A 118,442-nucleotide genomic window follows, 5' to 3' on the forward strand; every position below is an offset into this window, starting at 1 on the left:
AAAGTTTTTGTTACCCTCAAATCTTTGTGTTAGGGGTGTTACTTCTTATTGTATCAGCCATAAAAAAACTCCCATGAACCTCCATCTGCACCTGCACAGTGAGGAAGGGGTTCTTGCTTCTGGGTTGAATGCCAGAGTTTAGCAGATGATAATATTAATAAGACTGATCTGTACAGCCCCTGCCAGTGAATCATTACAATCCTGGGGGTGGCTCCTCCCGGCAGAACCAGTTTTGCCTCTCTCAATATCTTCTGCAGTACTTTGTCCTGTGAGTAGTCTCCGTCTGGGTAACACATAGAGCGGACAGAGGTAAGTGTAAACCTGGGGTGGACGTGTCCCCATAATCTCTACATTCAGGGGGAGAAGCTTGAGCGTCACACTGCTCCGTTTTCCTGTTGGTGGAGAAGAGGGGGTGTGTTAGTTAAAGGGGAAGTTAGCAGTGTTGGTTAACATCCATGTGTTGGGGGGGTTCACATACTGTGTTGGGGGGTGTACATACAGTGGGGACTGGAGATAGGTGGGTTATTCAGTGCCAATGGCTGAAAAGTGATATTACACAAAATATCAGGCTAATTCAGGAAGCTTTGGTTGTCCTGAAACAAAAATGATGTATTGAACATATATCTAGATATTCCACATTTGTTTTATAGAAACTATCTGCGGAAATGCCCCTAAAGTGAAAAAGCACAAAATGTTGGCTGACAAACAAAGCTGTAAAGCTGGCAGGGAAAGTGTTAAAATAAACCTCCCTCTCCTCAGGCAAGGTTTTTTTTTTTATGCAGCCAATCAGTGTGTGCTTGGGAGGAGGGGCCCTGGGTGCATAAGGGTGAGGTCACTGCATTGCTTTACTGTTTACATTGCACGTCCAGGTCAGTTCCTTGTAAATCAACATTAGGGAGGTACAGTAGAGTGCAGCTGTGTGCAGTTACTGCGTATCATAGAAAAGCAGTGTGTATAGGTTCACCCCCTCTGACTGTCACACTGCAACTCTCCGGTGGCTTTTGGAAAGCAAAAATGATGTGTATATACATAACCCCCAAGCAATTTTACAATGATTTTGAAGTTATTTGTAAAAGTAACTACTATGGAAAGCATTAATGATATTGCCCGCACTGCTGGTTCTAACTACTGAATACAGAATCATCTGTAAAGAGCTGCATAAAGGTGTTATATAAATGAAGGTAGTATATGTTCTTCTCTAGGAAGAGATATAAGGGCAATAAAAAGCCATATCTCTTTATACATTGTATTATCTGTGCAGTGTGAGGATTATTCTGGGACAATACACTCCCCTGCACCTGGGGGTTGTTGACCCCAGGTATTTCAGTCTATTTCAGGATCTGTGTGGTGCCGTTCAGCTTCTCCAGAAATGATCGGGCTTGCTGCCACCCCTGAGGTTTCTCTGGCAGATGAGCCGGTGAGGATTCGAGCTTGGGGGCTTCCCCCGCAGACGTTGATCACCCTGAGAGCTTGGGTACAGGATGAGAAAAAGGAAATATTCCACTCCAGGGCCTTTTACAAGACTGATACTGAGGGCAAAGTGGATCTGGATCAGTCGGAAGCCACAGGAGGAGATTACCAAGGTGTTCACCCTATGGGACTGTTCTGGTCTCTAAAACCAATTACCCCGTACCGGAGGCTGATAAAACGGGATGTTATGGGGAGCCCTTTCCGTGTGCACCTGGAGCTGTATCCTACTGTGCTGCTTGTCCCCTTTGAGGATCAAATTCCTGCCGTCACTACAGTGGTGGAGAGGTGGTATGTAGCTCCTGGGGTGCGACGGCTGGAGGTCAGAGATGGACGGGTCCGAGGAACACTTTTCCTCCCACCAGGTGAGATGCAGAAATACATGAGATGTCCACTGCCCAGCCCTGTACATTATAAACATGAATATTTTTTATTATCTGTATATCACTTTATTGATTGGCTGCAGTGACATGTATACCAGCTAAACAGATCTTTTATATAGGATTGGACAGGGCAATGGGCAGAGTTTCCTGCATTTTCTTGTTCTACTCATCATCCCTCAGTATCATCATAGGGTGATAACGTGGCACAAGAAATCAGTGACACTGGAGGGCAACCATGTTTCTTCATACTTCCAGCACAGGCACAAGCTATATGTAGTAGGATCTTCCAACTAGTGCACTGTTTTAGGATCCTTCTCAAGGGCAGCCATCAGCAATCATGGGACCCCATACTACTAAGTTAGCAGGGATCTCCCCTACTGATGCCTACAGATCTCCTGGCAGTATTGGGTGGAGGCCAAGTACAAAGGGGCTGTAACATAAAAAAATGCCTAACACATGCATGTTTCATTCCTAATGAAACCAGTTAATACACCATCATACTACTAAGTTAGCAGGGATCTACCCTACTGATGCCTACATCATAATGGGTGGGCCATAATGGAAAAAAATGAATTTTTCCTAATAAACCCAGTTGATGCCCCATTATTAAACACCAACCCGTTTGTGACCTTCCCGTTTCACACCACCCCCACCCCATAATATCAAGCTAAGCAATGCCGTCTGTTTAATAGGCCCAGACTGGAAGATCCATCCTAAAAGTTGAAGTCGCAGCCATCCCAGCTAGTTGTACCTTGAGAGTTCCCAGCAGATTAAATACCACAAAGTTGTTCCTTTGGAATGGAAAGTGTCAATCATGACAATTTGTCTAGTCACCTCCCAATAACATGATGTCCCTGAACTGCTTGTCTGTGCCCTATTCTGGTCTCCTTTAATAACATTATGAATCATATAGCAGAGCTGTGGAGGTGCCAGAATCCTGCTACCAGAAAAGCTTTTCTTGTCCATCACTGCTCACTCTTTACGAAAGCAGCACCTTTGGTGGTTCTCTATCCACAAAATCTGACATTCCCCAACCTTATGGAGTTTCATATGCTCACTCAAATCCAACACTCTAGACAAGTCACTTAATTATCTTCACCCCTGTCAAGGTGCTGAACTCTATCTGAGATCGTACTCCTACAGTATAGAAGTGTCTCATAATAGCTACAATAGTACTTAGTGAGTGATCCTTGTGGGCTACTGACTTTGGCATCCTATTTGAAGAAGAACTCTGAAGGACAGCCCTTTTTCTTCTTTATTTTGACCTCACAAGGCTTGTTAAAAAGCCAGTTCCTCCTGTTCTCATTTGGAAATATAATTCTAATTTATTTTACATGTTGTACAAAAGGCACCCTTTGGCACAATAGGATGTAATTTCTTGGTGGAAAATACTAGGAAAATGTGTCCACGTTTTGTGGGGGAAGAGTTTTTTTGTGATAATGTTCAGAAGAAGAAGTGATCAAGTTGGAGGCTCATGATTGATCTATATTTTAGGTGAAGGTCCCTTCCCAGGAGTCATTGACATGTTTGGTGGGATTGGAGGCCTCCTGGAGTTCCGAAGCAGCCTATTGGCCAGTAGAGGGTTCGCCTCTCTAGCCCTCGCTTACTTTGCTTATGAAGATCTTCCAAGCTTTTTGGGGGTAGTGGACCTCACATACTTTGAAGAGGCTGCTCAATTTCTTCTAAGGCACCCTAAAGTATGTATAGAAATGTATTCTTTAGATGATTATCTGTACATTCTTTTGGTTCCAGAAAGGTGTTGAACTATGTGGGTCTGGTGACTTTGCCCAAGGAAAGAATACTGTTATTATTAATCTACATTTCTTTCTTGCAGGTGTCGGGGGATGGAGTTGGAGTGGTCGCTGTGTGCAAAGGGGCAGAGATTGCACTATGTATGGCCTCTTATCTGCCGCAGGTTCAAGCTACTGTTTGTATCAATTCGACCAATGCAGTAAATGGCAACCATCTTACTTATGGGGATATATCTGTGGAGGGAATCCCCTTCCAGATAGAAAGAGTTCAAACACACTCAGAAGCCATGCAGCTCAGCTCCACTTTAGAGGACCCAAGGAAGCCGGAATATCAGGACTGTATACTTCCCATAGAGAGAGCCCGGGGCCCCGTCCTTTTCTGCGTTGGGGAGAAAGACCAGAATTATGACAGTTTGTTCTTTGCAAATGAAGCTTTAGCACGGGCAAGGAAAAATGGCAAGCAGAATGTGTATGTGCGGTGTTACCCAGGGGCAGGGCATCTCCTGGAGCCACCCGGCTCTCCTTTCTGCCCCGTTTCACAATCCCCTTTCTTTCCTCTTCCCTTAATGTGGGGTGGGGAGCTTGTACCCCACTGTATAGCCCAGGAAACATGCTGGAGAGAGATGCAGGATTTTCTCCATAGCAATCTTAACCCCTGTACTAAGAGTAAGTTATAATGAACAGGATCCATATTGCTTCCTTGGGATTATATTGGTTGACACCAGACTATATCCTCAACCAGGCCCTGAATGGCAATCTGGCAAACGGCAAATTCAATAGTGAGATAAGTTGTGTAAGTGAGTATGGTGCCATAAACATTCTAAAAGCTACAGTACTCTTGTGCGAATGGGATTGGCAGCAATGCTTGGCAATGTTAATGCTCCCCTGGGATGTGATTCCTCAGTTGTGAAATAAAGAAAATTCCCTGTATATCCAGGAAAATTATGTATTACTCATATATGGGTTCCATCCATTTTTAACACAGTCAAATTGCTGCAACCGAATGGTGTTTATTTGTCTGCCGCAAATAATGGTGGTTTATATAAGTATAATGGCTGTGTGATACACCTGCCTAACATCACAATGTAGAAGAATATCCAACCTTCATGAGAGGTACCTAGGCCAATCTCACAGTGAGAGAAAGATAGAGAGGCAGAGTTTGAAATACCAAAAAAGTCATAACCCTAGGGCACAGACATATGTCTTGATTAGACTGTGCAACACAGTGTACAATTCTAACATTTCCAATGGATAAACCATTCAAACAAAGGCAGGACAGGCCTGTAAGAGTTATGGAGTTGTCATCTCAAGCTCCAGTCTCTCAGGGCAGGAGGGCATACCTAGGGGTCTGTTATCTTCAAGGTTCTACACAAAGCAGCTCCCTCAAGCATGAGAACCCCCCCCCCCCAGAACAGGTGTTTCAGAGTGAGAGAGCACATACAGATGGTATCTATCCAAGGGAAGGCTACATGGACATGGGCTACATAATATGGTAGCCTTTGACAAAGTTCACATTTGGTGGACGAAACGTGCACCAGGCGCAACAAACACAATTTTTTTTAAACTGGTTAGGCAGGGCGTCGGAATAGACCTGCTAATAGGAGGTGCTCTCCACCACTGGGAGGGTGATACGTTGAGAGTGAAGGGGTTGGAACGGCAGTGGTGCTTAGGACTAGCGGGTCTTGTACCTTACGGCATTGTTAATTACTCTCTGCCTATCTGGATCTTGCCTGAAGCAGGTGTTGATTTCTGCGAACTGGGAGGAATATACGTTGCGGGTGAAGGGGTTGGTTTTAAATGGGTTTACCGGCTAACTACATTAACATTACTCAAGGGATGAAAACATAATTATGCCTCTTAGGCACTGGTGAGGCCTCATCTGGAGTATGAGGGCAGTTTTGGACTCCAGTCCTTAAGAGGGATATAAATGAGCTGGAGAGAGTGCAGAGACTAAGTGCAACTAAACTGGTTAGAGAGACGGAAGACTTAAATTATGAGGGGAGACTGTCAAGGTTGGGGTCGTTTTCTCTGGGAAAAAAGGTGCTTGCGAGGGGACATGATTACACTTTACAAGTACATTAGAGGACATTATAGACAAATGGCAGGGGACCTTTTTACCCATAAAGTGGATCACCGTACCAGAGGCCACCTCTTTAGACTAGAAGAAAAGAACTTTCATTTGAAGCAACGTAGGGGGTTCTTCACAGTCAGGACAGTGAGGTTGTGGAATGCACTGCCGGGTGATGTTGTGATGCTGATTCAGTTAATGCCTTTAAGAATGGCTTGGATGATTTTTTTGGACAGACATAATATCAAAGGCTATTATGATACTAAACTCTATAGTTAGTATAGATATGGGTATATAGAATTTAATTAAAAGTAGGGAGGGGTGTGTGTATGGATGCTGGGTTTTCATTTGGAGGGGTTGAACTTGATGGACTTTTTCTTTTTTCAACGCAATTTAATATGTAACTACATGTCCAGTATCGGCACCTTATCGCATTCCTAACAGCCTTCCGTATACCTGAATTTGGCGCACAGTAGTAGCTGATCTCTACGAACTGGGAGGGTGATATATTGCGGGTGAAGGGGTTGGCTTGGAATGTGTTTGGGAAATGGATCCTGTTACTCACATCCTCAGTACTCTAAGGAGCCTGTAAATTGTGCTCTTTGAGCTCTTCTTTTGGGTCAGATGCATAGCAGTTTAGCTATAGCTCATATACAGTACACAGGACGCTGTGTTGAAAAGCAGTTGCTCCCCATTTTGACCTGAGCATTAACATTTTCCCAGGAACCCTCTTTCTCTCCCCTCTTTTGTGTGGGGTATTTGTGTGGGTGATTGCATGATCAATGCTCTGAACCCTGAGGTCATATTTATTGATTCTGTTCCTAACCACCTCCACATAGGACATATTGGTAGCTATATCGTAGCACATAGATCTACAAACCAATTGCCTCTTATATGTACTGTTATGTGCACAGACCATTAAACCCTCTACCTTACGGTAATCCGCCTCCCTGCCTTTAACCTAATTTTAATGGTGTTACACTGGACTTTCATTTTAACATTTGACTGAATCCATTTGATCATCTTGTTTAGTGCAAAAAAAACCCCACTTATTCCTTAATTAAAACAAAAGGCAAAATGTATGCATACTATTTACTTAGCTCATTAACTTTACTTAACTCATGTTGATGTGTATCCTGCTCCATAAAAACAGCAATAGCCACCTTGATTTGGCAAATTTTTCAGTTCAAATTAGTCAGTTTATTCAGGGACTTCCACAATATCCATGTTTTAACACATTTGCGTATACAATTGAGGTTCTGGACTTATGTGGATGGGAAGGTGCAAATTTAGGGGTCAGTTCTTTTCCTTTTCTCTCTAATATTGATTTAAATAATTGACCCTGCACACAGTCCTCTGTTTTTCACTTGATGGGAGGTGCTCCACCAAACACCTTTTGTATATAATATGGTAGTACTCTCAGAGACAGATCTCCAAAGAGCAAGAGATTGCACTGTAGGGGTCCGTCTTGTGAAAGAATCAGCTCAATCTCATATTAACATAGTAAGTAAGGTTGAAAAAAGACACACGTCCATCAAGTTCAACGTTTTTTTTTTTTTAAATCTGCCTAACTGCTAGTTGATCCAGAGGAAGGTTAAAAACCCATCTGAAGTCTCTCCAATTTGCCTCAGAGGGGTAAGAAATTCCTTCCTGACTCCAAAATGGCAATGGGACCAGTCCCTGGATCAACTTCTACTATGAGCTATCTCCTATATCCCTGTATTCCCTCACTTGCTAAACACCATCCAACCCCTTCTTATACCTATCTAATGTATCAGCCTGTACCACTGATTCAGGGAGACAATTCACATCTTCACAGCTCTCACTGTAAAAAAAAACCCCTTCTGAATATTTAGGCGGAACCTCTTTTCTTCGTCAGCTGGAAAGACCTACTGGTAAATAAAGCATTAGAGAGATTATTATATGATCCCCTTATATATTTATACATAGTTATCATATCACCCCTTAAGCGCCTCTTCTCCAGCGTGAACATCCCCAATTTGGCCAGTCTTTCCTCATAGCTAAGATTTTCCCTTTACCAGCTTAGTTGCCCTTCTCTGTACCCTCTCTAATACAATAATGTCCTGTTTGAGTGATGGAGACCAAAACTGTACGGCATATTCTAGATGGGGCCTTACCAGAGCTCTATACAGTGGAAGAATGACCCCCTCCCGTGACTCTATGCCCCTTTTAATAAAGCTCAAGACCTTATTTGCCCTTGATGCTGCTGACTGCCATTGCTGCTACAGACAAGTTTATCATCTACAAGGACTCCAAAGTTCTTTTCCATAATGGATTTGTGTAGTGCAGTCCCATTAAGGGTATAAGTGGATATTGTTACATCCCAGGTGCATGACATTTATCAACATTATAGTTACATAGTTACATAGTTACATAGTTACATAGTTAAATTGGGTTGAAAAAAGACAAAGTCCATCAAGTTCAACCCCTCCAAATGAAAACCCAGCATCCATACACACACCCCTCCCTACTTTTAATTAAAATTCTATATACCCATACCTATATTAACTATAGAGTTTAGTATCACAATAGCCTTTAATATTATGTCTGTCCAAAAAATCATCCAAGCCATTCTTAAAGGCATTAACTGAATCAGCCATCACAACATCACCCGGCAGTGCATTCCACAACCTCACTGTCCTGACTGTGAAGAACCCTCTACGTTGCTTCAAATGAAAGTTCTTTTCTTCTAGTCTAAAGGGGTGGCCTCTGGTACGGTGATCCACTTTATGGGTAAAAAGGTCCCCTGCCATTTGTCTATAATGTCCTCTAATGTACTTGTAAAGTGTAATCATGTCCCCTCGCAAGCGCCTTTTTTCCAGAGAAAACAACCCCAACCTTGACAGTCTCCCCTCATAATTTAAGTCTTCCGTCCCTCTAACCAATTTAGTTGCACGTCTCTGCACTCTCTCCAGCTCATTTATATCCCTCTTAAGGACTGGAGTCCAAAACTGAACTGCATACTCCAGATGAGGCCTTACCAGGGACCTATAAAGAGGCATAATTATGTTTTCATCCCTTGAGTTAATGCCCTTTTTTATGCAAGACAGAACTTTATTTGCTTTAGTAGCCACAGAATGACACTGCCCAGAATTAGACAACGTGTTATCTACAAAGACCCCTAGATCCTTTTCATTTAAGGAAACTCCCAACACATTGCCATTTAGTGTATAACTTGCATTTATATTATTTTTGCCAAAGTGCATAACCTTGCATTTATCAACATTGAACCTCATTTTCCAGTTTGCTGCCCAGTTTTCCAGTTTAGACAGATCACTTTGCAAAGTGGCAGCATCCTGCATGGAACCTATAGTTCTGCACAATTTAGTATCATCTGCAAAAATAGAAACAGTACTTTCAATGCCCACCTCCAGGTCATTAATAAACAAGTTGAAAAGCAAGGGACCTAGTACAGAGCCCTGCGGTACTCCACTAACAACACTGGTCCAATTAGAAAATTGAATCTCATTTGCCACTTAGCTGCCCAGATTGCCAGTTTGTCAAGATCCTGTTGCAAGTGTCAAATCCTGGATGGAATTAATTGGGCTGATAGTTTTGTGTCATCTGCAAACACTGATACATTACTTATAATACCCTCCCCTAAGTCATTAATAGGGATGCACCGAATCCACTATTTTGGATTCGGGGGTTCGACCGAATCCAAAATAGTGGATTCGGTGCATCCCTATTAATACATGTAATTTTTGGTTGATGACCTTCAGAGGGCAATGGAACAGTTGGGTATAAAAGGAAGTTGTAGTTTTAATGATATTTTGCTTGAAAAGGGATCACCTGGGTCTGAAACGTGTGAAATGTGAAATAAAGGCGGTTTCACCACAAAATGCGAGTGCTGCATTTCTTGTGCATTTGAAGTGGAGGTATGACTATTCTGCATGTACCCCCTAAAGAAAAGCTTTAAATGTAAAAGTGTGCTGGAAAATTGCTCTGATTGTAGAAATATTTTCTTCTGACACAATTTTTTGTGCTTTTCCAGTAACTTCCCACATTAGTTCTAAAGCTTAGACCTAGGGAAACTACATGATTTTGATTATAATGTACAGAATACATTTTGGGTAAGGAGAGGGAAAAGTCCAAGAGATGGCTGACAGAGAAGTAGTAATATAAACACATACAAACTCATGAATTAATTTGCAACGTAAACATGTATTTGTACGATGTGGAGGCGACAAATGAGGTTGCTTGGCAATTTGAAGAAAAACATCTTTGTTGATCAAAGATCTTCAAAGCACCTTCCAGCAAGGAGAAGAATAAGGCAGTTATAGGAATGAGAACTACATGGGGTTGTAAAGGCAATCAATGGTTTGATGTGGGGTCGTTGACAGAAACGTAACTAGAGGGGGGCGGGCCCTGGGGCAGGACGCGCAGCCGGGCCCCCCGCCCCCCTCCGTACACCCGGAACTGGCCGGGAATATGCGCCGCAAAGCGACGCGCGGACTGCCTGGGGGCCCTGAAGGGGTGCGGGCCCTGGCACGCTCGCACCCCCATTAGTTCCGCCACTGGTCGTTGAAGATCTTGGTGCATTTGAGATTTTTATTGCACCTAGATATGTCCACAATGAGGAGAACAAGCAGGCAGACTAGGACCATGTTCTTGCCTGGGTGCTGGGATCTGAGGACCCACAGTTGCTCCCTTCTCTGAAGAGCACCCTTCTGTATAGATTTTTCTATAAAAATATAGGAAGCCATGATGAAATAACCAATAATCCCTTACAATATCACGATATAAACAAATCCAGGATATTAACCCCAACTATTCCAGCTTCTCACCTTTCAATGGAATACAATAAAGTGAAACCACTCACCTGTCTTGACAGGCTTGTACTTCAGAGCCCGCAGGTGCTCTCTAATTTCAGTCCTGGCTTTGTTAGCTGCCGTGTAATAAATGGGTGCTCCACTAGTTTGGCAACACTCCATCTGGCTAGGGGGTCCTTTTACTGGAAAGATGTTATAAAGGGCAGGTTCAGACCTGAAAAAAGCAGAAAGGTAACTCTTAGCTTTAATGATCCAATTAAAATATGGTTTAACCACTGGGATCTAGTACTGATCATTTACAACGCAAACCATACTTACTGTTATAGTTTCCTGCATCAAATTTAGCTTCTAATGTGCCAGGTTGGTTCCATGTGCCCGTTCTTACACTCAACCAGCAAAATACTCAAAGTTCTGGAGAACTTCATTGACATTCCCTGGTTTAAAACCAGTTTAATCGAATTCAATTTAAGCGGCAGACACTGAAAAAAAGCCTAGGTGCTTTAGGTTATCGGTACGAAGCTGAGTTCCAGTTCAGCGCACAGAGGAGTTCAAGCTGCCATCGCCTTCTTGAATTTCTCCTATGGGGCACTTTGCATATCAAATTCAATCTGAAGATTTGAAAAAAAGCCAAGGGAAAGTAAGGCTTACCTATTTTTATAGCTGTTTTGGGGAAAATAATTATTACAAAAATTTGGTATTACTGGTGCTTTAAACCCGCTTCCCAGACTCACCAATGTTGGATCATTAGACTTCCCATTTTTCGCGGGACAGTCCCGATTTTGACAGCTCAACCTCCGGTCCCAAATTGTTAATGAAATGTCCCGAATTTCTCTTTGATCCCCTGCACTGAACAGCCCAGAAACATTTCTAAAACTTCATTAAACAGGCTTTTTGGCAGAGAATCCAGAATACGAGGCAGCTGCACGTAGATATATTTGTAACAATTTAAGATAAGCAAAGCTACAATTGCAACTACTTAAGATAAGCAAAGAAACAAGTGTAACTATTTCAGATAAACAGATCTCTTGGGAGAAGTGAGACTTACAGCTTAAAGGGCAATTCACCTTCATTAGCAAAACTGTTAAAACACACAAAATCTGACCCTGAAACCCCAGAAATGTGTTCAAACTTTCCATATCCTGCTAAATTTTGTAAGGCTAGTGACACATGCCCAGCAACAAATCGCCTTTTCTTTGGGTGACTAATCTCCCTAAAAAGCTTTCCCACTGGCTAGAATCTATATGGCCAGCGGGATAGCACTCCGAGAGACTTCGGAAAATAAAGCGCTCCGAGTGCCATCCCGCATCCCGATTTACATTCTAGCCGGCGGGAAGGCTTTTTGGGGAGATTAGTCACCAGAAGAAGAGGCGATTTGTTGCTGGGCGTAGGGTTGCCAACTTTTCCCCCAGTGGAGACCGGGCAGTGGGTGGGGACGTGATACAGTTGGGTTGGCCGTGACATATAGGGGTGGGACCATGACGTTGAGGGGCAGGGCTAATGCGCGGCCGATTGCGGTGTCAATCATGGGGAATCCTTTTTTTTGACCCGGGCAGCCTTTCAAAATACTGGCCTGTCTGGGTCAAAACAGGACAGATGGCAACCCTAGCCAGGCGACTAAATCTCCCTGAATCTTAGCATGTATCACCACCCTTAGGGGCAGATTTACTAAAGGGCGAAGTGTCTAACGCTGGCGACAATTCGCCAGCGTTACTGTTTTTAGTCATTTCACTGATTTACTAAAAGGCACAGGTGTAACTTCGCTAGCGAAAGAGACAGACACTAGCGCTCATTCACACTCTATCGGCAGGCGGATTTTCACTCTGGCGAATGGACGATACTCCGCAAATTCACTAAGATGCGGATTTTACTGAACGTTACATCTTTCGCCAGAGCTGCCTCACCAGCTCAGACCAGGTGAAGTGCAATGGAGTGTATAGATCTTCCTCAATCTTCTGTTACTTACATCATATTTTTAGTGGAAAAAGTTTCTAAGTCCCAAAAAACGCTGGTGCCTTCCTTTTTCAGAGTGATAGGCTGCAAAAGTCCTTAAAAATTATTTTGGGTAACCGGGTTCCTTGATAAAGAGTGGAGTGCCACTCGAAACGTTGCATGTTGCTGTCCTAAGAAAAATAAAGACGGTTTTATGGAAAAAGGAGTGCTGTCCATTGGATGGAATCTGGGTAACCGGGTTCCCCCCTACATTTTCTAACATATGGAACATAAACTATACAGTGGGCTCATGTGTAGGGAATTATAACAACTATATTGTCTTTATTAAGGTTCCCTGGACTTGTGTAATGTAATGTATTTGCTGCAACATATACGTCTATTCAACTTTAAATTTACCGCCGTATGCAAATTAGCCTGAGCGAAGGCCTCTAACGAAGTCGCGCTAGGCAGAATTGAACGTCTTCGCTTTGATTGCTGAAGTAAAGTTAGCGAAAATTCACCAACGTTTGGCAACTTGGACGCAACTTCACATTTTAGTAAATTAGCGTTGTATGAGTGATTTTTCCCCTGGTGAAGTGCAGTGATGGGTGCGAAGCCGTTGATGGCGAATTTTCACCGGTTAGTAAATCTGCCCCTGAAATGGATGTTACTTTGGAGTATGGACACAAAGTAGGCATGGTCACCCCAAATCTTTTTTTGTCCCTCTTTCTATTTTCCAAATGTTGGGAGGCATGTCCCCCAGCCCCAGTGGCACACTGTATCCCTCACAGAAACAAGGATCAGGGTGTATTAAAGTCCCATCACCAAGTAACAAACTGCAGGAGTCAGGAAGTGTTTTCCCTTTCCTCATCTCCTCAGACAAGTCAACTTTGCCTTTGCCCTGCTTCTGACTCTCCCGCTCAGACATCCTCGCTCCCCTATAGGACGATCACACGGCCGTGATGTCATTAATAGGAAGTAGCTGCTCCCAACATGTTACGCGCACTGTCACATGAGGCGGAATCCATAAGAGAGGGCTGAGCGGCTATTGAGGGTTGCTAGGCAACAGACCGAGCACGTAAGCGAACCATAAAATTGCCAGTCACTAACATGGCCGCCCGCCCGCCTGGAGAATGATCATACTGCCAAACACAAACATGGAAGGCGCGATCTCGCTCTTGGAACGTCACTTTCCTTGACGTATGCGCTATGTTTGGCGGCTGTATTTGAATTGGAGAAGTGAGTCGTAGTAGCCGCCAAGTGCCGGGCTGTTTGGGCTATTCCCGGGAGCTAAGGAAACATGCCGGGGTAAGTGAGTAGTGCGCATGCGCTGTTAGTCTTGCTGGGCCCAGTCTGGTGATTCCCTGCAATAAGAGTTAACTAGCAGACCGTGTGTGGGCGGGGTTTATTTCATTTCCCAAAAGCCAACTATTCAGTATAGCTGTGCTCCCGGAACTTGTCTCTTTTGCCTTTAAATATATAATTGAAATAAGCGGGTGCTGCCATGTTGCTCCATTCTGCAGACCTCCCAACATTTTAGAAATTAAAAGAGGGCCATTTATGTGGCCACACCCCCCTTATAGGCGTGCTCATTTTACAAAATTTGTCAGGTTATTAAAGTTTGAACATATTTCTGGTTTTTTTCAGTTATTACAGTTTTGCTAATGAAGGTGAATTGCCCTTTAATCTGCGAGTCTAACATTTCCAAAGGGACCTGTTATCTTATATTGTTACAATTACTTAGTTGCTTATCTCAAAATTGTTACAAAGTTATCTTATCTGCTGCTGTGGCTGTTCTGGGCTCTCTGCCAAAAGCCAATTAAATTAGAAACTTTGTTTCTTTTTCTGGCTGTTCAGTGCAGAGAAAAACAGGACTTTCCAGTACAAATGAGGGACTGCGGGTTGAGCTGTCAAAAAAGGGACTGTCCCTCTAAAAACCGGACAGTTGGGAGGTATGCGAATGCCCTGTCTCCATGGCCCTCCCCGGTGCTGCCATCAGAAATCACTGGCTGTACAACCACATTTTCTGGGCTCATGGTGCAAAATGGACAGATTTGCCTGTCACTAGGGGAGTAACTACAGAGGTGGGCACCAGGAGTTAAAGGGGTCCCATGAGGCCCTAATTCAGTGGTCCCCAACCAGTAGCTCATGAGTAACATGTTGCTCTCCAACCCCTTGGATGTTGCTCCCAGTGGCCTCAAAGCAGGTGCTTATTTTTGAATTCCAGGCTTGGAGGAAAGTTTTGGTTGTATAAAAACAAGTGTACTGCCAAACAGAGCCTCAATGTACATTGACAATCTACATAGGGGCTGCCAAATGGCCAATCACAGCCCTCATTTGGCAACCCAAGAATATTTTTCATGCTAGTGTTGCTCCCCAACTCCTTTTGCTTATGAATGTTGCTCACGGGTTCAAAAGGTTGGGGATCCCTGCCCTAATTCATATGCAATTTCAATAAATATTGGTAAAACAGGTCAACCTCTAGACTTTTTGGTGGCCAGCATTAACCAACATGCATTGGGAGACGCAGGCTTGGCACATTACTGCAAGAAAAACGTTAGCTGGTTTCCAAAGTACAAAGGCCAAAAAAGTAGCTCAAATCCGTACCTTGGCTAGTTGGTACTTTCAAAACCTGCCTGGGCTTTAAATAAGTGGCCTAATTTGAGTGGAAAATCCTGCACTTAGGGTTGCCACCTTTTCTCAAAGTTTTTACCAGCCGGTGGGGGGGGGGGGCAGGAACAAAAGGGGCATTCTGTGCCGCAAAAGGGGGCGGCATCACATACTGTAAAAGGGGGCAGAGCCGCGTCGCTCAGAAGGCCGAAAAAAGGTAAGTTCTAAGCGAATTTGGGGCGGGCCAAGGGCTTTTTTTAAGGGTATTACAAATTTACCGGCAACTACATAAAATACCGGCTGGATGGCGACACTAGGGTTGCCACCTCGCCTTTATAGAGTTACAGCATGCAGTGAATTCAAGGATACATATAACTATGCATGTTGTACCTGTATAACTATTCATGTGACCAATAAAGAATCTTATCATCACCCCTTTAAAACCGAACGCATATGGAATCCACAGCCTGCATGGCTAATTAGAAATTCATTGAGATGCAGGCTGAACTTCTAAATGAAGGGACCCCCTACAAGGTAATAAAAGTCAGTGGTCGCAGGGCCCACCCTATTAATTAAAAAAAAAACATCAGTGCTAAGGCCCCCTATAATAGTTTTTTTAAAAAAATTGGTGTTTTTTTCATGGCTTCAGGACTTCATCTTTGGGTCTTTTCATGGCTTCGGCTCTGTTTGCGTCTTCGGTGCTTCGGGTATTTTAGCGGCTTTTGCTCCATTCGCAGCTTCAGGTCTTCCTGCTTCAGAGCTTCAGCTCTGTTCGCGGCTTCGGATCTACAGGACTTCGGATTATCAGAACTTCAGCTGTTTGGGACTTCCGCAGTTCGTAAAGGGGGGCCCTGCTAATTCGAAAAGTGCAGCACAGCCAGGCACCCTTTAGGCTCGGGCCCAGTACAAATGTACCCCCTGTGCCCCCCTGATTGCGGCTCTGCTTGTAATAATCCAGATATCAGTGTATAGCAGCAGAACTTAACAAACACCAACCATGGAAGATTATTCAAACCTGCCTTGTACTCTCTCTCTCTCTGCAGCATTCTCTCTCTGCAATATGGCAACGCCCAGCGATGTATAAATACACTGATATCCTACTCTTTTTAAGGGCATCTTGTTGGGCGACACAATGACATTATTTATTAAGATATATATGTTTCTTCCCTGTATTCAGAGACATGGACCCCGGGGACCTGGATGAGTTGTGTTCACACGTCAATTCCAAGATTTCCCTAATTAAAAAGACGCTGCAGTTAAGAAATATTGGTAAGTCAGCGACACGTTATTGTGGAATGTAAAAGGCACCATATTATATGAAATTGTTGAGGAATGATGAGGTGGTTATGGAAAGTGATATCACAATGGGTAAGTGGAGACGTGATACAAGATCACATCACACTGGTTCTGCAGTCTTACTGTTCCTCTCTCTGCTTCTGTTTAGGGCAGGACCCGTCTCTGACCAATGTGCTCAGTAAGATCTCGTATGAACTGCACTCCCTGTACGACCTCCTCAATAAACTGGAAACTGAGGTTCAGCGGCAAGAGACCATCGCCAACTCCCTCAGGGTAAAGGGCAATTCACATTGTCATTAAGTGTTTTACAGTAAAAGATTGAACAGCACAACCAACTCTTCAAGTAATTAAAAAGCCTTTATTTGTGCTTTTGTGGGCATCACCGCAACGTTTCAGGCCATGCGGCCTTTTATCAAGCGGTTGCTGAGGTGTATGAGCCTTGCAGCAGTGTTCATTATGGACTGGAGAGGTGACAGTCTCTGGAGGGGAAGGCCAGTTACAGTAGTCTAGACGTGATATAACAAGAGAGTGAGTAAGAATTTTGGCAGCATCTTGGGTGATAAATGATCATATTTTGGATATGTTCCTTAGGTGGAAGTGACTGGATATGAGGAGTGAATGACAGAGCAGAATCTAGGATAACCCCAAGGCACTGGGCCTGGGGCGAGGGGGTGATAGTGGAATTAACTATGATGGATACTTCCGGAATGTTAATGGTTTTAGTTGGAGGAAAGAAAACCATTTCCGTTTTAGAGAGGTTTAATTTAAGGTAGCGTTACGACATCCAGGTAGAGATAGCGGACATGCAGGAGGAGACACAGGTTAGGAGTTCTGAGTTGAGATCAGGAGAGGAGAGATAGATCTGTGTATCGTCAGCATAGAGGTGGTAGTGGAAACCATACAAGTTGATTAATTTGCAGAGGGAGGAAGTATAGAGGGAGAATAGTAATGGTCCGAGGACAGAGCCTTGAGGAACCCCAACAGAAAGAGGTAGGGGAGAAGATGCTACTCCATTGTAGGATACACTGAAGGAACGATTGCTGATGTAAAAGAGAACCAGGACAGGGCTGTGTCACGAAGTCCAAGTGAATGGAGGGACTTGTGGAGGAGAGGGTGATCTACAGTGTCAAATGCGGCTGAGAGATCAAGCAGTATTAGTAGTGAGAAATGATTGTTGGCTTTAGTGGTTAAAAGGTCATCAAGAGAGGGTTTTTTCAGAATGGGAGTGACAAGAGCATGATTTAGTTGAGAAGGAAACAGTCCAGTTGAGAGCGAAAGATTAAATAGGTGAGTTAAGGCTTTGATTAGACAAGGATTGGTATTGCGGAGAAGTTTTAAGGGAATTGGATCAATCGGGCAGGTGGTAAGGTGAGAAGAGGCCAAAAGCTTTGAGACTTCCTCGTCAGTGACAGGGGTGAAGGAGCACAGGAGAGACTGGGGAGTGTGGAGGGAGGGTGGTGGCAGTCTAGGGGGGTTGAGTAGTGTAATGTCCCTTCTGATAGTGTCAATTTTGTTTTTGAAGTGCTCAGCAATATCTTGAGCAGAGACAGATGTGCATGGGGTGGAGAAGGGGAAAGGAGAGTGTTAAAGGTGGAGAAAAGCTGTGCTAGTTTTTTAGAAAGGGAGTTAATGAGTGAAGTAAAGTATGTTTGTTTGGCTTGGAAGAGGCTGGTGTTAAAGGAGCGCAGGGCAGATTTGTAGCTCCAAAAGTCTGATTCTGAGCGGGATTTGCGCCAGCGACGCTCAAGTGCACGTGAGTGTCTTTGGAGCGCTTTTGTATGAGCAGTATGCCAAGGTTGAAGTGGTTTGGGTCTAGAACGTTTAGTTTTTATAGGAGCAAGCTCATTTAGGGCAGTGGTGAGACTACTATAGTAGACAGAGGTAGCCACATTAGGACATGAGATGGCTGAGATATTAGAGTGAAGAGAGTCAAAGGAAGAAGAGAGATGTGACACGTCTACAGTTTGCAAGTCACGGTAAGTACGTGTTTGGGGAATAGCAGGGGGTAAGGAGGGAGTTAGTGAGAGTTGAAATGTGAGCATATTGTGATCAGAGAGGGGAAATGGGGAGTTAGTAAAATTGGTGGTTGACCAGAGTCTGGTAAATATGAGATCCAGAGCATTACCATTGGAGTGAGAGGGGGAGTCTGAGCACAAAGATAAGCCTAGGGAGGAGGTTAGTGAAAGAAGTTTAGAGACAGAAGGGTTGTTAACAGGTATATTAAAGTCACCTAATATGATGGATGGGATCTTAGATGAAAGAAAGAAAGGAAGCCAGGCAGCAAAGTTGTCCAGAAATTGTGCAGTTGGTCCTGGTGGTCGATATATAAGAGCAATGCAGAGTGAAACAGGAGAAAAGAGCCTAATGCAGTGAGACTCAAATGAGGAGAATAATAGAGAGGGAACAGGTGGAAGAACTTTAAAAGTACAGCTGGAGAGAGAAGCAAACCCACCCCACCTCCAGGTCTGTTACCAGGTCTGGGAGTATGAGTAAGGTGTAGCCCCCATAGGACAGGGCAGCAGGTGAGGCAGTGTCAGAAGGAGAGAGCCAGGTTTCATTAAGTGCGAGTAGGTTAAAGGAATTGGCAATGAAATGGTCGTGTATAGCGGTGAGCTTGTTGCAGACAGATCTGACATTCCAGAGAGCACAGGAAAGATTAACTGGGTATTTGGGTATAGGAGTAAGTGTTCTGTACTGTTTGAATTTGCTCCGGAGAGAAGGAGCTCGTGGCCGTGATATAACTGGGATGGGGTAAGGGCCAGGGTTTGGGGAAATGTCCCCAGCTGCCAGTAATAGAAAGGAAAGAAAGACTAAGTGAAAGCGGGATTTGTAAGTTCATAGTTAGTATGAAAAAGAGGAGTTTTGTGGAATAGCAGAGTACTTTATAAACTTCATGTGTGGAGAGGGAAGGAGAGAAGAGAGGCTGAGATTTGTATAGAACTGGGACTTGATGGGGGAGGTAGTGAAACATTTTTTATGAAGCAAGAGAGTGAAAGGAGGAGAAATACAGGATAAAGCATGTTTGGAGTAAGAAGTAACAAACTGGCAGGTACAAACAAATCTGTGTTCTTCTTATCCCAGCTGGTTAAAAGTTGATAGAAGATAATCCGGTTCCTTTTGCCTTGTCAATGCCTTGTGTAACTGCCATTTCTAAGCACTTGTGAAATAATAGCACTTAGGAAATGTTAGTACTCTTGCCATGCCCCAGACACGAGTGCCAACCCCAATACTGGGCCTGAATTTTTATGTAGCTGATTGGAAAAAAACAGAACCTAATTGATTAATTAATCAATTAACCAGCTAGCAAAGGGCAGAGTTTTACAGACACCAGAACCAAGTTTGGGGCTATTAAAATATCTCTAGTTCACTGAGGAGTGGACACAGATGTTTGTTTGTTTGATATATTTATCAGAGACACTAAAGCAGAGTAGGCCTAACAGACAAAAGTTATTGGGGTTAACCAATACAAGTATTGATATAAGCTGTGTTACCAGAATAAGCAGTATATAGCAGTTGTAAGTATATGGATAAGATGAAGTTTAAATTGTCTTCGATTAAAGCTGTCTGCACCATAATATGTTAATTTTATGGTAAACTGTCCCTTTAGATCTCAGCCGGCAGTTAATATACATTCTGTATTATATACTCGGCTCACTGTACCAGCCCTGAGGTTCAGCACATATGATCCAGGCCTTGTTACAGCGCTACGAAATATGTTGGTGCTATATAAATACACGTTAATAATAGACTTTATCTACAGCAGCTCCATATCTCACATCTTGTTAGGTTGTCTTTTGAGAGTCAGTGGCTCTGCACATGCTCGGTGTGCTCTGGGCTGCTATTGATGAGCTAAGCTTAGGGGCCAATGAAAATCAGCAGAACTTTAGCAGAAAGTGAGGTTCTGACACATAAGCTGATGCAACAAGGCTGATTATTATTCATTTCTATGCTACCGGGTAATGAATTAATTACTAATCATACTTATATTGTGACATTCTCTACTGGGGCATCTTTGGAGACATAGATCTTTACTGCTAAAGGGCTGCGGTTGCCTTGGGCTGGTACACAAACCTGGAGCGCAAAGTAAAGCATTTCTAGCTTAATTGTTAGTTGACCTTTTGTTCGTCATTAAAATCTCTATATAAATTAACTGTGCGGTGTGTTTCAGGAGCTGCAGGCCACCGTCCTGAGAGATTTCACAGAGGCAAGTCACCTGAAGGAAAATATCCCTCTGCATCTTCCCAAGAGGACACAAAGCAGGTACTAAAGAAACTATTCCCCTGTAGATAAATGACAATTAGAGCGTGTCTCCTGGCTGAGATACTCAGATAGGAACTGGCCTCCCATAAACTAGGTGTCTATTATTGCTTGGGGCTAAGGCACACAAGTCGAATTTTGGGCATTCTCTCCCCTGTTAAAGTTGCAATGTCAAATTGCCAGAAACTGCTACTCTCTCCTCCCATAGGTGCCAATAGGAAATGTGGCAAAGCTCTGGCAGAGACCATTTCAATGCTGTTCTTGCCTAAAAACATGCATAAAAAGGGGATAAGAGATTTACCCTCACACGTTACCTATGCTCTGCAACAATAAAACAGGAGATTACTGTGTGCGTTACCCGCAGTAGCCAACCATTTGGCCCAAACAGGCCTATACCATTTGAGTGGAAGTAAACATGCATGATCTCCTTCCATTATTTTGCAGTAGTTGGCTGTAGCGAGCTAATGAACAAAGCATGGCCTGTCCACCTTTATACAGTATATGTGCCTATTTCTACTACTTCTAATAGAAGAGACCTGTTATCCAGAATGCTTGTAACCTGATGTTTTAACGGGTCTTTCTGTAATTTGCATCACCATACTTTAAATCTACTTAAAATCATTTCAACATAAATGGTTCTTTTTCGCCCATAGGGATCAATTATATCTTCGTTGGGATCAAATATAAATACACTGACTTTTTTAGTTGGGATCAAATACAAGGCACTGATTTTTTATTATAGTGAAAAAGACAATCTATTTGAAGAATACGATTTATTTTATTAAGATGTTCTACATGGAAGAAGGTCTTGCCATAATTTGCAGTTTACAGGTTTCAGGATAACAGGTGCTGTATAAAATATCACGTAGCTATATACACTTGTCTTCCACATTAAATAGGATGTATGCTGAGAATCAACTGTAAAGGAGTTTTGTTTTTTAAATGTGGAACTCTGTGTATATTGCTGCAATATTAAAATATCTATCACTCTTTTGTCACTAGATGGCACCCTTCCCTTCCCAGTACTAAAGGCTGTGTATTCTACCTGTGGGTTTTAGGGAAATTAAAGGGGTGAAATTGAAATGTCAAGTAATCATTTTATTGTGCACACACTTAAATATTTTTAGGCTTGGCTTATCTACAGTCCTGTCTTAATTGGTTTGAAATTTGTCTTTATATAGTAGCTCTGCTCCGGAGGAAGAGCCAGAGGTGGTGGTGAAGGTTGCAGTCCCTGAACCAACCAAGAAATCCAGCAAGGAAAAGCCAATTAAAGAAATGGATCTGATTACAGTGCATGAGTTTGGGACAGTGCCAGCGTGAGTATTTACAGCACATGCCGTAAAGCAATGGGCGTTCATCCAGCACCCTGGGCTGTTAATAAAGCTAAAATATATCCAACCCTCCTTTCTTGGTATCATAACTGTTTCTGTCCATCTTAAAGGAGAAGGAAACCCCATGGGTGCAAAAACCCTCCCCCCCCTTCCTCTGTGTTGCTTCCCCTCCCTCCTCCCCCCTGGCCTACCCGTCCCGCTGGGCAAATGCCCCTAACTTGTTACTTTCCCTTCTGCGCAGGTCCAGTCTATGGAGTTCACAGACGCCATCTTCTTCCAAGCGATCTTCTTCCTGCTTTGACTGGCGCATGCGCAGTAGGAGCATTTCGCCGGTACGATCTACATGTGCAGTAGATCCGTACCGGCGAAGTGCTCCTACTGCGCATGCGCCAAAATGCCGGTCAAAGCAGGAAGAAGATCGCGTGGAAGAAGATTGCGTCTGTGAACTCCGTGGACTGGACCTGCGCAGAAGGGTAAGTAACAAGTTAGGGGCATTTGCCCAGCGGGACAGGTAGGCCAGGGGGGAGGAGGGAGGGGAAGCAACACAGGGAAGGGGGGGTTTGCGCCCAGGGGGTTTCCTCCTCCTTTAAAACCTTGTAATTGCCAAACATTACTTTTATCCTAAAGGATTTACAGGTGATTAGAAGAAAGGAGGTTCCGTCTAAATATTGGGAAGGGGTTTGTTACAGTGAGAGCTGTGAAGATGTGGAATTGTCTCCCTGAATCAGTGGTACAGGCTGATACATTAGATAGGTATAAGAAGGGGTTGGATGGTGTTTAGCAAGTGAGGGAATACAGGGATATGGGAGATAGCTCATAGTACAAGTTGATACAGGGACTGGTCCCATTGCCATTTTGGCGTCAGGAAGGAATTTTTCCCCTCTGAGGCAAATTGGAGAGTCTTCAGATGTGTTTTTTTTTGCCTTCCTCTGGATCAACTGGCAGTTAGGCAGGTTATATATAGACTTAGAAGGTTGAACTTGATGGACGAGTGTCTTTTTTTCAACCTAACTTACTATAGGTTACTATACTGTAAACTTCTCAATTTTGGCACTGCCCCAACTTTGCTTTTCTCTATCTCCGTCTGCTTAGTAGACAGTCCCGAAAAAAAATTCAAACATGGAATGCTGATCAGGATGGGGAAAGTTGGTGGCAGTTGGTAGAACTGGGGTCCACCGGGATTATTTCCCAGTGGGCCAGTCCAAGCATGTCTGCAGAAAGGAAGGCTGACCCTCCATGTGGTTGTAACCACATGATGCCTTTAAAAATCTGTGCTGTTCTTGGAAACCTCTCCCTTTTAAAAGCTACAGTGGAGGGGGATCAGCTTTTTAGACCAATTATTTGATCAGGTGATGAGGCACAGGCTACTCAGCCACAACGTTAAAACTGTTCATGTGTCTGACCTGGGATTATATTGTGAATAAATTACCCCCTCTTGTTAAATATAAGGATATTATAAGTTACAGAGGAGTTTGATGACCATATAAAAGCATGAGGCCAAAAGTCATGGGGCTCCGAGGTGACTTCTAATACGGTATCCTGATATTTTGCAACAGGGGGTACTTTATTGATTATAATACACAAGTTTCAGTGAGTCATGTGACAGAAATGACATCACTAAACTCCAATTCTAACCAATGACATCACTAAGCACCGTTTATAAGGATATAATTTACAGGATATTCATAGCTCTTGTGTTTTATATGACTATTAAGATGCTGACAGAAGTCCTAAAACAAGCAGTGGTACATGTAGTCTTCAGGTGTAAGTAGATACTAGCAGTGCACACTGTTTGGTTTATTCTTCCATGGAGATTTGTTGCAGTTCACTTTGGTTGGGTGCCGGTTATGCATCTTCATTTTTAAATAGTGCTACAGACTTTTAGTTGTACTAAGCATCTGCTTATTATCTGTATAATAATGAATTTTCCCTTATTGGTGTCACTGAATCGAACAAAGTAAGAACCAGAGGGCAAAGGCCATAAACTAACGTAGAATGCTCTTGCCTTTGTTCTAGGTACATGAAAAACCGCCTTACATACGATCAAATAAACAATGTCATAGAAGAACTGAATAAGGCTGTAGTAGGCAAGTATAAAATCCTGCACCAGCCACTAAAATCCTTGAGCAATCAGGCCAGAAAGCAGTTCACCAGATATAAAGAGGAGGAGACCAAGGACACAAAAGGTAATTTATGAATTCAGACATTTTGTATTTATCATGGGCATGTTGTAAGATTCTGTCAGGGGCACAAATGAAGCTCAACAAAGGGAATTAAACGTTTCCCAAAGCTCTTAAGGTGGTCAGACTCCGGTGTTGCCAAGTGAGCGGATCTCTCCCCGATGTTCCCATCGAGGTGGGCGATATCGGACTAATCAGTTTGTGGGCCCTAGGGCCCAACGATCGGATCATAATGCAGCAGGGTGGGCGGATCACTGGACCGAATCAACGAATAGATGCGATCTGACTGGATTTTTAGCCCTGCACGATCGACATCTGGCTGATTTTCAGACAGATATTGATCGTGGAAGCCCGTCCGAGGGCCCCACACGCAGGCCAATAAGCTGCAGACTCAGTCTGTCTGCAGCTTTTATCGGCCTGCGTATGGCCACCTTTACAGTGCAATAATGAATTGCAGCACTAAATCCTATTGACCAAGAATGCCTGTTTGAGTTGTATAGGGAATTGGAGAGGCACCACCTCATCCCCAGTGGTTCCATCAATAAGTAGCGTACAAGGAAGTGGTATCAGTCACTCAGAAAAATTCCACAAGGGCCACAAAATCAGACTTAAAAATATAATATTTATTGTAGATTCATTAAAAAAGGAACCATATCTCCATTGGCCCATACGCGTTTTGTGCGCTACAAGGAACTTTATCTTTTTTTGGTGGTTTAATGTTCCATCTATATGTGCCATGTACACAGACACTGGCACAGGGAGAAGCAGTGATTATTGCCGTCTGACTTGCACCTGGCGCTTTCATACCAGTTTGGGTGCCAGAAAGAGTAAGAAGACTGACTTTTGTTTGTAATTGGTTTATCTCACGAAACACTGGCTAAGCTGCTCAGGCAGTTCCCCATATCGGTTCACTAACTGGAGACTAGGAGAGTGCATGATTAATGGGCCCCTTCCCTTATAAATATTCATGTTACTATTCAATTTAATGGACAAGGAATCCTCTAAAATCCTTTAACAACTTCATTTTGGTTTTAAAGGTCAAATCCAAAGACAAATTTGTGGAAGTTAACTAGGAATTGAAGCCTGTTTTAATGTTCTTGCAGAGAAACCCATAAAGGACCACTTGGGCCACCCAGCCTGCCAATTTTATTACCCACTGGGCTCATGAAATGTTCGAGTACGCTGTACAGTCTAACCAGACTGAGTCCCTTGATGACTCTAACACAGAGCAAAAGGCTTAGTTGTACATTGTGGGTTTCTATAATACTTCTTACTCGTTCCATAAAATGTAAAAGCACCGTATTATGAAAGTGTGCTGTATTCATTCATATCTTGATCAGCAGTAAACACTGTAGACGAGTAGTTCTCAAACTGTGGGGCTGCTCATCCTGGGAACAGGGGTCATCGACCCTGGAAGCCAGTTAGCACGAGATTTTGTGAGAAGCTTATTTGCTCTCCTATATACCCTTGAATGTCCAGGTCTTAGCACTTATTTATCATTGGAACTATGGTAGGAACAGCAATGTTTTCCTGTTTTAAAGTCTTATGGGGCCCTAACCAAAAGCTTTGGCATCTTATTGTTTGAGAAGTTGTTTGTCACTTTCTCTGATACATTATTCTTTTATTGCCCATTTTTATCCCATTGTATAAATTCATGTGGTCATAACTGACCTCAATGGTGCAATGATGGGTAGTTTGGACAGACTGTGCTGTGGCATCAGATTACAGTCCGTCAGTCTGGTAAAATAATCTGATGTTTCTCCCAAAAATTATGGCACACCAGGTATCTCTTCTTCCAGAGTAGTTCTACCAGCAGAGAAACACCTTCCACTGATATTAATCTCAATGGAAACTGCTTTCCCAAAAACATACATTTGAGCAAATGGAGTGAACTGCAGAGCACAGTGTTTTCCTATTTTTCCCATTAGCCTTAGCTTGATGGTGAGGTATCTGCATTGCTGCAACCAGGGCCATCACCAGGGAAGTATGGGGGGGACTTATGTGAGTGGCCCATTGGCCAAGAGAGCAAAGACATGATTCACGGCTTGCAGGCGAGTGCAAAGTGGTATTTATTTCATGGCTGTGGAGTCGGTACATAAATCCTTCAACTTCTCAGTTTATGGGTTAGGAATGGGATATGTTATGCGGAAACCCATTATCCAGAAAGCTCGGAATTAATGAAAGGCCGACTCCCATAGACCCCATTTTATTCAAATAATCTCGATTTTTAAAAATGATTTCCTTTTTCTGTGTAATAATAAAACAGTAGCTTGTACTTGATCTCAACCAGTGCCGGGCCACGCTGGGCAGGCCCGGCAGTCGCGGCTGCTGTTTAGTGTGCGCGAATTTGCGCACAAAGCACAAAAAGTCGGCAAGAGCACGGAACCGGACTTGGGGTAGGCGACAGAGGAGGTACGTGCCTGGCGCCCTCCCAGCTTTGCGCCCTAGGCACGTGCCTACTCTGCCTACCCCTAGTTCCAGCCCTGATCCCAACTAAGATATAATTCATTCTTATTCGAAGCAAAACCAGCCTATTGGGTTTATTTAATGTTTACATGATTATCTAGTAGACTTAAGGTATGAAGATCCAAATTAAGTAAAGATCCGTTATCTGGAACCCTCCAGGTCTCGAGCATTCTGGATACCTCCGACTCCTCTGTTTTTAATGGAACAGTAACACCAAAAACTGAAAATTTATCTAAGTAATTAAAATATAATATACTGTTGCTCTGCACTGGTAAAACTGGCATGTTTGCTTGCGAAAGATTATTATAATTTATATAAACAAGCTTCTGTTTAGCCATGGGGGCAGCCGTTCAAACTAGAAAAGACACAGCAGCTTGTTTATATAAACTATAGTAGTACTTATCTGTTATCTACTGTGTATCATGTGCTTGAATGGCTGCCCCCCATGGCTACACAGCAGCTTGTTTATATAAACTATAGTAGTACTTATCTGTTATCTACTGTGTATCCTGTGCTTGAATGGCTGCCCCGACAGCAGCTTGTTTATATAAACTATAGTAGTCTTTCTGAAGCAAACACACGCTTTTAGCAGTGCATGCTAACAGTATTTGTCAATTACTTTCGAACGCTTTAATTTTATTAGTTTTTCTGATCCTTTTATATACTAATGTATTTTCCATGTTGATTAAAAGAAGTTAAGTACACAACATACAAGGCATTTTATCAAAGTTTTGTTCGTAGAAACCGAATTGCTTCTGCCATATCCTCCTTCATAGAAGTTCTTACATCTGATTTGATTATTTTCAGTGCTTGTATATAAAGTTATTAGGAGTCGGAGTCTGAACATTTTGGGCAACTCCGACTCCAGATACCCAAAATTGCTTCCGACTTCACTACTCAACAGCTCTGATTTATTTTCTGGTATTTATATAGTGCCGACACATTTTTGCTAAGCGGTGCAAAGATTATACATCATTCACATGAGTCCCTGCCCAGTGCATCTTACAGGTCCCTGTCACATTCACCCACATCTGTTTCCTTCTTCTCCCCACAGGGCAGTTTTTTATTGTGGATCAAGATATGAAGGATTTTACTCAAGTAAAGGTGGACAAACGGTTTCACGGGATACTGAGCATTCTACGGCACTGCCATCGTCTCCGAGAGATCCGTGGGAAAGGACTAGTGCGTTATATCATTTGCTAAACTGCTGTGTATGAGAAAGGCCTATGTACCTCTCTCTCTCTCTCTCTCAGTGTAAAAATAAAAACTGGTAAATAGATAGGCTGTGCAAAATAAAATGTGTTTCTAATATAGTTAATTAGCCAAAAATGTAATGTATAAAGACTGGAGTGACTGGATGTGTAACATAATAGCCAGAACACTACTTCCTGCTTTTCAGCTCCGTTGGTTTCCACTGATTGGTTACCAGACAGTAACCAATCGGTGACTTGAGGGGGGGGGGAACCTGGGTCACAACTGTTGCTTTTGAATCTGAGCTGAATGCTGAGGATCAATTGCAAACTCACTGAACAGTTATGTCCCATGTGGCCCCCCTTATAGTCACTGACTAACTCAGAGTTAGAGAGCTGAAAAGCAGGAAGTAGTGTTCTGGCTATTATGTTACACATCCAGTCACTCCAGCCTTTATACATTACATTTTTGCATAACTAACTATATTAGAAACATTTTTTATTTTGCACAGCCTATTTATTTACCCAGTTTTTATTTTTTATACTGAACTGTTCCTTTAAGTAGGACTTAACTGTACTGGGCTCAGCAGCATTTTAGTGACACAAATCAACTCTCCCAGGCCCCGAGGTGTCGGTGTTTCTGTACAGGGGTGCATTCTTATCTGTCCACACCTTGATTCCCTGATCCCAGCCCTCATATAGTATATAATATTTTTCTCCACAACTCAAAGACTCTTTATCTAAAGATTAAATAAGTAGCAAAGTTGTATTTCATATAAAAGTTGGATATTAATACAATTTCTTCATTTTCCAGTTGTGACATTAAATAGCTCTCTGGTTATTTAGTTCCTACTTAGTTCAAGTTTTAATCCTCTGAAACATTATTCTTTCATCATCTGTTGTAAATGATTTCTATCTGTGTTTTTGTAAAGTGAGACACTCCCCACAATGCATTTGTTTTTATAAGGGGAAAGAACAGCTCTCCTGCAAGCCAGCTACATTAGAAAACTCTAGTGCATAGATTTACTATCTTTTGGGATTCTAGTACAACTGCTCCCGCTCATCTCATGACAGGTTTTGCACACAATTCCAGGGTAACCCACTGGCACAAATAAACACTCACCCCAAATCTCCCCCTAACTGACCTTCAGACTGGGCCCCCTTTAGCTCATAACAAGGTTACAGATATATAGAAACATTGGGGTAACAGTCACCCTGCTATAGTTCCAGGGGTACCCAGGGTACAAATTAGCACTCACCCCAAATCTCCCCCTAACTGGTCTTCAGACTGGGCCCCCTTAGCTCATAACAAGGTTACAGGTATATAGAAACATTGGGGTAACACTCATCCTGCTATAGTTCCAGAGGTATCCATGCCACAAATAAGCATCACCCCAAATATCCCCCTAACTGGCCTTCAGACTGGGCCCCCTTAGCTCATAACAAGGTTACAGATATATAGAAACATTGGGGTAACAGTCATCCTGCTATAGTTCCAGGGGTACCCAGGGTACAAATAAACACTCACCCCAAATCTCCCCCTAACTGACCTTCAGACTGGGCCCCCTTAGCTCATAACAAGGTTACAGCTATATAGAAACATTGGGGTAATAGTCACCCTGCTATAGTTCCAGGGATAGTAAATGCGGTGACAAGATCAGCCCTTTAAAGTGGATTCGTCACCCAGACACACTGTATAATAAAAGTCCTTTTCAAATTAAACATGAAATCCAATTTCTATTTTTTATTAAGCATTCATAGCTGTTGTAAGCTTATTTAAACATCTCAGCTGTCAATCAAATATTGTCTGCCCCTCCTCTATGCCTTAGACAATTACTTTCACTTTCCATTCAGCACTTCCTACATGTCACTGCTCTCCCCACATTCCCCAGTTCTCTTCACCATTTAATTGTGTAGCCAGGACATGGGGATGGACATCGGGTCCCCCATTCTGGTGCACAAACAAGATTCTGAGATGATACAAGTCTTGTCTTAATAACAGTGTCCACAATATGGCTCCTGCCTGCTTCTTATAATTACGAATTCCCAGACTGAAGGAAACAAGATTCAAATAATTTATATGGAGTAATTAAAGTTCATTTTGCTTGACTAATGTGATAAAATAGAATTTTGAATATTTTTTTCGGTGAAGGGTCCCCTTTAATTGAGGGATACTTTATACAAGATTTGTTTTTTTTAACCTTTCTGTGGAAGATTTGGGCAGTTGTTATCCTTCCCTTTTGTCTGACATATAAATCAAAGGGTGAAAATAGAGTTCTCCAGAGGGAACTGTCACAGCTCTCGGTAAACTCTATTTTCACCCTTTGATTAATACCCCCCCCCCTTAGAGTCTACCCCACCCCCAAACGATATACTATTTGTAGCTAACATTAGACCTCCATCTGTGCATGTATAAGGGGAGGCAGTTGCTGGGGGGGGGCAGCACATTAGAGGTCGATGAAAGAGGAAAAAGATTCATTTCACACATTTTAATTAATGAGAAACTGAATTTTACAAGCCGACATCTCCGTGGGGAGAAATGTTCATGGACGGTGCCCAGTCCTGAGACTCGAGTGGCATGTTAATGGCGTCCAATCAATACAAGAGCCTGAATGTTTGGATTATTGCCCCAATTCTTATTCTCGTGCAGTAGTTTTGTGTCACGTCGGAGCTGAGCTGTGAATCCTGATCTCAGTGGAATCATTGCGCTTTGGGCACATGGAGCTGATATCTTATTAGGATATTTCCATGTTAGGGGCACAGTGGGCAGTGGAAATTCTCGTCCCATTTCTGAAAAGTGACCCACGGAAAATCAAGGGCATGATAAAGATGATCTTCCCCTTGAACACCAGCAAGGCATTTCCTAGAACACGAACACTTACCAGGTTTAAAGGGGAAGTTCATCTTTTTATTATCTTTAGTATTTCTTAGGCAGACATATTCCAAACAGCTACTCGTTTTTTTTTATTTTGTACCATTTTTAAATGATTCTGATAATTATGTCTAGGGTAACTGACCCTATTTCTTATATTTCTATTCAGGTTCTCTACTGTTCATCTTCAATTGTGATTTCAGAATTACTTCTTAGGATGGATAGATGGATGGAGCAGCCGCAGCCCATGGTGCTACCCCCATCATTAATCATGGAGCGGAATGCATGGCTGCACATTTCATTTGAGTCAGGTCAGGGAAAGGACCCTTGAGCATTTCCATGTCATTCATCTTGTAATTAGGGACGGTGGAGTTTTCTGATGAGATGAACTGAGGAGTCGATAGGCCAGGCAGGGTAAAACACAGCAATCTGCCGTTTGTTAGAGATTTACGGATCTGTTGCTGCTTTTTATGCTCCGCCGGGCAAATAAGACTGACAGGGACGTTGTTCTGGGCATTCAAGCTGATCCTCTATTCTAAGGGGGTTATGTAATAAAATATACGGTTTACCCACGAGCAGTAACCCATAGCTACCAATCAGCAGGTCGCATTTACTGGCCACCTGTTTAAAAGCAAACATCCTATTGGTTGCTATGGGTCACTGCTCCTGAGCAAACTAGGGGGGTTATTTACTAAACTCCGAAATGCAAAAATCATGAAAAATTTGGAATTTGTTAAACCCCGAAGAATGGAAAAGTCTGAATCAGAAAATCTGGCAGCTCAGACCTGTCGAGGTTTCATATAAGTCAATGGGAGAAGTCCCAATGATTTTTTGATGTGCGCTGGGTTTTGTGCAATACCCCTGAAGTTTTCGGGCAAAAATCTGAGTTTTCTGGTGAAAAAGCGGAAGAAAATCATGAAAATCTGATTTTTTTGTACGGCAAATTTTCGGGAAAATGTAATAATAAATAATATTAATAATAATAATAAACTCTTTGATCGGAGTTCGTAGCAGAAAATATTGAGATAAATTCGGACTTTTGATAAATAACCCCCTTAGTGCCTTTTATTACAGAAAGGGGGTAAGAGAATTAGTATGGCAGCTCTCTCGCATATGTTTGAGTGCTATAGAGAAAGCAGAAATTCTAAGAAACTTTCCAATATGCATTCATTAGAAATGCTCAGTGGCTTTATAGTTACTGTATATGTAACGGTTATTGCTAGTGATAGCCGTTTTTGTCTCTTTCTGCACTGCTGGTTCCCCCTTCCACCTGTTCAATTTGCATCAGGGTGTTACAATTGGAATAGGGGTGGTCCATCTTCAAGTTAACTTTTAGTATGTTATAGAATGGTCAATACTAAGCAACTTTTCAGTTGGTCTTCGTTATTTATTTTTGAGTTTCAGATATACGAGTGCCTGTGTTATTCTCAGTAAGGGCTTAAAGGGGTGGTTCACCTTTATGTTAACTTTTAGTATGTTATAGAATGGCTACTTCTAAGCAATTGGTCTTCATTGTTTATTTTTTACAGTATTTGAATTAATTGCCTTCTTCTTCTGACTATTTCCAGCTTTCAAATAGGGGTCACTGACCCCATCTAAAAACAAATGCTACAAATGTATTGTTATTGCTACTTTTTATTTCTCATCTTTCTATTCAGGCCTCTCCTATTCATATTCCAGTCTCTTATTCAAATCAGCGAGTGGTTGCTAGGGTAATTTGGACCCTAGCAACTGGATGCTAAAACTGCAAACTGGAGAGCTGCTGAATAAAAAGCTAAATAATTTAAAAACCACAAATAATAAAAAATGAAAACCAATTGCAAATTGTCTCGGAATATCATGTTCTACATCATACTCAAAGTTTATTTAAAGGTGAACCACTCCTGGGAAATGCAAGATTCTCCTGTGAAGCACCTGGACAAGAAGTCAACGGAGGGGAATTTTGACCTGGGTCGATGGCGGGTAAAGTGATTAAATCGCCCGTCTGTTCAATGACAAAGCTGCTGAGTTTGTTAGGAGTAATCTTTCCATCATCAACATTTTCTGATCTCATTTCCCTTTTCGTCTGCCCTTCTCTCCCATCATAATGATTCCATGTGCAGTCGGCCTGAAGAAGGTTAAACCAATAATACGGCAAAGCTGTCGGCTCAGCAGTCCTGCTGTCAGGCTAAAATAACCATAAATCAATAAGGAGAGGGGGAAATTGCATTAGCCTGGGGGTTTGCTGTAGAGGCAGCAGCTATTCTTAGTTCCCCACTGCGTCATGGCCCTAAATGTAAATAAAATAAGTCATTAAAAGGAGGCATATGTATCCTCCGCCTGCTCAAGGGCAAAACGAAAGGAAAATGTGCCCCCTAAGTGTCTCTCTATATTGACTTCGCTCTGAACTGTGTTTAGGAAGAGCTCTGGGGCCCCACAGAAGTTGTTAGTCGAAAAAGTAGGGCCCCTGTAGGGAAAAATGGAATCATTAATATCTGCCCAACCTGCAGCCCAGTGGTTATAGGTGTTGGAAAGTGGGAAATCTGGTTCCGTAATGGGCCGAATCCTATGTAGTTATGGGATTGTTCACCTTTGAGTTAACTTTTAGTATGATGTAGAGAGTGATATTCTGAGACCATTTGTTTTTATTTTTTTTTTCATTTGTGTTTTTTGAGTTATTAAGCTTTTTACTCGGCTGCTCTCCAACTTGTAATTTCTGCAATCTGGTTGCTAGGGTCCAAATTACCCTGAATTGATATGAATATGAATAGGAGAGGCCTGAATAGAAAGATGAGTAATAAAAAGTAGCAATAACAATAAATGTGTAGCCTTACAGAATATTTGTACAGAATATTAAATGGGATCAGCGACCCCCATTTGAAAGCTGGAAAGAGTCAGAAAAAGAAGGAAAATAATTCAAAAACCGTAAAAAGAAAGAAAAGACCAATTGAAATGTTGTTTAGAATTGGTCATTCTATGGCAGTGATCCCCAAACAGTAGCTCATGAGTAACATGTTGCTCTCCAACCCCTTGGATGTTGCTCTCAGTGGCCTCAAAGCAGGTGATTATTTTTGAATTCCAGGCTTGGAGGCAAGTTTTGGTTGTATAAAAACCAGGTGTACTGCCAAACAGAACCTCAATGTAGGTTGACAATCCACATAGGGACTACTAAATGGCCAATCACAGCACTTATTTGGCACCCCAAGAACATCTTTCATGCTTGTGTTGCTCCCCAACTCCTTTTACGTCTGAATGTTACTCATGGGTTCTAAAGGTTGGGGATCCCTATTCTATTGTATACTAAGTTAACGTTAAAGGAGAACTAAACCCATTCAGCGCTAAAATCCCTCCCCCCCCGGCAAATGCCCCTAAGTTGCTACTTACCCATCGGCGCAGGTCCTGTCCATCGAGTTCACAAGCACCATCTTCTCCTGTGCAGTCTTCTTCCTGGATTGCCCGGCGTTTGGCGGTGCATGTGCAGTAGGAGTATTTGCCGGTTCAGCTCTACTGAGCATGCGACGAAAGTCATGAAGTTTCCGAAAAAAGAAATCAGAAAACTATGTGACTTTCGTTGCATGCGCAGTAGCAACTTAGGGGCATTTGCCCGGGGGGGGGAAGTAGGCCAGGGGGGAGGAGGGGCAACACAAGGGAGGGGGAGGGATTTTAGAGCCAAATGGGTTTAGTTCTCCTTTAAGATAAACCACCCCTTTAATGGAGAATCGGGACTATATTGATCAGTCCGTAGATTGAGTCATCCCCAAGGAATGACAATAGTGTGACACTGTTGGGGTATGAGCTGGCTTAATGTAGGTATTGTACTTTATATAGTGAAAAGTATCAGGACACGGATTCAAAATATTATGTCCTTCGCTCGAGCAGGACACATTTACCATGGACAATGCCAAGCATTGGGTGCGGAGATGCCACCACAATCAAACCCTGAGAATGTAGAAACCTACACACAGGAGTCATCAATCATGTTTCTCCTTATGGCAGGCTGATGGTGTGGGTTTGATATACACCAGGAGAACATTACCTGCAGGAACACACGCTTCTCTTCAGTTGGGTTCCAGTGCAAATAAACTGTGTGCCATTACAATTCTAGGTTCCTACTTTGGTGAAGGTGTAAGTGCCTAGAGGCAAATGGACAACTGGATCCCAGTGAGGCTGTATGTATTAATCTGCACTTCCAACTCATTGTAGTTTCCAACTCATTGCAGTTCCGACTCATGGCCCCTAAAGTGGTGGTTTACCGTTAAATTAACTTTTAGTATTTAAAAGAATGGCCAGTTCTAAGCAACTTTTCAATTGGTCTTCATTATTTATTTTTTATCGTCTTTGAATAACATGTATGGGATCTGTTATCCGGAGACCCATTAAACAGAAAGCCCTGAATTACGGAAAGGACGTCTCCCATAGACTCCATTTTATCCAAATAATCTAAATTTGTATAAATGATTTCCATTTGCTCTGTAATAATAAAACAGTAGCTTGTACTTGATCCCAACTAAGATATAATTAATCCTTATTGGAGGCAAAACCAGCGTATTGGGTTTATTTAATGTTTACATGATTTTCTAGTAGACTTAAGGTACGAAGATCCAAATTACAGAAAGATCTGTTATTCAGAAAACCCCAGGTCCCGAGCATTCTGGATAACAGGTCCCATACCTGTACTTGATCCCAACTAAGATATAATTGGTGGCAAAACCAGCCTATTGGGTTTTATTAACATTAAAATGATTCTATATTAGAGTAAAGGTGGAAGGTAAGGAGACCCGTATTACGGAAAGACCATACCTGTATTTGCCTTCTTCTTATAACTCTTTCCAGCTTTCAAATGGGGGTCACTGACCCCATTTTAAAAACAAATACTCTGTAAGGCTACACATTTATTGGTATTGCTGCTTTTTTTATACTCGTCTTTCTATTCAGGCCTCTCCTATTCATATTCCAGTCTCTTATTCAAATCAATGCATGGTTGCTAGGGGAATTTGGATCCTAGCAACCATGTGGCTGAAATTGCAAACTGGAGAGCTGCTGAGTAAAAAGCTAAATAACTCAAAAACCACAAATAATAAAAAATGAAAACCAATTGCAAATTGTCTCAGAATATCACTCTCTACATCATACTGACAGTTAATTATTGTTATTGCTACTTTTTATTACTCCTCCCTCTATTCCTTTCTCTTACTCAAATCAGTGTCTCTTGGACAGTCTTGAGGCACTACAAGGTATAAAAAGCATCTAAAGGAATTGTTCGCCTTTAAATTAACTTTTAATATGATTTAGAGAGTGATATTCTGAGACAATGTGCAGTTGCTCTTTATTTTTTACTGTTTGTATTCTTTGAGTTATTTAACTGTTTCATCAGCAGCTCTCCAGTTTGCAATTTCAGAAATCTGGTTGCTAGGGTCCAAATTACCCTAGCAACCATGCACTGATTTGCATAAGAGACTGTAATATAAATAAATAGGAGAGGCCCGAATAAAAAAAATGCCTACTTAAAAGTAGCAATAACAATACATTTGTAGCCTTACAGAGCATTTGTTTCTTAGATGGGGTCAGTGACCCCCCCCATATGAAACCTGGAAAGAGTCAGAAGAAGAAGGCATATGAACTATATAAAAAAAGGAAGACCAGATCCAGCGCCCACAGTGGTATCTCCTCTTCCATAGAGTTCCTTACCCAAACTTGTGTGTTGACCTGGGCTCTCACTTGAAATTAAATGGGGTTGTACATTTTTCAATTAACCTTTAGTATAGTGTAGACATATAGGGGCAGATTTATCAAGGGTCGAATTTTAAATTAAAAAAAAAAAAAACGTTGAAATTCTAATAAAAAAAGAAATTTATTAAAAAAATTGAAAGTTTTTTTTCCGGGTGAATGGGCCATTTTTGTTCGAATATGAAATCAAAGTAACATCGTATTCGATCAAATTCGATTCAAAGTTTTTTCTAAAAGTTCAAAGTCCACCAATTGACTCCAAATAGGTTCTAGGAGGTCCCCTATAGGCTAAAACAGCAATTCAGCAGGTTTTAGATGGCAAATGGTCGAAGTCAAATTTTTAAAGAGACAGTACATGATAAATTTCGAAATTCAAATTTTTTTTAAATTCAAATCTAATTTGGACTATTCCCTAGTCAAAGTACATCAAAAATAGCTTGAAATTCGAATTTTTTTATTAGAATTTTCGCTTCGACCTTTGATAAATCTGCCCCTTAGATACGACGACAGCTTGCAGTTGTTTTTTATTTTTAATGTTTATTATTTACCATTTTGTTCAGTGGCTCTCCAGTTTGGTATTTCAGCAGCTATCTGGTTGCTAGGGTCTTATTTATCCTGGCAACCAGGCAGTGGTTTGACGAGATACTGGGATATGGATAGAGGAGGGCCCAAATAGGAAGATAAGTAATACAAAGTGTAACAATAGCAATCTAGTATTAGCAATTGTTTTTGGCTGCCAGGGTCAGTGACCCCTATTTGAAAGCTGGAAAGAGTCAGAAGTGGCAAATAATTAAAAAAAAAAATCAACAAAAACAATAAATAATGAAAACCAATTGTAAAGTTTCTAGGAATAGGCCATTCTATAACATACACCATTTTCTCCTATATCTGTTACCTTGTTATGAACTAAGGGGGCCCTGAGCAAAGGCTAAACCTCTTATGGGGCTTGAAGCAAAAAGAAGGGTGCCCATAGGGTTCATTTGCTCCCTACGACTGTACGGTGAATGGAACACAGGCTTGTGGCTCAAGTGACATCGTATCAAGAGCAAATCTCATAGAAATGAAACCATTTTGCAATTTTCAGCCTCCTCTGAAACTAATTTCTCACAATGACATCGATATTTTCCTTTTCAATATACGAATGGCAATTAGAGTGGGCTGTTAATTCACCTGAGTCATTAACATGTTGTGATGAGAGAGGAACTCAGGATGGTAAATGGTTCAGTTATACAGAATTAACAACTGGGACTTGCCGGCATTGTACAACAAGCACACGACAAACAACTTTGTTACTGAACCAACAATATTTAGTGTGTCTGTACTATGTGTCTCTCCTTGTACTGTTTTAAAAAAATAGTTTTTTAAAAAATAGTGGTGAGCACAACTTTCCCTTGTTTCTCCTTGTACTGTCCCCTACTACACTTACTCTCCCCATCTTGTACTACTGTCCCTTCTTCACTTACTCTCCCCATCTTGTACTACTGTCCCTTCTTCACTTACTCTCCCCATCTCATACTACTGTCCCTTCTTCACTTACTTTCCCCATTTTGTACTACTCTCCTTTCTTCACTTACTCTCCCCATCTTGTACTACTGTCCCTTCTTCACTTACTATCCCCATCTTGTACTACTCTCCTTTCTTCACTTACTCTCCCCATCTTGTACTACTGTCCCTTCTTCACTTACTCTCCCCATCTTGTACTACTCTCCTTTCTTCACTTACTCTCCCCATCTTGTACTACTGTCCCTTCTTCACTTACTCTCCCCATCTTGTACTACTGTCCCTTCTTCACTTACTATCCCCATCTTGTACTACTGTCCCTTCTTCACTTACTATCCCCATCTTGTACTACTGTCCCTTCACTTACTGTCCCCATCTTGTACTACTGTCCCTTCTTCACTTACTCTCCCCATCTTGTACTACTGTCCCTTCTTCACTTACTCTCCCCATCTTGTACTACTGTCCCTTCTTCACTTACTATCCCCATCTTGTACTACTGTCCCTTCTTCACTTACTCTCCCCATCTTGTACTACTGTCCCTTCTTCACTTACTCTCCCCATCTTGTACTACGGTCTCTTCTTCACTTACTCTCCCCATCTTGTACTACTTCCCTTCTTCACTTACTATCCCCATCTTGTACTACTGTCCCTTCTTCACTTACTCTCCCCATCTTGTACTACTGTCCCTTCTTCACTTACTCTCCCCATCTTGTACTACTGTCCCTTCTTCACTTACTCTCCCCATCTTGTACTACGGTCTCTTCTTCACTTACTCTCCCCATCTTGTACTACTTCCCTTCTTCACTTACTATCCCCATCTTGTACTACTGTCCCTTCTTCACTTACTCTCCCCATCTTGTACTACGGTCTCTTCTTCACTTACTCTCCCCATCTTGTACTACTTCCCTTCTTCACTTACTCTCCCCATCTTGTACTACTGTCCCTTCTTCACTTACTCTCCCCATCTTGTACTACTGTCCCTTCTTCACTTACTCTCCCCATCTTGTACTACGGTCTCTTCTTCACTTACTCTCCCCATCTTGTACTACGGTCTCTTCTTCACTTACTCTCCCCATCTTGTACTACTGTCCCTTCTTTACTTACTCTCCCTGTTTTGCTTCACTGTTTCTTGACTCTCTGTCTGGCGTATTTAGTTAAAACTGCCTGGTGGGGTTGTGGGCCGAGGAGCTTCACCACCAGCTGGAAAGTAGCAGCTAATAATACGCCATTTGTGCCTGAGGGGCAAGTTTAATCACCTCCATATTCTACTGACAATAACAGAGCGACTGATCAGATCTCATTGGTTTAATATAATGGGTGGCACACAAGGTGAATGGCAGCTTTGTATAGCAGAAGTCTGGTAAATTAATATTTATGCTATAATTCTATGTGTGTCGCATTGAGAAACATCCGGTGCAAGGAGCCTTCCCTTTCAGCCCTGAGTCACATACATTATTGAGGCAGCAATGGATCCCCAGCTGTTTATCTCCCATTGTTCATATTTCACACAATTCATTGGGACCGGCACTTTCAAGGGCAACTTAATCAAAGCAAAAGCACGTCACAAAGTCATGTATAAATCACTGAAATAGGACATTAATGAGGAGGGGTGCAACTACAGGGGGTGCAGGGGATGAGACAGTCCAGGTAATTTAGGAGGGACAAATTCATTATTTCTTTCCCATAAGATGTTTAAAGGGGTTGTTCATTTTTGAGATAACTTTTAATATGATGAAGCAAGTGATATTCTGAGACAATTTGCAATTGGTTTTCATTTTTTATTGGTTAAGGTTTCGGAGTTATTTAGCTTTTTATTGAGCAGCTCTTCAATTTGTATTGTAAGCATTCTGGTAGCTAGGGTCCAAATGACCCTAGCAACCATGCACTGATTTGAATAATAAGAAACTGGAATATGAATAGGAGAGACCTGAATAGAAAGATGAGTAATAAAAATGAACAATAACAATACATTTGTAGCATTTGTTTTTTTTAGCAGGGGTCAAGCCCCGGATTTGTAGTGAGGCCACAAAGGCCCAGGCCTGGGGCGGAAAATTTCAGGGGCTGCACGATGCCCAGCCGCATTCCTAAGGAGCACTGGGGACACAAAGCTCCCCAGTGCTCCGCTGCTCGTGATTGCTCTCCCGCACGCACAGCTTGAAAGTTTTGCACCCAACAGGCCGGTGCTAGGACCATACGGGGGCAGGGTTGCGTACGCTCGCTTGTGAAGCGTCAGGCACGGGACATGCAGGCTTGGGGTGCCGTAACTTCAAATCCAGCCCTGGCAGGGGTCAGCGACACCCATTTGAAAGCTGCAAAGAGTCAGAAGAAAAAGGCAAATAATGATAAAACTATAAAAAATAATGAAGACCAATTGAAAAGTTGCTTAGAATTGGCCATACATACTAAAAGTTACCTTAAAGGTGAACCACCCCTTTAACGAAACTGCACTTTGAAGTGACCAATCAAAAATTATACTCGGGGGGGTTAAGGGATATATGAGCAGCATTACATTCCCATGACTTGCACCCTAAATTGCTTCCCAGCGCTCTTACTGCCTCAACACACACACTCGTCCAGTACTGGGAAGATGAGCAGAAAAGGGGAGGATGGAACTGTACAGCATTCCGTGCAACTGGTTTGGGCCCTCCTCTTCCCCGGGCCTCCTGAGTGTTCCACCAATAGAATCCTGGGAGCCAAAGAGGTGCGGGTGGTATAACTGTAGGGGCCCCATAGGTCAGCCCATTACCTGTGGGACTCCTGCCCCGCCCCCTTTCATGACATCAGAGACGGGTGTGTTGGACACGGGTCTATAAATGGAAGTGCCGACCAGGTTCAGGTTGGATGTGGGACTGGAGTGAGCAGGTTAGGGTCGACTTGCACATGATTACTACAGAGTGGCTTGGACGAATTTGACCCGTTTCGCCGCTGGCGAAATGTCGCTGACGCCCATTAAAGTCTATGGGCGTCAAAAAAATGTTGCCGCGCAGCAAAATTTTTTGGACGTGCGTTATTTTTTTTTTGATGCGCACCGCCATACAAATCTATGGGCATCATTTCCACGGCAAGACAAGGCAGAAAAATTCGCCCATCCCTAGGACACAATAAAGGAATGGAGCTCAGAGGTGGATAAAAACCAAATGCGACCCTAAGCAGTGTAACGATTCGGAGAATAATTCTTCCACTCCTGATTCTCTTAGACAAGCAGCAGGGACGCCAGTAACGTAACTAGAGGGGGGCGGGCCCTGGCGCGGGACATGCAGCCGCCCCCCCTCCGTACGCCCGGAATCAGCCCGAATCTCGCCGGAGTCGTGGTGGGCGAGCTGCCGGGGGGCCCTGAGGGGGTGCAGGCCCTGGCCCAATCGCACCCTCTGCTCCCCCGGTGGTTACGCCACTGAGGGACGCTCCACCAATGAGGCAAGTTGAGACAAAAATGCCGGTCCTGCTAACTTTAAGAGACAAATTTCCGGTTTTCACCCGGAAATTTGGCTCATCTAGTGCAGAGAGCGCAATTGTGGTCTCTGCACTAGCGACGTGGACGGGGTAAGTGCCATGGGGAAGGGGGCAAAGCGAAGTCCGCCTCAGGCGGCAAATGGGCAGGACTGCCCATGACAAGTAGCCATTATTGCCCTCTTGCCTCATTGGGCCAATGCCTCATATGGTGATTGGCAGCTTTTTTCCAACCTTGTGTCCTCCACCCCCCCTCGGGACAATTGTCAGCTTAACGCTTCTCGCTGTGCCCTCGCAGTTCGGCAATTATTGCTGAGAAACGCGGCAGCTCCTACTGATCTCCAGTGAAAAATATCTCCATCCCAAACTTTGTGGATTTAATTAGACAGTAATAATCATATCCATTTTATAGAAATATATTATATTATTATTATACACAAGACACCCCATGCATTCTCCATATATTCCTTCTTAGTCGTATAATGCTTTTTAATGTGGCGATGTCATTAAGTAAAGGGGTGGTTCATCTTTAAGTTAACCTTTACTAGAGAATGGCTAATTCTGAGCAGCTTTTCAACTGGTCTTCATTATATTTTTTTATAGTTTTTTAATAATTTGTCTTCTTCTTCTGACTCTTTCCAGTTTTCAAATTTGTGGGTCACTGACCCCATCTAAAAACAAATGCAACAAATATATGGTTATTGCTACTTTTTAGTAACTCATCTTTCTATTCAGACCTCTCCTATTCATATTCCAGTCTCTTATTCATATCAATGCATGGTTGCTAGGGTCATTTGGACCCTAGCAACCAGATAGCTGAATCTGCAAACTGGAGAGCTGCTGAATAAAAAGCTAAATAATTCACAAACCTTAAATAATAAAAAATGAAAACGTTTTTCATTTTTTATTATTTAAGGCTTTTGAGTTATTTAGCTTTTTATTCAGCAGCTCTTCAATTTGCATTTTAGACAATCTGGTTGCTAGGGTCCAAATTCCCCTAGCAACCATGCACTGATTTGAATAAGAGACTGGAATATAAATAGGAGAAAACGTCCATGTAGTCCTACCCTAAGAAGAGTCAGATGCCCATTTGAAAGCTGCAAAGAGTCATAATAAAAAGGCAAATAACTATAAAACTATATAAAAAATATAATGAAGACCAATTTAAAAATTGCTTAGAATTGGCCATTCCATAACATTCACAAAGTTACCTGAAAGGCGAACCACCCCTTTAATTAGAGCATCCTGCGCAGAGACCCCCCTCTCCTGGGGAAAAGCAGCAGTGCAGCAAAGTAACCCCGATTTCATAGCGATTGGCAGAAGGCAGCGCTTTCCCAGTCATAGGAGGCAGTTGTGTGAGGCAGAACCGGCAGTTGCACGTCCGTGCCCGCAGCCAGCTGATTGCCTGTGATGTCAGGAGTGGGCGTGGCTGGAGGGGAGTTCCCTGGGAGGCAGCGAGAGATCAGTCAGATGGGGATAAGCCGGTGTATGGAGCCGGAGGCAGTAGGAGACATTTGCCTGCACCTCAATGGGACACTGCGGGGACTGAACGGAGCCGGTAAGTCGCTTTTAGGAATGTCCCGTGATGCCCTGCGCTGCTCCATTGCCTCAATACCAGCAGCTTCTCACACAAAGGGATCAGGTGTCTCTGCCATTGAGTCTCACTGAGTCTGAGCCATTGAGTCTTATTGAGTGTCACTGAGTGTAAGCCATTGAGTGTCACTGAGTGTAAGCCATTGAGTGTCACTGAGTGTGAGCCATTGAGACTCATTGAGTGTCACTGAGTCTGAGCCATTGAGTGTGAGCCATTGAGTGTCACTGAGTGTGAGCCATTGAGTGTGAGCCATTGAGTGTCACTGAGTCTGAGCCATTGAGTGTGAGCCATTGAGTGTCACTGAGTGTGAGCCATTGAGTGTGAGCCATTGAGTCTCACTGAGTCTGAGCCATTGAGTCTGAGCCATTGAGTCTCATTGAGTGTCACTGAGTGTGAGCCATTGAGGGTCACTGAGTGTGAGCCATTGAGTCTCATTGAGTGTCACTGAGTGTGAGCCATTGAGTGTCACTGAGTGTGAGCCATTGAGTCTAAACCATTGAGTGCCATTGAGTGTGAGTCCAGCAGCACCAGCTACAGCTCAAGGGGATCAGCCTCCCCCAAATAGGACTGCTGCTGATTACTGTGAATTAAACCCTTATTTGCACCCAGAAAGCAATCAAGCACCTTATTATTTCATTAGAGACTCAGGGAAGTGCTCTCTGCAGTTCTGTTTCTCTCATTGGCTCTGTGTGGATGCAGAGACTTGTAGTTCATTACAAAGTAGAATCCAGACAGCACTTGGATTTACCGTCTAAGGGGGAACAATTAACCTTCAGCACCCTAATGAACTGCACTAATGAGATAGAGCAGCGCTGGGTGATTTCTTTCTAAATGGTCCCACTTTCCATCCAGATGCAGAACGGGGGGGGGGGCTACCTGCTGTACATAGCGTGGGTTTGTTTATACAGAGGGTATCAACCCAAGCTCCGGCATTAGAACCTCCACTGGATGGGCCGTTGAATGAATTGGGGTTAACCGTGATGTGTGGACATATTTGTCCCATTTTGATGCGCCGAAAAACTTGCAAATTGAAACCGGAAAAAAAATCCTGGAAACGCATTGAAGTCAGTGGGCGTCAAAATTATTTTGACACACAACAATGTTTATGCAGGTGACTATTCAGATGGGCGCCCAAATTTTTTCCCCGCTGCATCACTAATGGGGAGAATATTAATAGGCAACCGTGTGGCAGCTACACACAATTGATTTACATATATCAGCCATGAGTGCAGCCTTTCCACTTGTTGTTGAACTACAGCACTCAACACCTCCTGACACCCAGCATGGCTTGGCTGAAGGTTGTCAGGAGTTGCTGGGGGTTGTAGTTCTATAACAAGTGGCACCCCTGCTTGTTGTCGACTGCAAATGACAGTTGTAAAAGTTCCAAGGAATGACAGTTAGAAACTATGCTAAAGGCAGTTTCCGTTTTCGGCTCCATGGTGATAATCCCACACCGTTTTGTTTGCTGCTCTTCAGCATTTCTCCTGTTTTGTGCCTCGGGACCTGTAGCAGCGCCCGTGACTGTGAGTATTGCTAGTGAGAGGCAAGAAGGAACTACATGATAAGTCCTGTATCATCAGAACTCCCATCATTCTCAGACCAGGATTGGCCAATGGGCTGCAAAATGCTGGATGTGCTTTAGCCCTTTAGTTGTGCTTGCCAGGCGTACTTTCCCTTTAAAATGGTGGATTATCAGCAGACGAGAGTCTGTATAAAACACAAATGGCATCCGATGTCACTGAACCTCAATGACAATAACATGTTTAAAGGGATGGTTCGCCTTTTAGTTAACTTAGAATGTTATAAAATGGCCAATTCTAAGCAACTTTTCAATTAGTCTTCATCATTTATTTGTTATAGTTCTATAATTATTTGCCTTCTTCTTCTTCTGACTCTTTCCGGCTTTCAAATGGGGGTCACTGACCTCATCTAGAAAATAAATGCTTTGTAAGGGCAGTGGCACATGTTGCTACTGGGGGAGATTAGTCAGCCAGCCGCCTCTTCTTCGGGCGACTTATTTCCCCTAAATGCCTTCACGTCGGCTAGAATGAAAATAACCAGCGGGATGTCACTCGGAACGCCTCATTTTCCGAAGTTGCCTCACGAGGAAACTTCAAGCAACTTCGGAAAGCCAAAGCGATCCGAGTGCCACCCTGCTGGTGATTTACATTCTAGCCGGCGCATAGGCATTTAGGGGGAAATTAGTCGCCCGAAGAAGAGGAGATTTGCTGCTGGGCGACTAATCTCCCAAAGTAGCAGCATGTGCCACTGCCCTAAGGCTACAATTTTATTGTTATTGCTACTTTATTTATACTATTATTGACACTATTAGAATTTTGGTGCATGTCAGGGTTATATCAGCATTGCAGTCTGCTGGGATTTGGGGTGAGTGCTTATTTGTGCCCTAGGTACCCCTGGAAATATAGCAGGGTGACTGTTACCCCAATGTTTCTATATATCTGTAACCTTGTTATGAGCTAAGGGGGCCCAGTCTGAAGGCCAGTTAGGGGGAGATTTGGGGTGAGTGCTTATTTGTGCCCTGGGTACCCCTGGAACTATAGCAGGGTGACTGTTACCCCAATGTTTCTATATATCTGTAACCTTGTTATGAGCTAAGGGGGCCCAGTCTGAAGGCCAGTTAGGGGGAGATTTGGGGTGAGTGCTTATTTGTGCCCTGGGTACCCCTGGAACTATAGCAGGGTGACTGTTACCCCAATGTTTCTATATATCTGTAACCTTGTTATGAGCTAAGGGGGCCCAGCCTGAAGGCCAGTTAGGGGGAGATTTGGGGTGAGTGCTTATTTGTACCCTGGGTACCCCTGGAACTATAGCAGGGTGACTGTTACCCCAATGTTTCTATATATCTGTAACCTTGTTATGAGCTAAGGGGACCCAGTCTGAAGGTCAGTTAGGGGGAGATTTGGGGTGAGTGCTTATTTGTACCCTGGGTACCCCTGGAACTATAGCAGGGTGACTGTTACCCCAATGTTTCTATATATCTGTAACCTTGTTATGAGCTAAGGGGGCCCAGTCTGAAGGCCAGTTAGGGCGAGATTTGGGGTGAGCGTTTATTAAGGGGGTGGTTATCGGCAGTGGCATAACTAGATATTACTGGACCCCCCAGCAAATAATTTTTCAGGCCCCCAAAGTGTCTAGATGTTGACCAGTTTTAACAATATTTATTGAAATTGTATATTTATTCCTTCCTCCGAGGCTTCCTAAGTAGTTACGCCCCTGGTTATCGGGTTGTTCTGGTCATGGATATCGGCAACTAGGGATATGAATGACTGACTGAAAGATACTGTTCACCCATATCCATATAACATTTACCTGCAAAGATATTTAACATTGATTAGCAATCACTCCCCGTGCTTATGCTTAGTTGATTAGAAAGAGGGTGAAGCCTTTGAAATTAATCATAAGAAAAGCCTGATGTGATTATTGGCTAACAAAGCTGACAATTATATCTGGTTTTCAGAGCATTTCAGTTGCTGATTTGTAATTGGCTCCTGCAGTAAAACACCTTTACTAGGAGTAGCAGCGGGACAGGAGTTATTGCACAGGAAACATTGAGTGATTAGATACACAAGCGAGTGACCATTCTGCTATAAATAACTCCAGCAGCACCAACTGGGGGTGACCCTGTCATTACCATAGGGCATTGACTGATTGGCTCACCCATACCAACAAATAGTCCAGTTAGGATAGGCAGTTGACAAGTACTGTAAACATTTAGGGCAGATCAGGGCATTTCTATTTTATATGCCATATTTGCAGCCACTGGGACAGAATGTTCTGTTATACAGATAGCTAGAATCTCAGCTGCCATAAAGCAAGACAGGACTGCTGCTTACAATGGGGATCAGATAGGATCTGTGCAGCCACTGGGACAGAATGTTCTGTTATACAGATAGCTAGAATCTCAGCTGCCATAAAGCAGGACAGGACTGCTGCTTACAATGGGGATCAGATAGGATCTGCTGCTAACTATGTTAAAATAGGGTCCCTGCTTCAGTAATGTGCCAGCACAATATAAATCACAGGGATTACATCTTTAGCAGGAAAGGGTTAATGTCGATCACCTGGTTCCCTGGCAGCCCCTCCCGGTAAAAACAAACAGGATCTGTGCAGCCACTGGGACAGAATGTTCTGTTATACAGATAGCTAGAATCTCAGCTGCCATAAAGCAGGACAGGACTGCTGCTTACAATGGGGATCAGATAGGATCTGTGCAGCCACTGGGACAGAATGTTCTGTTATATAGATAGCTAGAATCTCAGCTGCCATAAAGCAGGACAGGATTGGGGATCAGATAGGATCTGTGCTAGCAGGGATGGAACTAGTGGTAGAAAGTAGAGGCAAATGCCTTGTGTGCAAAGACAAAGGGGTATAATCTGAGGGGAGGGAATGGTGGGGAAGGAAGAGAACCATGTTGCTGGACCAATTAGCAATAGAAATATAAATGACTTGTTGCTATGGGTTACTAGATCCGGAGGCTACCTGCACTTACTTCTTGTTTTGCTAGTCATGTAAGCCTTTTAGATTAATGGCTCAGAAGAGGCTATGAATGCCCCCACTGCCTCACCCCCTTTTCAGTTGTAGAACCTCTCATTATGCAGAAGTCCTTGATCCTTTCAAACAGAAACCAATATCCTCCTAAAAGTCTAAACAAGAAATTCCCTACTGTAGAGGCCTAATGATGGCTCGTTATACTGCCCTCTAGTGTATGGCCTACAGCACTGATCTTTAGCCTGGATGCAGGGAGTTCAAGGTACAAGCTGAGATCTCTGCATAGAAAAGTACAGCTTGGTCAGTGATCACGACTAATTAGCCCACTCCAATCCCTTTATACATTTAGTTGCCCTTCGCTGTACTTTCCCTACTTTCCCTTTATACATTTTGTTGCCCTTTGCTGTACTTTCAAGTCTCTATGATGTGCTTTTACATCATTACCTACTTCTGATAATGGTAAACCATATACAGGACGGACTATCACCACTCATTTCCAAAGAGGCAACATTAAGATTTATGTAAGCGTATGTTAATTACAATTGTAACCGCAGCTAATGTGCTTTTTACTGCATGGCTGAAAATCAGGCTAATGTGAATGTGACGGATTACAAAAAAATGGAACTTGTATAAGGCCATTAGTATTCCCTGAGAGATTAAGAGCTTGGTGCTAAAGCCATTCATTAGTATTTGCTTGATATTCCTGGTGTATAAAACACCCAGTGTCTCTGTGAGTGGGGCTGGAAGGATCAGAACACAAAGGTTAATCTGTATTCTGCTGCTGCTCCTGCTGCTTAAAGGACAACTAAAGCTTAATTAAAGAAGTAGCTAGAAATGTTGTACATGATGTTTTGTGCTTCTGTACCAGCCCAAGGCAACCACAGCCCTTTAGCAGTAAAGATCTGTGTCTCCAAAGATGCCCCAGTAGCTCCCCATCTTCTTTTCTGCTGATTCACTGCACATGCTCTGTGCTGCTGTCACTTACTGAGCTTAGGAACCCACTCACAATATACAGTACACATAGAATAGAAATGTAACAATATAAGGCTGATTAGTAATTAATACACATAATTACTACATGGCAGCACAGAAGCCAGTGCAATTAGCATCAGAATTTAATAATCAGCAAACCTGTAGCATCAGCTTATATTACAGCCAGGGAAGCTCATTTTCTGCTGGATAATTAGTGACGAGCCCTAAGCTTAGCTTCTCAACAGCCAATCAGAGCCCACTGAGCATGTGAGTGTCACAGACACTTTCCAAGATGGTGACCCCCTGTGACAAGTTTGAAGTCCTGGATCATTGCTGCTATTGACAAGCTCAAACTTTAGCCTCGTGCAATAAGTTCACTTTATAAAATATGCCATTTTTAGCCACATTCATTTTTAGGGTTTAGTTCTCCTTTAAATCATATTTTGTGTCTTTAAGTCAGTTTGGTGCACTGTGTTATGACGCATATATTTTTATTTTGAGCAGTGCAATCACTTGACCTTAGGGCCCAATGTACCCTGTGGGGCACGGAAATCATCTTCTTATTGGTTCCATTAACGCTCATTGGCTTTTGCAAACAACAATGAACTAAAATAGTAAATCACTTCCTTGCGGTATCATTAGGGCAGGTCGGTAGCACCAAGAATCTGACCTTTTATTGTGCTCAGAATCAAAGGCACCCAGTGTCCCTGGGGTGATTATCAAAGGGCTTTCTGTTTGTTGCCTAGCCTGGGCCAACCTTAGCTTTTAATGAACGGCCGAGAAAATAAAAGAGATTTGTTGCTAAGATATATAATTATTGGCTCTGTGGATGGTGGTTTTTCTATAGAACGTTTAAAGTTAAAGGGGTTGTTCACCTTTAAATTAACTGTTAGTATGATGTAGAGAGTGATATTCTGAGACAATTTGCAATTGGTTTTCATTTTTTATTATTTGTGGTTTTTGAGTTATTTAGCTTTTTATTCAGAAGCTCTGCAGTTTGCAATTTCAGCCGCCTGGTTGCGAGGGTCCACATTCCCCTAGCAACCATTCATCGATTTGAATAAGAGACTGGAATATGAATAGGAGAGGCCTGAATAGAAAGATGAGTAATAAAAAGTAGCATTAACAATACATTTTGTAGCCTTCGAGAGTATTTTTTTTAGATGGGGTCAGTGACCCCCCCTAAGGGGAGGTTGTCCTGTTTTACAAATAAATATTGAAATCGCACATTAATCATGGGGCCTCCAGTACCTCTTGGGCCGCCTGCAGCCACAGGGTCTGCTTCCTTTGTAGTTATGCCCCTGCTTGCACCACACTACACCTTTTAGAAGGACACAATGCAAGAACTCAATGTATGGCACTGTAAATGGTGCAGAAGTGTGCCTCATAGAGTCACATACATTAAAGGAGAACTATGTGTTCTGTATATTGTGAGTGGGTCCCTAAGCTCAGTAAGTGACAGCAGCACAGAGCATGTGCAGTGAATCAGCAGAAAAGAAGATGTGGAGCTACTGGGGCATCTTTGGAGACACAGATCTTTACTGCTAAAGGGCTGTGGTTGCCTTGGGCTGGTACAGAAGCACAAAAACATAATGTACAACATTTCTAGCTACTTCTTTAGTTAAGCTTTAGTTCTCCTTTAATGAACATGTAAACCCTCCCCACAATAAGATTGTTAAAAGGCTAATAGTAAGGCTTCTTAATCACTTAGAATTCCTTCTCCTCCTCTAACCCACTCTGCCCCCTCCCTCAGGAATTTACTTTGGCTGTTGGCTAATGAGCATGCTCAGTTCTTCTCAGCTCAGATTATTAAACACCCTTCCGTCTAACAGCCAATGAAGAGATAGCATTGCTGGTTCCTATAGAAACTCTGTTCTAGCTGCCTGGTCCTATTGTTTTTTTCTCCTAAACACCTCTACTGAGCTCAGCTTAACCATTACAGTGCTCAACCTCAGCAGAACTTTTTATCAAAGTACGTTGAGCCTGTTAAAGCTGCATTGCATGAACTTTACAGCATACATGTCCTGTTTGCAGATTACTGATGATGTCAGAGGGAAAATGGCCGCCGGGTGAACACTGCTATTTATTTTCGGAAAATGTGATGTTGCTGGCTAATAGAGGGGTATATGTAGTGCAAATGATGTGGCTTGGGTGGGGAAGATACGCCCAACTTATATACATGGTAGGAAAATGTAGGCTTTATATGTCCTTTAAACTCTTGCAAGGGACCCATCAACATAATATAGAGCTTGAAAGAAGAGGAGCTTAAATTTATGGCACTCTTGTACCTTTTTAGCATTCAGGTGGCTACAATGCAAGAGCCTAAGGCATTCTAGCACTGTTGCCATACAAATTGTAAACAAGCCCTTAAAGGGGCCGTTTACCTTTAAGGTAACTTTCATTATGTTATAGAATGGCCTATTCTAGGCAACTTTTCAATTGGTTTTCATTATTTATTTTTTATAGTTTTATAGTTATGTGCCTTTTTCTTCTGACTCTTTGCAGCTTTCACTAATTACAGGCAAGGAATCCTTTTTTCCCTTTAGCCGAGTGTTATAATTGACTTAAAGGGCATGTAAAGGCAAAAAATAATATCCCATTTTTACTTTCTTTAATCAAAAAAGAAACCTATCTCCAATATACTTTAATTAAAAAATTAGTACCATTTTTATAATAAACCTGACTGTAGGCAGTGAAATTGCTCTGACAGCTGCAGTTCGGGAACTTCAGACGGTCCCTAACTGCTGTGCAGGGAAATGATCATACAATCAAATGACAGGGGGAGCCCTCCCACCTTACGTCCCAGAACTCGAGCAGCTTTGTTTGTTTCCCTGTAACAACTGTGTAGATTTGTATCCACAGACCCAGTGCAGTCTGTATATTCTGATTATTAATCCGTCTTGCTGTATCGGCTTCTGGCAGATATTGTTTGACTTGTGCTCTTTTGATCATTTATGACGATCCCTAAGCTTAAACTCCCAACTGAAGCCCAGACCACACTGAGCATGTGCATAGTCTTGGTCTTGCAAAGATCTTTAATAAAGTTACAAAATGACAGCTCCCTGCGCCAACTTTGAAAGCATAAATCATTTGTTTCATTGGGCTTTAACATGTTTAATCATGTCTATATTTAGTATACAAAATACAGCATTTCTAACATTATTCTTTTTTAGACTTTAGTTGCCCTTTAATAACATTGATTTCGTGCCTCTGGCTGGCTGAGCTGTCTCAGCAACCGGTTTCTTCCTCCGCTTCAATATTTATTGCCGCTTTATCCAATTGCCGCCCACTCATTGTCCATGTCCCACTCGCTTTCTCTTATTCTCCCCGTGTTGTTTCTAGTGTCCCGATTCTCTGGTGCGGTCATTTCCATTGCTGGGGTTGGTTTGGCTTCTACGGTGATGAAGTGTCGCTCTCACAATACTCTTGACTCTTTCAGAGTGCCACAAACTACGTCCCATTGTGTAGAGCTAAATGACTAGATGATCACAATCTCCCCGGCTTCATTCATTATTGGGAAGATTGTCATCTCCACTCGCTCGCTCTCACCTGCTCTGACTACTAATGTAAAATTCATGTCTTGTAAATCAAGTTGCCTTATTCTCTCCCAGGATCCGCTCATCTCCTCCCTGAGTCACATTACGGCCCCCAAGGGACCATCTTTATAAGATTCATTGGAAGATTCTTATTCTGCAGCTGAAGAACCAGCCAGGGAAACAGACAAACGCTGCATTTACATTACTAGAAATGTTGGGTTGTTGTGTCCTGAAAATTAACACATTATTTTTGTAGACAGCCGTGTTTAATGCACAAAGCAGTACTGCAACATTGCTTTCATTTATTTTGGGTATACAGGTATGGGACATGTTATCCAGAATGCTCGAGATCTGGGGGTTTCCGGAAAACGGATCTTTCAGTAATTTGTGTCCAAAGTCTACTAGAAAATCATGTAAACACTAAAGGAGTTGTTCACCTTTAAATTAACTTTTAATATGATGTAGAGAGGGATATTCTGAGACAATTTGCAATTGGTTTTCTTTTTTTATTATTTGTGATTTTTTTGTTATTTAGCTTTTTATTCAGCAGCTCTGCAGTTTGTAATTTTAGCCATCTGGTTGCTAGGGTCCAAATGACCCTAGCAACCATGCACTGATTTGAATAAGAGACTGGAATATGAATAGGAGAGGCCTGAATAGAAAGATGAGTAATAAAAAGTAGCAATAACAATAAGGGGGTTATTTATCAAAGTCCGAATTTATCTCAATATTTTCTGAAAAAAACTCCGGCCAGATCCGCACAGATTTTTTGGGCTTATTTATTAATTCACCTTCCCGAAAATTCGGTTTGTGGGAAAAAAATCAGGAAGAATCGCGAAAAAACGATTTTGCGATTTTTTTCAGATTTTTCACATGAAAACTCTGAATTTTGCCCCGAAAACTTTGGGGTATTGCCAAAAACCCAGTGCACATCAAAAGAATCATTGGGACTTCTCCCATTGGCTTACAGTATATGCAACCTCGACAGGTTTGAGATACCGGATTTTCAGATTATGACTTTTCCATCCTCAGGGTTTAATAAACTGATTTTTTTAAAAGTCCGATTTTATTAAAAAAAATCACATTTTTTTGTGATCTTTGCATTCTGAGTTTAGTAAATAACCCCCTTGATGTGTAGTCTTACAGAGCATTTGTTTTTTTAGATGGGGTCGGTGACCCCCCATTTGAAAGCTGGAAAGGATCAGAAGAAAAAGTCAAATAACTCAAAAAGTATAACATATAAATAATGAAGACCAATTGGAAAGTAGCTAGGAATTGGATATTCTATAAGATATATGTATATATATATATACCTCAAAGGGGAATCACTACTTTAAATAAACCCAATAGGCTGGTTTTGCTTCCAATAAGGATTAATTATATCTTAGTTGGGATCAAGTACAAGCTACTGTTTTATTAGTATAGAGAAAAAGGAAATATTTTTAAAAAATTGGATTATTGGGATTAAATGGAGTCTATTGGAGTTGGCCTAAATGTAAGATGCAGCTTTCTGGCTAATGGGTTTCTGGATAACAGATTCCAAACCTATAAATAATAATAGTAAATGAAGACAGTATTGGGTTACATAAACCCATAGGCTGGTTTTGCTTCCAATAAGGATTAATTATATCTTATTTGGGATCAAGTACAAGCTACTGTTTTATTATTACACAGAGAAAGGAAATCATTTAAAAAAAATGTTGATTATTGGGATAAAATGGAGTCTATAGCAGGAGGCACAGACATTGAGAGGTTGCTGCAAAAATTTGGACCAATGCTCTGTTTCAATTTATGTAACTTCCCCTGGATATAGTTACATTTGACTCTGGTACTTCTAACTGGCCTTCAAGCTGAGCATTGATTGCTCCAGGCCACCATAGGAAGCCAACCCTACAATATGGGCCCCACTGTGCTATAATAACAAGCTTTTTACCACTTGGGCATTTTGTCATTGTCAGGATCGGTTTTAGGGTGGGGCAGAAACAGCATTTGCCCTGACAACAGTGATTAGATAATTATAGTACAGGTATGGGATCGCTTATTCAGAAACCCATTACCCAGAAAGCTCTGAATTACAGGAAAGCCATCTACCTGAGACTCCATTTTAATCAAATAATTACATTTTTTTTAAAAGATATCCTTTATCCCTGTAATGAGAACACAGTACAGGTATGGGATCCTTTATCTGGAAACCCATTAATCAAACCATTTACATTTTAAAAAATGATTTCCTTTATCCTGCAATGAAAAAACAGTACACGTATGGGATCCGTTATCCCAAAACCCAAATAATTTACATTTTTAAAAACTGCTCCTGGGCAAACTTAGTGCATTTTATTGCATATGGGGGTTATGGTATGGAGATGCCGATTAAGGAAAGACCCCTTATCCGGAAAACCCCGGTTCCGGAGCATTTTGGATAACAGGTCTCATACTTGTACTTTGTAACTGATCCCAGCTTTGATATAATGAATCCTTATTGGAGGCAAAGCAATTCAATTGGGTTAAATTAATATTTAGATTACTTCTTAGTTGACATAAGGTATGAAGATCCTGAAGACCCCAGGTCCCAAGCATTCTGAATAACAGGTCCCATACCTGTATTTTCATTGTAGTTGAATAGAAGCAGGAGAGATGGACATTATCAGCTGTTACAATGGGTGAACAGGTTATAAGTGCAGTCAGCCTGCAAATAACAGAAGAACCATATTGGCTCCGGATAATGTTCCTGGCTGGAATCTTTATATGCCCGGCTGATCTTTCCTATGATTAGTTCTATCACCAAACTAGTAAGTCTTCATGATTGCCACGTTCCTTGGTTATACCAGAAGTGTATCTACAGAGGAAGCAGAGCATGAAGTTGCAGGGGGCCCCAGGAGTGTAGGGGACCCAGTTACGCCCTAATTAATGAGCAATTTCAATATATTTTGGTAGAATAGGTCATCTTATTAATGTTTTGGGCACTAGATTAAATCTGCAGGAGGCCTAGTAACACCTAGTTACATCACTGAGTTATACAATAATATATGTGCATGTATGGCATCCTTTACCATAGGCTGTTCATGTTTTTGGGACAAGACCTTATCAGACTTCATTGTAGTCCAGTGGCATAACTAGGTGTTACTGGGGCCCACAGCAAATTCAATTTGGGGCCTCAAAACATTGGTAAGTTGACCTATAAGATATATGAAAGTTGCTCATTAATTTTGGTCTTTCTGGGCCCCTTATACCCTTACAGCCGCAGGGTCTGCTTCCTCTGTAGTTACGCCCCTGTTGTAGTCGTATTCCTACTCATTGCTTTCATGTGTCAGTGTTATTTCTGCCCAGAGACGGATATGTTTGTAGGAACATATGGAACAGGGGGAAAGCTGTCCTGCTGGTTGGTTTTTCTGAATTGAAGCAGATTTGTAAGCCAACGAGTATGTTTGATAGTAACGACTGACTGCTAGAGCACGGCAGATGGCTCAGATACACTGCTACTGTTATTCACAATGTGGTGACTCATTGTATATTTACATACATAATAGTAGGGTAACAACTCGCTAACAGAGGATTCCTAAAAACCAATTGTATGGGCAGAGCAGGGGATACATTCAGACCCCTGATATACCCCACTTACCCCAATATCTGCTTATCTAACAGAGCAGTGATCCCCAACCTCTTTTACCCATGAGCCGCATGTAAATATGATCACAAGCATTAAAAGAGTTCCTGGGGGTGCCAAATAAGGACTGTAATTGGCTATTTGGTAGCCCCTATGTGGACTGGCAGCCTACAGATGGGTCTTTATGCCTCAAACACTTGCCTCCAAGCTGGAAATCTAAAAATGAGCACCTGCCTTTGAGCCCGCTAAGAGCAACATCCAAGGGGATGCTCAGGAGGCATTGGTTGGTGATCACTGTAATAGAGGATGGTGGATGTAATGGTGCTGTGTTTATCTCCCAGAATAAATTGGGCACTTGTGGATCTCAAACAAACAGAATTAGAGTGGTTATTGAATGGGCAGCTGGTAGCCATGCAATATCAATAACATAACAGTCAGTGTAAGTACTCACAGCTGAGGCAATGACTTTGTCTGTAGCAGAGATGGAAGCTTCAGAGGTAAGTACCCCTAATTGTGTGTCCCTTGTACTGATGTCATAGGGTTCTTTCTTTTAAACTAACATTCCCCATCATGTGGGAAAAGGCAGGACCCTTAGTATCTTAATCATGTAAACCAGTACCTGGCCCTCTAATGAACTTGATAGTGAAAGGGGGAACAAGGCCTCTTAGTCTAGTCACCCATTAGATAATTCAACTGATAATGCCAGTAACTAGGCTAACCATACTTACTTGAGAGATATCTGTGTAGCATTTTGTTCTGCCAACAGGGTTCCTTTGTTTGAGCTGCATTCTCTTAAGCTGGAGGTCCCCAATTTATTTTATCCGTAAGTCTCAACCAAATGTAAAAAGAGTTGGGGAGCAACACAAGCATAAAAAAGTCCCTGTGGGTGCCAAGTAAAGGTGGCCATAGACACACAGATCCTACCGTACGAATCAAGGATTCGTACGATTTTTGGATTGTGTGTGGCGTGTGCCGACATCTTTCATCCGGCGGAGATCGGTCGTTTGGTCGTTCGGTCAGGTTTGATTTTGACCTGACCAATCCCGCCGGAGCCCATGGCACATCGTAATCGGATCGTTCGGCCATACGGCCGAACAATCACATTATCCCCAATATAGCCATGTTTGTTAATGGCATATCGGGGAAAGATCCGCTCGTTTGGCGATGTTGTCAAACGAGCGGATCTTTGCGTCTATGGGCACCGTAAGGGCTGTGATTGGCTATTTGGTAGCCCCTATGTGGACTGACAGCCTACAGGAGACTCTGTTTGGCAGAACACCTGGTTTTTATACAACCAAAACTTGCCTCCAAGCCTGGAATTCAAAAATAAGCTCCTGCTTTGAGGCCATTGGAAGCAACATCCAAGGGGTTGGTGAGTAACATGTTGCTCATGAGTCACTGGTTGTGAATCACTACATTAAGTAATCCCATTCTTCAGTGTGTTCCATGCTGCTCAATATGTCTGTCAAAGAAAGCTTTATTCCATTTATTAAAAGTCACACGTCCTAACGCGTTTTGTATCAAAGGATGCGTAATCATAGGCACGGCTCAATATGTCTACCCATGTCCAACATTTAGGTGTGCATTCAGCCACCTCCTTTTGAGGACCCCTGGTAGATTATTCTAACGGTTTGCTTGCTATGCTCGTTCTTTTGGCCTAGATATTATACACTACTTTGTACCTTATATCACTTACATAGTGTCATAATCCTGTGCAAAAACTATATATATATATACTGTATATATAATTATAGTTATATAATACTGTATGTAAGAGGAATCTGCTTAAAGTTAGAAAGAAAATGATTTCACATATATTCCGCAGTGCCCTCTCCGTGGCTTGTTATACATTTCCCAGTTTGGGTAACCAAAAGGACAGACATTAATAGATCCAGTAATGCCTTCTGGGGATGAATGACTGTATATGAGATTTCCCTTAATTGACCAGATATATATGGCTATTGATTGTACAGTAACATCTTTGTGATGTTTTATTATATGAGGGACATCAAGAAACACTGTACAACGTATAATGAGGGTCTGTCTGAAACATTTTTGCAGGTACCTGGGAAGGGGTGTTGGGAGAGGAGCACTTGTGACATTGCTGTTGAGGTTATTAGAGGACAAGAGGATAGAATTGGTCACAGGCAGTGTAGCCCTGGAGGTGTAAATAAGTGTGAGATGAGGACATTAGGTGCACCCATTGTGATGGGGGAGGTAGTGGGAAGCGCTGCTTGTGGAGGGAGAGGTGTGAGGAATGAGAACAATATGTTGGATGCAGCAGGAGAGAAAACCTGGAGGCAGATAACATTCTGAGAAATGAGGACGGCAGGGTGCAGGCAGTGAAATATGGCAATGCAGTAATTCCCATAGGGGTGTTGCAACAATAAAGAAGACCTGGAGGCAGAAATGAGACAAGGACAGAAGGATGAAAACAGTCTGATGGAGTGAGACCCAGAGGGGCAATGCACAGGGATGTATTTATCACATACACAGCCAGATGGGTTGCCTAGGACGGAGGCACACTAAATTAGCCATAGCAGTGCAGCAACAGGAGAGAAGTACAAGTCTGGAGGTACAGCAGCTGCTGATAATAAAGAACTTTGCTAACCAAGTAACAGACAATAACCTCCTTTGCTTGTACAGACTCTGTGGGGGGCCTATGTCCTTACTCAAGCTCCGGCTGCTTCTGGCCACTCTACAGGGTATCACATGCATGATCAGTCTGTGCCGGACATGTTGTCAGCTTGACCTGGAAGCTTGCGTTTAATGGTTGAGCACTGACTAGTGAACATCTCTGAAGAACTGCTCTCATTTGGACACAGACTGGGTGGTTATATGGAGGTGTCTATGTCCTGCACTGTACAGTTGTGTGGTGATTGTGGAGGATGATGCCCCTGCAGTATTGTCTCTCTCCCAATAAACGGTGTCAGTGCCGTATCTCTGCTTTTTGTGCCGCAGCCTGAAGCTGGGAGTTAATGAGAAACCAGTTGGGAACTCAGAGGCAGGCAGAGATCTAATGCTGTTACTCACACTGTGCTCACTCTATACTGATAGTACTGCTGCCTGACAATATGCTCACTTTGGCTCACTATAGTCTCATTTTCTTTGAGACCTGCTGCATAGGATATGGTGTTTGTGCTAAATGATATCCCAGAAGCTGCAGCTGTCTAGAGATTGAGAGGCAAATTCTGCTTGCATTGTAGGGTTAAAAAAAGCGCTATACACTGCATCCAATTCAAGCTGCATCTTCATCTTATATTGCACAAAGGCACAAGTAGATGCTTTTGAGCCCTGACAGGACACCGCTAGTCTGCGTTGATTTCATGGGGGCTCAGCTGGCTTTACAGCTTATATATGTAGTCATTGTTTTCTTTATTAGATTTGCTCTGCCGGGACCCTGCATCCTAAGTAAAACCACTAATCATCTTTATTCAGAGCCAACGTGCTGATGTCTCCAAACACTGCTAATGTCGCTGGCTTACTATTGATCATCCTTTGTACCATTCATCAAAGGACAGTTATTTGTTAAATGGAAAAATTAATTGTGACTTAATAGTTATACCAGTTATAGTACCCACCTGCATATCTATTGATGAACAGAGCTATCCCTACTATACCTATCATCCCACACTCCCTACTCAGAGACTATTATCCACTGTTACTATAGACACCATCTCTCCCTACTATACCTGCTATCCCACAGTCACACTCCCTTCCCAGAGACTATTATCCACTGTTACTATAGGCACCATCTCTCCCTACTATACCTGCTATCCCACAGTCATACTCCCTTCCCAGAGACTATTATCCCACTGTTACTATAGGCACCATCTCTCCCTACTATACCTGCTATCCCACAGTCACACTCCCTTCCCAGAGACTATTATCCACTGTTACTATAGGCACCATCTCTCCCTACTATACCTGCTACACTCCCTTCCCAGAGACTATTATCCACTGTTACTATAGGCACCATCTCTCCCTACTATACCTGCTATCCCACAGTCACACTCCCTTCCCAGAGACTATTATCCCACTATAACTATAGGCACCATCTCTCCCTACTATACCTGCTATCCCACAGTCACACTCCCTTCCCAGAGACTATTATCCACTGTTACTATAGGCACCATCTCTCCCTACTCTACCTGCTATCCCACAGTCACATTCCCTTCCCAGAGACTATTATCCACTGTTACTATAGGCACCATCTCTCCCTACTATACCTACTATCCCACAGTCACACTCCCTTCCCAGAGACTATTATCCACTGTTACTATAGGCACCATCTCTCCCTACTATACCTGCTATCCCACAGTCACACTCCCTTCCCAGAGACTATTATCCACTGTTACTATAGGCACCATCTCTCCCTACTATACCTGCTATCCCACATTCACACTCCCTTCCCAGAGACTATTATCCACTGTTACTATAGGCACCATCTCTCCCTACTATATTTGCTTATCCAATTTCTTTGAGTAACCACCTACTTCTCTTTTTCACAGAGTTCTCAATACACAAAGAGTTTAGAGGTATGTATATGGGTACACTTAGCATAAAATAAACTAGTTTTGGAAAGTTCCAGTCCTTAGATGAGAAAGTCATTCTGGGCAAATAATACACTATGCTTCCAGCATCGCACATGAAGCCCCAGTCACCTTCCCGTTGCTATAGAGAAGTGAGGGAATATAATTGTCACTGGGCTGTTGACAAGCAAAGGAACTAAATGTGCCGGAGGTAGAGAAAAAGACCTGTCAACTATTCAGGGTTTCATTGTTGATGTCTTTGTGTTTGGAAAGAAAAACATCTTGGCTGCTAGAGACTTTGGCCATGTTTAAAACTTAATTAGACTGAGGAGGAGAAGAAGATTAGAAAATAAAGTGCATGTATAATGTGTATCCTAGAGACAATGGTGCAGTTGCATTACTGTACAGAAAAATGCATTTTATGTGCACTAGAAAGCTTTGATCCACTGAGATAGTAGTAGTTACATTGAAAAGAAACCCAACTCAAGTGCTAGCGTTTTTACAAAATACCAAGAACTATTGTGAATCTTTAGGAGACTGGAATGGAATATGGATAAATGGTGGAAGTGACATAAGTACATATCAGTGTTGCTGGGTAATATTTACTTAAGGGAAAGTGCTACTGGGCAGCTGTTTAGCCATTGAGCTGATACAGAGCCCAAAACCAGTTGGGTAACGTTTGTAGATGTATTATTTGTCCCAACTACTGGAAACTCACTGGCCGCTCTCCGTGGTGCTGAAAGGAGGCTGAGCATTAACAAAAAGCTGAATCCGCCTCTGATGGGCAACAGCTTTATACGATTGGGCAATGGGACTTCTGTACATGCAGTGCATACATTTACTTATTTTCTTTCAATAAGCAACATTTTATTTTTGGGTTTACATCTGCTTTAAGTTGCTTAAAAGTAAGAATTCTTGTAACTCGAGAAATATCTTATAAAGTGTTATCTAGATGGTATATTACTCCACACCGTAAAAGCTTGATGCACACTAATATATCTCCACTATGTTTTAGAGGTTGTGGTATAATTAGCGATTATAAACATGCCTGGTGGACCTGTCCGATAGTAACGAGCTTCTGGCAAACAATAGTGAACATGGCTTCCTTAATACTAAAGGTCTCCTTGAAATGCTGCCCACAATACACTTTGTTAAACTACCCTTACCCTGGATCGTCCAAAGAAGCAAATTATCTATTATTACAATTATGGGCCGCTGCTAGATGGGTAACAGCATTAAATTGGATCTCTCCAACGCTTTCTATACCACAATATCTTTCTCGACTGAATTACATGGAGGAAATGTTATATTTGACCTCACTTATTGAAGATAAGAGAGAGATTCATATAGAACGTTGGCAACCATGGTCTGAATTTAAACCTCCTTCGTTCCCTTTATTACTCACCTCATTTGAAATTATCCAGGAATATCCCGTGTGGAATAACTCGTCTTTCACCTTTATTGATACTTGAATAATGAGGACGCACTTATATATATATATATATTTTTTTTTTTGTTAATGTTTATTGATTTCTTTACCTTGGTACAGTTTATCTCTCTTTCTCTCTTTTACTATATTAATCCCCAGATGACTTTCTGTAAACAATACCATGCAAATAGTACCTTATGTGTCACTGTACTCTGTAAAAGAACAATATGATGTATTTACCGTACATTTGTATCTGATATCTTGCTATGTATCTATTTTTGGAAAATTAAAAAAAGAGAGAAGTTAAAAAGTAAGAATTCTTTTACATTTTAAGACACTTGCATATCCCAATTTTTGCCAGAAAAGTCAACAGAAATGATGCCGCTGCTGCAATTAGATTAAAATTGGTTGATTTGCACAATCTGGTCCAATTTCCCCAATGTCGCACTATCCCTGCCTCTCCTTCTTATCCAGTCATTTTATTAAAAATAAGAGCACAGAGGCTTTGTTCAGACATTACTGCTAGGTAAAACTAAGCAACCATTGTACCCTGTTTTTATAACTCATTTGGATGGCTCCATTCATTATGGCAGCTCCCTTCCCTTTAAATCTTAGGGATGCACCAAATCCACAATTTTTAGGGTTCATTCGAATCCTGAATCCTTTGTGAAAGATTCAGTCAAATCCTGAACCGAATCCGAACCCTAATTTACATATGTAAATTAGGGGGAAAGAGAACCACAACAAATTTATCAATTCCATGTTTGTGTGACGAAAAGTCACGTGATTTTTTGGATGCGGATTCGGTTCAGACAGGCACTTGGATACCGGCAAATCCTAATCCTTCTGAAAAGGCCGTATCCCGAGCCGAGTCCTGGATTTCGTGCATCCCTAATAAATTTGTAGGCAAATTACATTTTTATGTTGTGATAACATTTACTTTACATTTTACCGTACATTTCTAATAAGAGAGGCTTCTTATTGGAGAATACAATTGCATAATAAATGAACCGGGGGGCTGCCGGTACTGCATGGCTAAAGACTGCTCTGGCACCTGCAAAGCAGTTTAAAATATGAAATTGAAAACATAACAAACTCTTGATCAGAGGATTTATGTTCCCTTCAAAAACCATGGCATTTATATGTGTTTTCATATTTTATGGCTTGGCTTTCTCAGGTGTAAATGAAGATTTGTTCTGCTTTTATAGTGAAAAAGGCCACTTTTAGTTAAAGCGGTGGTTCACCTTTAAGTTTTAGAATGGCTAATTCTAAGCAACTTTTCAAACTTTTTTTTTGTTATAGTTTTAAATTATTTGACTTCTTCTTCTGACCCTTCCCAGCTGCCAACTGGGGGGTCAGTGAAAAACTGACAAAAACAAATGCTCTGTAAGGCTACAAATGTATTGTTATTGTTACTTTTTATTACTCATCTTTCTATTCAGGCCCCTCCTATTCATATTCCAGTCTCTTAGTCATATCAATGCATGGTTGCTAGGGGAATTTGGATCCTAGCAACCAGATGGCTGAAATTGCAAACTGGAGAGCTGCTGAATAAAAAGCTAAATAACTCAAAAAACACAAATAATAAAAAATGAAAACCAATTGCAAATTGTCTCAGAATATCCCTCTCTACATCATACTGGCAGTTAAGAGCCCCCATATGGACGCACATATGATGTCTAGATTGAGGTCCTGGCACATCCCCCACATGCCCAAATAAATAAGGTCTGCCTATGGCATCTTACTGCAGCCCCTCTGGCATTTGTCAGAATCTGCAGATGACGTGATTCTAATTGGAATGTTGCAGAAATGCCAAGACATCATGGTGCCAAGGATTGGCTAAACCCAGCTGGTGAGAGCAAAAAACAATCCGGTGCAAGAAGCTCCCAGAATAGAGGCTTTATTTCATGTTCCCACATGCGCAGCTAAATTATCCCCCTAAACATAAATAGTGCTGCAGTGCTTCCTACTGTGGGCAGATCAGTGGGATATTCGTGCCCTGATCAGGCAGGAGCTGCCCAGCCGATAAGAGAGCTTAGTAAATACGACTGGCAGCCATGTGCTTGGTTTTTTTCTCTATTTTCAAGGGAAAGTATTGGCACTTTCTAATTTAGTGTAGAGTTCAATTTAGTACATAAAGCAGTGATTTCCAAACTGTGGGCTATACCCATTAATGATGGCCAAATAGGTGGCTGGAGGTCAGTGATACTCCTGGAAAGCAGATTGATTGTGATGTGACTGTAAGCTCTGCTGAGCAGGATTCCCTTTTCCTCCGGTATCAGTCAGTATTTGTATGTAATCTGTGTGTTTCATGTGTCGCCCTTCTATTGTACAGCATTGCCAAGTATGTTGGCTCTAGTGATATGTGGGCCATAACGTGGTTCGGGTCGTGGGCAGGGAGAGCAGGAGAAGAGCTCAACCCGGACCCACCCATAACCTAGCACTGCCGGCTTCTGGCCCCTAATGTCACTACGGGGGGGGGTGCAGGGGTCTATAAGTAAAGGGGGAACAACGAGCAGGGCCGGGTGCAGGTTGGGAGAGGGCGGGTTAGAGTCGGGTTGAGAATATCTATGTCTATCCCTCTCTCTCTAAATATATGTCTGTGTGTGTCTAGCTATCTCTATCACTCCCTCTCATTATGCTCTATATCTAACCATCTGTCTGTCTCTCTCTGTTATTCTCTGTCTGAATATCCATTGTTTTTCATTATTGTTGCTTTACTGTAAGGGTCAGGGCACATGCTAAGATTCGGAGATTAGTTGCCCGGAGACCAATCGTCTCATCTTCGGGCGACTACTCTCACCGAACTGCCTCCTGCCAGCTAGAATGTTTGCATCACGAGGAAACTTCGGGTGACTTCAGAGAATGAATCGCTCCGAGTGCCATCCTGCCAGTGATTTATATTCTAGCCGGCGGGAGTTAGTTTGGGGAGAGTAGTCGCCCGAAGATGAGCTAAAGAAGTAGCTAGAAATATTGTAAATTGTGTTTTCAGCTTCTGTACCAGCCCAAGGCAACCACAGCCCTTTAGCAGTAAAGATCTGTGTCTCCAAAGATGCCCCAGTAGCTCCCCATCTTCTTTTCTGCTGATTCACTGCACATGCTCTGTGCTGCTGTCACTTACTCAGCTTAGGGACCCACTCACAATATACAGTACACATAGAATAGAAATGTCACAATATAAGGCTGATTAGTAATTAATACAGATAATTACTACATGGCAGCACAGAAACCAGTGCAATTAGCATCAGAATTTAATAATCAGCAAACCTGTAGCATCAGCTTATATTACAGCCAGGGAAGCTCATTTTCTGCTGGATAATTAGTGACGAGCCCTAAGCTTAGCTTCTCAACAGCCAATCAGAGCCCACTGAGCATGTGAGTGTCACAGACACTTTCCAAGATGGTGACCCCCTGTGACAAGTTTGAAGTCCTGGATCATTGCTGCTATTGACAAGCTCAAACTTTAGCCTCGTGCAATAAGTTAATTATATAAAATATGCCATTTTTAGCCACATTAATTTTTAGAGTTTAGTTCTCCTTTAATGAACGGTGTACATAGCTTTAGTGATTGGTGTCGATACACGCAATGATTGCATCCATTATTGCGCAGTAGAATAATCCCTTCCGTTACCTCTGTAACAATAAAACAGTACCTTGTATTGATGGTAATGAAGCTGCATGAATCCATATTAGGCAAAACTGTCCTATTTTGTATTTATAATGTTTAAATGATTTTTTAAATAGCCTTACAGTATGTGATTGAAATGAAGGAAACCCCCATTACCTGTAAAAACCCCAAGCATTCTGGATAAGATGATTGTTCCATTACAAAGATGGATGTTTGCCTTCGGACTGCACCTGAGCATGTCTGCACTAGTCTATTCTGTGTAATGTTTCCTTACTTTCCCTCCACCCCAGATATAATATATTTCTCACAGTCTGTGGAATATCTTGCGCCGTAGCCTGTAATGAGACGGTGTTCCTGTGGCACACGCAGGAATACCGCATTGTTGTGCATGCCGGTCCCCCGAGCAGTTTATGAGCCGCATATTCTCTTTAATGTGGCACAGCATTTATTTCCAGGCCATTAGCCAGAATATCTGGCCGTACAGGGACCGCCGTGGGATTTGAGTTTAGATACTTTTTCGTGAAATGATCATCTGGGGACGCATGACTTTACTCTGATCTATAGTTCCCTATGCTAAATGGCTGCTGTTCTTCAAGAAACCCCCCCCCCCACGCTGATTGAAGACTTTCTCTCCTACGAGGTAAAATCCATCCGTTTGATAATGATTTGAAGTAAGACATTGGCACAGTACAGGGATGGATTGATTGGTCCTGATGCAGCTCTGCGCCTAATTAAGACAAACAGTCTGGACTGGTGTGTGTATGCCCCCCCCCTCCTACTTCTTAGCTTTCAACAAAGGGGTCCGGCTCCTTCTAACAGGAACTCGTTATCAGAATATATATTATTAATAATATTGTCAACATTCTGATTGGCTGCCTGTTGTTCATAGGAACATAGTAAGTTAGGTTGAAAAAAGACACATGTCCATCAAGTTCAACCTTTTAACTTTTTTTCTAACCTGCCTAACTGTCAGTTGATCCAGAGAAAGGCAAAAAAAACCCATCTGAAGCCTCTCCAATTTGCCTCAGAGGGGGAAAAATTCCTTCCTGACTCCAAAATGACAATGGGACGAGTCCCTGGATCAACTTGTACTATGAGCTGTCTCCCATATCCCTGTATTCCCTCACTTGCTAAACACCATCCAACCCCTTCTTATACCTATCTAATGTATCAGCCTGTACCACTGATTCAGGGAGACAATTCCACAGCTTCACAGCTCTCACTGTAACAAACCCCTTCCCAATATTTAGCCGGAACCTCTTTTGTTCTAATTGGACCTTGTGTCAGCTGGAAAGACCTACAGGTAAATAAATCATTAGAGAGATTATTATATGATCCCCTTATATATTTATACATAGTTATCATATCACCCCTTAAGCGCCTCTTCTCCAGAGTGAACATCCCCAATTTGGCCAGTCTTTCAATCCCCAAGTTGGTCCTGCTTTGTGGCTCTCTGGCTCTTGTGATGCACTTTAATTGTCTTTGAACCGGAAAGCGTATTTTGGTGGGATTCAGAGAGAATGGATTTTTGCTGTTCTTAGATACAACTGAACTCCCAGCTTGAAGGTCAGATATAGAGCAATTTGGGGTGAATCATTATGCAGCTATGGGATCCATTATCCGGAAACCCATTATCCAGAAGGCTCCGAATTATGGAAAGCTGGAACTAGAGCACATGGCCATTTTCCTCATTGCTCACCTTAACTGGTCTTCAAGCTGAGCCCACCTGCCCAGAGATGCCACCTGAATCAGAACAGATCTGGATCCACCATGTCTCCACCTGTCATGCCTCAGCCCTGCCCCTGATCCACCTGACCAATCCTCGTTCCACCCCCTCCCCCCATTCGTGCTCCCTTCTCAACTGCCTTGTTGCATTTTGTGTGACATTTCTGAGCATTTCAATGGAGCTTGTAAGTAAGGATTCAGGTGCAAATAAGTGTTACTGTTACTGTAAGTGAATGGGTGAGAGGAATTTAATTAGCGTAACGCCTTGACTAATGCAGGTGACTTTACATGTCGGTTGCTCCAAGCCCTCTCAGGGGAGTTAGTTCCACAGTTTGGGAAGCACTGCCTTAAAGGAGAACTAAACCCCCAATAAGAAAAGCTCCATCTACTACACTAGATAGTCCCCCCGTCTGCTTCTTCTTCCCGCATAGTTCATTACAACAAACTTATGTATCGGTGCAGAATAAATGCAGTGGAGATCATGGGCCAACGTGTAAAAGAAACGGATCCGCACACACACCGATTAGTGCAGTCGGGGATTATCCCCTTTTATTCAGCCACCAAACATCAACGTTTCGGGGGGGGAAACACCCACCCTTCATCAGGCTTCCAGGATTGGTGAACTACAGGTGTGCGGTAGGAGAATTACATTGTAGTGGAGCTCATGGGCGCCATTTTCCAGATATTCGGTCTTCTTCAGATCCGCTTCCTTTTGGCAATTCACGGCACTTTTTTTGCTTGTGCAGTTGCTGCGAATACCGGACTGCTCCAACTGTGCATGCGCCAATACATTGACGATCTGGAAGATGGTGCCCATGAGCTCCGCTGTGCTACTCTGCACTGATACATGAGTATGTTCTTAGGGACTCTTTCAGAAGTAATGAACTATGTGGGGGAAAGAGAAGGGAAGGGGGACTATCTAGGGTTATAGATGGGGCTTTTCTTATTGGGGGGTTTAGTTCTCCTTTAAGGTAATGGCACACAATGCATATTTGGGGGTTTGACCATTGCAATTTTAAAAAACACGGAACCAACCCCTATAGACTTGTATTGAAATTGTCTAAAAAACACTTCACAGGCACTTTTGAGCAACTCAAAGTTTGAGGGCCCCCTTTATCTCATAACAAGATTACATATGTAGTGTATATGAAATTAGTCATTCAGCCATACTCCAAAAATATATACCCACCCCCTCACAAATCCCACTTAATCTGACCCCCACCCTAAAAGTGGGCAAAGACGCACAGATAATATCGTAATTTTTCATACAATATTCGTTGCGTGTATGGCGGGAAAAGAGCCGACTGATATCGGCAGAAGACTTGGATATCGGTCGGCTCGGCGATCCGGCTGGACGGAAAATTTTGATCGGGTGCCTTTGAAGGGACCCAAACATCAGCCACTGTTAGTGCTGAATCGTCAGATACAGGTGGAATTCTATTGTTTCTATATGTATATCTGACCATTCAGCTCTACACGTGTGTATTGAAACGAACGATCTTTCTTGGAAACATCTTTTCCAAGAAAGATCGTAATTGTTACGTCTATGGCCACCAGTGTACCCAAAAAGGCAAGTAAAGTTACTGGAGATAATAGTTAAGATTGTGCTCACTGCTATTCCTTAACCAGCTTATTTGCACACAAAGCCTCAGGCCTTTCCACTGTTATTCATCTCATTTACTGCACAAATCTGTATATTCAGAGCTTCAACGCAACCTCTGCAAAAATGTCTTTGTAACGGGCACTGAATATAGAAGTCTCCCCTGGTTATAAAGAAAGCGTCCAATGAGCACAGCACCTCCTCAGCCTCTTCTACTCCCCGAGTATTTATTTATATCCGCCTGGATTTATTTTAATGTGAACTTTAAGGAGAGACAGAAATGAAAGTTCACTCGCAAAATCAGCAACGTTGTGACATTTCCCACCCCACTAATTATCTCACGCTGCAAACGAGGTCATGAAAATCTCTGCTGAAATGTACTCAGAGGTGTTATGTATCTGTGTGAGCTGCAGTGATAAGTCATAGGCCTGTGATGTACTTCATTTTTTATCATGTACTGGGGCTCATTTATAAACACTGGGCAAATTTACCCCGGGCAGTAACCCATAGCAACCAATCGGTGACTGGCTTTTTTCAGCCTGCTGTATGTTGAGCAATGAAAACAAACGTTTGATTGGTAGAGTATGTCACACACATGCAGAGTATGTCTCACACACATGCAGAGGATGGTACATAGATTCAGAGTAGAGCACACACAGGCAGAGTATGTCACACACATGCAGAGTATGTCACACACATGCAGAGTATGTCACACACAGGCAGAGTATGTCACACACAGGCAGAGTATGTCACACACAGGCAGAGTATGTCACACACAGGCAGAGCAGGGCACACACAGGCAGAACAGGGCACACACAGGCAGAGTAGAGCACACACAGGCAGAGTATGTCACACACATGCAGAGTATGTCACACACATGCAGAGTATGTCACACACAGGCAGAGTATGTCACACACATGCAGAGTATGTCACACACATGCAGAGTATGTCACACACAGGCAGAGTATGTCACACACAGGCAGAGTATGTCACACACAGGCAGAGTATGTCACACACAGGCAGAGCAGGGCACACACAGGCAGAACAGGGCACACACAGGCAGAGCAGGGCACACACAGGGAAAGCATGTCACACATAGGCAGAGTATGTCACACACAGGCAGAGCAGGGCACACACAGGCAGAGCAGGGCACACACATGCAGAGTATGTCACACACAGGCAGAGTATGTCACACACAGGCAGAGTATGTCACACACAGGCAGAGTATGTCACACACAGGCAGAGTATGTCACACACAGGCAGAGTATGTCACACACAGGCAGAGTATATCACACACAGGCAGAGCAGGGCACACACAGGCAGAACAGGGCACACACAGGCAGAGCAGGGCACACACAGGGAAAGCATGTCACACATAGGCAGAGTATGTCACACACAGGCAGAGCAGGGCACACACAGGCAGAGCAGGGCACACACAGGCAGAGTATGTCACACACATGCAGAGTATGTCACACACAGGCAGAGTATGTCACACACAGGCAGAGTATGTCACACACAAGCAGGAGTAGAGCACACACAGGGAGCAAAGGAAGGCAGAACAGAGCAGGAGACAGTTTCCACTGATCAGGACCAGTCTAATATGTACTACATACAGTGACACAGTGCTGGTGCCCAATTATCATTTTGTATAAAGTGTGAACAGGTGAACAATGTGGGCAGTTTCAGTCTGGGTCTCAGGTGTGAACAGTACAGGGCTTTAGGGGTGTCACAAGTGTGAAAAATACAAGGGATTACTGTCTGAATTTGAGGTTTAAACAATGCAGGGCCCAGTTCATCTCTGTAATTATACCTTTTAAATCTTACATATGGTAAACAGACACAGCATGTGGGCGGCCACAGAAGGGGGGGTCAGTCATTTGGTCAGCCCTGGTCTACATCATCCTAAAAGTTAATTTAAAAGTGAGCAACCCCTTTTAGAGCCTTCTACCTGCTGATTGATCCGGCAAGACACTCTCTATTCTTTTCCACCTGGTCCAGTTGAGTCACCTTAGATATGCAGTTATAAAGTTCTGAATTATGGAAAGGCTGTCTCCCATAATAGTCAAATAATCCAAATTTTTAAAAATGATTTCCCTTTTCTGTGTAATAATAAAACATTAGCTTTTATTTGATCCCAACTAAGATATAATTAATCCTTATTGGGAAGCAAAATCAGCCTATTGGGTTTATTTAATGTTTATATGATTTTCTAGTAGACTTAAAGGAAAACTATACCCCCAAAATGAATACTTAAGCAACAGATAGTTTATATCAAATTGAATGACATATTAAAGAATCTTACCAAACTGGAATATATATTTACATAAATATTGCCCTTTTACATCTCTTGCCTTGAACCACCATTTCGTGACTCTATCTGTGCTGCCTCAGAGATCACCTGACCAGAAATACTACAACACTAACTGTAACAGGAAGAAGTGAGGAAGCAAAAGGCAGAACTCTGTCTGTTAATTGGCTCATGTGACCTTACATGTGGTTTGTATGTGTGCACAGTGAATCGTACAATCTCAGGGGGCGGCCCTTATTTTTTAAAATGGCAATTTTCTATTTATGATTACCCAATGGCACATACTACTAAAAAAGTATATAATTATGATAATGGTTCATTTACATGAAGCAGGGTTTTACACATGAGCTGTTTTACTCAGTATCTTTTAATAGAGACCTACATGGTTTGGGGGGTATAGTTTTCCTTTAAGGTATGAAGATCCAACTTACAGAAAGACACTATCCGCAAAGCCCCAGGTTCTGAGCATTCTGGATAATGGGTCCCATACCTGTAGTAGCTGAAGCCATGTTCCCATTCACATTATAAATACTGTCTGGTAATGTTAAGGCAAGAGAAAGTGCTGCAGAATTGATACTGCTGCATAAAATATTAAATTGTCCGTTCATTGAGGTTCGGCTAAAAAAACATGGAAAAATTAAACATATGGTTGATGGTAGTGGTGTAAAAATGTCAGCCTGTGATGAATAGTTATAGATTGGGAGGATCCTCTAAAAAGATAAGCTATGGTACATCAGAAAAGGCAACTTGTTTTAGCCGGACCTTTATTTAATATACCCGCATTGGTGCAGGGAGGTAATTGAGGCATTATCGTATATATTTATAGTTGGATATGGTACTATCGAGAGCTGCAAGATAAACTATATTTAATGAAACATATTATTATCTTTGATTATAATAAATTAATGTTTATTGCCATACTGGGGCCCATAACATGCGTCAAGCAACTGTTTTGAAATAATTCTTCAGATTTGCAGTATAAATCAGTATAAATCTTTGCAGCATTTCCAGGATTGAAACCTTCTCTTCTCTGAGTTAAGCTGCTCTGCTCTACTCTACTCTAGCAGTTAGGTGCTCTGCTCTACTCTAGAGATCTGGTGCTCTGCTCTATTCTAGCAGTTAGGTGCTCTACTCTAGCTGTTAGGTGCTCTACTCTAGCAGTTAGGTGTTCTGCTCTACTCTAGAGATCTGGTGCTCTGCTCTACTCTAGCTGTTAGGTGCTCTACTCTAGCAGTTAGGTGCTCTACTCTAGCAGTTAGGTGCTCTACTCTAGCTGTTAGGTGCTCTACTCTAGCAGTTAGGTATTTTACTCTAGCAGTTAGGTGCTCTGCTCTACTCTAGAGATCTGGTGCTCTGCTCTACTCTAGCTGTTAGGTGCTCTACTCTAGCAGTTAGGTGCTCTACTCTAGCAGTTAGGTGCTCTACTCTAGCAGTTAGGTGCTCTACTCTAGCAGTTAGGTGCTCTACTCTAGCTGTTAGGTGCTGTGCTCTACTCTAGCTGTTAGGGGTCTGCTCTACTCTAGAGGTTAGGTGCTCTGTTTTAAGGCTGAGCAAATTAAGCTGGTCTTGGCAATTTGGTACTAAACAAGTTTGGTCCCAGATTCCCAGTCTCTACTGGACAACAGAATGATTGAACATATTACCAATTCTTTCCTTCATTAATGCTTCTAGCGCCTAACACAGCTTTCCATCTGTCTCATACTCCACTTAAGTTTTATCTTTATATTATGTAACTTCATTACCACCTCCAACTCTTAATTTGCATATCATAGACTATGTTTGGTTTGCCCAATTTACCCCCAGCTCCTCAAGGGAAGGTTATATGTTTCATGCATCTACACTGACAGAAGACAAGACCCCCGACTGGGTTCTCTGCTCATTGGCCTCAATGCAGAGGGATGGATGGCCAATGTGATTGGGGTATCTCTACAGACCTTGGTGGGAAGTATATTGAAGTATATTGCCTCTCCCAAAAGTAAAATAATAAGAATAATAATAGTTAAAACAAAAATCCATATACATATAAACTGGCTTCTACACTGGGCCAAAATGATAGGGGTGTAACTGCTGGAATAGAAGGGGTTGTAAGGACCCAAACTGAATAATAATGACCACAGTGTCTGCTGTAAAAAGCCATAGACAGTCAATATGTTTTGGTCCTGTTGGGGACTGTTTGGGCCTTGTGCTTGAAAAGCCAGGGGAGCTTATTTTGAATCTTAGTCCTGACGTGGTTTCTTTCTGCCCAGGACATGAGATTTCCAATCTCTGAGGTGGATACGCCAGAAATATATTTTGTAGTGGGACCCAGGTAGTTTGTAAAGGCCCCTGCTTCACATGCACCCCCATAAATTGGTGAAGAACGTAATAAACTAGGGCTGGCTTGATTATTTCTTTCTGCTTTCTATCAAAACCTCCGCAGCACATTTTTGCTTTTCAGATATGTTTTTGGGTGGAAATTACCTAAGTGTGGGCAAATTGTGGCCCTTTTTTTTTAAGGTTTATATATTCCTACAGAATATATAATGTTAGCCTTGGGCTGCAGCTGCCGTAATACAGAAGTCCAATGGAGCAGAAGGCATGATGATTTTATATAGACAGTAATTCTATATTTGCAAACTCTGCCCGAGAACACCGTCTGGCTTCCAGTAAATCTCATTGAAAAATGACTTCTATATAAAAATGCCCCACTTTAACGTGCCCTTGTGGGAAATCTGGGAGCTATTTTTAGGCTCTTACAAGAGACATAACGGCCCGACCGTACGTAACACGGATATATCAAGGGCAGCCGACGGCAATTTAAAGGCTTGTACATTGGGATCTGGTCTTGTAAAGGAAATATATTCTGCCCAAATTACCCGCAAATGCTATAAACTAAGGAAAAGGGGGGCTCAATTGCCGTCACAACTGATTATACATTGCAAGAATGGTGTCAAAAACAGTTTTTCTCAGCTATTTGGCAATTCGATTAACAGTTTAATTGGTTTCTCAGATATCTCTCTTCTTCCCCTGATAATTTAATATTGTAAAGTTATTTTGTCCCTCCAGCAGAGACAAAATATTTGTTTAGAAGAAACTCTATTCATAGGTGTCAGACTGGCCCACATGGAGACCAGGAGATATCCCAGTGGGCCCCGTGGCTCTGGGTCTTTGGGCAAAGTTTGTTGTTGGTGTGTACAGCAGAATATCTTTGCAGGGAGGAACTATGAGGCCGGTAGCAGTGAAGGTTTGCTGCATGGTGGATATTATCAGCAGCGGCCAGAGGCTTTTGAAGTAAGTTCCTCCGGTGGGCCCAAGGGTCCCTAGTCTGACACTCTTATTAATGGTGGCTGTTGGCTATACTGTCACCCCCATTCAATCATTTCTCAACTGTGAGAGTCACCAATGCTGACAAACTTGAGCCTTTACCAATATCAGCTATAGGATGACTGCAGCAAATTGTCCAGAGTGAGTGGTGGGAAACTATCATCTGTGTGTGCTATAGGTTACAGCAGGGGTCCCCAACCTTTTTTAGCCATGAGCCACTTTCAAATGTAAAAAGAGTTGGGGAGCAACACAAGCATGAAAAAAAGTCCCCAGGAATGTCAAATAAGGGCTTTGATTGACTATTTGGTAGCCCCTCTGTGGACTGGCAGCCTACAGGAGACTCTGTTTGGCAGTGCACCTGTTTTTTATACAACCAAAACTTGCCTCCAAGCCTGGAATTCAAAAATAATCACCTGCTTTGAGGCCAAACATCCAAGGGGTTGCTCACTAACCACTGGGTAGGTACCACTGGTTTACAGATAGATCCTCAATATGGCATCTCAAATATATTTGAATGATATAAAATTAAAGGCATGTGGCCACACACAGATTCCATCCAATGGACAGCACTCCTTTTTCCATAAAACCGTCTTTATTTTTCTTAGGACAGCAACATGCAACGTTTCGAGTGGCACTCCACTCTTTATCAAGATGCTTGATAAAGAGTGGAGCAGCCAATGTGAATGGGCTACTGGACGTGCACCCAATATCAAAAATTTGGGCAGAAATGTGAGTGCGGTCTGATTTGTTCTTTATGTGGCCACACACACACAGTCATATTGCAAATATGTGGGTAGGAAACCCAAAGTCTAAGCGCTGGGATTCGTGGTGGACGTGTGGCTCCATTATGTAGTGGTGGGTCATTGGTCTTTGGTCTTCATTTTGGCCACTTGCAAAAGAGGTTGACAACACACAAAGAGTCTCTTCAATGTGCCTGATGTTTGTTTGTGTGTTTGGCCAACATTGCATATAAAATACAATTTAGGTATAATGTTGTTGTGCACAGCGAAAACAATTCTTTTTTACCTGTTAACTTTAATGCGTAGGGTCCTTAGGTGCCCTGAACTGTGCTTTGGTTTTCCTGGAAAAAAAACGTCAGTTTTTCTAAAGTATAAACATGTGTTTTACATGTTAAACACCCTAGTGATTATGGCCTATTTTCCGATTACTGAACTTAATTGTCTCCGACATTACCTGGGGCTGTGACTCAAGGAATGAATTAGCGTAGGTGAGTGTGGCTAATGAGTTACCAAAGGTTGAGCAATGAAACCATGGTAAATGTTAACCTTCAGCCGTACAAATAAACATGATATTGTCCTTATCCATTCAATCAATCCTATGCTTATTTTCAGATACAATTGTAGCTGTCTACAGAGAGACAGTCAGCGCTTCACAATGCAGGTGAATCCCAAGCCCAAAGTCATTTCATGCTGGAACAATACAAGATCATCTTGGGATCCCTGTTCTGACGGTGCGGAATCAGCTTGAATCAAGGTCCCACTGGAGAAGCAGTTGCTGACCACTTGCCTGTCCCAAGATGGATTACAAATATATGGAGAGAGGGTGATATGGCTCCTCTGCTGCAGGAACTGGTTAAGCATTACACAGCATGCACGGGTGTATGTGGAATGAATAAGCTGCTTCATTGAGGTCAATTGTGCACACACACACTCGCAAAACAAGGTTTATGAAGCAAGGCGTCTAGGGGAATGACCTGTGAATTGGTTGTTTGGCTTTGGCTATAAAGTGACATCACGGCTCGAGTTGTCAACGGGATGGTTACAAAACCAGCAAGCTCTCTATGTGCACTACAGAGAGCAGGCTGCTTGGGGCACAGACACAACTGCTTCTTGGTACAGTGTTTATATATTTTTATTATACACGGCCGCATATTGAAATGTGGGCAACCTATTTGATAACAGATCATTTTAGAAAAGTTTCCTACAAAGTATTTTTCTAAAGCCGCTTCCATGAAACCCTGAGTCTTTCTTCCCACCTTATTGGATCAATAGGCCGTTGCTCTTGCCACTTGGAGCTTCCTAAAGGGACACTTTTCTATGAAACCCTGAGTCTTTCTTCCTATCTTATTGGATCAATAGACCATTACCTTTGCCACTTGGAGCTTCCTAAAGAGACACTTTTCATCCACAGCCAAGGACGAACCCAAGAGTTGGCAGTGCCATGGCAGAAAAGTGCGAGTATATTGCCAACATGTATGGCTACGATTTGGGCCGCCAATTTGTGGATTTTAAACCGTTGGGGTTTGGGGCTAATGGCTTAGTTCTGTCGGCTGTTGATAGCAAGCACTCCAGAAAGGTAGCTGTGAAAAAGATCACAATCAGTGATGGCCGAAGCATGAAGCACGCCTTGAGGGAAATAAAGATTATCCGGCGGCTGAGTCATGACAACATTGTAAAAGTCCATGCTGTACTTGGTCCAAGAGGAGCTGACTTGCAAGGAGACATCTTAAAGTACAACTTGGTTTATATTGTGCAGGAGCACATGGAGACGGACCTCGCCCAACTGCTGGAACAAGGTCCTCTAACCGAAGACCACGCTAAGCTGTTCATGTACCAACTTCTCCGAGGGCTCAAGTACATTCACTCAGCCAACGTGCTTCACAGAGATTTAAAGCCAGCCAATATATTCATCAGTACTGAGGAACTGCTGCTCAAGATCGGGGACTTTGGACTGGCACGGATTGTAGATCAACATTACTCACACAAGGTATAGTGACTTCTTAAAATCATATAACATCAACAAGAATCAGACGAAACGAGCAAATTGCAAATGTAAAATAAAACAGATAGGCCATGGGTTTTATTAGTGCACCTTTGTAGAAGAAAGGTTTTTAGACCTTGGACCTCGTTTGTGGTTCTATCAGCTGTTGTCTAAAAGCAATATTGAAAATGAAATGCAATTTTACCCCCAAATGTCTGACCAAGGGGTTGTGCTTTTAGGAATATTTAGGAAAACACATTGGTATTGAGTTTAAATTTCACCCTAGTTATCCTTCAGGCTGGACCACCCATGGTTTTGCTAAAAATCCAGTCACTCCGTTACAGCAGAATGTTTTTAAACTAGTGAAGATTTTATATACAAATTCGTTTTACTGACAAAAGAGATTTATTATTATAAATGATCTACGGAAGGCAGGTTTGCTTTTTTTTTTTTTTTTAAATTAAAGGAATCTTCTCCGATGCTTTTATGTTAATCAACAACAAATATCCTTGTATGAAAGGAGTGTCGGTCACCCCAAACTGCTAAGCGTTTCCTGATAATCTTATCAGTCTGTTGTATCAGTTCTAAAGAATTCAGCGGCTTTCATGAAGAACACTTCCAGGACGTTAAAGGTCCTTCCTTGGAAGATCAACTCAGTTCAAGTCTTCCTTAAAGGGCACCAATCATGACCAAAATCATTTCCTAAGTAAATACACTATGTGAAAGTTCAAGAAATCCAATTTTTAAAACAGTTAGAATTGTTTGTATAATGTAAATGATCAGCTCACTATTCCTTCTGCAAGATCTCTACTATCTCCACTGCAGTTCTAGCTGAGGCAGCCATCTTGGATTTCACTGGCTCCTCCTACCTATATCTTCCCAGCCAACTGTAGCTCTGAAATCTCGCACATGCTCAGTTGAAATTCCTTGTTGCTTATCAACCCTTCTAAGCTATTTTCAAATCAGCCAAACCTGTGTGTTAGCTGCTGTTCAGTAGTGCTGCCACCTGCTGGAAGTTACTGTGTGCCCTTCATTTGCATAATTACATCACCAGCAGGGGACAAGAGAGGGAAATCTCCTGATACTTCTAGTGGAGGAGTTAACTAAAACAAGGCATTCTGGGTAGAATACTCAAAACAGTGTTACAATCTGAGCATGCTCCTGAAATTTGCATATTAGAGTCTCTGTTATAGTCTCAGTATGGCCTCCCTCAGTGATAGAACCCATTTGACAAAGTAAGGGATTTTATTAAAACCTGCAGTTTTTTCAAAAAACTATATATGTAGTTTGATTAAACGGGTTTAGCTTGAACTGGTCAGATAATTAGTTAATATGTGTTTGATTTTGGCTATGATAGGTGCCCTTTAAGAATTTCAGTAGGGTTGAATATGGGAATTTGACCATCCCAAAACCGAAAATCTGTGCTCTGTGACATATTTTGTGTAGATTGAATGGAAATGTATGGGGGCTACAGCTCCTGCAATCATATTTACAATAATATTTTATAAATGTATTTATTATTTTTAACGTTAATAATTTTATGGTAGAAAGTAGTGGTGTCAAAAGCAATCAGAAGATGTTCAGATCTTGATAAGGGAAAGCAGGTCCAGATTTAGGGTCTTACTGGGGGGCCCTGCCACAACCCCACTCCAGCCCCCTGTGTGTACCTTTTTTTTGCAGCGACCAGGGCAGGAGAGGGATGTCAGGGGCAGTGTTGACCTATTTGGGCAGGGAGTAGGTCTGGACTGGTGGGTCCAATGAGAGCCGGTGTCCTGCTGGCCCAGTCCAACCCTGTCCAGGTAGTAATAGACCATAGAAAGCTGGGATTAGGTTACTGGTATAGAAGGTTCTGCCAAATAACATTAACATGATCATTATTCCAGAAACTTGTGGCTCATGTTCTTGATAAAGCTCAATAGTTTCTTTCCCTGAAGAACATGATTCCCTTTTTTTGTTAAGGTTAGTTCTGGAGATTCACCCCCTATTAAACTTTGGAACCTTTTTTTATTTTCTCTTTGGTCTTGGTGTGTCTTGGTGGATGACCAATTATGAGTAATGGAAAGATTGTATGTGAGAACACAGAGCATACAATGCTTCCCCCCCCCCAAATGTTGTACAGGTATAGAATCTGTTATCCAGATAGAGCTGGATTATGGAGAGGCGTCTCCCATAGACTCCATTTTATCCAAAGAAATCATTTTTAATTATTTGGATAAAATGAAGTCTATGGGGCGAATTCACTAAGTGCCGAAGCGCCGAACGCTAGCGTCAATTCGCTAGCGTTGGGCATTTTTGTTAATTCGCAAATTCACTAACGAACGCTGGCATAAATTCGCTAGTGTTACTTCGCACCCTTACGCCAGGTGAATTTTCGCTACAGATGTAACCAAGCAAATTCACTAACTTGCGCAGTGTACTGAACGCTAACTTTTACACTAGACTTCCTTCGCCACCTCAGACCAGACGAAGCGCAATAGAGTAGATAGGGATTGCTTCAAAAAAAGTTTACATTTTTTCTAAGTCCCAAAAAACGCTGGCGTTTTTTCTATATCATGGGTGATAGGCTGAAAAAGATCGAAAACATTTTTGGGGCTCCGCTCCTTCCCCTGACCCTAATTTACATATGCAAATTAGGATTCGGTTTTTCCAGGCACAAGGATTCGTCCGAATGCTGCTGATAAAGGCCGAATCTTGGATTTGGTGCGTCCCTAGTTTTATGACCATATAAAAACACAAGACCGAAGGCCAAGGTGACTTCTACTATCCTCATATTTTGCATCAGGGGGGGTACTTTATTATACTCAGTTTCAGTTAGTCATGTGACAGAAATGACATCACTAGGCTCCGATTATAACTGATGACATCACTAAACACCATTTATAATAATATAATTTACAGGATATTCATGGCTCTTGTGTATTATATATAAATATATATATATAATTCAGCCCATATTCTTTCTGTTTCATTGGGTCTCTATACAGAGCTGAACCAGTGACAGATCCAGACTGACTTATAGAATTAATGTAATTTGAGTGTGACAACAGCTCTTGGCTCACAACTTGTCCCTATATAACCCATAATCCAGAGTGTCAGCTTCATGATGCAGATCCTTGATTGACAGGCTTATTTTTAAAGTGTTTCCGCAGCAGCTGGAAGGTTTGGTGGCATCAAGGTTGAGCTTCAGTGGCCGCATCATTAGATCTGCTCCAGACACCTTTGCAATTCCCAGTTGTGTAAATGCCGGAGATTAGTGTTTTATTGGCTCGGCCACTTTCTGCTCGGCGTGTTCACTTTAGTGATTAACTGCTGCTCAGCTGGAAACTGCCGCCGATCCTGATTATTTCGCTGTTTCCCCGTCTCTCTGCTGCAGATATAATGGATGAATTCTAATGCGGATAGTTCCTGGAATGTTGTCAGAGGGGTAGGTTAATTATTCTGCCTAATTTAGCTCCTGAATAAAACATTAGCCACTGCATTAACCCATCCGAGGATAGGCATTGCGTTTTTCTCGGATGGTTCTGTTTCCATTAAAAGCAATGGGCAGGCGGCATTGTCTGGTTCCTGGAGCTTCTCCTCCGACGTTTGCCATGAGCCTCCAAAGGCCTCCTGTATAGTAACTGGGAACAAGTAGAATTGTGCATAGTCGCTGGGAACAAGTAGAAAAATCTGGTTTAGAAAAAAGCCACTTTTGTGCTTGTGTTACTGGTAATCCAGAAACCTGTTATCCAGAAAGCCCCAAATTATGGGAAGGCTGTATCCCATAGACTCCATTTTATCCAAAAAATCTAAATTTGTAAAAATAATTACAGTACCTTGTACTTGATCCCTAATAAAATATAATTAATCCTTATTGGAGGCAAAACCAGCCTATTGGGTTGATTTAATCTCAATGTAACTGAATGTGTCTCAGTGGGACCTGGATTTTACTATTGAGTGCTGTTCTTAGATCTACCAGGCAGCTGTTATCTTGTGTTAGGGAGCTGTTATCTGGTTACCTTCCCATTGTTCTTTTGTTTGGCTGCTGGGGAGGGGAAGGGAGGGGGTGATATCACTCCAACTTGCAGTACAGCAGTAAAGAGTGACTGAAGTTTATCAGAGCACAAGTCACATGATTGGGGGCAGCTGGGAAATCGACAATATGTCTAGCCCCATGTCAGATTTCAAAATTGAATATAAAAAAATCTGTTTGCTCTTTTGAGAAATGGATTTCAGTGCAGAATTCTGCTGGAGCAACACTATTAACTGATTCATTTTGAAAAAATGTTTTTTTCCCCATGACAGTATCCCTTTAAGTGAACATTTAGTAAATTATAGAATGACTAATTTAAAGCTTTTCAAAACTTTTCAAATGGTATTCATTTTCTCTTTCTTATATGTTTTTTAATTATTTGCCTTCATCTTCTGACTCTTTCCAATTTTCAAACGGGGGTCACTGACCCCATCTAAAAAAAATGCTCTGTAAGGCTAATGTTTTATTGTTATTGCTACTTTTTATTACTCATATTTCTATTCAGGCCTCTCCTATTCACATTCCAATCTCTTATTCAAATCAATGTATGGTTGCTAGGGGAATTTGGACTCTAGTAACCAGATTGGTTAAGATGCAAACTGGAGAGCTGCTGAATAAAAAGCTAAATAACTCAAAAACCAAAAATAATAAGAAATTAAAACCAATTGCAAATTGTCACAGAATATCACTTTCTACATCATACCTCTCAGCTGTCCCATTTTATGCAGGACAAGACAATCCCAATTTTGACAGCTCAGCCCGCAGTCCCGGGTTTCTTACTGAAGTGTCCCGACTTCCTCCTGCACTGACTTGGTAAAAAGATACAACGTTTCTGAAACTTAATTAAAATAAGAGGTTTTGGCAGAGAGCTCAGAACACTCAGCAGCTACCCTTAGATACATTTAAGATAAGCAAAGAAACAATTGTAACTATGTAAAATAAGCCGATCTCCTGGGAGAACTGAGACTCACAGCTTAGAGGGCAATTCGCTTTCATTAGCAAAACTGTTATAACTCATAAAACATTAAACTAAAACTCCCAGAAATGTGTTCAAACTTTCATAACCTGCCAAATTTTGTAAAATATACATGATAATTGGGGTGTGTGGCAATAAAATGGATGTGGCCAAAAAAATTCGCTGTATATCATATATGAGACAGTTTGATGTTAGAGAATAACCCATTCAAGAGAACCAATCAGTGAATAACAAATATCTTCCAACTGTTTTCCCCTGTGTCTATGGCCAGTAGTGTTCCTTGTGTTACCTACAGAATATGGAAGGGAGAGGGGCAGGACACTGCTCAGTACATAATACTATTTCTATTTGTATTTAAAAACTTGGGATAGATGCAGGGCACCCCTGAGCATGAACATAAATGGAGAATTTACAGTCTTATTGACAAAGTACAGAATAGGCATACCAAGGGATAATGTACCCCCTACTGTAAATGATAAGGATATTAGAAGTCACTGAGGGGTTGTTCTGTAACCATATAAAGGCACAAGGCTGCAGGCTGAGTTATACAGGGAACTCTGAGTATCACTCATGTATTATAAGGGATAATGTACCCCCTACTGTAAATGATAAGGATATTAGAAGTCACTGAGGGGTTGTTCTGTGACCATATAAAGGCACAAGGCTGCAGGCTGAGTTATACAGGGAACTCTGAGTATCACTCATGTATTATAAGGGATAATGTACCCCCTACTGTAAATGATAAGGATATTAGAAGTCACCGAGGGGTTGTTCTGTGACCATATAAAGGCACAAGGCTGCAGGCTGAGTTATACAGGGAACTTTGAGTATCACTCATGTATTATAAGGGATAATGTACCCCCTACTGTAAATGATAAGGATATTAGAAGTCACTGAGGGGTTGTTCTGTGACTATATAAAGACACAAGGCTGCAGGCTGAGTTATACAGGGAACTCTTGAGTATCACTTGTGTATTATAAGGGATAATGTACCCCCTACTGTAAATTATAAGGATATTAGAAGTCACTGAGGGGTTTTTCTGTGACCATATAAAGGCACAAGGCTGCAGGCTGAGTTATACAGGGAACTCTGAGTATCACTCATGTATTATAAGGGATAATGTACCCCCTACTGTAAAAGATAAGGATATTAGAAGTCACTGAGGGGTTGTTCTGTGACCATATAAAGGCACAAGGCTGCAGGCTGAGTTATACAGGGAACTCTGAGTATCACTCATGTATTATAAGGGATAATGTACCCCCTACTGTAAAAGATAAGGATATTAGAAGTCACTGAGGGGTTGTTCTGTGACCATATAAAGGCACAAGGCTGCAGGCTGAGTTATACAGGGAACTCTGAGTATCACTCATGTATTATAAGGGATAATGTACCCCCTACTGTAAATGATAAGGATATTGGAAGTCACTGAGGGATTTCATGAGCATAGAAAGACACTAAGGGGTCCATTTACTAAAGTGCGGTAAATTTGACTGTAAGTTTCCGCATGTTATTGCTGAGAATATTTTTACGCCAGAATATTCGCAGCGACTAAGTTTACTAAACAGTGATACGCTCAGAAGTCATTGCGATCACTTGCGGTAACTACGTTAAGGAACCAGTTAAGTTAGCGGTAATTTTAGCGAGATGCGAATTTTCTGGCGAAAAATTAAGTTTTTGCGAATATTTATGCTATAAAATAGTCTTGTTTTATGGCGGTTATTATGGCAATTTTTACTGTGACATTTATGGCCAGAAATGCATCTTCAAAACTCATAAACTTTATTGACTGATGATTAGACCATCCAACAACATCACCAGACTAACACCAATCAAACATGTCTGCATCATATAAACCCTTCTGCCAATAGAATCATAGGAACAAGAAATGATACCAGTCAATCTCTTTGCTTCGTAGAAATACACAGTTTAATGTAACCAATCACAATGAAACCAAAGAAGCGTAGAGGCTGACGAATCCTTGGACTGTGATGCCGCTGCCAATAATACGACTCTGAGCTGAAACCGCTGCTGTTGCACCAGATAGAAGCAGAAGCCAAAACATCCTGACAGCAATAGCTACAGATCTCTCTCCTGTCAGCAAAGAATGATGGGTAAAAAAAAACACTATTATGGGATATTTCCTGCCCCTTGAGAATTTTCTGGCGAAAAAAAATACTTTTACGCCACTACATAGGTGGCGATAAAAGTTTGCGAATATTCTGGTGTTAATTTTGTCTTTAGCACATTTCACCGTTTAGTAAACAGTTAATATTTACATAGCGTTATTTTCAGCGAATGCGATAACTGGTGAACAATTATTCTTGCGCAAGAAAATTTGCAAATTTATATTTACCGCAGGTTAGTAAACTGGCGATAACATATTTGGCGAAAATTCTGTCTATATATTGTGCGAATATTTTTAACGCACTTTAGTAAACGGACCCCTTAACCTAAGTTTTAGTACTTTTATACATGGAACACCAAGATGACAAATATTCTTAGATTTTACAACAGGCGCATTATTTTTATTAACACATGTTTCAATAGTCATGTGACAGATTTATGACTAAGTGGCAGTTATAAGGATATATTTTACAGGTTATTCATGGGAGGGAGGGGTGGGTGATATGACTCCAACTTGCAGTACAGCAGTAAAGAGAGACTGAAGTTTATCAGAGCACAAGTCACATGACTGGGGGCGGCTGGAAAACTGACAAAATGTCTAGCCCCATGTCAGATTTCAAAATTAAATATAAAAAAATTCAGTTTGCTCTTTTGAGAAATGGATTTCAGTGCAGAATTCTGCTGGAGCAGCACTATTAACTGATGCATCCCATGACAGTATCCCTTTAATGTCTGATCTGTCTCTGAGATGGGCTGGTAACTCAGAAGGGAGAGAAATCTCAGGATCAGGGCACGGCTCCCATTAGATTTGTGATGGAGCATTCCGGCCGATTATGGAAATAATACCAGCGGATTGGAAGGCTTTAATCTGCCAATAAATGATATGCTGCTGAGATTTGCTATCATAATGAGAAGTGTCTGTATCACATGGAGAAAGTTACATTTAAACCTTTGGCTCACAAGCAGCGCCAGTTTCATGCCGTAAAGATCATCCCAGAGCCATTTAATTGCACTGACCCCTCTCTGACTACAGAACATCTCTGTGCCGGAACAAACTGGTTCAGACTGTAACATTCCTGATTGAGATTATAATGGATGTTCCCTTAATGTTGTTTAATGTGATTTAAAAGGTTATCATGTGAGACGGTAATTAGGCTGGTGTGATGCCATTCTGCACTGCAAGTAAAGGTAACGCTGCCTATTAAAGGGGCAGTTCACCTTAAAGTTCTTTTTTTGTATGATATAGAATGGCCTATTTTAAGCAACTTTTCAATTTTTATTACAGTTTCACCTTTTTCTAACTCTTTCTGGCTTTTAAAGGGGGGTCACTGACCCTGGCAGCCAAAAAACTGTTGTTCTGTGAGGCTACAATGTCATTTTTCTTGTTACTTTTTATTCGTTAGCCTCTCCTATTCATATTCCAGTCTGTCATTTATATCACTGCCTGGTTGCTAGGGTAACTTGGAATGATACTGATACTGAACTGAAATTGAAAACTGGAGAGCTGCTAAATAAAAGGCTAAATATTTAAAAAAACAAACAAAAAACACAAATAATAAAAAATGAAAGTCAATTATAAATTGTCTATGATTTATGAATATCATGCTCTACATCATACAGATATAGGAACTGTTATCCTGAATGTTCGGGACCTGGGGGTTTTCGGATAACGGATCTTTCTTTAAATTCGATCTTAATACCGTAAGTCAAATAGAAAATCTTAAAAACATTAAATAAGCCCAATAGGCTGGTTTGGCTTCCAATAAGGATTAATTATATCTTAGTTGGGATCAAGTACAAACTACTGTTTTATTATTACACAGAAAAATGAAATCATTTTGGATTATTATTATTCCCGTAATTCAGAGCTTTCTGAATAACGGGATTCCAGATAACCAATCTCATGTCTGTACTTAAATTTAAAATTCAGGTGAGCAACCCCTTTAAAGTATGGCATTTTGTGCCCAGTTTTTGCACCCTATAATCCACTTTATAAATTTAACCTTAAATCTTTAACCCATACATCCATATGTTAGGAATAGTTGAGTGGCCTTAACTTGTAAGCAACCCCCACCATACAGGCAAAACAATGGCATACAGTGCAGAGATCAATTCAAGATTTAGGCAGGTGCAACTTGATGGTCCCTTCCATTCAAACCCCTTTCTACACCCATTACATAGTTACATAGTTACATAGTTAAATCGGGTTGAAAAAAGACAAAGTCCATCAAGTTCAACCCCTCCAAATGAAAACCCAGCCCCATACATACACCCCTCCCTACTTTTAATTACATTCTATATACCCATACCTATACTAACTATAGAGCTTAGTATCACAATAGCCTTTGATATTATGTCTGTCCAAAAAATCATCCAAGTCCCTCTTATAGTCATTAACTGAATCAGCATCACAACATCACCCGGCAGTGCATTCCCCAACCTCACTGTCCTGACTGTGAAGAACCCCCTACGTTGCTTCAAATGAAAGTTCTTTTCTTCTAGTCTGAAGGGGAGGCCTCTGGTACGGTGATCCACTTTATGGGTAAAAAGGTCCCCTGCTATTTGTCTATAATGTCCTCTAATGTACTTGTAAAGTCTAATCATGTCCCCTCGCAAGCACCTTTTTTCCAGAGAAAACAACCCCAACCTTGACAGTCTCCCCTCATAATTTAACTCTTCCCTCCCTCTAACCAGTTTAGTTGCACTTAGTCTCTGCACTCTCTCCAGCTCATTTATATCCCTCTTAAGGACTGGAGTCCAAAACTGCCCCCATACTCCAGATGAGGCCTCACCAGGGACCTATAAAGAGGCAAAATTATGTTTTCATCCCTTGAGTTAATGCCCTTTTTTATGCAAGACAGAACTTTATTTGCTTTAGTAGCCACAGAATGACACTGCCCAGAATTAGACAACGTGTTATCTACAAAGACCCCTAGATCCTTCTCATTTAAGGAAACTCCCAACACACTGCCATTTAGTGTATAACTTGCTTTTATTACATCCATTACACTGACCTGATTGAGGACTGAGCATGAGCTTTTGCTACACAAGGTCTGATGAAGGTCGTTGGGTTTTATTGCCGTTTATGGTCGGACAACCAGAATATATTAAGAAACCAATACAGGTATGGAACCTGTTATCCAGAATGGGACCTGGGGTTATCCAGATAAGGGATCTACTTTGATTACAATAAGGATTAATTATATCTTAGTTGGGATCAAGTACAAGCTACTGTTTTATTATCACACAGAAATAGGAAATCATTTTTTATTTTATTTAATTGAATTATTTGATTTAAATGGAGTGTATGGTAATGGGCATCCTGTAATTCAGAGCTTTCTGGATGACAGGTTTCCAGATAATACATGTACAAACATTTCTATGGCCTCTTGATAAGTAACTGATCCTAACAAAGCATTGCCCTTGATTTTAAATACAAAAAAATCTGTATAAAGGAGACACAGGCTTTATCCTGCGCTTTGTATCCTGCTTATAAATCAGTGAATTACATAACCTGACATTTCATATTTGGCCCCCAGCTCATGAGCTCGTTTTTTACCCATTGTAACATTGCAGTATATTAATACTGAGCGGAGGAAATTACTGTACAGTAAATCCAGTAAAAGCTATTCATGTGTCTCCTGCTGCTGTACAGAGAATATTGCCTTAAACCTCTCAACAGTATAACACCAGTCTCCCTTACCATAGTTATAGGGGTGCTTCATCCTTAAAGGGGCTGTTCACCTTTGTAACTTTTAATATGATGTAAAGAGGGACAATTTGCAATTGGTTTTCATTTTTTATTATTTGTGGTTTTTGAGTTATTTAGCTTTTTATTCAGCAGCTCTCCAGTTTGTTATTTAAGCAGTCTGGTAACTAAGGTCCAAATTCCCCTAGCAACCATGCATTGATTTGAATAAGAGACTGGAATATAAATAGGAGAGGTCTGAATAGAAAGATGAGCAATAAAAAAGTAACAATAACAATACATTTGTAGCCTTACAGAGCATTTGTTTTTTAGAGGGGGGTCAGCGACGCCCATTTGAGTCAGAAGAAGCAGGCAAATAACTATAAAACTATAAAACAATAAATAATGAAGACCAATTGAAAAGTAGCTTAGATTCGGTCATTCTATAACATACTAAAAGTTACCTTAAAGGTGAACCACCCCTTTAAAGAGATTGTTCTTCTTCGAGTTAACTTTTAATATAATATAGAATGACTAATTCTAAGCAACTTTTTAATTGGCCTTCCTTTTTTCTTTATTTGCCTTCTTCTTCTGATTCTTTCCAGCTAAAAACAAATGCTCTGTAAGGCTAAATCTGTTGTTACTGCTGTAAATTATTTCTCATCTTTCTATTTTTGCCCTTTCCTATTCCAGTCTCTTTATCAAATTAATGTATGGTTTATAGGGAAATTTGGACCCCAGCAACCGGATTGCAGAAATTGTAAACTGGAGATCTGCTGAATAAAAAGCTAAATAACTAAAAAAAAACACAAATAATAAAAAATGAAAACCAATTGCAAATTGTCTCAGAATATCCCTCTCTATATCATACTAAAAGTTAATTTAAAGGTGAACAATCCCTTTGAGTTGACATTTGGTTTAATGTAGAGAAACAGTTGTTTTTCATTTATGAGTTATTTAGCTTTTTATTCAGCAGTTTGAAACTTTACAGTCTACTTGGTAGGGTCCAAATTACGTGCAAGAGACTGGAATATGAATAGGAGAGGCCTGAATAGAAAGGTGAGTAATAAAAAGTAACAATAACAATACATTTGTAGCCTTACAGAGCATTTTTTTTTTAGATGGGGTCAGTGACCCCCATACAGCACAGCGCCGCCTTGCACCCGTCAGCATGTAGAGCTGTATTTCCAGTGTAACACTAGGTGACGAGTGAAGCCAGACTGCTAATGCTTTGTAAATGAGCCCCCCATTAGTGCTTTTGCACCCGGGTCTCTATAAATGGCCCCTATGGATCTGCAATACTCTAATGCCAGAAGAGCTCAATCTATTTTGGAACTACAATTCCCCGCATCCTTGCTAAGTTTTGTAGCTCAGCAATAGTCGGAGGGAGGCAATTCACGCGGCAGTGTTGTAACAAAACATAATATAATCATTGCTTTATTGGGTTTTCACACTGGCAGAACACTGTGTTCCGGTTTCATTGCTATAACTTGAGCACAGCTCCAACAATATCGCAATGAAACTCTGCAAATCTCCGTAATGAGGGTCATGTGCCGAGTACAAGAAGTTATGCAACGAGCAGACGAGGCCCAGTAATGATTTTATGGCTCTGGATTTTCTTATCTTGTAATGCAAGGAATGTTTATTGTGTGTTATGTGTGTGTTTTTTGCACCAGGAGGTGTAGGCTACATTGAAAAAACATTGAAAAAATTGAGTGTATAGAGCAATATCCCATTACGGAGAGCAAGTGGGTGCAATCTGCCCAGAGTTTGCCCATATTCCTGAATGGAATGGAAGTTGCAGCACATATTTTGCATTTGTTTCTATCTGTCCTGCTGTGTAAAGTGACTGCTGCACATCAGAATGGGACAAGTGTCCCCTCCTTCTGGACTCCGGGGCAGGGTTCCTTCTAAGCTGTGTGCAGACAGATATATTTTTGAGGTTAGCACACACAATCAGGGTTGGATATACATAGTGAGTGCCCTTAGGCTGCTTGGGTTCATCACTCCTTGCCTTCACATGCACAAATTTGAATCATCAGGCAGCACTGAGGTTTTGTGCACAAGAAATTTAAAAAATGACTCTCCTTAGCAACCCCTGAACATCCGAACGGATGTGGATGTGTGGCATGCCGCCCCCTAAAATCCTGCTGCCCTAGGCCTGAGCCTTGGTGGCCTTTCCACAAATCCGAGCCTGCTCCCACTGACCCAGGTCCACTTCCAACTTTGTGAACCCTCCCTTCCCATCGGTCGCGTTTGAAAAGGAGTGAGGTATATGTTGTACAACAGGGGATTTGTGAAGCTTGTGACTGGGGTGGGGGCCACAGACAGCCCAGTCCAACACTGCACACAACAAATCATGCAATAGTATATTTAGTGAAACACTTTAGGGTTCATGGTTTTTCACAGTTTGCTTCTTGCCCTGCAGTAGAATGGGAAACAATTTTTGAAACCCAACCTGAACCTGTTACCAATGACCCAGATCCACAACCCACTATTTTCTTATCTGAAACCTGATCCACAACCAGCAATACATTTGGTACCCCTGCCCATCCCTTTACCTGTGCGTCATTTAGACATGCGATTGGGTGTTCCAGCAGGCGTAGGCAGGGGCGATCCTGGCCCCTCTGCTGCCTGAGGCAGCCCCGGAAATACGCTCTTAAAGTACCAGGAGCAGCATTTTTGCTGCCCCTGGTACCTAGTGGGGTGCTGCTGCCTGAGGCAACAGCCTCAACTCACCTCATTGGCGAAGCACCCCTGGGCATAGGGCATATCTGGGCCCGTTACTTATTGCCTGCGCTATAGCAGATGGTAAGAATGGTGTTGCTTTGCACCCGCAATCACTGTGCTATACCCGTTGTAAGGTGCAGAGTGCGGCCAGACCACAGACACCTCTGGATAATATTGTGGGCGTGCTGTTGCACCCTTAATGTTCTTGCACTTCTGTTCTGGGACTAATTCAATTAGCCCATTTATTTATCACTAATTCAGACCCAGCCAAATTTCTGTGCACACTTGTTGAGCAGTTCTATTTTCTGTTGAAAAAGCAGATTGTTGCTGGTAAAATCTTGTTGTGCCATTACCTGCTGGTGTTCCTGGTTAAGCCGGGACTACTCCATGCCTAGATCCAACTTTTACAAGGGCCTTCTTGGGATGTCACCCATAGCCCATATCCTAAACAATCCAGTGACATCAGCAGTGTTTAACTTAACACCCATACGGTTGATCCCTCTATTGATGCATATTTAATTGAACGTTACCTCTTACGCCAGACTTGCCTTCGGCACCTCAGACCAGACGAAGTGCAATAGATTTCCTAAAGAAATTGTTGAAAATTCCCAAAAAAACGCTAGTGTCTTTTCCTTTTTCAGGGTGATAGGCTGAAAAAGAGCGTAAAATTGTTTGGGGTAATCAGCTTCCCCCTACATTTCCTATATAACATATGGAACATAAACTATACACTGGGCTCATGTGTAGGGCAATATAACAACTTTATTTGATTTTATTAAGGTTCCCTGGGCCTGTGTAATGTAATGTATTTGCTGCAACATATACGTCCATTCAACTTTAACTTCCCGCCGTATGCAAATTAGCCAACGCTAGCGCAACTTTGCTTTGCTTGGTGCAGTAACAGTAGCGCAACTTTGCCAGCGTTCGGCACCCTGGATGCAACTATTAGCGTTGTCCTGGCGAATCTATGCCTGGCGAAGTGTTGCGCTGTGATCGAAGCCGTCGCTGGTGAATTTTCCCTGGTTCTGTTAATGATATGGCAGCTACTCACTCTGACTGAATTCAAAGGGCTGTCGGAATGATGAAATAAAAGTATAATTACCCAGGTGAAAGTTCAGAGGATCTTATCTTACATGGGAACTCACTTAAAGGGGACCCGTCACCCAAAAAAATTATTCAAAATCCTATTTTATCACATTAGTCAAGCAAAATGAACTTTAATTACACTATATAAATTATTTGAATCTTTTTTCCTTCAGTCTGGGATTTCAAAATTATAGCAAGCAGGCAGGAGCCATATTGTGGACACTGTTATGAAGGAAAGTCTTGTATCATCTCAGAACAGGGTCGGACTGGGGGGCCCGGGGCCCACCGGGACTGCTGTCCAGGGGCCCCCCGCCGGCCTACTAAAACGCGTCGGCCCAGCAACAGTGGCGTTCGGCGCTCATGCGCAACATAGACACCGCTCGGCACGCATGCGCAACAGCGCCGTTTGGCGCGCATGCACAGGCGGCGCTGCGCATCGCGAGAAAAAAAAGTTTTTTTTTTCCGATTGGAAATATCTACTGAAGGGTTCTGGCCCGGCGGGGGCCCACGAGGGTCGGGGCCCACCGGGTTTTTTCCCGGTATCCCGCCGGGCCAGTCCGACACAGTCCGTCTCAGAATCTTGTTTGTGCACCAGAATGGGGGACCTGATGTCCATCCCCATGTACTGGCTACACAATTAAATGGTGAAGAGAACTGGGGGAATGTGGGGAGAGCAGTGACATGTAGGAAGTGCTGAATGGAAAGTGAAAGTAATTGTCTAAGGCATAGAGGAGGGGCAGACAATATTTGATTGACAGCTGAGATTTTTAAACGAGTTTACAACAGCTATGAATGCTTAAAAAAAAAAATAGAAATTGGATTTCATGTTTAATTTGAAAAGGACTTTTATTATACAGATTTTTGTGTCTGGGTGACAAGTCCACTTTAAGGTGGCCATACACAGGTCGATAAAAGCTGCCGACTGACCGAGTCGGCAGCTTATTGGCCCGTGTATGGGGCTTTTCGGCCAGATCTCGATCGGATGGGACTAAAAATACCGTCGGATTGCGGCCGCATCTGTTTGTTGATTAATAAAAAAAAAAAAAGTTGCAAAAGAACCATAGTTCCCATTTAAAAAAATCCAGTTCTAGGACATTGTGCCAACCCACACGAGACAGTTCCGTCCTTACTACTTGTCATAGGCACATGGGCCGTTGCCTCCTGACTTGCCCGTCTGAATGATATGCAAATTAGTAGGCAGAGAAGCCTATATGTTACCCCTGCCTGCCCCTCGTGAATACAGTGCTCCCAAATGAAGGCAACACTGTATTCATGGTGATCAGTTGGCAGTGATCCTTTAGGCTGTACAAGGTAGCACATTAGATAAATGTGTGAGGCCAAGAACCCAATTATATTCTGAATGATAGAAACCATTTCAGTGCTGGGAACTCGGATGAACCAATCAGAGGTGTAACATCAGTCGATAACCCTGCAGTAATGCTCTATCTGCGACATTAATCTGTATCATTATCTCGGGTAGAATAAAGCCGACTTTCAACAAAGTTGATTTTTCTCACTGGTCCTGTGAACCTGGCAGATCCAGTGTTTCATTTAATGAAGGAAAATGTATCGAAGCCATTCCTGAGCTGCAGTATTTTAAAGGGGAACTCCACTCAAAAACAGCTCTTTGCATAACAATTGTTACACGGTAAGGGGGTTATTTATCGAAGGTCAAATTTCATTGGAGTTTATATAACTCCAATGAACTCACAACTTGGATGGTTTCTAACTGAAGAAAAAACTCGAATCGGGCAGTTTGGGGTTAACAACCCAAAAACTCGTATTGATCGAAACCTTTTTCTATGTAACCCTGTCGCCAAGGAGCTCCGTTGATTGGAGCATCTGGCCTATACATAACCAGCCCTGTGTAGTTCAATAACAGCCACAAAATTCTTCTTCATGTCCTAACATTTCTTTCATTCAAGTTATATAAAATGTTTTCTTATCAGTGATTATATATTGTTCTCATTAAATACTGTTCTATTGAATGTAAAAATGATTTGCCGCTAGTTGCAGCATTGAATGCAGTTACTGAGGCTTTAATAATTCTGTTTTTCTTTAGGGTTATCTCTCCGAAGGGCTGGTAACGAAATGGTATCGATCCCCGCGCCTTCTGCTGTCCCCTAACAACTATACTAAGGCTATTGATATGTGGGCAGCTGGGTGTATACTGGCAGAGATGCTCACAGGGAGAATGCTGTTTGCAGGTAAAGTTTATTCCCATTGTATGTGCTCCTTTAATACTACAGTATATAATACACAAGAGCCATGAATATCTTGTAAATTATATCGTTATAAACAGTGAGTAGTGATTTCATTTCTGTCATTTCTGTCATGGTCATGAAACTCTTCGGTAACTTATAATATCCATATATTTTACAAGAGGGGGTACTTTATTCACTATATAATATATAAGCCATGACTATCCTGAGTGATACTCAGAGTTCCCTGTATAACTCAGCCTGCAGCCTTGTGCCTTTATATGGTCACAGAACCCCTCAGTGACTTCTAATATCCTTATCATTTACAGTAGGGGGTACATTATCCCTTATAATACATGAGTGATACTCAGAGTTCCCTGTATAACTCAGCCTGCAGCCTTGTGCCTTTATATGGTCACAGAACAACCCCTCAGTGACTTCTAATATCCTTATCATTTACAGTAGGGGGTACATTATCCCTTATAATACATGAGTGATACTCAGAGTTCCCTGTATAACTCAGCCTGCAGCCTTGTGCCTTTATATGGTCACAGAACAACCCCTCAGTGACTTCTAATATCCTTATCATTTACAGTAGGGGGTACATTATCCCTTATAATACATGAGTGATACTCAGAGTTCCCTGTATAACTCAGCCTGCAGCCTTGTGCCTTTATATGGTCACAGAACAACCCCTCAGTGACTTCTAATATCCTTATCATTTACAGTAGGGGGTACATTACCCCTTATAATACATGAGTGATACTCAGAGTTCCCTGTATAACTCAGCCTGCAGCCTTGTGCCTTTATATGGTCACAGAACAACCCCTCAGTGACTTCTAATATCCTTATCATTTACAGTAGGGGGTACATAATTCACCATGTTATTATATATACTACACAAATGCAGAGGTCTTTTTTGGTTCTGACCCCACTGTGGTCAAACATTTGGTCAGACCCTCTTAACTAATAAAGTGGTTAGAGATAGGAGTGGGGCAGATAAGAACATACAGCTCATACACATATAGGGATTTTCTGTTTTATTAATCTGACTGTGGGTTATTTATTTTTATTAGAAATGTGCAATAAAATGAAGAGGCTTATGTGCTGTGTAAGAAGATCTTTGTGGTGGATAAGGAGATTATACATGCATTTCCATGGCTTTTATATGAGCTACAATATCTCCCAAGTAGTTTATATCCATCCCCCCAAAAAACAGCTTTTATTTCCATTATAAAATTTACGTTACTGAATTTATTCCCATAAAAGGTCGGGAGAGATCTTCAAATAAAATCCTTCACTTATTTGTAAAGACTGTCAGTGTCGGGCCAAGCAACAAGGCCCAAAGCTGCGGCGAATTGTACCCATGTATGAAAGAGAAAGATAAAGACGAGTGGAAGGTGCAGTCAGAAGTCCATCTAGTGATCTTCCAGGAGCCTGAACTAGGGGCAGACAAAAGAGGTACATGCCTATTGCCCCCCTCTAACATTGCACCCTAGGCTCTTCTGCCTCTTCTGCCTACCCCTAGTTCCGACCCTGTAGACTGTTATTGGTAAGGGAAATATGGTATATAATATAAAATTGCTCAAAGTGTTCTCCTGAGTATAATTCTGTTTTTATTTTCGTTTTCATGATACTTTCAGCTTTACACTGCCAATATTACATAACTGTTAGAGCACTTTGGTTCAGACCCAGGGCAGCTTTATTTTGGGATACTTCCTTATAGGTTACTTAAATCCATTGTATCCATTATCTAAACATTGTATTTGCATATAACAACTCAGTAGGAAGTTGACTCAATATAGACCAACCTTCTACTTTGATTTTCTGCGTTCTTGTTGGAAAAGGGGTTGTTCACCTTTTGAGTTAACTTTTAGTATTATGTAGAGAGGAATATTCTAAGGCAATTTGCAATTGGCTCTCAAGTTTTATTGTTTGTGGTTTATAAGTTAATTAGACTTTTAATTATCAGCTCTCCAGTTTGCAATTTCAGCCATCTGGTTGCTAAGGTCAAAATGACCCTAGCAACCATGCACTTATTTGTATAAGAGACTGGAATATAAATAGGAGAGGGAGTGAATAGAAAGATAAGTAATAAAAAGTAGCAATAACAACATATTTATAGCCTTACAGATAGTGATGGGCGAAAAATTCCCGAAAAAAAACGTGAAATCGGAAAGTTTACACAAAAAAACGTGAAATTCAACAGTTTTCACGAAAAAATCATGAAATTCTATCGTTTTCACGGAAAAAGATTGAAATTGGAACGTTTTCACTAAAAAAATATTGAAATTCTAAAATTTTCACGAAAAAAACGTGAAATTCGAACATTTTCACATGAAAATCGGAAAATTTACGCCCTTGAAAATTTGTCGGCGTAAATTTTCTGATATTCACGTGAAAATGTTCGAAATTTAACATTTTTTTCGTGAAAATTTTTGAATTTCTAATTTTCGATGGAGATTTGCGAATTTATTTGTCGGCGGCAAAACGCAGAAATTTGCCGTGAATTTGGCATGAATTTGTGCCAGCCGAATTTATTCTCCCATCACTACTTACAGAGCATTTGTTTTTTAGATGGAGCCAGTGACCCCCCGACCCATTTGAAAGCTGGAAAGAAGGCAAATAATGAAACAACTATAAAAAAAATAGATAATGAAGACCAAAATTGCTTAGAATTGGCCATTCTATAACATACTAAAATTTTACTTCAAGGTGAACCACCCCTTTAAGTTAGTATTGCCCCCGCCAGAAGACCAGAGTAATGAAAGAACAAGACTGTGCCATGTGGGCTAAGAACTTATCTCATGGTTAATTCCTTTCACTTGAACAAAGTTACAGCCCAAGTGGCCACTAAGAACACTGAATTACCGCAGTGTGTGGCTGGTTTGGTTTGTGATTAAACTCTGCACTGAGCATTATACACTAAAGACATCATTTTCGGATATAATGCAGTTGTAAGTGGCCAGTAGACCAGCAATTATGCCCACAGTCAGACAATGCAGAAGACCTAGTTAGGAATGGTGGAATGTATATAACATGATTATTACATATATTAACAAATAACATTGTAACACCTATATAGTTATGGAAAGAAGCTTGTGCCAAAACCAATGACCAGCCCAAATGACCGCCGTATCCCAAACAAGTCTTTCATTGTCTTTTCTCATTACAAAACGTTTTCCTTGTTATATATACCTCTAAAGTGAACCCCCCTGAGGCTTTGAGCATTCAGAGCAGCTTTGTGTGGAGCCCAGCAGTCATTAAATAAGCCTCCCGGAGTAGATGAGTGTAGGTTTAATTGCTGTGCCGCACATGATTAGCCACGGCAGGATAATGGAGTCCCACACGGCTCATTAGAGGGGAAACACTGTAGCACCAAAGTTGCTGCATTTTGCTCTCTTAAAAGAGGAAAGGCATATTTAATTGGGGTTGCCAAAAGTAAGGCACCCCAAGTGATTATATATACTTACCTCACGCCCCAAGCCGGTGCTCCTATCAGGAGAAAACTGCACCGGTCCAGGGCTTCTTCTAGCGACTGGCTTCCTTTTTTCTTCAAATTTTCCGGGGCAGACGCATACGCCATAGAATGAAATAGCCGACTTCATCGTTAAAGAAGAAACAAACCCCTTATAAAAAAAACCCCTATCCCTCTACCCCACATAGACCCCCCAGCCTAGCTGCTACCCCAGGCAAATGGCCAAAACGTTTTACTTACCCCTCGGTGCAGATTCAGGCATTGGAGTTCCACACAGCCATCTTCTGGGTGTTTGTGTCTTCTTCCGGGGCCTCGTCAATTTCGGTGCATGCGCAGTTGTCGCGAACCAGGAAATTGCTCCAGCTGCGCATGCGCCGCCACACAGATCTTGTTGTCGGCTTTTTGCCGCCCCTGTTAACCTCTCTGGCGTTGCTGCCTGAGGCGAGTGTCTCAGCTCCCTCATTGGCGGCGCTCCCCTGCAGATTACCGAAGCCCCGGAAGATGGCTGCCGTGAACTGCTATCCCTGAATCTGCACCGAGGGGTAAGTAAAAAGTTTTGGGCATTTGCCTGGAGTAACAGCTAGGCTGGGTGGGGGAGGAGGGAGGGGGGTCTACGTGGGGTAGGGGGCAGGCCCGGACTGAGAATTAAAAAAGGCCCTGGCATTTCAGGTACACAGAGGCCCAATCAGCCCACAAAGAGGCCCAAACAGACCCCACCAGCCCACTAAATACTGACTTTCTATGGGACCTTATGGCAGCCCCTCTGGCATTTGCCAGAACCCACAGATTGCCAGTCCGGGCCTGGTAGGGGGGTAGGGTTTTTTTAATAAGGGGTTTGTTTTGGCTTTTTGCACTTCTGCACACGCACAACTGCATGCCGGAAGCCCATCGCGCTGGAATAACCCCGGACTGGTGCAGTTTTCTGCTGATAGGAGCATCGGCCGGTATGTGAGGTAAGTAAATATAATCGATTGGGGTGAATAACTTTTGCCCCCCCCCCCAAGTAAAGAGAACATTTCCTTCTCCTTTAATAGAACCACCGCCTTCCCTGGCAGTATTGTCACCCATTTATTACACTTTTACTTTCTCATTTTTGGGCAAGATACAGAGGTGACAAAAACCATTAAAAAGATGGTTCACCTTTTAATTAACTTTTAGTATGTTATAGAATGGCCAGTTATAAGCATCTTTTCAATTGGTCTTCATTTTTAATAGTTTTTGGGTTATTTGCTTTCTTCTGACTCTTTCCAGCTTTCAAATGGGGATCACTGACCCCATCTAAAATACAAATGCTCTGTAAGGTCACGAATTGGTATTTATCGCTACTTTTTATTGCTCATCTTTCTATTCAGTCCTCTCCTATTCATATTCTAGTCTCTTATTCACATCAGTGCATGGTTGCTAGGGGAATTTGGACCCTAGTAACCAGATGGCTGAAATTGCAAACTGGAGAGCCGCTGAATAAAAAGCTAAATAACTCAAAAACCACAAATAATAAAAAATGAAAACCAATTGCAATCTGTCTCAGAAAATCGCTCTCTACATAACACTACGGGGCACATTTACTTTGCTTGAGTGAAGGAATAGAATAATAGAAACTTTTTTTTTGGCTACTTCGACCATCGAATTGGCTACTTTGACCCTCGATTACGACTTCAAATCGAACGATTCAAACAAAATATATTCGAACGATTCGATAGTCGAAGTACTGTCTCTTTAAAAAAAACTTTGACCTCCTACTTCGCCACCTAAAACCTACCGAACCTCAATGTTAGCCTATGGGGAAGGTCGATCGAACGATTACCTTCGGCAGTCGAATATCGAGGGTTAATTAACCCTCGATATTCGACCATATGTAAATCTGCCTCCAAAAGTTAATTTAAAGGTGAACAACCCCTTTATGAGTGATAATAATATTGAATTTCAGCATTTTACTGTGGGGCAGAAAGGAAATTTGCCCTGGGGCATTTTTGGGGGATGGAGTTTAGATTAAAGTACAAAGGATGTACAGGTATGGGATCCATTCTCTGGAAACCCATTATGTACAAAGTTCCTAATTACGGGAAGGCCATCTCCCATAGACTCCATTATATTCTAATTATTCACATTTTTAAAGATGATTTCCTTTTTTTCCTGTAAAAATAAAACAGTAGCATGTACTTGATCCCAACTAAGATATAATTACAATCCTATTGGGTTTAATTAATGTTTAAAGGATTTTTTTTAGTAAGCTAAAATTAGGTAATGCAAATTACAGAAAGACCCCATATCCTGAAAAACCCTAGGTCCTGAGCATTATGGGTAACAGGTCTCATACCTTTTATATTTTCTAACAATTGTTAGATATTTTCAGTAAATGCCTAATTTTCTTATGTGCCTTGCACTGGGGTCATTGGTTCAATTCCAGGCAAGGACAGAAAGCTTAAGAACCAGGGCCCTTACATTTCTAACTGTGGCCCTGGGTAAGAATGCAGCATGATGATGGTGGTGAACCCTATTTCCTTTGCAATTTCAGGAAGCCATGAATTGGAGCAGATGCAGCTGATATTGGACACAATCCCTGTGATTCATGAAGAAGATAAGGAAGAGCTTCTGAAAGTTATGCCATCTTTTATAAATGCCACTTGGGAGGTTAAGAAACCTCTACGAAAGCTGCTTCCTGAGATGAACTCGGAGGGTGAGTATGATCAGAGCTTCATCCTGGTGCAAAATGCAATATCTGTTCTATCATGGTTACCTACCTTGTGGGATAGACCTCAATGTTTCTTGTTTTTTGTATAACCCTAAGGGGCCCATTTATCAACAGGTTTTTGAAACCACGACTAAACTCACAAAACTGGCATGAGATTGATTAAAAATTTAAAGAAAAAAAGAAAAGAATGCTGAATTCTGCGCTAAAAAATATGAACACCCCGAAAACCTATTTTCGAAGAGTTCCTAGCAGAAAAAAAATCCCAAAAATTCTAAAACTCCATATTGATTTAAAGCGGCCCACTCAGATCAGCTCAGCTCCCAATAACAATTTGACCTGGGGAAGTTTCATATTAGAGGTTTTTGTGGTTTTTACCCAAAATATCTAAAATTTTAAGAGCTTTTTAGAAAAAAACAACTCAAATTCTTTCGAGATTCATAGAAACAAAATCGAAATTCGACAGAGCTGCTTAATGCATATAAAAATGACTTTACACCTAACAAATTAAGAGATGGAATAGTTTTGTTGAAGCAAAACCTCGGACACACTAGACAGATGTTTGTCTTAACCAAACACCAGTGAGAAGAGACTGTGCAATATACAATTTTCTGGAGATAACAAAAATTCTTGCCCTTGGTTCTGTTAATAAAGGAAATTCCAGAGCTTCCATTCCAGCCATAGTGTTGTCACAAATTTTTTTTTATTATGAGCCCAATTTAATTTTCGGTCATATCGACTTATCTAATCCCTTTTTTATTGTCTTGTGGCCGGAAGCAGTTTCTGAAGCTTTCAATAAGCAGAGAGCTCTTGCTTTGAGCATAAAGTTTGCATTAATACTGATGTGTTAAAGGGAAAGCGTGTCCTTGGTAAAGATACAATGCAAAAGTATTCTCGGCTGGATTGAGATCTGGACTTTGACTGAACCATTGACGGCCTGGGAAAATAAAAAATAAAAACTATCTGTTGGCTGGTACCTACCACCGACAAAAAGGTCTTCGTTCAGTAATTGTATTAGGTGTGAATACTTGTACAAAGCTATGTATATTTAAAGAACAGGAAAGTATACTCCTTCTTTGGTTCACCTGAGAAGTAAGTGGCCAGATCATCCCACCATTTTGGTTGCCAGATCAAGCAGGGATCCACATGGCCAATCATAATTTAGTCAACTTGGAATGCTTACCTTTATGAAAGTCCTGCCAATATGGCTTTATGTATTATAGTGTGGAGTACTTGGCATGGGTTTGTGGTCCTGAGGCATCTGTGTCACGGCCGGCACCCAATACCAGAACAGGTGCCAGGTACCCTGGTCTCGGCTTCACCAGTATTGTGACCACCGTTGGGCTTCGGGAGGAGCCCTCAGCTTACTTGGGTGCCACCTGGACAAGGGGTACAAGGCAAGATGTTCTGGCTAGCAGAGGGGCACAGCAGGTAGCAGAGTCTTTTGGGCCGAGGGTCACGGTACAAAACAGGAAACAGAATCGTAATCAGTTCAGGCCGGGTCGGGGCAGGCGGAAGTCAATCGTAATCAGGCAGGCCAAGGTCAAAACCAGGTAATCAATCAGACAGGAGGGTTCAGCAGAAGGATAGTCGATATTCAGGCAAGGGTCGGATATAGAAATCAGGATAATCGTAAAGCCAGGCAGGGGTCAAAACCAGAATCAGAAATCAGAATCAGTATCAGAATCACAAACAAAGCACCAGGAACAAGATCCTATCACGGGCAAGGTCTCGCAGCCCTAATGAGCCTTTTAAACTATTCAAATTTGGTGCCATTGGCGTGATGACGCCAGCGTGCCTGCGCCTTTAAATGACGTAGAGGTGCAGGCACGCGTCCTTAAGCCTCCAAGATGGCGCCGGACACGGAGCGGCGCGGCGGGCGTCCCCGCCGCACCACTGGACCACCAGGGCAAGTAATATTTACTACTGTGAGCAAACAAAGACTTGTCCATTGGTTGGTGATAAACAGCCTGTTTTCCTTAAGCGGTTTTGATATAAATAAGAGCTGCTGGAGGATCCTCATTGGGTTTCAGCGCAATGGAACTGTGATGCCCCATCAACAACCCTCAAAACCCGAATCTAGAATGTAGATCATAAACAGATTTAGGGAAAAAAAGATTATTTAAATTATTATATTTTTTCACCAGCTATTGATTTCTTGGAAAAGATACTGACCTTCAACCCAATGGATCGATTAACTGCTGAGGCTGCTCTACAGCATCCCTACATGAGCCCCTACTCCTGCCCTGAGGATGAGCCAATATCCCAACATCCCTTCCGGATAGAGGATGAAATTGATGATATTTTGCTCATGGAAGCCAGTCAGAGCCAACTCTCTAACTGGGACAGGTGAGGCCTCCACCCATTTCCTTTATATCAACCAAATCCAGGTATCTTTTTGATACACAAAACACCTGATTGTAAAAAATAAAAGCAGAAAACTAGAAGGGATGTGTTTCAGGAGGGAGCTTGAGCACCAATGTAATGCTGTAGTTGGTAAATATCTATTTTCATATCCTAGCTGTAACATATTAATTAATAGTATCATCTCCACAGGTACCAAGTGAGTCTGTCTTCTGACTTGGACTGGAGGTCCGACCTAAGCCGTGGAATGAGCGATGTCCAAAGAGACCCTCGAGCCGGATCTGAACTGCAAGTAGAAGAAGCTCAAGTGGACCCACGCAAGTATTCCCAAAGCAGCTCTGAGAGATTCTTGGAACAATCCCACTCTTCAATGGATAGGGTTTTTGAAGGAGATTGTGGAAAGTCCTTTGAATATAAAGTAGGGTCACCTTCCTACCTGGACAAGTTGCTCTGGAGAGACAACAAGCCCCACCACTACTCAGAACCCAAGCTAATTATGGACCTCTCTAACTGGAAAAGAACAACAATCCCACCGGCTGAAGACTTAACACTGCAAGAGGAGCCATCCAACCTTTTTCTAGAGATAGCTCAGTGGGTAAAGAGCACCCAGGTTGGTCTTGAGTGTCCTTCCAAGCCATGTTCAGACACCCAAGAACATAACCCACCTTGCTCTCCTAGACATGAGCTGCCAAGTAGTATCAGCAAAGACGCAGAGTCTCAATTTGACCTTGATGTTTTTATTACTAGGGCGTTAAAATTATGTACTAGCCAAGAAGACTTGGCGGACAATAAACTGGCGGATCTAAATGGAGCCTGCATCTCAGAACACCCAAACGACATAGTCCAAAAGGAAACATTTCATAAAGACAGATGGTAGGAGGAACATCTTTGAGCAACAATGTTTTTTTGTTCATAAGGTTTTCCTGATGAAACACTAGCAGTATAATAGACGGGCTATTTTATTGAGCATATTTTTTAATCGTAAGACATTAGAAAGCCTTACCATTCATATCTCAGAAATGGCGCGTTGCTGTGATGCTGGTTTTTCTCGTGACCCTTTTACACTGAAGAAAATAAGCTATTTTTGTCCTCTTTTGTGAATCCTTACAAACACCAGAATAAATGCTGGAAGTCAATTATTTTTTATTAAAGGGTGGATCTGAATCTCCATTTTCTGTTATAAGATTTAAAGGGACACTGACATTTTACACCAGAAACTCGTCGGAGATTAAATGGCCATTTTTTTTTTAAATGTGTCAGTATTCCTTTAGAGCAAAACATACACTGATTTCAAGCACATTTTAGTTTTTTTTTCTCTTAAGGCTGTGAAGTATGGATGCTGGTTCACTGTAGAGCATTAATTCTTTTAAAGGGATTCTGTCAAGGGAAAACATGTTTTTTACAATAGCACTCCTCCAGCAGAATCCTGCACTGAAATCAGTTTTTTCAAATTCACAAATATTAGTGGGGATGCCCCATAGAATATAAAAAATGTTTGTATTTAATTTTGAAAACTGACATGGGGCTCAACACATTGTTAGTTTCCCAGGTGGCCTTAGCCATGTGACTTTTGCTCTAATAAACTTCAGTCACTTTACTGCTGTACTGCAAGATGGAGTCAGACCTGGATTTGTGGCGAGGCTACAAAGGCCCGGCCCTAGGGCGGCAAGTTGGTAGGGGGGCGGCATGCCTCCCAGCCTCTTGCTGAGGAGCGCTGGGGATGTGCAGCTCCCCAGTGCTCTGGTGCGCCTGCTCTCGATAGGACCATGAGGGCCGCGCGGCCTAGGGTCGCCCGCCGCTGAAATCCGGCCCTGGATGGAGTGATATCACTCCCCTCCCCAATAGCCCATCAGCAGAACAATGGGAATAAATAACAGCTCACTGATGCCTGCAATGCTAAAAATGCTCCTATCTCCCATCTAGTGTTAGATATGAGAACAGCACTCAGTAGTAAAAATCCAAGTCTAAAGTTGGACTCCTTCAGTTACATTGAGTCGGAGAAACAAAAGCCTATCTGAAAGCAGTTCCATTGTGAAGTGCTGGCTCTTTCTGAAGCAACATGACCAGGCAAAATGACCTGAGATGGCTGCCCACACACTAATATTACAACTAAAAAAATACATTTATTGGTTCAAAAATAAAATTTTAAATTATAGACTGAATTACTTGCAATGTTCACAGTGTGATTTAGTAATATAAAGATACCATAAAAATAATGACAGAATCCCTTTACTGTATGTATAATTCCATTTATGTGTGTGTATATGTGTGATGCGCCATATTGCTTACCTTCTTAGCCATGCCTACAATTTTTGTTTTTGATTGTTTTTGGGCATGCATTATGGCTCATTCTTATGTATCAATGCAAATATGCAGAGAAGCTACAGTTATATTTTCATACCTTCCAATGGTCTCAAATCACAGACCTGGGTTTCCTGGAAAGTGGGCAGATATGGATAGAAAAATATCACATGAACCTTTTTCTATATTTTTGTTTCACTGAGTCACTTTAATACATATTTATGTTTTTGTTTTTTTTTGCTGTTTTCAGTGAAGATATTTGTGATACAGGATACAGAGACTTTTAAATGTTTTTCTTAAATCAATTATCAATGGAGCAGCTTTAGATCTGAGAAAATTAAGTGAAAAATCATTTTACATTTAAAATCAGACAAAAATATACATTAAAATGATCGTGACCTATACAAAAACTGTCAAATGTGAAAGAACTACAGTCATTCGAAGGTGTAAAAAGAAGAAATAAAAAATTATATATTGATATTTTGTCTTGGAAAAAATAAAGACCATGGCTATAAAGTTTTACATTATTATCTGCGGCGCTAAAGGACAAATAAAAACACAGCTATAAAGGAAAATAGAAAATTAAAAAAGTATCATGGCCCTTTAAAAGCTATTTTTTAAGTGGGTCGTTCTTTCATGTACACAATTTAGAGAAAACATATTGAATATTGATTGGCTTTCTTGGTTTTCTATTTTATGTAAACTGTTGAGTAACTAAAGGGGAACTTCGCCTTTAAGTTAACTTTTCTATGTTGTAGAATGGCTAATTCAATTGTCCGTCATTATTAATTAATTTATTTTCGTTTTTTTTTAATTATTTGTCTTTCCAGCTTTTAAATGGGGGTCACTGACCCCATCTAAAAAAAAGCAAATGCTCTGTAAGGCTACAAATGTATTGTTATTGCTACTTTTTATTACTTATCTTTCTATTCAGGCCTCTCCTATTCATATTCCGGTCACTTATTCAAATCAATGCATGGTTGCTAGGGTACTTTGGTCCATAGCAACCATATTGCTGAATGAAAAGCTAAATAACTCAAAGACCACAAATAATAGAAAATGAAAACCAATTGCAAATTGTCTCAGAATATCCCTCTCTACATCAGTGATCCCCAACCAGTTGCCGGTGAGCAACATGTTGCTCTCCAACCCCTTGGATGTTGCTCCCAGTAGCCTCAAAGCAGGAGCTTATTTTTGAATTCCAGGTTTTGAGGCAAGTTTTGGTTGTATAAAAACCAGGTGCAGTGCCAAACAGAGCCTCAATGTTGGTTGACTACCAAAGGGACTACCAAATGGCCAATCACAGCCCTTATTTGGCACCCCAGGAACATTTTGCATGGTAGTGTTGCTCCCCAACTCCTTTTACTTCTGAATGTTGCTCATGGCTTCAAAAGGTTGGGGATCCCTGCTCTACATCATACTGAAATTGAACTCAAAGGTGAACACCCCCTTTAGTTTCCATACAAACAGAACCACGTGAGCCTCTGGGTGCGTTCGATCATATACAGACCACACATGTACCAGTATCAGTATACTAGTGCCTTATACTCTATGGTTCTGGGTTATATGTAGCCACTTACCAACGCCCTCCTTTAACATTTCATATCAATGAATCAAAGCATTGGCCATGACTTTAGGGATGTTGGTGAGTTGCAAGAAAACCTGACAAAAGAGAAGAAGCCTGGAAACAAAAAATACAGCAAGCGAAGAGAAGAAGGATGAGAAAGTTTGAAGAACCGGTAAGTTCTGAGCCATATGGCTGCAGCATACGACAACTATATATTGGATTATTACATTACTATTTATTATACTTGGAATTCCTAGTTGCCAAGGTTGGACTGGCCTGTGGCAGAATGGGCACTTACACGAGAATCTGACAAACACAACAATATAAAACAATTTAACTCCGTTTATTTAAGAAATGACCCTCCTTACTTGGCTACTGTACCACTGGTGTTTACTGCTGAGAACCCTACAATTTCAGAGGATCTCCAGGCAGACCCAATCTTAAGTGGTCCATGGGCAAGGACAAATCCCATTAGCCTCCTTATATATCCATCAAAGACGTATATAACCTCTAACTCGTTGGCATTGCCTCCCTCCGGTTGAAAATCTGCCGTGGATTCCAGGTTTGCTGGAGTGTCCTAAGAGCTCCAGTCTTGTAGGCTATTGTAGGTACAGCACTAGGTGATAAAAGGAGTTGTTTACCTTTAAAGTGGATCCGTCACCCAGACACAAAAAGCTATATAATAAAAGTCCTTTTTAAATTAAAGATGAAACCCAATTTTTAGCATTCATAGCTCATTTAAAAATCTCAGCTGTCAATCAAATATTGTCTGCCCCTCCTCTATGCCTTAGACAATTACTTTCACTTTCCATTCAGCACTTCCTACATGTCACTGCTCTCCCACATTCCTCCAGTTCTCTTCACCATTTAATTGTGTAACCAGGACATGGGGATGGACATCAGGTCCCCCATTCTGGTGCACAAACAAGATTTTGGGATGATGCAAGGCTTGCCTTAATAACAGTGTCTACAAAATGGCTCCTGTCTGCTTGTTATAATTATGAATAATTATCAAAAAATGTATATAGTGTAATTAAAGTTCATTTTGATGAACTAATGTGATGAAATTGTTTTGGTGATGGGTCCCCTTTAAATTAACTTTAAGAGTGATAATCTGAGACAATTTCCAATTGGTTTTTATTTTTTAATTTAGCTTTTTATTCAGCAGCTCTCCAGTTTGCAATTTCAGAAATCTGGTTGCTAGGGTCCAAATTACTGTAGCAACCATGAATTTATTTGCATAAGAGACTGGAATATGAATTGGAGAGGCCTGAATAGAAAGAGGAGTAATAAAAAGTAGCAATAACAATACATTTTGTAGCCTTACAGAGCATTTGTTTTTAGATGGGGTCAGTGACCCCCATTTGAAAGCTGGAACGGGTCAGAAGAAGAAGAAGGCAAATAATCCAAAAACTATAAAAAGGAAAAATAAGGCCAATTGCAAAGTTGCTTAGAATCAGTCAATTTTAGGATTGTATACAGGGATATCTACGTGCTCTGCACCTATAGACACTCCCTCCTGTATCAGCTGAATCACACTCAAGTATCGATCCTCATGCCTCACACTCAAAACATATTCAGCACTTGACATTTTCCATTGGAATGTTGGGTACGACTGTAGCATTGTGGGTAAAGATGAACTGGCAGAGACAGCAGATTGCAACAATTTGGTACAACGTTGGTAAATAAGCCACTTACCTTGTGGTTTTGTGAGCAGCCACTTTAAGGCTCAGTGAGTGAATTCCACAAAATGCTGAGTTTTCACAATTAATAGGAATTTTTGGAACACAGGGAACTTCAATACAAAATAAACTTTTCAGAATCAGTTTATCGAGCATCGGTTCATTGGCCCAACTATAAAGAGCGTGACATTTGGACCAATCAATGGTGGTTATCAGCAGCGCAGTAAGTCTGTTTGTTTAGTGTGCCGGAAATGTGATGTTTGCACAAAGTATCATGATTATCAGGGTTTCTTTCCGTGTAATTGCTCAATATGGTCAATGAACCAGGCTGCATTTGCTTTACTTGCCCTTTTCATAGAAGACTAATATCTGAATAATTGATTATATCTCATGACTTTTATTAATTCATCATGCAATTGCGTCATTTCTGCTGCAAATTAAGAGGTAACTTCCCAGGGCCTTTGTTAGTATAGGGCTCCTAGGAGCAGCAGTTGTAGATATGGTTATACCAGTGTAGCCCAACCATCTGCCCTTCAGCTCTTGTTATTCTCCTATTCCCAATGCATGATAAACTGACATATCCCTTGTTATACCTAATTCCCTGACCTCTATAACTCAGCCTGCAGCCTTGTGCCTTTATATGGTCACAGAACAACCCCTCAGTGACTTCTAATATCCTTATCATTTACAGTAGGGGGTACATTATCCCTTATAATACATGAGTGATACTCAGAGTTCCCTGTATAACTCAGCCTGCAGACTTGTGCCTTTATATGGTCACAGAACAACCCCTCAGTGACTTCTAATATCCTTATCATTTACAGTAGGGGTTGCATTATCCCTTATAATACATGAGTGATACTCAGAGTTCCCTATATAACTCAGTCTGCAGCCTTGTGCCTTTATATGGTCACAGAATAACCCCTCAGTGACTTCTAATATCCTTATCATTTACAGTAGGGGGTACATTATCCTTTATAATACATGAGTGATACTCAGAGTTCCCTGTATAACTCAGCCTGCAGACTTGTGCCTTTATATGGTCACAGAACAACCTCTCAGTGACTTCTAATATCCTTATCATTTACAGTAGGGGGTACATTATCCCTTATAATACATGAGTGATACTCAGAGTTCCCTATATAACTTAGTCTGCAGCCTTGTGCCTTTATATGGTCACAGAACAACCCCTCAGTGACTTCTAATATCCTTATCATTTACAGTAGGGGGTGCATTATCCCTTATAATACATGAGTGATACTCAGAGTTCCCTGTATAACTCAGTCTGCAGCCTTGTGCCTTTATATGGTCACAGAACCCTCAGTGACTTCTAATATCTTTATCATTTACAGTAGGGGGTGCATTATCCCTTATAATACATAAGTGATACTCAGAGTTCCCTGTATAACTCAGCCTGCAGCCTTGTGCCTTTATATGGTCACAGAACAACCCCTCAGTGACTTCTAATATCCTTATCATTTACAGTAGGGGGTACATTATCCCTTATAATACATGAGTGATACTCAGAGTTCCCTGTATAACTCAGCCTGCAGCCTTGTGCCTTTATATGGTCACAGAACAACTCCTCAGTGACTTCTAATATCCTTATCATTTACAGTTGGGTTGAAATCAGAGCTTCCTACAAAAGGAGCAGACATAAAATAAGCAAGTGTAAAGTACAAAAAAAGGGTGCTAAAGGACTGGTAAATGCTACCTGCCACCTATTCCAGACAACTGGGACTAGTTAGAAGAAAAATGAAGTTAGTGAGCAGTGGAAAGTCTTGTGATGTTGATCTGCTTAGAACTACTGACTGGAGAAACGTTTGAACGCTTTTCTCTGTTCACCAACTGTGGTGTGGTTTTTTTATTTATTATATTAGAAGTGTAAAAACAGCTAATACAGGTTTGGGATCTGTTATCCAGAATACTCAGACACCTGGGGTTTTCCAGACAAGGGATCTTTCCATAATTTAAATATTCATACCTTTAGGTGTCGAGGTGACAAAGTTTTTTAAGTTTTTAAATTCAAATTTCCAGTTATTTTTAGTGTACAACTAGAAATGAGAAAAAATTTTGAATAGCGAAGTTTATCATGTAATGTCATTCAACTTCGCCTATTCACCATTTAAAACCTGCCGAATTGCTGTTTTAGCCTATGGGGGACCTCCTACAACCTATTCGGAGTCATTTGATGTACTTTGAAATATCAAAGTTTTTTTTTTAAAAAAATACTTTGATTTAAATTTGATCGAATACGTTCCGAATTCAAATTGAAAAATCGAATACAGCCTATTCACTCGAAGTTAAAACATTTTTTTTATTTTTAAATAGATTTCGGTTGGTCTTTTTTTATTTGAATTTCAAGGTGATGGGGGTTTAACAAAACCCCCATCACCTCAAAATTCGACCTTTGATAAATCTGCCCCTAAAGCTCCCCATAGACGCGACGATACTTTTTGCCGAACGGCCGATTTTAGCGAAGTCCGACCAATCCTTTGAAATTATAGTGCGGTTAGTGGGATTTGAACGATCGTACATCTTACGATTTTTCGGCCGACATCTGTCAGCAAAGCCAGGTTACAAAATCTTTGTCGGCCCCAGTGCAATCTCTCTATGTTTGCAGGGCCAAGCAGGCAGCTCCCCTTTGTTTTCTGGCAAATCGGTCTTTTTAGTTGATGGTCAATTCGTACGATCTTTCCGAGAAAATCGTGGTCTCACGATGAGGATCGGATCTTTTAAAAATCTCAACATCTATGGCCAGCTTTAGTCTACTAGAAAATCATGTAAACATTAAATAAACCCAATAGGCTGGTTTTGAGTCCACTAAGGATTAATTATTTCATAGTTGGGATCAAGTACAAGGTACAGGTATGGGACCTGTTATCCAGAATACTCAGGATAAGGGGTCTTTCTGTAATTTTGGTCTCCTTGTCTCCTACCGTAACTCTATTAGAGAATCATTTAACATTAATAAAACCCAATAGGATTGTTCTGCCGCCAACAAGGATTAATTATATCTTAGTTGGGATCAAGTACCTCTATGGGATCTGTTATCCAGAATGCTCGGGACCTGGGGTTTTTTGGATAACAGATCTTTCTGTAATTTGGATCTTCATGCTTTAAGTCTACTAGAAAATCATGTAAACATTAAATAAACCCAATAGGCTGGTTTTGCCTCCAATAAGGATTAATTATATCTTAGTTGGGATCAAGTACAAGCGACTGTTTTATTATTACAGAGGAAAAGAAAATCATGTTTCAAAAGCTATATTATTTGGATAAACTGGAGTCTATGGGAGACAGCCTTTCCATAATTCAGAGCTTTCGGGAACCAGGGTTTGTGGGTAACAAAATCCCATACCTGTATTATGAAATTATAAAAAAAAAATTTGTAAACTGCAAAGGTGCTCAGAAAAGCACTCTGAGCAATTTTGTATTTATGTTTAATTGCATTTTCTTCAAAGGGGTGGTTCATCTTCTACAGTGTTCTTACACTTTACAGCTCTAAATTGGGGGGTCTCTGACCCTGTCTAAAAACAAATGTTCTGTATGGCTACAAATATATTATTATTGCTACTTTTTATTACTCAGCTTTCTATTCAGGCCTCTCCTATTCATATTCCAGTTTCTTATTCAAATCAATGCATGGTTGCTAGGGGAATTTGGACCATAGCAACCAGATGGCTGAAATTGCAAACTGGAGAGCTGCTGAATAAAAAGCTAAATAACTCAAAAACCACTACACTCTCTTCATCATAGTAAAAGTTAATTTAAACATGAACAACCCCTTTAATGTCCTTAAAAATTTGATTTCAATAGCAAGCATATACAGAACAGGCCCAAGACAACCAACAATATAACAGCCAATAGACATCCAGAGCATTATTTCAAACTATTCTACTTTTGCCATATTCATTGGGTTAGTGTGACCTCTATAGGATTCCTGCTGTGTCTGGATCTCCCAGGAGTGAGCAGGGGATAATATTAAGCTCATATTGCTTTATGCAGACAGAATATTAAAGTAAAGGGGAAAACAACTCTTATATAACATCCTCATATCCTTACTGAGTGTTGCCTGGATCCAGTATAATATTGATTACTCTGTTACTGCAGCTCAGACGTTTCTTTAAGGCACAATAAAGGAGCTTATTCGGATAAGCAATATTATGAGCTGCGCCGAGGCTTTTATATATTTATTTTCTATTTCAGCTCAAGCACCATGGGATTTGAAGAAACACACAGCCAGAATCACCCAAAATAGGAAACCCAGGGGATTATAGATGGTTTCAGCTGCCAGACTGAATCAGAGTAACATGTAATATGGGGCCTTTTCTTCTTATTACTCTGGGGGCTGGCACTTGCAGATTTACCATATAGAAGATGACAACCTCGGTTATATAACCCATAGCAGCCAATCAGGTGTCGCTTTCTTGACTGCACCCGACCACTAATCTCACGATTGGTTGCTATGGGTTATCCACTGGGCAAACATATTTTCTCATGTTATTGCATAGGCTCTATAGGATTAAGAGGTCTATCTACTGTTGGGTTCAATAAGAGTAGTGGGACTTATTTAGCATATGCCAATAGCACCAACCATTGCTCTCTACTTATCATGTTGAATTGCAAGCTCTTAGGAACAGGGACCTTGTTTCTCTTCTCTATATATGAATTGGGAAAGCCATGCTTAATATATCTGTAAATAAAGAAGGGGTGCAGTAAGAGTGTGCCCAGATAAAGGGTTTATTTGTGTACAAATAAGCACTTCTGTATTAATAACAAGAGATACAGTATGTGGATTCATGGTATACATTCATTTTATTTTCTTGTAGGACACCTTGTGGTCAGGGTTGGTATTACACCATTAAATGTTGCAGGGAATGAGTGGTAAAAGTTCCAGGCCCTAATTTACTATTTTGGGTACATTTAAAGGGGTTCACCTTTGTGTTAACTTTCAATATGATGTAGAGAGTGATATTTTGAGACAATTTGTAATCGGTTTTCATTTTTTATTATTTGTGTTTTTTGAGTTATTTAGCTTTTTATTCAGCAGCTCTCCAGTTTGCAATTTCAGCCATCTGGTTGCTAGGATCCAAATTACCCTAGCAACCATGCATTGATTTTGATAAGAGACTAGAGTATAAATGGAAGAGGACCTGAACAGAAAGATGAGTGAGAAGAAGTAATACTTTAAAAACTATTTTAAAAAAAGGAAACATGAAGACCAATTTCAAAGTTGCTTAGAATTAGAGATTTTATAACATATTTAAAGTCAACTTAAAGGTGAACCACCCCTTTAACAAACACAAAACAAAACAGCAGCCCGCTGAGCTGATTTTTGCCTGAAAGCCTAATAAAGGCTTGGAGAAGAGAGGGGTTTGTTTATACAGAGGCTTCTCGGTGGACTGCTGATTTTTTATTGTGCTCATAAGAACCAAGAATTAGAATGTGACAATTTCAGGTTTTGCCCCACGTAGTTTAAGAAATAAATATAAACAATACATATTTTGTAAGTAATACCATTGGCCAAAACCAAGTTCAGCCCAAGCCCTATTTATTGCACTTATGTAAAAAAGGGAGTATAGAGCCCATTTAAATATTGCAAAACCCTCAGCAGGTATAAATATTGTAGTATTGGCTATTTCCCGATGTTTCCCGATGTTCCCTTTCAGTTCTTTCCCTCCGTTATCATGTGATGTCCCACTAGTTCTAGCCAAGTTCTGCTCCTGGAAAGTGCTCTGTGTCGGAACACCCTCAATGTCTTTAGCCTGTAAGCTCTTGGGATGAGAGCTCTCTTGACCTTCTGTTTCATTCTCCGGTCATTGTTTGCTCTTTTATTCTGCACAGCAATGCCAATAAAGTTTCCACGTAACTTATCACCTTGGATGCACTTTAGAGAGTTACCAGTTCCACCTGTTTCACTGCACTACTGTCTGAATGGGACTTTATAGGTTTCACATGGGCGCCTTCTAGTGGCATGTAGCTGTATCATACTGTAGGAAGGGATTCAATTTGGACCTGTTATCCAGAATGTATGTATGTATGTATGTATATTTTTATTTGTAAAGTGCTCCTCGAGGGCAAAGCACTGTACAGCAAAACAATAAATTAGTAGTAACAAACAAGGGGTCATTGGAATAAAAAGTAACAATAAGTGCATTATTAGAAATACAATTCACATAAATATAAAATATAATTACAATGCAAGTGCTCAGTGTCAAGGAAACAAAAGGCTAGAGGACCCTACCCCGTAGGGCTTACAGTCTAAATGGGAGGGTAACATAAAGACACAATTCAGAGGGGTATTAAGGTGCTGCAGGTTACAGTTTGTTACACTGTTATATAAGTGCCAGTTCAGGTGTTATCCAGGTGCTCCCAGAGGGAGTCTTTCAGTTTTGTTTTAAAAACACTGAAGCAGGATTCTCTCCTGAGAGATTCAGGAATGGCATTCCAAATATAAGGAGTCGCAAGAGAGAAGGGTTTGATACTGGAAACAACAGTAGTAGTGGGGGTACAACCAAGTGGTTGCTCTGAGAGGAGGTTTCGGCCAGGAACATATAGAGAGACAAGAGATGAGATGTAATGAGGTGCAGAGGAATGAAGGGCTTTGAAGGTTATGAGGAGGAGTAGAATGCTCGGGACCCGGGGTTTTTCCATATAACGGATCTTTCAGTAATTCAGATTTTCACACCTTAAATCTAGAAAATCATTTACACATCATTTAAACAGTAACATCAGAAAATAAAAGTGTTTTAAAGTAATGAAAATATAATGCAGTGTTGCCCTGCACTGGTAAAACTACTCTGTTTGCTTCAGAAACACTACTATATTTTATATAAATAAGCTGCTGTGTAGCAATGGGGGCAGCCATTCAAAGGAGAAAAAGCTCAAGTTACACAGCAGATAGCAGATAAGCTCTGTCTGTCTAATGGTGTTATCTGTTATCCATTAGTTAACCTGTGCCATATAGACGTTTTTCAATTTCCACCATTGCTACACAGCAGCTTGTTTATATGAAGTATAGTAGTGTTTCTGAAGCAAACACATCAGTTTTACCAGTGCAGGGCAACAGTACATGATATTTTCATTACTTTAAAACACTTACATTTTTTGGTGTTACTGTTCCTTTAAATAAACCCAATAGGCTGGTTCTGCTTCCAATGAGGATTAATTATATCTTTGGGATCAGAGGCGGGCCAGGCTAGCCGGGCGCCCTAGGCGACCCAGCTGGCCAGCTCGCCCTCACTTCCCCTGTCGCTTGCGCAGTGACGTCACACGAAAGCGCGTTGATGTAGCGACGCGCATGCACGCAGACTACACAAGCGTATGCGATGCGTGACGCTGATGCTCGCGTAAGTGAGAAAGTCTGGCGAGTAGTAGAGTCTGGTCTAAGGGTAGGCAGAAGAGGTAGCTGCCGAGCGCCCCTCAATTGTTGCTCCCTAGGCAGCTGCCTCTTCTACCTACCCCTAGTTCCGGCTCTGGTTGGGATCAAGTACAAGTTACTGTTTTATTATTTCAGAGAAAAAGTTTGTTTTTCAAAATTTGGATTATTTGGATAAAATGGAGTCTTTGGGATATAGCCTTCTAATTCTGAGTTTTCTGGATAACAGGCCTCCAGATAACAGATCCCATACCCATACCTCCCAACTATCCCGTTTTCAGCAGGACAGTCCAGCTTTTGACAGCTCAACCCGCAGTCCCGCATTTGTACCGAAAAGTCTTGACTTTCTCTGCACTGAACAGCCAGAAAAAGAAATAAAGTTTCTAACTTAAAGGGGAACTCCACACAAACATAACTTAAGCTTTTTGAAAAGTAAACACAATTTCAAGCAACTTTGCAATATACATCACTTACAAATATGCAGACTTTTCATGATTTTTAATGGTTTCTGACAGTTCCCTAAGCCCAGCCCCCTGCTCTCCTGCTGATCTGTCTGACTACTTTGCTGAGCTGTCTGACTACTGTTACTTTGTATCAACAGCCATCTGTCCTCAGCCTGCATCCTCCAAATCCCACAATTCCCTGCACATGTGATTTCAATAAGGAACAGAACATCCCAGTGCAATGCATTGTGGGTTATGTAGTTCCTGCATGCTGTCTGTAAGCTGTGGAGAAGTTGGTACAGGTAACTGTGATATTTAGGGGTTTCTATGTTATGTGGGCCTCTTTTTTTAAATTTTGGTTTGGAAGCCGGAGGTGCAACTAAGATACTTTATAACAATTTTGAGATAAGCAAATAAGTAATTGTAACAATTTAGATAAGAAGGTCCCTTGGGAAAAGTTAGACTCAGCTTAAAGGGCAATTCACATTAGCAAAACTGGAATAACTGGAAAAAAAAGCACAGAAATATGTTCAAACTTTCATAACCTTCCACGTGCCCCGTGATTTCTAATGGTGGCCCTTGCCAGTGGCAACTAAAGGAGGTGATATGCTGAAGGGTGACTCTGTTTAACCCAATGGTCTCATGCACAAACCTTGCTGAACTGCTATCAGAATACCAACATGCAGGTCCATAATGATGTCCAGAATAAGAGAAACCCTAAGTGGAGTTTTATACTGTACACATTCACTAATATGAAAAGGACGAGCATTTCATTCAGGATCCTACATGTATTTCTGATTATGTGAAAAGCAGCGCTGGCTTTGGGTTTCATACAAGACAGAGAGATTTATATTTATAGACAAAAATAGCAGCACACTGTTAAGTTGCAAAAGTGCTCAAGTGCATAATTTATTTAGCCCACAGCATACAAAGGCAACGTTTCGAGCCAACCAGGCCCTTTATCAAGGCTTGATAAAGGGCCTGGTTGGCTCGAAACGTTGCCTTTGTATGCTGTGGGCTAAATAAATTATGCACTTGAGCACTTTTGCAACTTAACAGTGTGCTGCTATTTTTGTCTATGGATTGATGTGACCCGAGGACAGGATTGGGCCTTTTAGTTCAGCACCTGGCACTTCAACTGTGTTTGTCTGAGAGGTGAGCGCTCCAATTTTTGTGACTGTCAGAGAGATTTATATTAACATTAGCAAACTAATAGATGATAATTGATTAAAAGGGGTTGTTCGACTTTAAATCAACTGTTAGTAGGATGTAGAGAGGGATATTCTGAGACAATTTGCAATTGGTTTTCATTTTTTATTATTTGTGGTTTTTGAGTTATTTAGTTTACCGATTCTAGCCCTTTTTATATTGGTTTTTGGATACATTTCCCATCATCTTCTGCTGGATATGTCAGATTGTGATAGGAGTGCTCAGGGCCACTATTAGAAATCACAGGGCCCCAGACAACAAAATTATCGGGGCCCCGCCCACCCCAGCCCCAAGCCCCACCCCAGATCCCGCCCACTCCACACTACAGTTAAAAGACCACACAGACATCAGCGCTAAAAAAGGTAACACCCCCCCCCACACAAGTTATAAAAAGCTATTGATGGTCAGGGCCCCTTTATAAGTAAAAAAAAAACATTAGCGCCAGGGCCCCCCATACAAGCATACCTCCCAACTGTCCCATTTTTAGAGGGACAGTCCCTCTGTTGACAGCTCAATCCACAGTCCCTCATTTGTACTTGAAAGTCCCGTTTTCTCTGCACTGAACAGCCAAAAAAAGGAACAAAGTTTCTAACTTAATTAGCTTTTGGCAGAGAGCCCAGAACAGCCACAGCTGCAGATAATATACTTTTCTAACAAATTCGAGCAAATAAGTAATTGTAACAATATAAGATAACAGGTCCCTTGGGAGAAAAGGGCAAGTCACCTTCATTAGCAAAACTGTAATAACATAAAAACCACAGAAATTGTAAATTTTGTAAAATGAACATGGTAATTAGGAGGTGTGGCCACAAAATGGGTGTGGTCAAAAAATTGTTGCGCCAACTTTTTTCTCCCTCTTTTTATTTCCAAAATGTTGGGAGCTAAAAAATTGGGGCCCTAAAGAATATTTTTTTAAAAAAACATTGGCGCCAGGGCCCCCTTACAAGTTAAATGACATTGGGGCCCCAAAGAATATTTTTTTAAAAAAAACTTTGGCGGCAGGGGCATATAGAATATTAAAATAATACATTGGTGGCCAGGGGATTAAAATAAATAAAAAAACACACATTGGTGTTCAGTAGAATTTAACTCATGGCTTCAGGACTTCACCTCCTTTTGTCACTTTGGGTCTTTTCGCCACTTCAGGACTTCAACGTTGGTTGTTTTCTTGTCTTCGGGTCTTTATGCCGCTTCGGGAGTTCGGTTGTTTGGCTTTTCGGCATTTCCGCATTTCGGCTGATCGTGACTTCAGAAATGACCACACGGCTTTGGCACTGTCAAGGGGGAACTGGCTCTTTCAAAAGTGCAACACTGCCGGGCCCCCCTTCAGGCCTGGGCCCGGGACACCTGTACCCTCTGTGCCCCCCTGATGGCGTCACGGGGAGTGCTTGTTAGGGGATTTCCATGAAGTTTATGGGGGGGGGGCTACTACAGGTGCTTCCAAAAAACAGTGGCTAAATCCCCTGAAGCCATGGGCATAACATAAAGATAGGTGGGTATATGTAGCACCATTACTTCCCCTTTATCCCCAATTCCCTAATGGTCCAGCAGCAAATTGTCCCTGGAAATTCTACTGAATTGTCAACAGCTATGAGGTTGGTCTGTGCACACACACACATACATATTTTGCCCCAAGCCAATCGAATTATTCGCTATTAATCAGATAACCCACCCTACCTATAATTCATCAACTGTCAGCTCTGCCCCTTGCAGTGAGCCCCCTATAAAGCACAAACACTCGTGTAACCGTGAGTCAGCAGAAGGGAACATATGGAATGCGTTTAAAGGGGCGGTATTCCTTTC

The 118,442-nt window shown here is 41.6% G+C and overlaps 3 protein-coding genes across 4 annotated transcripts; all 3 read left to right on the plus strand.

Annotated features, from left to right (window-relative positions):
• Positions 1 to 295: 295 nt before the first annotated feature.
• On the plus strand, positions 296 to 4,543 carry XB5872576.L (provisional ortholog of acyl-coenzyme A amino acid N-acyltransferase 1 L homeolog). The gene is given in 4 exon segments (NM_001114841.2): positions 296 to 309; positions 1,319 to 1,832; positions 3,345 to 3,547; positions 3,685 to 4,543. Coding segments are annotated over 3 exon segments (1,260 nt in total). The 5' UTR covers positions 296 to 309; positions 1,319 to 1,369; the 3' UTR covers positions 4,279 to 4,543.
• Positions 4,544 to 13,451: 8,908 nt separating this feature from the next.
• ska1.L (spindle and kinetochore associated complex subunit 1 L homeolog) lies at positions 13,452 to 27,841 on the plus strand. Its single transcript, XM_018266916.2, has 7 exons — positions 13,452 to 13,699; positions 16,179 to 16,270; positions 16,446 to 16,570; positions 20,466 to 20,557; positions 21,736 to 21,870; positions 23,902 to 24,071; positions 27,586 to 27,841. The coding sequence occupies exons 1-7, from the start codon at positions 13,692 to 13,694 to the stop codon at positions 27,732 to 27,734; spliced, it is 771 nt and encodes a 256-aa protein (XP_018122405.1). The 5' UTR covers positions 13,452 to 13,691; the 3' UTR covers positions 27,735 to 27,841.
• A 14,731-nt stretch (positions 27,842 to 42,572) lies between these two features.
• On the plus strand, positions 42,573 to 103,355 carry mapk4.L (mitogen-activated protein kinase 4 L homeolog). 2 transcript variants are annotated; one of them, XM_018266924.2, is made up of 6 exons: positions 42,573 to 42,804; positions 75,339 to 76,713; positions 93,387 to 93,531; positions 99,519 to 99,680; positions 101,840 to 102,041; positions 102,249 to 103,355. In XM_018266924.2, the coding sequence occupies exons 2-6, from the start codon at positions 76,168 to 76,170 to the stop codon at positions 102,931 to 102,933; spliced, it is 1,740 nt and encodes a 579-aa protein (XP_018122413.1). In that variant the 5' UTR covers positions 42,573 to 42,804; positions 75,339 to 76,167; the 3' UTR covers positions 102,934 to 103,355. The 2 variants fall into 2 exon arrangements, with proteins under 2 accessions (XP_018122413.1, XP_041426102.1); XM_041570168.1 differs by lacking the exon at positions 75,339 to 76,713 and having other exon boundaries at positions 42,581 to 42,804.
• The last annotated feature ends 15,087 nt before the right edge of the window (positions 103,356 to 118,442 follow it).

The sequence above is a fragment of the Xenopus laevis genome, chromosome 1L, assembly GCF_017654675.1.
Source record: "Xenopus laevis strain J_2021 chromosome 1L, Xenopus_laevis_v10.1, whole genome shotgun sequence".
Lineage (NCBI taxonomy): Eukaryota > Metazoa > Chordata > Amphibia > Anura > Pipidae > Xenopus > Xenopus laevis.

Excerpts from the sequence above, each read along its gene's own strand:
- ska1.L (XM_018266916.2), top strand. Across the intron at positions 16,571-20,465 it reads CCATCGCCAACTCCCTCAGG|GAGCTGCAGGCCACCGTCCT; the intron begins GTAAAGGGCAAT and ends GGTGTGTTTCAG. Across the intron at positions 24,072-27,585 it reads GGAGACCAAGGACACAAAAG|GGCAGTTTTTTATTGTGGAT; the intron begins GTAATTTATGAA and ends TTCTCCCCACAG.
- mapk4.L (XM_018266924.2), top strand. The coding sequence starts at position 76,168 with ATGGCAGAAAAGTGCGAGTATATTGCCAACATGTATGGCTACGATTTG. Across the intron at positions 99,681-101,839 it reads TCCTGAGATGAACTCGGAGG|CTATTGATTTCTTGGAAAAG; the intron begins GTGAGTATGATC and ends TTTTTTCACCAG. Across the intron at positions 102,042-102,248 it reads CAACTCTCTAACTGGGACAG|GTACCAAGTGAGTCTGTCTT; the intron begins GTGAGGCCTCCA and ends TCATCTCCACAG.